The sequence below is a fragment of the Opisthocomus hoazin genome, chromosome 4 (assembly GCF_030867145.1).
Source record: "Opisthocomus hoazin isolate bOpiHoa1 chromosome 4, bOpiHoa1.hap1, whole genome shotgun sequence".
In the NCBI taxonomy this organism is placed as follows: Eukaryota; Metazoa; Chordata; class Aves; order Opisthocomiformes; family Opisthocomidae; genus Opisthocomus; species Opisthocomus hoazin.
The window spans coordinates 33,127,433-33,271,611 of record NC_134417.1 but is presented as its reverse complement, the minus strand read 5'-3'; the positions used below and the strand labels follow the sequence as shown (position 1 = coordinate 33,271,611).

At 42.7% G+C, this 144,179-nt stretch overlaps 2 protein-coding genes across 4 annotated transcripts; one reads left to right on the top strand and one right to left on the bottom strand.

Annotated features, from left to right (window-relative positions):
• Positions 1–4,628: 4,628 nt before the first annotated feature.
• PDIA4 (protein disulfide isomerase family A member 4) lies at positions 4,629–18,386 on the bottom strand. Of its 2 annotated transcripts, none has more exons than XM_075418546.1 (10): positions 18,095–18,386; positions 13,131–13,299; positions 10,504–10,709; positions 9,694–9,832; positions 8,957–9,162; positions 8,113–8,271; positions 6,809–6,960; positions 6,250–6,409; positions 5,926–6,159; positions 4,629–5,379 (listed from the first exon to the last, which is right to left on the bottom strand). In XM_075418546.1, exons 1-10 carry the CDS (start codon positions 18,204–18,206, stop codon positions 4,964–4,966), a joined length of 1,953 nt encoding a protein of 650 aa, XP_075274661.1. In that variant the 5' UTR covers positions 18,207–18,386; the 3' UTR covers positions 4,629–4,963. The 2 variants fall into 2 exon arrangements, with proteins under 2 accessions (XP_075274661.1, XP_075274662.1); XM_075418547.1 differs by having other exon boundaries at positions 6,250–6,406; positions 18,095–18,385.
• A 43,238-nt stretch (positions 18,387–61,624) lies between these two features.
• Positions 61,625–115,397, top strand: RAMP3 (receptor activity modifying protein 3). 2 transcript variants are annotated; one of them, XM_075418545.1, is made up of 4 exons: positions 61,625–61,809; positions 78,701–78,730; positions 81,364–81,496; positions 82,896–83,036. In XM_075418545.1, exons 1-4 carry the CDS (start codon positions 61,758–61,760, stop codon positions 82,924–82,926), a joined length of 246 nt encoding a protein of 81 aa, XP_075274660.1. In that variant the 5' UTR covers positions 61,625–61,757; the 3' UTR covers positions 82,927–83,036. The 2 variants fall into 2 exon arrangements, with proteins under 2 accessions (XP_075274660.1, XP_075274659.1); XM_075418544.1 differs by lacking the exon at positions 82,896–83,036 and adding an exon at positions 113,999–115,397 and having other exon boundaries at positions 61,638–61,809.
• Positions 115,398–144,179: the final 28,782 nt, after the last annotated feature.

The window sequence follows — 144,179 nt, the reverse complement described above, 5'->3', positions numbered from 1 at the left end:
GTATTCTTTGCATAACTGCATTTAATACAGCTTTACCTTCTTTACCTTTTTGTTAATTAAGCCACACGCAGCTTGGAATTTGAACAAATCACATTTCTGAAACTTTCACCATTCTAACGTAAGGAGTCATGGTAATTCCCAGGGCAGATCTCTTCCTCTCTAGACACAGAAGCTAGAGAATGGCCATGTCCTTCCAGACCCAAACAGTCTCGCCCAGCCTCTGCAAAGACATGATCGTTCAGATTTCATGGTGCGTGCTGAGCTTGCCCACACATTCAGGAATGGTGCAGAAAGCAGTGCTGCAAAGGGTCAGATAACAGCACAGTGGCTTCATACAAAAACAGCTGCTCATGGCACAGAAACTCCGGCACTAACATTAACATGACATCAGTCTGGGGCCTCAGAGCATGCACAGCTATGTCTAAAGGAACAGGCTTCTGTGCAGAGCACCCCCCAAAGAAGCTGAAAGCCAGCTGACTTGTGAGCTGGTGGGATTCTGGGCACAGATACCAAGACAGGTCAGGCACACCAGGAAAATATTTCTCCTGCCCATGGCTGCATGGCTTCATGCAACCTACCGTAGGTCCAGGCAGGCAAAGAAGGGGAGCCCTCCATAGTCACTAACTGGGAGCCCCCCCGACAAATGTGCTGCAGTGATGTGTGGCAATTCCTGCGACACCTCCTACCCACCCCAAGCTGTGCAGCACTACTAGATGAAGTCCCAGAAATGCCTGGCAACTGAGGCACAATGCTACAGCATTTCAGGACCTTCAGCTAGGGTTGCTCACACATCCCTGCTCTGCACTGAAAAAGGGAATTTTACAGCTTAAGCACAGCAAACCAAAGCCAAATTGCTTAACAAATACAAGGCTCCGTACCAGTTTGGCTAAGTGGATTACATACTTGTTTGCACAGGGCTTGAGGTACTCATTACTCCACCTCAAGGGCTGAGTGTACAGACTGCAATACTCAATCCTCTGATCCTTGTCCATTTCCAACGCAGGCTGCGATCAAAAAGCCTTTTGGAGCATGGACAGTTTGCAGTGGTTTCTCTTCCTACCACAAAAGAAAGGACACAGGACTGACTACCACCATTCATGCTACCTTCTCAAAAGCCGTATTCATTTCCAGAAGCTCATTTCCTCAACATGTAGCCTCACGTACAAGAGCACAGATAACCTTTGTGGAATGGTCTCCAGTTCTGCAGTGCCTTGCTTGCTTGCTACCAGCCAAATCTTGGGCCATACCCAGGCATCACCATGATTAACAGTTTCAAAGTATAAAATTGTTTAAAGTAGAAACCAAGTTAACAACCTTGATTGCAAGGAGACATGCCTCTCTACTGTTAACAATCTCTTCCACTACCAAAAAAGCTAACACTTCACGCAGTATCAAGATCCCAGAGCAGCATTTACTGTCACCTTGAATGTCCCACAGACACAGTACAGAAACTCACTCTTCAAGGAGCACTGCCTGTGCTTAGAGTTGCTGCTTACCTTAGTCCTTGACCCTTCAGGGAAAGGAAGTGGCTCTGAAGAAGTCTTAAGTCTACTTGCTTGAAGATGTACAACAGTTAACAGGAAAAAATTTTGTTTTCCAGAAGATGCAAGTGCGTGAGATATTTACATCAGGCCACGCTCCTTGAAGCCTACCTGGGAACTATTATTACTACACAGATTAGTCCAGTGCTGAAGCATGAACTGTAGGCTTTCTTCCACCTGGAACTATAATCAGAAATGATGTCATATGCTCATGTAGCTGTGGGTAAGAGCAAGCAAAGAAAGCTCCCTTGTTCTTCTGTACTGCATGTATTTTTTTTTTCTTCTCTAAGAAGGGAACACCAAGTCTGATCTGTGGCACTTAGGTAATACTTTAATGGAGTTTACGATACTTATGGACGCATCCCAATCCACCAGGAAGAGAAAAAGCAGACATTCATAATGCATTTAACAAATTCCAAAAGATGGTATGACCTGTTTCTCTTAAAAGGCAGCAATCACATTAACATCACTTTTCAGTTTATTGCTCTACAGCAAGCTAACAGACCTAACAATGTAGCCATCCCAGTGAGTTTCACAAAAGGCCAATGTGATGTTGACAGTGCACACAGCAGGGGACAGGCTACCGGAGCTAAGGAGAGCAGTTTGCTTTCCAGTATGGCTTTGCCCAAAGATAAGAAGCAACAGTATCTGGGAAGTGATCAAGATAAATAGGTCAGTTACAGGGTGCAGATACCAAGGTGCAGAGCACAGCCAAGGACTTGCAGGCAATGCAGCCAGATGACACTAGTGTAAGGATGGATCAAATCCTCATTCCCTCTACTGCTCATAACCCAAACCCATAACCTACTTGGGGTAACGCTGCCTGCTATTGCAGCTCAGAGTCGTCAAGCAACTAAGTTAGCAATACTACAACTAGTGTACTCCTCCTTCCTTACCCAGCTCTGACTTATGCACTGCTGTTCCACAATAGGAATCGGGTCTTTGAGCACAGCCCTGAAGTAACTCTGTACTAGGCTGCCTCCACCTGTGGAGGCAAGGAAGAGAAAGGCTTCAGGAGCACTGCGGAAGTGTGCCTTGGACACTCCCCTAGGCCTTGTGCCTTTTATGCCACAAGGGGTCGCAGCAGGCGGGAGAGGTTGTTTCCGACCCAGAGTGGTATCAGCTCCTGCTGGGAGGAAGAACTTTACAGAAACGGTACAGCATGGGGAAGGATAGTGTTATCTAGTTACCACCTGCAAGAAGAGAGGTGAGAAACTCTTCTGCTCAACTTTGACACTCATTGTCCTGAGAGGAATGGAGCTTCAGCCTTGACTGTAGTCCACACCACCAATACAGGACTTCTCACTCTCCCTTCTACATGTTCCATATTTATCTGTGTCCTGTTGGTTAGATGACATCTGTTTTGGAATAAATCCCTACAAGCCTGCAACTAACTAATAAGCAGGAGCAATCCAGTTCCCTGGAGTGTTAAGCGAGGTGTATTTGTTTAGGGACAGAAGCTGGACTATGTTTAAGAACTGATTTAAAAAGTCTATGCCTACGTTCTTTGAAGAACTGAGTTGATCTCAACTTCCAGACAGGACAGAGCTTGCAACCTGGCTTACATATACTTTCTAAAGCTGAAAAAAAGTCACCTCTAACGTAAGCTGGTTCTCAGCTAAGTCTGATCTCGGTCTCGTTGCTTGTGCACACGTCACAGATCATGGCCTTCAAAGGCTCTGCAGAAAAGCTGCAAACAGAAATAGCAAGTGAGGGGAAGACAATGCACTTGCTTCAACTAGTCTTCTAGTTGAAATACTGACTAAGCTTAACACATATCTGTACATTTAAAGACAGCAGAGAAAAAGCCCTCTACTATAAAAAGAGGAGACTGACAATGCCAGGGCTTGAAATGAATGATTACACTGCTTTAACACAAAGCAGCAATTGAGATCTGATCCCAAGCAGTTGCTTAGCAGTTCCCAGCTTTTGCTGATAAACATCAGGAGCTGAATAGCATTCAAGCACACCCCAGCACTCCGTGGAGATTTGATACCATCCTCTTCATTCATAATCTTGCCGGTGAGCTTTGTTCACTAGTTTCAGATAAATTGCTAATTAAGAGCACTGCAGGAAATTATGTGGGGATTATGTGTCCATTTGCAGGCCCTTTCAGGTCCTTGGACTGCACCTGAACAGCCACCTCCTGGACATAGGTTTACCCTTGCTCGACAGAAGATTGCATCTCCCCAGCAGAAAAAAAGGCTGGGTGGTGGTTTTAGATTTGCACACCCTCCAGAAAGTTGAAAACTAACGCAACAAGGAAACACCAAAGGAATACTGATTGTATTGGTCTTTTGCAAGACAGAAGACAGTGCTGCTAGGAGAGAAGCACTACCCGTAAAATGAAATACATATCAAAACTGCCTCAGTGACACTCAAGTTGCACGCACTAGAGCATCCCAGCTCTGACAGGCAGACAGTGCATCTGAAGTACACAAATCTGCCACCCCAACATGGCCCATAAATTTATGAGCGTATCTAAACTGGAACATTCAAGATCAAAAATCCACTTTTAATCACACATACTGCAAAGTGGAGCACAGAGTAGACGTGACCATCCTTTGTACCTGCAGTAACAGTCATAAGAATAAAGCCCATCAGAAGGTCCCAGTCTGCTTCCCCAAAGAATCTCCACTACCAAAATTTCCCCTCTGCAAAAGGAAAGGAGATGGTGGCACACAGATCCAATACCAGAATCCAAGCATCACCGCCCACTAGATGCTCTTTCTGCCACATTCCAATTACTCCAAAACATACTTGGAAAGATTATGATATAAATGGGTCAACATGGACTAACAGAGAAAAGTACATGAGAAAAACCTGCTATTTTAGCATTGCCCTCTCAACAGAGTGGCACAAAGCAGACAGGTCTAGACCACATTTAGTTAGCAAGTCACTGTGTCTTATCTCAGTAGGACTGAACAATGCGTCCACACTTTGGAAAACTCCCATTCTCACCCGCAGCAATGAAGACAGTGACTATAAGTCACATGAATAGGTATACAGAAATAGAACAGAAGAGAGACTGGCTCCAAACACTGTCCCCCCCCAGGTAATCATACTAACAAATAAGACACAGAAATGTGTTTGGCAGAGGGATCTGGTTCTCTTTTTGGTATATCTTTTCAATTCAAAAACAGCTGCATTGGAGTCAAATAATCAAGATCAAATAGTCACAAAAAATAAAGGATGTATTTTTCTCCAAAGATCAAAACCATAACTAACGCAAGACATTCATATCAGAGAAGTTCAGTGTCCAGAAAAACTTTTCTGCCATATAAAAAAAAGATACTGCAATTGCTTTACTGCTCAAGAATTTCCTTGCTCAAACTGCTTAATTCTTCTCTCACGAAGTTTTCTCAGTAACTTGCTTTTAACTACAATGTACAAACAATTATTCTTCACCATCCTCATCTTATCTAAAGCTCTTCTTTTGTTCTGGAGAGTTTTGTTGCGTGCTCTTCTATAAATTTGCTCAAATGCTCTAAATCTCTGTCCCCGTCTTCAAATTTAATAGGGTTGTTCTTCTTGTCCCTCGGAGCAAAGTAGATAGTGGGGAATCCCTCTACTTTGTAGTGGTCATTCGTCACATCATTGGCAGTAGCATCCATCTTGGCTATGACTAGATTTTTCTCATTCTTGTATTTTTTGCCTAGCTCGGTATACACCGGTTCTAGTTTCTTGCAGTGTCCACACCATGGGGCATAGAATTCTATGAGAACATCATTCTTTGGATCCATGACTATGGTATCAAAAGTTTTACCCACTACCACTTTCACTGGCCCTTTGTTATTTTTCGGCACTGGCTGAGACTTCACAATAGGCTTCAGTTTTCCTAGAAAGAAGCAAAACACACACCATTGTTAGAATATAGTAAGAGCAATCCTTACAGTCTCACGCAAGAAAAGGGCAGAAGTACATCCTCCCGCCAGGCAAAAAGCATTGCGCCAGTAAATGAACTTACCTCTGCACAAAACATAGGCTACCTTGCTGGTGACATTTTAGCATAACAACCTTGTGAAATATGGGCAATAACTTGTTTCACAACTCCACAGAACTTTTCTTCCTCAAATTTTTATGGCCGTCCATTCACAACATATTAAGACAGTGATTTATTATATTAGTCCCAAGTATGAGCGGTCAGCTCACACCTCAAAACTGCAAGAACCCTTCAGGCTTACCAAGCATGCTCAGTGTTAGAACACAAAGTCAGTGAACTGAGATAAAAAAAATAAAAGAAAAAGGTAAGAAACATCTAAAAGCTTTAGGTCAGAGTGCTGTAAGGTTGCACACTTGACTTTTTTGTAGCCATAGCCTCAGGAAAAGCCCTTGGAAAACAAAGCCAATAGCTTAGAGAGCCTTATTTTAGAAACTCTAGTACCTTTCTTGAATGCCACTACAAATTGCCTGAGTACATCAGAGTCAAACTCTTCTGGCTCCATGGCATATTTCTTGCCACCTTCATCCAGGATGGCGACATTGACATCCTCTCCACTCTCTAGCAGGCCCAAATCTTTTATTTCAGAAGAATAATCTTCCTCATCAGAAACAGCAAACACGTATTCAGGGAAGTCTTTGGCCACTTCCAAGACTTTGCCTCTCCAGTACTGCGTAGCTGAAAAACCAGAATACAATAGGATCAGTAATTTCTAGTTACTGCTTGCTTCCTCCCAAAGCGGAGGAATGGTAATCTTCACTAACTTACCAACACGATAGTCGAAACTAAAGTCTACAGAGTAATAGACAACCACCAGAGGACGCTTAGCATATCTTTTAGCATCATTGGAAGGCTTGCGATGACCAACTAGAGGCAAAGCATGTTTTACCACGTGCTCTTTAATCTCTGATCCATCTGCAGAGTCCTGCTTAAAAAAATTGGGAAAAAAGTTTAGACAAATGGATTTAAGTGGCATATCTGTTACACACAACTGCAAACTAGTATTGATGCATGCATGAATGAGAAAGAGGGGCATGTTACAAACAGTGCTGTCACCCCATTCTTAAAATCTTTGAGCACTAAACATAATTTAGTATTTTACCTGTAAACTGAATATTGTAATGGTGAATTATTATTTGAATATGTAACCTCTAGGTTTATTTTGTAAAGCTTTCTTGAACAAAACAATACAATTTCAGGGAACAAACAGGTTGCTCAAATACCTAGGGGAGTACTTCCAGCAGGAAGATGCCAACTGCTTATATATACAAAGAAAGAAAACCTTCAGTCCATGCAAAAATCTTCTAGCTTTGGACCAGCTACTCACTTTAAGATCCAAAACATGCATCTTGGGCTCATGCTTTGACTGAAATTTTTCTGGCTGCATGACAACCAGTTTTCCTGGAGATGTTTTCAACAGTTTTGCAATCTCATTGCTGAAGGTGTGGTGGAACTTGTAATCTTCTCTTAAACCATTAGCTGAAAAAAATAAGGTTAGGGAGAAGGAAAAGTCATCAAGAAGTGAACTGACAGCCTCTGACTGAAATGCTGAGACTGCACTGAAAGGAAGCTCTCTTCCCATTCTCAGTGCGACATGGAACAACCCAGAGCCTTGGAGAACAGCTCTCATCTAGGGGTGAGAAGCATGTGAGAAGTATGTGAAAATACATGCAATTTGAGTAGCACTACTCGAACGCTGTTCAACAACCCATCTATGTGATGAGTTATGCTACATGTTCAAAAACCCTGAACAGCTTCCAAAACACACACAGTGAAACAGCTATTTGTTTATCAGTCTCCTACCTCTTGGCTTCCCCCCAAATAACGGAGCTGGAAAGGAACTCACAAGGTCACCTACTCAATCTATTTGCTTTGGGGCAGCCTGGGAAACAGTTCTATATCTTGCCATGCTGAAGCAATCAAATCATCTCCTAATCCAACTATAAATGATGGCAGGCCCAGACACAGGCATAGCTAGGGGGAGAAGAATTGCCCACACTGCTCTTTAGGCTCTGGCAGAAACCAAGAGTGGCTGTGAGTGGTCTGATCATGCGAGACATAGGGATTGATCACAGGGACTGAGCACTTCAAGTGCTTAGCCTCTTCTGTGTGGTAGTTAATATCGTTAACAGGACCACCCACATGTCACGTCAAAGGGATTTAAGAATAAACATTGCCAGAAACGGTCTAGCTAAACTCAGAGGTGGATGATGGTTCTTTCTGCAGGCCCTCACCCTCCAAGCAAATTAGGCAGAGCCCAGGGTCTGGAACTGTCAGATATGAAACAAGCAATAGCAGACAGCAAAGCTAGCAAGGCTTTAAGCCAAGAAGTTGCGATTTGTTCCTCGGCTAGGAGTTTTCCCTCCTCTCTAGCTCACACGTTTTTAGAGACAAAGTACCAAGAGGAGGTGTCTCCTGTGACTGGCTGATATGTTAGTTATAGCTTCAAAACATCATGTGAGCTTTCTCCAGGGTACAAATGGAAGATCACTCTTCAATCTCCTTCCTCTTATTTCTCTCCAACCTCCCCCCCAAACTAAGAGCAGAAATAAATGGTATCTCCATGCCCAAAGTCCTGGGCAGTATCTCAGCAAAACATACATTTCATTAATATCTTAAAACATTATTTACCTGCTTCCTGATAAAGCTGATAGGCTTTGTCATTGTCTCCACTAAAGACACCAATGATGATGACATCATCCCCATCCCTCAGAAATTCCTGTACCTGCTTGGTAGCCTGAATCTGTTTGGATGGAGGACCAGCCTGTTCAATCATGTAGTCGACAATACCTGTGAGACAAACCCATCCCCAAAATGTTGCTTAGAACATTTCTCGAACTGAAAGGTTCAGGCCTTCCCTCTACAACATTGTTTAACACCACTTCCCGCGGATACCCTTCTTTCTGTGCAGCCCTCCCACAGTAACTAAAAGACCAAATCATCAAGACCTCAGTCCAAGTGTTTTAATGCTGCAGTTCTGGATATCCTCTTTCAGGTTGGTTTCGGAACAGGTGACCAAGCACGAGTTCCACGAATATCGGCTCATCTTCCAAGTAACCCTCCTTCCTGAAATTCCACACCCTTCATTGCTTCCTGACCCTGCTATGAGCCAAAGTTCTACTTGGATAGTCTTAAGTCTTCCCTCTTTTTAAAACTTTAATATTAGAGCACTTTGCCAGCCCTTATGGTGCATTTCAGTGCCACTAAAGGCTGCCCATTTACTTCTACTGCTGCTGCTTCACCATATGAATTTAACTTACTTTATACTAAAAGGAGGTTACAGTACCAGCAGAAGATGCTATAAAGATTAGAGACAAATTTATACTGCTGGTCTATGTAGGTATGAGAGCACAGTGTTTCAGGTTTCTCCAACTAACATTGCTATGACATTAAAAAGCCTGCAAGTCCTATAGATATGTCAAAATGTTTGTTGTAAAGCCCTTTAGAAAATATGAAAAAGCAGAGGTTGCTGTACCGTATCTTTCCCGTGGACCACTGTAGTCATAAGGTTTGCCCTTGCGGAAGATTTTCAGAGTTGGGTAGCCAGTAACATCAAACTTCTTTGCAAGCTCAGTTTCAGCAGTGGCATCAACTTTAGCCAGGGGAATGGGAGGTGTGCGCTTGCTGAGCTCCTGGGCAGCCTTCTCGTATTCTGGAGCAAGCCTTTTGCAGTGTCCACACCTAGGGAAGGAGAGAGAAGGGCAGTATTCACAAGTCACGAGTCCTGCTAAACACCTTCTACCTCTGAACTGGACAATTTAAGTCTTCCAAAATGGACAACATAGAAATGAAGTTATTCAATCTACAGAGGACACTTCAGTCTTGAAGACTTGTCTCTCCAATGTGAAGCTACCCTCTATGTCTGGCCTCACACTACTACAGGTAGTCTCATTTTTAGAGGCCATTTTTAAACTAAAGACCAACTGCCTTTGGTTTTCAGTATCTCTCAACATTTTCCCAAGTTAGTAAACAAGGAGAATCTTCAGTGAAGTTTTGGTGACCACGCCTTGCTGAGAGACAGATCCAGTCTAGTCTTCAGGTGATTTGTAGTGTGACCCCAGGTCCAAATTAGAACCAAGGTACACCAGAGCCACACATACCTGCACCAGGCAAGCCTCTTCTTTAAAGAGGCATAACAACAGAAAACAGGTTCATCAAGTGTGTTCAGGCCATCTGTGATAGGAAAGTACAGGTGACTGCCTTCTTGCTTACCATGGAGCATAGAACTCCACCAGGATTATGTCAGCACCATTCACGACATCATCAAAATTATCCTGGGTCAATACCAGGGTAGCTTCTGGTGGAGGGGTCCAACTGGGGTCAGAAACCTCCTTGACTTTGGCCACAATTGCTGAAATAGAGGTCAACAGCCCAATTAGCAAGTTTGCATTATCATACCAGTAGCATATCAAATTCAAGAGTTGGTATCAAGAATTTAAAATCCGAGTGGCAAACATGGTCTTGGACCGAAGCTTACATGTCAAGCCTACACAAGAACACTTTCTTCATCAAGCTCCATTATGCTTTACCTCATTATTGGTATTGCCAAATAGGTCTTCTCTTCACCTAGAAGCATCTTACTTAAGCAGAGCACAGATCTGTACTTTGCAGCACTGTAGCACAGCAATTACATCTTAAAACAGACAGAAAAGGTAGTTTTCCCCCTCTGACTGAAGTTGGACACGTTCATCAAACAAGAAACCAGTGGTTTTATGTACCTTCAATACACTGACGAGATGTTTCTTATTAGCTGATCCTTCAGCAAGCACGAGACTACATTCTCTTCTAGTCAAGTCACATTTCTAGAGAACTTCTATCAGTAACAGTACTACCCATTACCTGCAAATTTGCCCTCCAGCATGCAGCCAGTTCAGAAGACAGGCAAAATTTCAGCCTCGATAATATTATTCTGCTTAAGATTAAGTAACTTGAGATCAAAGTCCTTCAAAATAGTCACATTAAGAAACAAGACCATATACTTCTTTGCTTTCTCATGGAGAACTGCAAGGGACTGGTGCTTACCATCTTCCGTCCGAGAACCATCATAGTCAACAGGTCGACCTTTTTTCAGGATTTTGATGGTTGGGTAGCCACTGACGTCAAAACGACTTGCTAGTGAAGTGGCTGCAGTAGCATCTATTTTGGCAACTGGAATAGGAGGGTCATTTTCCTTCAGAGTTTTAGCTATCTTTTCATATTCAGGAGCAAACTGCTTGCAGTGCCCGCACCTGTCAGAAGAAGGCACAAGTAGATACATAAATGTACAACAGACCCACAGGGACATTTTGCTACTCTGCCATTTCCAGGATGCCTTCTAACAGATGTTCACAACATCAGCATCAGAATGTTTCTCTTGTTATGTTTTCAGATCATGGAGAGGCAGAGGGTAACTGTAGCACATCCCAACTTTTTTTTTTAATTCAAAATGCAACACATCTCCATATATGTTTTATAAAGCCATTGTACAAAATGTAACAATGCATTTAAAACTGAAAACCTTGTACCATGCTTCTTCCCTGGCCCCAAAAATGTGGTCTCATTCATACTTTAGCTTCTCCCTAATCTAGATTCATCTTCTCTATCCAGCACCCTAAATCGAACTAACGGGAAAAATGAACCAGTAGTTAAATTGGCCTAAGGAAATCTCACACCTACCATGGCATTGCAGCACCCGCTCTCTCTGGCCACAACAGAACTCTTTGGGAAGAACAGAGGCTTTTGCAGCAAAAGCTGGCACTACAGAGCGTATCAGCATAAAAAAAAAGCTGAATATAGCTTGATGAAATGAAGACAAAACCAGGAAAAAGAAGAAAAAAAGAGGTGTAGCAGACAGCCTGTACTCCTTAACCTCTCAACCAGCAGGAGGGGGAGTAGAAAAAAGAAGTCTTTAGTCTGTGAGGACCACACATCTTTCCGGTCAGCTAAATTAAGCTTCATGTTCAGTTTTCATGTTGGCAAAGTAAAGCTGCAGAAATAGTACCTACAGCCAAGTAGGGATGGGATTCTCTATAATGAGAGTGGAATTAGTTAAATGCAACTCCACCTCAGGCAAGATCACATTCTCCCCTCTATTCAAAGACTAGAAAAGGACAAACGAGTACGTCATCTTTCTATCACTAAGCCACAAAGGAAGAGAGGTTCTGCCTGCAATACTAACTCCACAACTTGACTGCAAATAAATTCATAGAATGGTTTGGGTTGGAAGGGACCTTACAGATCATCTGGTTCCAGCTCCCCTGCCACGGGCAGGGACACCTTCCACTAGACCAGGTCACTCAAAGCCCCATCCAGCACAGCCTTGAACACTGCCAGGGAGGGAGCAGCCACAGCTTCTCTGGGAAACCTGGTCCTGTGCCTCACCACCCTCAGAGTAAAGAACTTTCTTCTGCCTAATCTAAACCTACCCTTTTTCAGCCTGAAGCCACTACCCCTTGTCCTGCCACTGCATGGCCTTGTAAAAAGTCCTCTCCAGCTCTCTTCCGGGCCCTTTCAGGTACTGGAAGGCTGCAATAAGGTCTCCCCGCAGCCTTCTCTTCTCCAGCCTGAACAGCCTCAACTCTCTCAGCCTTCCCCACAGAAGAGGTGCTCCAGCCCTCGGATCATTTTTGTGGCCCTCCTCTGGACCTGCTCCAACAGCTCTGTGTCTTTCCTGTGTTGGGGGCTCCAGAGCTGGACTCCAGGTGAGGTCTCGCTAGTGCAGAGTAGAGGGGCAGAATCACCTCCCTCAACCTGCTGGCCACGCTGCTTTTGATGCAGCCCAGGATGCAGTTGGCCTTCTGGGCTGCCTGTGCACATGGCTGGGTCATGTTGAGCTTCTCATCAACCAGCACTCCTAAGTCCTCCTCAGGGCTGCTCTCAATCCATTCTCCGCCCAGCCGGTATTTGTGCTTGGGATTGCCCCAACCTCTTGTCTTTACCCACTATCCATCCCTGTTATTTTTGTCCATAAGAATGCAAGAGAAGATACATCCTGGCCTAAATTCTTTGTCTCAGTTCTATGCAGGTAAATCCACTGTAGCTCCTCTGAGCACATTGGTGTTACTCTGTGTACCCTGGTATGCCAGCAGAATTATCATCATTAGGTAGATGTATGAAACACTACTTAAACTGGTAATACAACTGAGCTATGTCCTTACACCACACTCTTCTGGCAAGGGCAGAGATTTGAACTCGAGCAGGAAAACTTCTAGCAATTCCCCTGCTATGGATGTCTCCTCCATTCCTCCATATAGATGAGGAAATGCACAAGTTCTCAGTGGGCCAGCACAAGGACATGATAGCAGGCTGCAAGACCACACTGCAAAACTTCTCTGGGGCTCATTTGCGCTGTCTCTGTTCCAGTGACGGAACGAGGGCTGTGCTTCCCTTGGCATAAGATCCCTCAGCATGACCCACATCTGTGGAGAAAGAGCAGGCTGTTGTCTGTCACATGGTACATGGGCAGGGAAAAGGGTCCCTCCACACCACCAGACCCGTCTCCTACCCTGGACTATGGCAGAGTCCACTGCTTCTCCTGCAGGCAAGCTACTCCTACATCATCTTTAACACTGCAACACAACCTCACTTTTTAGCAGTGTGTCCTGTCAGATTAGTCCCCTGACAGTCACCCCACCCTGCACCTAAGGAGGTACCACAGGCTGTGAACCCACCATGGTGCATAGAACTCCAGCAGCACAGTGTCCTTGTCTGCAGTGAAGGTGTCAAAGTTTGCATCATTCAAGATTAATACACCATTTTCTTCTTTAACTTCAGAATCATCATCGTCATCTTCTTCATCTTCATCATCGTCATCATCATCAGCTGCTTCTGTAACAGATTCTGGAAAAGTAAAAGTAAAAATGCAATACAGATTAGATTGTGTCAAGTTTAACATTAAAATAACGCTACCAAGTGACTTAAGTGTATCCTGCAGTTAAAAAAAGAGTATCAACACAGGTTAGCTCCTGCCCCACATACAACGACAGTTTGCAAAGAGCTTGGACTCTGATGTTTGACCAGTCCCATTTAATTTCTTTCCACACTATGGCAGCTAACAATATCAACATTTCAGTAAAGCGTCAACATTTATTTCACTCTTCAGCGCAAACTAACAAAATGGAGACAATAAGAACTAATGCATACACCCCTATGTGACAATTGCTAACAAGGTCTGTTGGGTAACTTGAAGTGTGGGAAGCAAGGCACTAGACATGTTTTGTTGGGCAAGAAGGTCACACAGGTGATAACGAATTTTTCCAACCACAAGTTGCTGTGCTTGAAGGACTACTGTTTTGATGAATGATGGAGGGCTTCTGTTTGAATTCAGATATCTTGTACCAAAAACACAGATGTTATCTGTCCTCAATGCTTCCCTTGTACTCTTACTCACTACACCTGTAACACCACAACTGTTATGCTCTGCCTGTCTGAAGGTCTAATAAACAGACAGGCTTGCTATAAAATCAAATGCTATCATTTCACTACTACCAAGGTAGTTTAGAGGCAGCACTTCAAAATTATATTTCTGTTCCTGACTTCTCAATCCCACCCCTGCCACCGCAATATATCTTGCTTTCAGTTACAGCAACATTTCAGGTCTGTGACTGAAGAGCTTTCAACCCACAGGAGCATCACGTCGCAGCCTGGTGCTGATCCAGAGCCGAGGGAGCATAAAATCAAGTAAGTGACTGTCACAGGAGTCCTGTGAAAACCCACTCCTACATGCTTGGCAGATGCAAGGCACGCTTCTACAATACATGGAGCGAAAACTTCTTTCAAAGTATTTTTGGGGATTGATTTAAGGAGACCAAAACTGCTGGTCCAGAACAGGCCTTTCAAGGAAGAAGCAGATTCGCTAAATTTCCAAAGCACAGCTAGCACATAAAATCCGAAGCCAGGACATTTCAACTGGTTCAACCTTTGTTGGCTTGGAATTTGAGACAGTTTCTTCAATATTTGATCTTCCACACGTTCCTCTAAACTTTTTTTTTTTTAACTGCTATCACTGGATAGCAAGCAGACCTTTCTGAATGACTTTAAAGGAATTTCACACACACAACAAGTAATGAAAATACCTCATCCCAAATAAAAACTGTGCAACAATGAAGCTAAAGCCCTTTCAACCACTGGGAGTCCCAGGATTTAAAAAAAAAAAAAGAAGAAAAAGATTAAGGTTTCTTGTTCAAAACTGTTCCCTACTTAACTTTAATTGGCTTTTTACTAAGCTGAAAGTAGTTACTGCAGTAGGACAGCAAATCATGTTCGTGTAAGTTCCTCATTCAGGACAAGAATTCTGAAAATACCAATTTCACCTAGAATCCAAAAATTAAGAACAATAAATATGTAGTGTCCAGGTATGAAAAAGTGATAAAACCAGACCCCACTATTCTCAGACCAATGGCAGACCATAGGAACAAGCTTACCGTGGACAAAATTTATGCCGTTAAATTGCAACAGCCATTCTTCTGTTAGAAGAAGGTATTAAAAAAAAATAAGCCTATATTCTCTCAGAAAACAATATGCATCCCTTGAGAAAATACATTAATTTTAATTAGAACCCAGCTTTATACACCACCAAAATATTAAAGCTTCTGATGAGGGGAGCGATCACAGATGATTTATCACACAACAGTAGCCACCTGGATTAAGTTTCTTTAAAAACTACTACTGTTTCATCTGATCTACAAAGCAGCTAAAAGCACTATTTGCAAGTGGACAATGCCTCCTGTGTCGCTGCCTCTGAGCTCCTGCACTGAAAGCGCTGAACTGTCAAACACCCTTGCAGTGAATCCACGGCAGTTCTGTACCCGCAGGACTACACCGGGGAAGAATCTAGTTTTCAGGGGGTTTTCAGCAGTAAAAACTGCTGCTTACATGCGCGTCCAGCAGTTTTGAGGGCTATGATTCACCATGGGGTGTTCGTGGTTTGTCTGTGCCTGAATTCCCAGGAGCTGTGCAATGCTCATTTCAGACTTGATTTTTCCTGACACAAAGAAATTTGACAAAACTGGCCAGCCATCTCTGCTCAGGCATCTCTGAAATTACCTACTAGGCTGCGACTCTCATTCCAGCTTATTACACTAACTTACCCACACCCAGAAAACAGAAAAAAGACCACTGCAGCTACTGTGGCACAGGCTCATGGTTTAGAAAGCTGAGAACAAAGTGTTACCTACAAAAATACCCCACACAAGTGAAAAATGTTAAACCCTAGATTTAACATCTATCACTGAAATTATTCTGTATCTTTCACTGCAGGGGTCTGTACAGCCTGCCAACAGACTTCCTTGACAGGGATACGCTGTCACGGGCATTATACACACCCACTTCTCCTCGGAGACCAAGGCCTGGCAGTAGCAACTAACAGCATGACTCCAACTTTTCCCAACTGGCTTACGGAAGACATGCATTTCCAAAAAAAAAAACAAACACCACCCACCCCAAACTAACCACACCTAAAAATTGGTCCGTAAGAGTGCAAACTCACCCTCTGCAGTCTCCAGCTTCACCAATACCTAGGGCTATCATAGCTACCTCTAACGTCCCATTTAGTGTTGGGACTGCAAGACCTGCTTCAAGGACCTGACCGAGCATGGGAGAAGTAAGCAGGACTTTTTTTAAGAGCAAGAAACTTGCCTCTGCATTAATGATTTACAATTTGAAGAGAACAGACTGAGTCTAACCGACACCCAAAATGGCAGAAGTAGCTAACAAATATTTGCATAAAACAGCTCGTGAAAATAAAAATGTCTTTGTTTCTTAAAGCTACTAGCAAATCAGGTGGACAAACAAACAAGCAACAGCTGTGGCCAAAACCTGCCCTCCAGTAAAATACTGCTCACTTTTACTCCAACAAAGCATTTCCACAAATTTCAACACATTATTACGCAAGTCAAAAAACTCCTTTTAAGACTTCAGGTACACGACGCTGGCTGGACGACAGCTACTCTAACCAAAATTAGTTCTTATAGTAACTTCACCAAACTTTGAGCATTTATTGGATGTCTGGTCTAGTAACTTCTTCTTAAGTAGGGCGAATCCCGCATGAAAAAACTGCACACAGACATCATTTATTTCTGGATTCCGCCTAAGTTTCCTTTTGAGGAGCGCACTGCAGTGTCTATTTCTCAGTTGGATGAGCTCAGTTTTCAGAAACACAGAAGTCAAGACTCGTATTTTGCTGCCAGGCCACTCAGAAGCCTTCTTACAAAAGCGGCCTTCCTCAATCTCTTCTGTAGTGGATCCTCTACACAATCCCTCCTTTCCCTCCACCAGGATGTGAAGGGTCTAACAGCCACAACCTAGGCTAACCTCGTTGCGAGCATACGCGCCTCACTGCCCTAGTCAAACTTCACTTCCAAAACCACACAGCACAACAAGCCTGGATTCACCCGAATTTTTCACCTCCTACACAATCAATTTACATATGGATACTTGCTTGTTGCAAAGTAAATTTGTTCGACTTCATACAGGTCTGCATTTCAAGGCCAAAAAGGAAATCCCTAACCACGCATTTTTAAAGCAAAAGCTTGTAAAGCCTAGTTCATGACTGACATATTATTTTGAGACGCACAGTGGTAAAAGGAAAACGTTTCAAGCTGTGCAATGGATTAGCATTCAGCTTGCTCACAGGAGGAAACACTTTCATCACTGTGCATCTTTGATCTCGAGAACTCACATAATGAGAAGAACAGCATGCGCGGGAAACACTGATAAGAGCCTGGCCTGCGAGAAGCGGTGCTACTGCTGTCAGCCACAGGACCCAGGCTTCGCTGTAACATCACAGCTGTTGCTTCACCATCTGAAGGGAGCAGGGGGAAAACACCACCGGGCTTCATCACAGGCTACAAAGAAACGATAGCCAAGTGCTCTAGCTAAAAGCAGAGAAACAGAGGTAATACACAATCTTCCTGTGAAGATTTTTTTCTGAATTCTGAGATGAAATACCTGTACCTCCTTACTGCAGATGCTATATCCTATGAATAATTGTTGGTCCTTATCCTACAAATCAGACGGCTGGCCGCACAGATAAGGTACCCGACAGAAATGCATCTGTCCACGTTTCAGCGCCTGTCCACTGAGCAGGAATTAGCAGGACAGGAGTTCGGGAGGTCGTCCGCAATCTGGTCTCCCCGAACGCCCTCCGGTACTCCACAGGCAGCGAGCGTTAACGTGGGAAACACGCAGGACGTCGGATTTCTCAAACTCCACGTGCGAGAGGCTCGGAACCAAAAGAGGAGCACCTCCAGCCTGCCTTCTACACCTGGGCGCCGAGCGGGGCACGCCAGGGCAGCTCCGTTCCAGATGGTTTCGGGGAGGAGAAGATCTCAAAGACAACGGGAAGAAACTCGGAGGAACAAGCAACACGCGGCCTTCCTTCCGGGAGAAGCCCACAGGGCCCAGGCAAGAGGCGCAGGTCCCCTGAGGAAAGGGGCAGGGAGCGCAGCGAAACCCGAGAGCCGGGCACTGCCGACGAGACGCGGCCGGCTACCGGCCCTCACCTCCGCCCTCAGCTGAAGGGAGGCCGCCACCCCGCTCCCTCACCGCCACACCCGCGCCTCGCAGTCGAGGGGGGAGATGGGAAGGCCAGGCCGCGCCCCGGGGCCCGACGCGCCCGCGCCCCGCCCGCGCTCACCTCTACCGCCGTCGTCGTCGTCCTCCTCCTCGGCCGCCGCGCCCCGCGCCAGGAGCGCGACCTGGGCCAGCCCCAGCAGCAGCACCAGCACCCACAGCCCGCTCGCCCGCATCCCGCCGCCCCGCACCGCGGCGTGGCCCTCCCCGCACGCCCCGACGCGGCCCCCTGATTGGCCGCCGCGGCCTCCAATGGGCCTCCCGCGCCCCTCCGATGCGGCTCCGCCGCGCAAGGCCTGGGCGCGCGTCACGAGGGACTCGAGCGCGGCGCTCCCGGTCCCCCTCCCCCCACCAGCAGCCGCCGCTCCGCCGCCACGGGAGACGAGCGCGACCGGCCCGCGCGCCTCCGTACGTAAAACGAGGCGCCTGCTCTGAGGTGCCTCTCTCCCATTGGCTGTCCGGAGGCGACCAACCGCCGGCTGCCACGCGTTTGAGGCGCAGCCGCTCTGCGAGCTGAGAAAGAGGGAGGTGAAGAGGGCGGGAGGAGAGGAGCCACATCGCCCTTCGGGATTGGCGGGCTGCCGCCGGGGGGCGGGCGGAAGGCGGGGCGTGACGGGGCGGTGGCAGCCTGTGAGGGCGCGCCGCGTGCGCGGGGTGGGGCTCTCCGCGCGCGGGGGCGGGGCGGGGCAGCAGTCTGCTGTTGAGGTGGGGGGGGGGGTGCGGTTGCCTTGCGCCAAGCGTCCCGTGAGGGGACGCAAGCGGCGGCCGTTGGCGGCGTAAGTGTCAGTCGCCGTCGTTGGGGCTCCCGTGCTACTTACTGCCATTTACCTGAGGCGTCTGGCAGCGGCGTCGTGTCTGGGGGTTCCCGCAGGGCTGCTGCCGGGCTCGGGGGCATCACAGAATCACAGAGTGGTCGGGGTTGGAAGGGACCTCTGTGGGTCATCCAGTCCAAGCCCTGCCGAAGCAGGGTCACCTACAGCAGGCTGCACAGGACCGCGTCCAGGCGGGTCTTGAATATCTCCAGAGAAGGAGACTCCACAACCTCCCTGGGCAGCCTGTTCCAGTGCTCCGTCACCCTCTGAGGGAAGAAGTTCTTCCTCATGTTCAGCTGGAACTTCCTCTGCTTCAGTTTGTGCCCATTGCCCCTTGTCCTGTCTCTGGGCACCACTGAAAAGAGTCTGGCCTCGTCCTCCTGACACCCACCCTGTGGATATTTATAAGCATTTCTAAGGTCCCCTCTCAGCCTTCTCTTCTCCAGGCTGAACAAGCCCAGCTCCCTCAGCCTCTCCTCATAGGAGAGATGCTCCAGTCCCCTCACCATCCTCGTAGCCCTCTGCTGGACTCTCTCCAGTAGCTCCTCGTCTTTCTTGAACTGGGGAGCCCAGAACTGGACACAGTACTCCAGATGAGGCCTCACTAGGGCAGAGCAGAGGGGAAGGAGAACCTCCCTCGACCTGCTGGCCACACTCCTCCTAATGCATCCCAAGATCCTATTAGACGTGCGGGTGCTGCTCTGCCTCCTGTTTGAATGCCTCATGCCTGACTGCTGATGTTTCCAGAAAGCTGTGGTGGGGTTGGAGCTGTTTATCCAGGTTTTAAGAGAGCAGTAACTGGTCAGGTTTGTCCGAGCGGGTTGGCCTCCTGTTCGCCAGCAAACCCACAAATGTAAGCAGGCCTTGGGGTGGATGATCCTTCCCCTTTCCCCTTCCCAACATAGCTATGGCACTTCTTTTATTTTTCAGTAATGATTGCTTTTTTGCTCACTGATGGTGCCTGTGGAGAGGGATATCAGCATCATCTCCAGGGATGATTGTTCAAGTGCCTGTCTGGTGAACGTCTAAATAACTACCAAGACAGTGCTAAAACCTGAGCTTTTGGTGCTCAGATTGCCAGTTTCGCCACAGACTTGGACAAATCACAGCTGTTCGTAGGTTCATGAAACAATTATTTTGTTTTTAACAAAATTTCTGATGCTTGACTAGATGGTTTGTAAGCATAAAGCACTCCTACATTCAGTGCACAGTAATCACACTCTAAAGTGGTAGCAGTAGCCTGTGGTAGGCAAGTATCTTCAAGACCTTAAGCAAGCTTAAAATACACAAACCACAATTTTAGGGGACTGAAAAGACATTGTGTTGCTCTGAAAGACTATTGATGAATCTAGGTTGCCATTTGGCATTTATCAGTCATCGGTAGCAGTAAGGTTGGAAAAAGGCATTAAAAACCTGCCTTGTTCTACATTGCTAAGTTATAGAATGGGAGTCAGTGCCTTCCCTCAACTCGGCTACCAAACAAATTATTTTGAAAATACAGTGGCTGATACAGTAACGGTTTTTCAATTTACCTGTGTACCACTACAATCAGGTGAGACCTGATCTGGACCAGGTTAAAGCTGTCTTGATCCTGTCAAGATCTTGATCCTGATCCTGTCTTGTTTTGGTATCAGTATAAAAAAAACCCCAGAAATTACTTTAGTGCTTAGTTTGATTAACATAGATATTCAGTAATTTGATGATAGCACGTAATCAGATTGGTTACTCAGTGTTCTGAATGGGAAAAAGTAAGAGCATGGAAGGTTTTAGTTTAGAGTCTGTTCAGTGGTTAACACAACCCTTGATTTGAATATTGTGTTGGTACATGAAAGATTTGCTGCCTCTGTCATAAGAATTTTTAAGAGAAATAGTGGCTATTGTAATCCATTTTATTCTGATTTAGGTTGGAGATTATCCACCTCACGGTGACCTGTCAAGGTAGAGGGGTTCTGTCAGGCCCAGTACTTCATGGCTAACATTGTCTAGGCCATCGGAAAACAGATTAAAAAAGCTTGCAGAAATTATAGACGTGTAAAATGGGGAGGTGATGTGAGCGTTACTTTTGTCTGTTAGAATGTGAAATATAGGAATAAATACTAAGATGGCTAAGTTTTGTACTTATTGTGTTTTATGTCTATGCAAGTTAACAAAGTTGAAAAAAACCAGTAGATTTGCTAGGCAGTCAAAGGTGTCAAGTGCCAACATCCAGCTAGACAGTGAAAAGGAAGGTCAAATAGTACAAATACAGGGTTTTTTAAATTATTTGTTTGAACTGCAGGAGGAAAGCCTGCAAGACAGAATCCCAGTAATCCCTGTTCAGTCAAGGACAGCCTGATCATCTGACTGAGAGATTTGCTAAATTGTAGGTTCATTGTGTGGGTAGTTACCATATTGGTAGCCCGGATCTTAGGCACGTCCCACTAGACAAACAGGACCTTGGCAAAGGACCAGTCTGGTCTGTCTCCAAACCAATGAGGCTGTGCCTGTCTTCCCAGCTGGGAGTAACGCAGGATAGCACAGCGAGTCGTAAGTAGCACACCAAACAGAAGTGCAGTTTGTCATAGACCAGCTGGGGTGTAAGCTCAATGCGATTGTGAAATACACTGGGCACTGGAAAGAGTGTGCTAGCTGTGCAGCTTTTCCAAGAGATTCCTTCCTGCTCTCTAAAGGCTTGCTTACCTGTGGGGATGACCATACAAAGCTGAAAATCCTCTGAACGAAGTACTACTGGTAAGAGAACTGCTGCCTTTTGCAAAGTACTCATTCTTTACATGAGTTAACAACAGGAAAACCCTCATTTTTACCAGGAGCATCTCTAGGCAGAAGGTAGGTGGAACAGAGCCTAGAACAGGTAACTAAGTGTAGGGTCATCTGTAGGTTAGATGCATAGAAACGTGAATGGCACAGGTCCCTCGCAGCATGTCTGATGTGAGAAACTTGCCGTACTTACAAGTCACTTTGCCCCATACATGCTGGAGAGCAAACAAGCACTGAAAGTATGAGACCTCACCGAGCACCTATGGAGCGGTTTCTGGGTAGAAGGCATTTCTAGCTTATAACACCTGTTATGCTGCAGAAAAATCCAGGTATTGGCACACTTTGGTTATTTGAAAATGGATTATGTTTTGTGCATGCTGTGTTTTCATGTCCTTATCAGCTGTTAGCATCACCACTGACAGACTTGCATCCTCAGGAGCAGGCAGGTGATCGTACTCCTTAACCAAGCTTTTCCTCAGGACCATTCCATGAGCGTCTTCCTTGTTGGTTTAAGTTGTCAGTGGCTACCTTGAAGTCTTCACAGGTTGCGCCTGTGTTTTCCAGTAACATTAAGTGGGGGACTGTGGAAATATCTCTTTGTACCATACTGTAATTTTCTCTTTCAAAAGGTGGCCTAGACACTAGTCATGTTCTGTACATCATTCTGCAAATTCTTTGGGGTACAGTTCTTGATCTTAGAAGAGGCATATTCAGCAGTAAATGTCACAAAGAGCCAGTGTTTTTTTTACAAAAGTCATGAAAATTGCAAAGTATGCCAGACTAAGCAACATTAGTCTAACTTCTATCATTAAATTATATTGCAATCTCAAAAGTAGTTTTGAACCTACTTGGCCTTTCACAGCCCGATGATACTGAGTGGCTATCTGTAAGGATACTCAGCAATTGTAATGGTCTCACATATGTGGTAGCTGCTTTAATTTATTGTAATCCTTGATATCACAGAGTGATACTGACTAGGTGCTGACTGGTACTGTCTGAATAGGGATGCAACAAATTAATTCACTATTTTTAAATATGAATTTTGTGTCTGGGTGCTATAGCAAGTTGCAGATAGTGCTTAAAGGATTGGAAATTCATTTTAATAGGATGTGTGCAGCCTCAGCACCATGCCAATTAACTAAGGTGTTGGAATGTGATGCACAACATTTTCACTGAAACTTTGTGACAGACCACTTTGTCTTTCTGTGATATTTTTTTTTTTTAACAGGGTATTTGTTCCATACAGCATGAGCCGATGGCGCTCTTGATGCCACCCTCTGGCAATCTAAAATATGACTGAAATGCTGCTAATACACACTTGATGTTGCAGCACGTGCGCAGTTCTAAATAGTTTTGGGGGAATGCTCTGAAAACTTGTTTTCTAAAAACACCCATTCAGTTGCAAAAGCTCTCTTTTATGTGATCTGCCAGTTTTAAACTGGCACAGTGTCACACCAGTGTTTTAAATGATTTTTCTGGTAGTTTTCTAGTGAACCTCAGTTATCTTTTTTGCATGATAGCTAAACTTTCACAGCAAGTGATGCTGAGTTGCCTCACACATAATCTTCATGTAAATCACTTCAGTGACTCTCAGAACAATGCTTAACATATCCATCCCGGTTTGCATTTCGTCTAAATCTAGAAACAATTTAGAGAGCAAGAGAACTTGCTCCCGTTGTTTTTTTGATCAGTGGTTGATTCATTTATTATGATGCATAATTTGAAATACCTTCCAATAATTTTCAGTTATCATTGTAGAAACACGATAAGAAGATTGATGTGAAAATGTTCCACTTCAGTACTGCTAAATTCTTGCAAGTTAATGAAATATGGCAAGCTACAGTAATATAAATGCTATTGATTCCTGTATTGCACTCTTGTTTTGCTGCAATGGTTTTGAGTGTCTGTCAGACTTCTTTTTTCCAGGTTTTCTTATGAATTTTTTTTCTCTGTTTTTGTTTGTGTTTGTGGGGTTTTTTTTCCTTTTTTTTTTTTTTTTTTTTTGAGACTTGCTGCTTAGTTCTTGGATCTCTGTGCCGTATTAAGTGAGCCCACACTTACTATCATTTGATATGCTTAGCTCAAAGAAACTTTTACAAACATATCAGCCTAATTTTAGCATCTGTCATAATAAAATTCCGGGTCATTTAATCTGGAAGTGGATACTTTTTAATTTTTTATTAGCATAGACACAAGCACTTCCATGTTGGTTAGCCTGAGTGCTTAGGAGTATCCCAGACTTGTCTAATTTACTGGTATGGATGTGGCACTTCAGTGATTTATTAGTTGGTGCCAAGAAGAGCAGAGAATGTGTGAAAATATGTACTCATTGAGATAAGTGGCCTAAATGCCATCCCTTATGTGATTTTTCTTCACAGTTCTGTATCATAGGAAGCAGTGGGTAATGGATATTACTTCAGGTGTCTGTGAAGTTACAAGGCTCCTGAATTTGGGTGACCATGAATCCAATACAACTCTGTAAGTGCAGTTTATATCTAAACTGTAGTTTATAACACATTTTTTCTCAGCTGAAATATACATATAGATAACTTTAATGGAATTTAATGGTAAATGAATATGGAATAAACATTGGAACCTTTCAGCAAGGTCACATTCTAGCACTTTCAATGTGCAAAAGCAGTCTTATCAGTATCAACAGTACAATGTGTTGACAGCTTGGATTTAACAGAATGGATGTAACAGAACCTTGATGGTGACTGCTGCTAGAATTACTTGCTTTTTCACAATTTTTTTTCACCTTTTGTACAGATGACTAAATATTTGTCCTGCCTCTTGCAAGGGACAGTTAAACTTGGTGAAGTTCAGTGCATTGTTCATTCTAATGCTTTTCAGCATATGGGGATCTCGTTAGAAAAAATTGTAGCAAATTTACATGTGCATATAGCACAATGGAGGCTTAAGAGAACAGTACTGTGAAAGTACAGAACTGTACAGTGGTATCTTCATAATGGTTGACCTTACAAGATGAGAACAGTTAGTTGTTTTAGGTTGGAAAACTGGACACAAATAGTGATTACTTTGCAGAGGATGTTGTAACTCTTCCAAAGGTCAGAGGTGCTGCGATGTTTGAGCACATCTTTCCATCTGAAGAAGCAAGGGAGGATGAAATAATTTCATGCAGAAAGGAAGAAGATTCCTAGTTGTTTTCACCTGGCCTGAGTCCAGCCTGGAAAGCTGAAAGACTTCTTTGCAGCCAGAGAAAACTCTGTTGTTTCCACTGTGAGCTGCCGCAAAGGACCCTAGGTTAGGACAGTACCTGCCTGATAGGTGCTGCCCAAACAGGGAGCAGAAAAGGCTTTGAAAGGCAAGTATTGAAGGATGCATCTTAAATAAGCAGCAGAGAGGAAGAGGAACTGCATTCTTCTCAGCAAAGGTGCTGGTGAGGGACCTGTGTGGTAGAGTGTTTGTGCTAATGCTGCTGCGCAGTCACTGGAAGCACTGGCTTCATTTTAGGATTGTGTTTGTGGTTAGTGAGGCTGATGGAAATGCAGATTTCCCAGCATTGTCTGCTTACACCTCAGCACCTGCGTGGATTTGTCTCTGGTCTTCATTTAGCTCTGACTCTGATCCATCTGGCCTGTGAAGAGATCCACTGATCCCACAGGAAAAAGAAAAGGGATATAACATGGAGTGAGCATCCCCTGGAAATGAGGGTCCCATCTCCATTAGAGCAGGCGTGGTGGTGTCGCAAGATGTCAATTCAGAGAGCAAGTTGAAGTGAAGGGCCTGGGAGGTTGAACATGGCGTGGAGATCTCCCTGTTCCCCGTTCTGGGAACGCTGCAAGGAACAGTGGCTGCGTTGGCCTCTGGTGTTGGAAACTGGTGTGGTATTGTTGGGGCTTGAGGCCACAGTGCAGGTCAGGAATTTTTCCAGCTCTTTGCAGGGTTGTTTTGGTTTGGCTTGTGCATCAGACCCAGCAGAAGCCTGAGCGCTCTCTGAGGCAAAGTGAGAGGCAGAATCAGTCAGGGTTAGGGTCAGGAACAGATTCTGGCCTGAGGGGGAGGCATTGCCCTTTGAGCAGCTGTACTGTGTGGTACGGTACTCCACTAGTCAAAGGTAAGTGTCTTGTGTATGGCTTTTGGCTGACATATGAAAGCACAGGCCAGGGAAAAAGTGTGAGGAACAGCCCTACGAGCCCCGAGGGGAGAGCAGGAAGAGCGAGAGGGGAGCTCCAACTGACCCCCGAGATTCCCTTGCAGCCCCTGGAGAGTACCACACTGGAGCAGGTATTTCCCTTTCTCCTATGGAGAGGACCGTGGTGGAACAGGTATCCATACCGTAGCCCATGGAGAACCCACTCTAGAGCAGATTTAGCCCTGAAGGACTGCAGTCTGGAGAGGACCTATGCTGGAACAGGGAAAGAGTGTGAGGAGGATGGAGTGGCAGAGAGGAGCTGTTACAGACTGACTGGAGCCCTCAGCGCAGGAAAGACATGGATCTGTTGAAGCGGGTCCAGAGGAGGGCCACAAAAATGGTCAGAGGGCTGAAGCACCTCTGCCTGTGAGGACAGGCTGAAAGAGTTGGGACTGTTCAGCCTGGAGAAGAGAAGGCTGCAGGGAGACCTTATAGCAGCCACAGAGCTGCCATTCCAGCCCATATGGGCTTACCCAAGCTCAGTGGTTTGGGTACCAGCAGTGACAAAGCTGTTGAGAAGCTACTAGTGTGAAGGCCTTGGCTAGGCTTCCACAGTTTGTCCTGACACAGCTTCACTACCATGCAGCTTAAAGCTATTGGAAGTACAAGCAAGTTTGGATTTTCCTCTGAAAGCCTGCATAATTATACACTACATCTATGTGAGTGTTGCTGCGGTGATTTCCACTTCTCCATTTTCGAGCCTCTTGCCAGTGCAGTGCAGTAGGAGTGACCCTCTGTAATTCTACAGATTTCAGCCACAGTTTGCCTGTATGTGAATCCAGGAGGTGAAACCATTTTTATGCCTAGAAATTTTCCCATAAGAAGACATATGACTCTGTCACCTCATTGAGTGGGTGCCAGCTGCTGCCAATTTGTTTAATCTTCTCAGGTAGATTGTGGTAGGTGAGCAAGAGTTGAGGAGAGCGTGTCTAAAATCCAATCACATGTAGGCTTGGAAGTTGTAGACGTTTACACTTTGAAAAGGAAGAAGGAGTCCTGAGGTGCATCATCTCCTCTCTTTTTGCCTTCTAACTCTCTGACTATGATTAAAAACAGTTCTTTCTTCAAAATCCTGCCTGCCTCCTCCTGTCAGGGAGTGCCAGCCTCACTTCACCCGGCTTCTGTGGGAAGTGCTCCTTGTTTTGGCAGATGAGCCAGGAACAGAGGCAGAATCAGTCATCAGCGGTAACATTGTCACTAAAAACCTCCAGGCCATGCCATGCCCCATCTGAATAGGACCCTGTGTGGACTTGAATGACATTTTGAGGCTTTGTCACTTTTAAATTCCAGAACACCCACGGAGTTTAAACCATATTTGCACCTCAAGGAGGAACATCTTTCCCAAATGTAGGATGCAGTGCAATATTAGCACAGAGTAGACAAGAGAGAAGTATGCAGGGCTGCATACGTATGCAGGCTGTAGCAAAATCGGTAATTTTTCATTTATAGGTATTGTGAAGTTTATCACCTTTTTCTTTATGATTTGGAATTGTGCACTATTAGTTTGCATATTAACAATGCAAATCTGTAACACACATGAAATTTAGGCTAGAAAATGCAGATATACTTCATATCATACCAAGGCAAGGAATTCAGATTATTTGTGTTGTCCTGTTGATATTGATCATAATCATTAAACTAATCACATCTATTTACATCTGTAAAGTGAATCTCACCCTTGGGTATTTTTATCATTCAAATTTCTGGCTTTCATTTCCCTACTTCATCTGCCTGAAGCAGCTGAAATGACACAAAAGTTTTAAGAAAATGGTCTCCAGTTTTGCTATCTTGTTTGGGTTTTTTTAACATTTACAAGGGTTGGATATTTATCCTTTTAAAATACTCAGCACAATTCTAGCTCATGCAAACAACAATACACGTAACAAAAAGTAATTGGAAGTAATTCACATATAAAGCAATAAGGAATAATTTTGTCCAATTTGACACCATGTGATTATAACTTGGCCTCCAGAAGAACTGTCTGAGAAAGTGCATATGCTTTAGGTTTCAAAAATATCTATACAACATATAGCAGAAGTAGTTGTATTTGACTCACTATTGTAAAAACTGAAATAAACTCAAAATTCTTTTACACTGACTGTATTTAAAGGCACTGACAAGCTGTCTTTGAATTTGTCAAGCAGTTGGAATAATTAAGATTTTCTGCTAGAGCTGTTTTCAACAGCAGAATAATTAAACCAGTTAAATGAAACTATGACATGGTAGAATAAAGATAAATTGAACCTGATAGAGTATATTCTGATGGTTCAGTCATAACAGAATCGATTAGAAGGGCTTGAAGAATTAATTGGATAATGCAAGGGGAGCAGGAACTGGAAGATATAAAAATGAGTGATTTTTTTCTTCTTTCAGGAAAAGAATATGATTTTAGACCATCTGTATGAGGAGGACCTGTGTAACACATGACACACAATGCTGTGAGGTAGCATATTTTAAAGTCTGGCAACTAAACAGATTTTTACATTTAGTGATTAAACTATTTCAAAGTCAAAACCACTTTGAAAGACTGTGTGCACACAAGGGAAATTCTTGCCACAGTATTTACATACTCGCATGGGTGGGATTTGGAGCAACAAAATGAATGTTGAAAGAGTGTCCTCCTGTGGGAGGAGTTTTGAAAAACAAAAGTTACTGTAAGATGATATTTGCATCTGCAAGTCTGGGAATGTAAAGAATTGGGCTAGGAAAGCAAAGGCCAATGTGTCAGTTCATTATCTGCTCTGCAAAAGAAAATTACAAGGATAGGCGATGGCAACCTATTTCAAGAGTTGCGTATGCTTTCCTTCCTGTTCTCCAGAAGTCACTCACCAAGAGTAAATCCTGCTGGTGTGTGAACTGCTGCTGTTTTCAGTCTGCCTGAGAATCTTTTACCTGATACTTCTAAGCTTTGTATCAGGGGCTTAAGTTCAAATTTAAATAGTATTCTTTAAGAGTAACTATTAGCTCTCTCTTTGACCTGACTTTTATTCCTTCCTTAAATTGATAAGGGTCTTGATGTTTCTACAGAAGTATTTGATAACGTTAGCCAGAGCCACCTGACATATGAGACTGAGCATTAGTGCTGACTGCTTGGGCTGTGTAGATGAGTACAATGCCAGATGTTCTGTCCTTTTGCAGGGTCCACAGGCTTGGAGTAACCAGGGGCTACAACAAACACACCTGCTTTTGGTTATTGCCTACTGCTTTGCCACCCTATTTCATAAAGACCTTCAAAAATCATAGTAGCACTGTGAGTGGCTGTTAATTCTTATTTTATTTTTGTATTTGGGTCCTGCTGCTTTCAGGAGAACATGGGGCTTATTAATGTGGTCTGCAATCATATTTATGATCAACCATGTGTTGAACAATTTAGTCTATGCTTTGACATCAGAGTTGATGTGGGTCAGACTTCCCAAGAGAGCTGGAAGGGTTTGAATTATAGCAAATGTAGATAATCAATAGCGAAAATTCCAGTAAAACTTTTTGTATTTTTATTTACAGTAAACATGTCCCTGCTTACTCCAAGAATTGGCAACACGAAAAAGACCAAGGCGCTGCTTTTATCCTGGGTTGCTCTCAGTTAATTTGATAGAAAGCACCATCTGAGGTTTCTGCTAAGAGAGCAAAAAGCCCTTTTGGTAATTATTACAATGTCCTTTCCAGCATTCTTTACTGCTCCAATGCTGAAAATGAGCAACGAGGTTGCAGACCTTTCATTTCTCTTCAGGAATATCATGCCTTTCCAGTGACTTACGAGCTGGTATGTGAACAAAGGTAAGAGCAAAGGATAAAGTACTTCTTCATTTTAGGTGAAAGTGTTACGATAGGGGGTATCTTAATGCAAAATTCAGTTTTGGTGAATCTGTACTCTGACTTTAACAGGCCAAAGGAAGTTTCAGTGTGTAGAATTCAGTGTGTTTGTGGAATATAGAATCACCACTAGGTGGTACTTTTTAATAAACTTTAGTTGACTTAAAACAGCTGGTCCTTCTATGACTGCCTTCAGGCGTGAGGAAAGGCTTCCAGAGGGTTGTACTTGTTTAGATATGTTTGTTTTTTTCTTTATTTAAGTCATCATTTTATCAGTAATGTACAGGTTTGAGTCTTGGGAGAGTGAAGAGAATGTTATTTAATCCAGAATTTGCAAATGGTCTGCACGGTGTTTTTAAAAAGTGTAAGAGTTTGAAGGGAAAGACTCAGGCTTTTCTTGTTTCTTTTATGGTGTGAATAATGTTTTAGATGCCCTCCTCTTTCCTTCGTGTGCGTGAGGAGGCCGTCAAGGCATGGTGCTCTGAACCATATGGGCAGATGTCCTATGGCTAGGATATGAGTCCGCTCCTCTGAGCAAGATTCATGACTTGAGCCAGCAAGGTTCAGCTCAGACAGGAGGTTTTACTCCCTAACTAGCCAGTGAAGCTTTGTGGGCAAAGCAAAGGTACATGTTGTATTTCTTTAATGGCTGGCAAAGCAATTTCTTTCAATCTTCCCTCCTACCAAGCAGGTAGGACTTACATCAGGTTCATTTCTGATACCAAATGGGCCTTTGGAAAAAAAAGTTGCTTCTTAGGACTGAAAGAAAGAAAATGCGGCATCTGCAACTAGTGCTGCCAGAAGATACTGCACTTTTCAGGCTATTTACACTACTATATTTTATTCTGGAGATGAAAATTTCACTGAAAACAATATGAATCTTTTTACCATTCTGTCTTAATAAATCAACTCCAATTATCTCTCCAGTCAAAGAAGCTCCTGTCATGTGCTCTTTTGTTTTCAGATACTTAACTTTATAAAAAAGGTAAATGTTGACACCATCACTTTTTATTTCCTTGTTTCCAGTACTTTGTTCTCCTTTGCTGTCCTGCTTCATGTTTCATTCATGGGTCTTTAATGTTTTGATCATTTGCAGCTCAATTTCTCCTGTAAGTCTAAGAAACAAACTGTTACAACAATTAGCCCAGTGATTTAAATTTGCCTTTCTCCTCCATTGAAATAAGTGTCTCAGTGAGAGAATAGCTTAAATACACCACATTTGTAAAGAAATACCTGGAGAACTCTAATGTCCCACAGTTCTGTTTCTCCATGAAAATGGCATAAACAAAATGTCCTGTTTCACTGGTGTTGTTTAATATGTAATTATTTTTTAAGATTGTTAAAAAACCCCCCCGAACCTGAACTAATGAAATAGGTATATATTATAACTCCCTTTTGTATTTGTGTTTTTACATGTTGAAGATCATGAGTTACAGAATATTTACTTTTATGAAAGAGCAGGAAATTATATGTACATCCTCACTCTGTTTTGTGTTACAAAAGCAAATAGAAGTTGTTTCAATGTCTAAGTGGTATTTATTTGTTTTCCAAATAGTGTGAAACATATTTTTCATTGTTATTTTCCTTTCATGTAACTGCAATTCTCTTTTAAAAACAAAGAAATGTATGAAATTACTTTTGTTTATATGATGTGCTGATTTTTTATGAAACAGACATAACATTGTAGAAGTCAATACTGTAGTATCACATTTTTAGAATAAATATTTATTAAAAGATTAATTTGATATCACACACAATGTATTATTTATGGCCAGTGGAAAAAATACCTTTCCTAAATATAGATACAATTAAAAATTGCCCTCAACTTGAAAAAATGATAACATAGACGATATATTCTGTACTCGCAGTCCTGGATTTCAGGAGAGCAGACGTTGGCCCCTTTAGGGATCTGCTTGGGAGAGTCCCATGGAATGAGGCCCTGGGGAGAAGGGGGCCTGAAAAAGCTGGTTAATATTCAAGTATCACCTCCTCCAAACTCAAGAGATGTCCATCCCAATGAGCATGAAGTCAGGAAAAATGCCAGGAAGCCTATGTAGAGGAACAAGGAGCTCCTAACTGAACTCAGACACAGAAAGGAAGCATACAAACGGTGGAAGCAAGTATGGGTGACCTGATACGAATACAGAAACATCATCCAGGCATCCAGGGATGAAGTTAGGGGAGCTAAAGCCTAAATGGAACTGAAACTGGCCAGGAATGTCAAAGACAACAAGAAGGGCTTCTGTAGGTACACAGGTGACAAAAGGAAAAATGTGAGCCCATTGCTCAACAAGAGGAGGGACCTGGTTACACAGGACATGGAAGAAACTGAGGTACTCAATGCTTTTTTTGCCTCAGTCTTTACTAGCAAGACCTGCCTTCAGGAATTGCAGACCCCATGCACCAGGGAGAGACTGGAGTAAGGAAGGTGGAAGAGGATCCGGTCAGGGAATACTTAAGCAAACTGAGGAAATGTAAGGGATACACGAGTGCTGAGGGAGCTGGCTGATATCATTGCAAGGCCACTTTCGATAAGCTTTGCTCAATCATGGTGACTGGGAGAAGTGTCCAAAGATTGGAAAAATGCGAATGTCACTCCTATGTTCAAGAAAGGCAAGAAAGAAGACCCAGGGAACTACAGGCTGCTCAGCCTCCCTTCTATCCCTCAGAAGGTGAGGGAACAACTAATCCTTGAAAGCATTTGCAGGCACATGAAGGACAAGAAAATCATCAGGAGTAGTCAGCATGGCTTCACCAAGGAGGAGTCATGCTTAATAATTTTGATAAACTTCTGTGATGAAAGGACTGGCCTGGTAGATGACGGGAGAGGTGTCTACCTGGATTCAGTCAGAACTTTGACACTGTCTCCCATAAGGTCCTCATAGTGAAGCTGTTGCTGTAGGGGCTGGATGAACAATGAGATGCGTTGAAAACTGGCTGAATAGCCGGGTCCAGAGGATGGTGATCAGTGGCATGAAGTCCAGTTGGATGCTTCCAGTAACTAGCAGTGTACTCCAGGGTCAGTACTGTGTCCAGTCCTGTTTAACGTATTTGTTAGTGATCTGGCTGATGGGGCAGAGTCTACCCTCAGCAAATTTGACACAAAAGCAAGATGACACAAAACTGGGAAGAGTGACTGATATGCCTGAGGGTTGTGCTGCCATCCAGAGGGCTGGAGAGATGGGCTGACAGGAACCTCATGAAGTTCAACAAGAGGAAGCACAAAGTTCTGCACCTGGCGAGGAACAACCCTATGTACCAGTATATGCTGGGGACCACTAAGTTGGGAAGCAGCTTTGCAGAAAAGGGCCTTGGAGTCCTGGTGGACACCAGGCTGACCATGAGCCAAAAATGTGCCCTTGCCACAAAGAGGGTTAATGGTACTGTGGGCTGAATTAGGCAAAGTATTGCCAGCAGGTCAAGGGAGGTGCTCCTTCCCCTCTGCTCAGCACTGGTGAGGCCACACCTAGAGTACTGTGCTCAGCTCTGGGCTCCCCAGGGCAAGAGAGACATGGACATACTGGAGGGAGTCCAGCAAAGGGCCACTAAGAGGATTATGGGACTGGAGCGCCTCACATATTGAGCAAAGGCTGCAAGAGCTGGGTCTGTTCAGCCTGGAGAAGCTCAGGAGGAATCTTATCAGTGTCTATAAATACCCGAAGGGAGGGTATAAAGAAAATGGAGCCAGGCTCTTTTCTATGGTGCCCAGTGGCAGGAGAAGAGGTGATGGGCACAAACTGAAATACAGAGGTTCCTCCGAACGTCAGGAAGCAGGTTTTTACTGTGAGGGTGACCCAACCACTGGCACATGTTGCCCAGGGAAGCTGCAGACTCTCTATCCCTGGAAGTATTCAAAAGCTGTCTCGACACAGTCCTGGGCAATTGGCTCTCAGTGTCCCTGCTTGATCAGCGGGGTGGGACTGGATGACCTCCAGAAGTCCCTTCCAACTTCAACCATTGTATGATTCTGTGATTAATTTAGAGATTTTCAAGAATACAATAATTTAAAAAGAAAGTGCAAGATAATGTGGAACTAGCTATTTATTTGTAAGTGCTTTGTGTATTTAGGTGTTTTTTTGCTGGTATACTTCTACAAAAGCCCTTTCTACCTATTTTGATTTTAATCTTTTACCTTTGTGAATATTATTTTAATACGTCATTGTAGTGCAGGTTACTTATCAAATACGTAGTTTTCTTCCAGTATCAGTCCTAAAGAATCGTATTTGTATTATTTGCACAAAAATATTTTTTGCCTAAATTCCCCTTTTTAAATATCTTTTAATGTGTTTATTAACACACCTAATTACTGAAATATATAGCTTTATTAACAACAGCTAATAAAATAGGCGATTTATTCAATAAACGTATACAAGATATTTTTATTTGAAAGTAATCAGAATAAGGAATGAGAAGTAGTAAACCCACGTTAAATTAAAGATACAATAGGAAATGTAAAATCTCTTGAGTGCTTTCCCTGGCAGAAGAAAGGGAAAACATAAGCTGAAAGCAAGGAGGGCTGACCAACACCATGTGCATTTTGCTTCAGATGGCTGGCTGGCCAGAAAACCTACCATTGGCTGAGGCTTCACCATAGAAGGTTATTTTTCTTAGTGTGGCAGGTGTCTAATCTTTTCCTGAGTTTGATATGATTTGGGCTTCAGTTGCAGCTTTTACTTTTTTGAACCATTTTTTCTCCGTGAGTATATTTATTCAGTTGAAATTCATGGTGCCTGTTACCTCAGAAGCTCAGACTGATGAATGTGTGATGGCTTGAAAGCTGAAGGGCATGCCAGGAGTGCTCAGTTCATCTGCAAATAGTGGCAGTTCCTGCTTCAGTTTGGCCTGAGGGTGCTCCTTGACTGAACAGGCAGATGGACTAAAATTCTGGTTCTCAGAGATCCCAAAGCTTATGGAAGAGGTTGTGAGTAAAATCTAAGAGAGTGGAAGACAGAGGGTTTTGAAAAGCATTCTGTTCTGGCTGAGCCTGCGCCACCTGAAGAAGTTATAGTTAGCTCAAACAGATGAAGTAGTAAGAGTTTGCGATCCCAGGTCCTTTTGAGTGCATCTAGGTTAGTGTTTTAGTCCCGATGTAGAGCTCATGCATTCTTCTAAGTGAATCTCCTGACTGCGTTCCCTTAGGGCACCACAGTTCCCATTGTAGTGCAGTCTCAAAGTACGAGCTGGATTGCACTGGGAAGAAACAAAGCTGGAACATGTGGTCCAGGTGCGTACCTCATGAACTCAGGATGCTGGCTGGCATGTGATCCATAGGATCAGGCTAGCACTAAGTAAAACTGCTGAAATGTGTGTAGTGTGGAGACTGGGACCTTATCACCAACTGTTTCAGCTATTGGGCCATGCTGCTTGGTAATGCAGCCTTCATTTTAGGAGTGGATACATCAACAGCTCAGCCTGCAGAGGTAATCTGAGAGGTTGGTAATTGTCTACTGGGAGAGGAGAAAGAATAAACCAAGTCTGTTCATAGACAACATGGGTCTATTTATGTGGGGGATTTTGGGTAAAGAGCTTGCTTGAAGTGTTAAACTTTAAGTTTTCTAAGCAAAGGAATAATCTGCTTTCTTCCTTTGTTTGGAGAAGCAGGACTTTGTGTACATTAGTTGTCAATGACAACATTAGCATTTAAAATTCATTTGTTTTCACAAGAATGGCTCTGAATATTGACTGGCTGCTCCATGTAAGACACAACATAGAAGACCATGAACACAAGAATGAGGAACATAGTTAATGCTTTTTCCATTGCTGTTTTCTTGTCTTGTATACCTTTAGCTCTCTTCTGGTTTGGATTTAAGATTTTTTAAATAGTGATCTTATTACATTTTTTAGTATGTTTTTATTATTTTTGTCAAGCCTCAGAGTCAGGACAGGCAGAAAAAGCTGTCCATAAACATGCTTAGATATACTAAATACCAGAAATAAAAATGAGAAACATATGAAAGAATACAAAATTAGTTTTGGAGAACTATCAGGTATTGGAAGGTTTATTTTCTCCTTGTACTGGGAATTGCTGTTGTTCTTATATTAACTTTTCCCATCATCTTGGTCAGTGTGAGCCAACTTTTTTAGTGGTGAGAACTAGACACTGATTTCAGTGTCTGATTTCACCTTCTGGTGTCTGTGTGGAGATGACTGGGGAGGCTGTTTTCCGGGGTGTTCTGCTTTTATGTGTCAGAAAGCCTTTCCTCCCTGCTGTCAGTAACACAACTCAGATGCCAGGGAAAATAAGAAACTTCTCAGGAGCCTGCTCCTCAGGTACACTGAATCCTAACCCACTGTCACATGTGTTGATGAGGTTGTTGGTGGATGTATTTGAACCAGAATGCTTGGTCAGTCTGCTTTGAAGTAGAGGAAAGCAAGTGTTTATTTGCAATGCGATTCAAGAAGAAAACATGTTGCAGCTGATCAAGATTTGGGGCTGGACCTGTTTTTGAAAGTGGCGCACAAGGGTGATATTTTATTGCAATTACCTGTGCACTTGCTTAGGATCCTTTGATGCCTGCATTCGCCTCGGTTCTGGCCTGGGTGAAACGTCAGAGGATGGCTCCGTGACTGCGCTAGTGTGATGTGTTTTAAGTGAAGCCAGAAGCTCACCAGCATAGTTAGACTGGGGACGCTTTGCCTGCTGCCAGGAGGAAGCAGGAGCCCGTCAGCGGGGTGAGCTCCCCATTCTGCTTGCTATTCCACACAGGGTCTGTCTTACTAGCTTGTTTTTCACAGGTAGCATTGTACTCAGATGTGGGCAGGGATAAACATTGAGACTTCTATGCTTTTCCTAGATAGCATTTTTCTAGCTCCTTTCAAGGGTAATATTAAAAATTCAGGCTTACCTAGTTATCGACTGGTTCTTGCTCACTTGCAATAATTTGCTAGGTTTGCACTGCACTGTCCTTAAGAAACAATTATTTTAAAAAGGGTTAAAATGGTGACCTTAGAGATGCTTATGTAGGTGTATTGAGTTTAGTTATCCTTTCATTTAAGTCTGTTCATACTTTGATATAAATAATTTATTTTTCTTTTTTGAATTTCTGGATGGGGTGAGGAGAGAGAAGACCATTGTTTATGAAGTGTGATCCACAGTGTGTTTATTTTCATCCCATGTTCTTAACTTCCTTTGGCCAAATCTAAGGCAAAAGTCATGAGAGAGGTCATATGTATGCTTCCTTGGCCTCAAAAACTCTGCCCACGAGTACCAAAGGGGACATGTGTCAATGAGAGGGCTTTATGCAGCCAGCATCATGGTGAAATCTGAATGCTTGTACTCTTTTGGACTTGTGGTGAGCTGCTGCTATAGCTCTGTTCTTCATTACACAAGAATAACTCTAGACACCTCAGCCAAACTAAAAATATTGCTGAGTCATTTACTGCTGGCATTTAAATTTTTTTTTTCTAATACAATTTCTAAATTTTTTTTCACTAAATAAATGTGTAAGATTATGCTACATGAAGTAGACACATGTATAAACCTAATGCCAGTCAGAGTCACAACTGAATATACCAGGGGGTTGGGTATAGTTTTAAATAGGACCATGGAATGCATTGAGCTTGGCCTGGGGGCAAGTGAAGAAGGAGTTGAAAGCTTGTGGGTTAGAATTAAGGGACAGGCTCACACGGGTGACATTACGGTGGGTGTATACTACAGGCCACCCGACCAGGAGGAGGAGGTTGATGAAGCCTTCTACAGGCAGCTGCAAGCAGCCTCACAGTCACAGGCTCTGGTTCTCATGGGGGACTTCAACCACCCTGACATCAGCTGGGAAGACCATACAGCTAGGCAGCCGCAATCCAGGAGGTTCCTACAGAGCATCGATGATAACTTTCTGATGCAAGTGGTGGAGGAACCAACAAGGAAAGGCGCGCTGCTGGACCTCGTGTTAACAAACAAGGAGGGACTGGTGGAGGACGTGAAGGTTGGAGGTAGACTCGGCTGCAGTGACCATGAAATGGTCGAGTTCAGGATCCTGCGTGGAGGAAGCAGGGCGATAAGCAGGATCAAAACCCTGGACCTCAGGAGGGCTGACTTTGCCCTCTTCAAGGAGCTACTGGGAGGAATCCCGTGGGCCAGGGCTCTCGAAGGCAGGGGGGTCCATGAGTGCTGGTCGCTTTTTAAACAACACTTCTTCCATGCACAGGAGCAATGCATCCCCCTGAGAAAGAAATTTAGCAAAGGAGGCAGGAGACCTACATGGTTAAACAAGGAGCTTCTAGCGGAGATCAGGTGGAAGAGAAAGGTCCATGGCATGTGGAAAGAGGCACAAGCCACTTGAGAAGAGTACAGAAACGTAGTGAGAGCATGCAGGGATGCGATGAGGAAGGCCAAGGCTCACCTGGAATTGAAGCTGGCAAGGGATGTCAAAAACAACAAGAAGGGCTTCTTCAACTACATCAGCAGCAAAAGGAAGGCTAGGGACAACGTGGGGCCGCTGCTGAATGAGGCGGGTGTCCTGGTGACGGAGGATGCGGAGAAGGCAGAGCTAATGAATGCCTTCTTTGCTTCAGTCTTCAGTGCTAAGACTGGCCCTCAGGAATCCCAGGCCCCGGAGGTAAGAGAAGAAGCCTACAAAGAGGACTACTTTCCCTTGGTCGAGGAGGACTGTGTGAGGGATCGCTTAAGCGATCTGGATGTCCACAAATCCATGGGCCCCGATGGAATGCACCCACGAGTGCTGAGGGAGCTGGCGGATGTCATTGCTGAGCCACTCTCCATCATCTTTGAGAGGTCCTGGAGGACAGGAGAGGTGCCCGAGGACTGGAGAAAGGCCAATGTCACTCCAATCTTCAAAAAGGGCAAGAAGGAGGACCCAGGGAACTACAGGCCGGTCAGCCTCACCTCCATCCCGGGAAAGGTGATGGAGCAGCTTATCCTGGAGGCCATCATCAAGCAAGTGGAAGAAAAGAAGGTTATCAGGAGTAGTCAGCATGGATTCACCAAGGGGAAATCATGCCTGACCAATCTGATAGCTTTCTACAATGACATGACTGGCTGGGTAGACGAAGGGAGAGCTGTGGATGTTATCTACCTTGACTTCAGCAAGGCTTTCGACACAGTCTCCCATGATATCCTCCTGGGGAAGCTGAGGAAGTGTGGGCTGGATGAGTGGTCGGTGAAGTGGATAGAGAACTGGCTGAATGGCAGAACTCAGAGGGTTGTCATCAGCGGCGCTGAGTCTAGTTGGAGGCTGGTGACAAGTGGTGTCCCTCAGGGGTCAGTACTGGGCCCAGTCTTGTTTAACTTCTTCATCAACGACCTGGATGAAGAGTTAGAATGTACCCTCAGCAAGTTTGCTGACGACACCAAACTGGGAGGTGTGGTAGACACACCAGAAGGCTGTGCTGCCATTCAGCGTGACCTGGATAGGCTGGAGAGCTGGGCAGAGAGGAACCTGATGAGGTTCAACAAGGGCAAGTGCAGGGTCCTGCACCTGGGGAGGAACAACCTCATGCACCAGTACAGGCTTGGGGTGGACCTGCTGGAGAGCAGCTCTGCGGAGAGGGACCTGGGTGTCCTGGTGGACGACAGGTTAACTATGAGCCAGCAGTGTGCCCTGGCTGCCAAGAAGGCCAATGGGATCCTGGGGTGCATCAAGAAGAGTGTGGCCAGCAGGACAAGGGAGGTTCTCCTTCCCCTCTACACTGCCCTGGTGAGGCCTCATCTGGAGTACTGTGTCCAGTTCTGGGCTCCCCAGTTCAAGAAAGATGAAGAGCTACTGGAGAGAGTCCAGCGGAGGGCTACAAGGATGGTGAGGGGACTGGAGCATCTCCACTACGAGGAGAGGTTGAGGGAACTGGGCTTGTTCAGCCTGAAGAAGAGAAGGCTGCGAGGGGACCTTATAAATGCTTACAAATATCTGAAGGGTGGGTGTCAGGAGGATGGGGCCAAGCTCTTTTCAGTGGTGCCCAGTGACAGGACAAGGGGTAATGGGCACAAACTGAGGCACAGGAAGTTCCGTCTGAACATGAGGAGGAACTTCTTCTCTCTGAGGGTGACGGAGCACTGGAACAGGCTGCCCAGGGAGGTTGTGGAGTCTCCTTCTCTGGAGATATTCAAGACCCGCCTGGACGCGGTCCTGTGCAGCCTGCTGTAGGTGACCCTGCTTCGGCGGGGGGGTTGGACTAGATGACCCACAGAGGTCCCTTCCAACCCCTACTATTCTGTGATTCTGTGATTCTGTGATATTAGGCTAATCCTTAGGAATCATGTAATTGAATAAATTATATCAGTTTGCCAGTCTATTCTGAGCTCACTCTGCACATCCAGTTAATGCTAAAACCTGAGCTAGAAACTACTAACGACTTCTGTGGGTTAAAATCAGGAGTGCATGGGTGGAAATCTTAAAACATTTTTCCTACTGGGTTATAACACATTTCTCTGAGCGAACAAAGTAGCTTACCGCTCTGTTTGATTTAGATTACATCATTTATCCATCTAAAGTTGGAGACATCTGAAAGTATTGGGATGTTGGACAATTAGAACCGTAGCCTGTTTTGTTTCTCTAAAGTATAATCTTGCGGATCTCTAGTTTTGTCCTTCAAAGATGACTAGAGCGAGTTATCCCTTTTGACATGAGGGGCTGGACAAAATTGCTTGGTCTTGCAGGTAAACAAGGAGTTAAGGATAAAATCTAGTTGTTTGAGTTTGAAAATTTAAAATGCAACCATAGCCTTTTAAAAGGAATGTGCCATGTCCTGAACCCCAGGGTAAAAGTCAAGTTTTTTTGTTCCCTGTTCCTATAGATAATCAGTTATGTCCAAAAAACCCTCTTTCAAAGGTTCTTTTCAGAGCCAAGTGCCCATTAGTAAGCCTGTGCCTTTTTTGACTTCTTTCTTTGCTTTACTGCTGTTTTCTTCGCCTCCTCTCTTCACCCAAACCTGCACAAAGCAATAGCCATGACAAGAGATGACAAAATGCTGGCATGCGTTTAGCACGTGTGTTCATTCTCATTGGGCCTTCTGCTGATCTAGGGCTGCCAGCCTCGCTTGGTTTAAGAAAAAATGTTTCTTTTAGCTCTGTAAATTACAGGTTGTTGTTATCTCTACAGAACCACATCTCTGAACTTCAGGGAAACACGGAAGGACCTGGATTATAAGCATTTGTTTCCTATTGTTCAGTTTTACAAGCATTATTTTTAAATCTAGAAAATCCAGTGTCCAGACAAAGAGATTTCACCATTCCTTAAGAAACCTAAAAACCTTTCTTTGATGTCAAGACCCCTTTCAAGGTAGGAACAACATTTTATATGCATCAGCTGAAAAATCATTGGAAGCTCCATGCTGTTCTAACACAGTTTCCACCCATCTGTGATGGTAACAGATTACAGCAAATTGTCTTGCACTCAGTTTTCCCACAGGAAATTTTTGTGCTATATTTGAATCAGGAAACATTTTATGAACAGTTTTCATCTGCAGTGTGCAAAGAGGTAGGAATGGTGATGTACTGCATGGAAGATATCTACAGTCTCAGCTAATGTGACTTTGTCTTCCTCTACGCAGCTGTTTCTTCCCACTAATATTTTCAGCAACATATTTTTGCAGTAGCATTTCAGTCTTTTGTCAGGCTTCTGCCCTTGTGCTCTCAAAAGATTTAATAATCTTAATTTTGTCCCTCTGGGCAGTAAACAGGTACACATTACTTACTCTTGTACTCATAAAATTCAGCCAAGAATAATCACATTTGACGGAGTTTCAGAAATTAGAGATGCTCTGAAGCTTTTTGTTGAAAATCGCATTGCTGTGCATTCACCTATGAGTGAGGGTGAATATAGCAGCATACGAAATACTTTATGGTATTAGACCAAGACCAAAGCAATGTGGTTTCCCTGAACAATATCAAAGCCAGAATAAAACTAACGTAAAAACTCTTTGAGTAACAAGAGCACCACATTTTGGCACTGAAGAGGAGAGGTAACAAAAAGCTGAGTGGCCTGAGGAATGTACGCTAGAGGTAATGTCAAAAGAATCTGTTTTCTAGTGAAAATAGGGTTAAAAGGCAGGATGTTGAAAGAGAACGATGACCAGAATTTGTGTAAGAAAAGGGGAAAGGAGAAAACCACAAGGGTAAAACCTGGGGTCAGGGCTGAGGAGATGCTGGTAGAGATGGGAAAGGGTAACAGGAAGGAGAAGGACGAGGCCTGCAAGGGTCTACAGGTGTTGAGGGGACTGTGAAAGCAGAGATCCTTACAGCCAGTGAGGGAGGAAATTTAGTGGGCTTTCTTACGGGGCAGGTGCCGGAAGGGAGTGCAGTGTTTAACACATTACTCCATCCAAAATGATTCCTCTGCCTGGATACGGTTTTTTTTTCTTTTAACTTCCCTCTTTAGTTTTTCCATACTACTCTTCTGGTACAATTCTGGTTTATATAAACTATAGATATATATTCAGAGATATACTCATGCCTATGAGTCTATACTTTGGCTGTACTGTTCATATATAGAATCTTCCATGCTTTTGTTTTGGAAGTAATTCCGTATCATTTTGCATAGGTATAATAATATACTATGTTTAGCAATCCAATTCACAGATCAGTGCCATCTGTTGTTAAGATTGCCTGACTCACACCTAATAACCTGTGCTGCACTCTAACAGTTCTATGCCAAAAATTATTTTTTTCTTGTTCAAAGTATTTTTATTACTTATCTTGTAATAAACCCGTACTTCACCACAGCTAATGGTGTGCAGATGGATGTCATCATGGTACTTTGCTATTAAAACCATAAGTAATAGAGAAAACAATGATTATGCCAGTAGCTGAACAACTGCAACTCAGTTTTCTATTATACTTTCCTGGGTTTTTAGTGTGTGTTTTTATTTTTATGTCTTAAAGCAAGCTTATTCTTTACTGCAGAATTTCCAGACTATGTAATTTCTGCATTCTCATGACAGTATTTTCCAGTTACTTCAGTACTTTCTCAGCCAACACTTCTGTAATACTTGACCCCATATGTTTCGTGTTCTGAAGCCGTTTAGAAAAGGAAGCCAAGGGACTGCAGATTCCCTAAGCCAGTTTGCTGCTCTTGATTTTGTGCTTATATACATGATGTTTTTAGGCAGATACGGGCTAAATGCCACCCATACTGTAGCCACAGAGCTTCTTGATTGCCTTGGAGCATGGGCAGAGCAAACTCATGTCTGGCTGCAAGAGACTGCATAGGCTTTCCCTGCGTGCAGATCTACATCTTGGATCAAACTTTCCACAGAAACAGGACCTGGAACCAATTTCTTCTGAATTTTTGAGTTTTAGCTTCCAACCCAGACTTAAGCATGCAGTTCCAATTCTAAAATAGGTCTGTATAAGATAATGTGTTATAGCTAAGGCTTTCTGCTTCTCCTGTTGTCTTCTTTATTAGCTTCTTCCCACACTTAAGGTGTTATCTCCTGCTTCTCTTGAAAAGTCTTTCATGACCAGTACCACAAAACATCTGGCACTGCTATTACGTCCAATATATATCACCTCAGTAATGGATTAGGTATATTTTTCAGAGCTGACATGTTGACATACTAGCATTTAGCTTTCTGTAAAATATCAGTGAGCTCTTTGTAAGGTCTTTTAACAGACTATGAGCATTAGATGTAGCTATAGCTTCTGGCTGTTTTCCAGCCTTATCAGCAATGGACAGCACAGGAATTAATGACTGTAAATTGCAACAAAAGGAAATTCAGGTTAGACTTGGGGAAAACCAGCTTTTGTGATAAAGATATGGAAGTGTTGAAAGAGATTGAAAAGGTTTTGAAGCCTTCATTTTTGGAAGTCTTTTACAAATGTGCTATAAATATTGTTGTTCCTGCCCTTGGGTACCAGAGAGAGAATTAGATCACCTCTGGATTCCAGCACTGTGATTTTATTGTGTTTTAGGAATAAAACTTCTGTCTTGTGGTTTTTTTTTTCCCCTTTTCTCTTTAAGCAGTTACAGTAGTTTACAGAGGGAAAAAGGGACACGACAAGATAGCGTTCATTAGAAACTGGTTAATACTATGAGTGGTGCATATGAGTCTGGTAAACTGTCTTGTCTGTACTGGCAGCCAGACTGTGTTTATGCAAGTAATTTTCAAGAAATAGGTATGGGGTAAGACTGTCATACCAGTCAGTATGGGCATTTTAAAACAATGTTTGAAAAGGTCAGTGGGACTAGTTCTTTCGGATGCAACAGTACTTGTCAGTTGATCAGAGCTGAGTTCTTCCTCTGTGTTCTTCTCTGGACATACCTGCGTTGTAACAAAACTCTGCAGCAGTTCTCACCTCGAGGGGGAAGTCTGAACTCTTCCCAGGTAACCAAGAAAGGATGTGCTCCACCTGCTTTTCTGCTGCCACAAGGGAACTAATCATTGTGATGGGCAAAATAACGGCTGCTTTCTTTTATTTATCTTATGCCAAGGTTTACTTTACACATTATCAATGGTAAGTCTGAAATACGTTATTAAATATATTTGGTATCTATGGTGAGAGTAAATCAGAGGAAGAAGGGGAGGGTAAGTTCTCTGTTTGTAAAATGTGATGGTAAAGCTGTTTGAATCAGACCCTACAGATGAGTCTAATAATTGCTTATTAATATCAGTAAGCACGTTGCTTCCCATTTGGAATCACGGAAAGGTCTCAAGGTATATTTTGTTATCTGTTTGTTCATAATAAGTGAACAAATCTTGGTCATTTAGAATAAACAGGTAAAGCTGCACTCAGGTGTTTCTACTTGCAAACCTTCAGTGAGTTACTGAAGTACCACTGCTCTTTCCTTCCTGTAGGGAAAGCCTAGAAATCCCTCTGCTTTTTTTCCTCCTTGCTGGGCTTATTTATTTGATTCTTAAGGACATTCACAGTGTAGACTGAGGCCCGTTTCTGTAACAACAATGTAAGTCTTTAGTTAGACTCTGTTGTAACCCATGTTTTCAGAGCTATCACAGCAAGGATCTTCCATCAAGAGGAAAAGGACCTCTGAGATGTTGCCCTGGAGCACCTTTTCCGTCCTGTGCTTGGGTGTAGCAAACTTTTGTTGGGTGTGTATATTTTTATATTGCTAACAGTCTCTGCTTTAAGGCTTTCCCTAGTGTTTGATAGAAAATATTCCTAGTTCCATTGAGACACGTGTTTCATTATCCACTGTTCCCATCATAGCACCAATACAAATGTGAGACTTGGGTCTCGAGAGGACAGGTCAAAGTGATTGGGTAAGATCGCAAAAGTTGAGTAAGCATAGCCGAGTGCTCCAAGATTGAAGCTGGCAGCCAACGGGAAGCCATAGCTTAGACAACTTTGTGGTAATTCAAATACCAGACAAGTGAATTTTTTAGAACATTGGTTTCCCACAGGGACAAAAATCTCTTGGTTCCCAAGTGAAAAAAAAGAAAATGCATTATTTTATTTTTAACCGAGGGAGGCAGGGAAGAAGGCTGTAAGATGGCCATGTTGAGTCAAAAACTGAGTTGTCATTGGCCCTGCACTGATCATGTTTTTGCACTGAAAGTAGAGATTACTCTGGGAACTGCACTCTAGGATTCAGAAGAGGCTTAGAAGGAAGGCTTTTTGCATCTTCACTTGTAAATGATTTACTACATGACTCTAGGCTGGTTGTGTGACCTTCTAGCTAGTTTATCTACCAGCAAAATGGATGTAATACTAAATCATATTATTATAATATTAATTTGAAGTTCAGTTGCTATATTTAAAGTCTTTTGAAGGAGCTGAAATCTGCATATATATAAATGAGCCGTTATATAACACTTGCAAGATTTCTTCTATATCTTTAGATTATAGACCTGTTTTCTTTTTCTGTTCTTTTTTCTTGTCTTCTTTCTTAAGGGCATTATAGCCCTGACTGTAATGGGAATTTTCAGAGCAGAAAAATAAGTTGTGCCCATGCCTCAATTCCATTCACTTTTTATTCTTCTCTCAACATATTCTTTTCAGACCTGGAATTCCATCAGATTTTTAGATCTCAACTTTTCTGGTCATCTATGAATGTACCATTTCGGAGTACAGGGACTGAATCCTTGCAGTTTTGTTTTCTGATGTTCTACAGACGGCTTGCTTCATTACTTCCTAGCATTGTTTCAGAGTTTGAAACAGATTTGATAAAAATTGAGTACCTTTCTGATTTAGCCACTGAGTAGTACTGAATGGTTCTGGCATTCATCACCTTGACAGCTATTCTTTGGTTAGTGTAAGTAAGTATCAGTTGGACCTCCAAGCTGATCATGGGAAACATTGATATTTGTTTTCCGTGATATGATTATTTCTTTTTCTGTCATGCAGTCTAAGTGAATTTCCTGTTTCTTAAATCTCTTTATGTTTGGTTTGTTTCTTTCTATTTGATTTGCTAATAGGTTGTGTTTATTTCTCAGCTTTCTGAACTCTTCCAAACTTTTAGCTGATCACTGTGGTTTTTCTGTGGTAGTTGTTTTACTCCCTTTCCCTCCCTGCCCTAATTCATACTTTCACTGTTCTCAGCTCTCTTACCTGCATACTTTTCTTAGTCACCTGTTCTGCTATGTAGGCACAAGGCCTGTGAACATCAGTTAAACAGAAAAATGTGTTGAATGAACCTTGCTGTCTGGCAGATGAAGGAAGCAGACCACACATGGCGTGACCTGTTCATGAACAGATGCACTTTTGCTTCTTTGCACTTTGTGAGCTACATGGTCTTGTTGCTCTGAATTCATGTCATTGGTTAATTATCATTATTCATTCTCTGTGTGCAGCACTCTTTGTTGGAAAAACTGTTTCCACCAAAATCAAAACTCCATTTGAAAACTAAGTCCTAAGATATATATTTTTCCAAATGTGCACATTCACCAATAAACACAGGAATTTAAAAATAAAAATGAAAGAAAAAAATTCCTAATCTTTTTCCTGTCATTTTACTAACACTCAAATGCTAAAACTTGTGCTTAACATAAAAGTTATTGACAGATCAATTTGAGTCAGTGAGTAAAACCCTGCAACTCCCAGAGACACTTATTCCAAAATTATTCTGGTGTTCTTAATTTCTTTGGTTTTTGTCTTTTTTCATTTAGTTTGTTATCATTGGACTAACCTTGGTTTAGGCAGTTTTGAAAGTTGATCAATTTTACATTGAATCTCTTGTCTCTGTTATATTGATTTATAAACTGCATATACTAGCTTCCCCCTCGCTATTCTCCTTATAATACTTGATTTTCTTCTACAGGTTACATGATTTTTTTTCCCCCCTTACTCTAAGCAGAGCCTTTCTTCAAGCGCTGAATGTCTTGGCTTTCATCTTCAGTACCTTTTATATTCTTCCTGTCAGACTCTTTGTTCAGAGAGTCATCTTGGCTTTTGTTAAAGTGCATGTCATAAAAGAAAAATGGAAGTCACCTAGTCCATCTCCCTCAGACTATTGTGGCATTGTTCCCTACTAAGTATTTTTCAACACTTCGACTATTTTTAAATATCAAAAGATACAAAGGAGTTAATTATTTGTACCAGAAAATTATACAGTACCTTGATAGCTCCCTAGCTTGTCTTCTTCGCACTCAACCATTTTTTCTCACTAATACTATTTGTATATTGTACTTCTAAATTTATAAGCACTGCAAGAATCCGCTTCTTTTCCAATGAGTTTATAAATATTCTGTCTTGACCTTTGCCCTATAGCCATGATTTCATATCTGCCTCTTACTACTTATTTTTTTTAAATCTGTGTGGTCTGTTTTTGTTACCAGTATTAGTCTTTTTTCAGGCCTCTGTTTAAAGCTTTCTTTGTTAATTGTTATGGGTTTGAACAATTCTCCTCCACTGCAAATTTCATTATTGTCTCTAATACCCTTATCTGTATGGTGCTGAAGATGAACACTTTCTACTTAGCAGTCCTCCCAGTCTCCGTGGAGGAAGCTGGATTGCAGGTCATAGTAAGTGATCATCAAATTAAATTGGCAGTTCCCACAGTGGGAACAAAAAAATAGTACATGCGCTGCATTTGGAGATCCTCAAAATCTGCAAGAGAATTTGGAAGTGCAGAGTAAGATAATGACCCATTTCTGTGGGGGACGAAGACCCCGGGAGGGAGAACAATCTTCAGTAGGTCCCCACTCCATATGCAGTTTCCTCTCCGTTCTTTGTCTGCAGAATTTATGAACTGGCAGGACTCACCTTGAAAGGTACCTTGCCAACAGCTGTCTTGAGATGTGCCTGCAGAGCAGCCTGTCACAGTGTAAGAGGTAGCTCTCTCTGGGGATTTGCGCACCCTTCTATTGGATAAAGTTCACCCCTTGTACAAGTGGCGATATCTGCATCCAATCCGGTGGATGGTACAGTTGAAAAAAGAGAATTTTTCTGATTTCTCTTCTGTAAACTTCAGAGAACTTCAGAACAGGTGGGACACATAAGCCTTGGGCCCCCATCCATTGCCAAGTTCTGCTGAACTGGATGAAGACACTGAATTTTGTGGTAGTTGTTGCCTCAAAGAACAGGCTTTGAAATCTATGTCTCTGTCAGCAGAGCACAAGAGACAGGGAGGGTTGAAAGGGACAGAGTGCTTTGATGTTACTGCAAACACCAGTAATGCTCCATCCTTCTCCTGGAGGCACATCAGAAAGGTAGAAGTTGGGACAGTGTTAGGGGGCTTTTGGAGGGAGAGAGCTGGGTGTGATAAAAAGTCTGTAGACAGATGGATCTGGTAGCACTGGAGACTCTAGTGAACCTTGCTGGAGTTCAAGGGAAAATACCAAACCTGGTCCAGAGCAGGAGGAGAGCAGGTTGTCTGCTGGAATATGTGGGGGTGCTACAGGGCTAGTGGTCTAGGCATGCTGAAGGGACGGGGAGTGAGTTCATGTCAGATCAGCTTGCGGTTCTGGATTTTTCTTCACTAACCCTCTGTACTCAGCTCAATTCAGAAAGAGTACTTGATGGACCCTAGTTGAGCTGGACCAGGGATGAGGGGAAAAAGAAATCTCAGAGGGCCTGGGAATGCATTTGGATATTTAAAAATCTTTCGTCATTAGTGTTGTCCCTGTCATTGCTAAATGACTTACTGTGTCTTAAAGAGCTGTAGGTCTACCTGTTTCTTCTATTTTCGTGCTGTTTACAGATGGGAATTTGCACCTACTCTCTGTTTTGATATCCCCAGGTTGCCATATTTCTCTCTGTGATTTCATCATAGATATGAGCACATTCAGCTTTAAAAAATTGAACAGATGGATTTTCATAAAACTCTTGATTTCTTTACTAGGTAAATGGTTAGCTTTCCCAGCCTTTAAATGCTCTCTGCATAGACCTTGCATTTTAATGAACTGACCACTTGAACACAGACGTTTTTGCTTTTCCCTTCTAAAGTGATGATGTGATTAATGTTTATTAACAAACAGGGATACTGAAATGCTTGTTTCTTTGTGGGATAGTCTCTATTTGGAATTGTAATTTGTTGCAGCAGGATGTTAACTCTGCTCCTCTCTCCTCCGTATTTCTTGTTTGTTCAGCAGTACAATAACACTTTTAAAAGTGTCATGGTTTGACCTGGCAGCCGGCAGCTAGGACCATGCAGCCACTCACTAGCTCCTCCCCCCACAGTGGGATGGGGAAGAGAATGGAAAAAGTAAGCCATGTCGGTTGAGATAAAGACAGTTTAATCAGACAACAAAGGAAATAATAATAACAGTAATGATAAAGAGTAGGCAAAACAAGCTATAGACAATACAGTTTTTCTCACTGCCTGACGACCGATTGCGTAGCCAGTCACTGAGCAGCTGTCGCAGAACCCATGGATTTCCTGGAGCTTATGGATTTCGTGGATTTTGCTGAACCTGTGAATTTCACAGAACTCTCTGAATTCATGGAAAAGAGACTGAACTCATGGAAAAGTTCGAACTCCTGGAAAAAAGAGAGTTCCTGCCCCTGGCCAACCCCATGTATAAACTGAGCATGACATCTATGGTATGGAATATTTCCATTGGCCAGCTTGCGTTTGCCTGGCTCTGCTCATTAGCCAAACATGGGAAAGTGAAAAAAATCCTTGATTTCTTAGCAACAGCTAAAAACATCAGTGTATTATCAACGTTCTTCTCGTATTAAATACAAAACACAGTGGCCGCTGGGAGGAAGATTAACTCTATTGCAACCGAAACCAGGAGAGTATGCAGCCCTTATTTTATACCATTTGTGTCATGCTCATGTCCCACACTATCGAATGCATCCTCATAAACCACCACTTTTCCTGTCTTCTGATATATACACACAGATATCGTTCCCCTAGTCTGTGGACAACCCCTCTAAAATGTCCATTGAGTGAATTTAGTCCATGACTTTGGGCTCCATCTGTCATAACAGTCTTTCAGGGCAGGAGAGATGGTGTGAAGTCCACTCAGTTGGTAGAGCAGGACCAGGCTTTGGTGCGGTGTGGCAGGCAGGTGACATTGGGTGCAACAGGAGGATGGTGTGTAGTGTTGGACTGTTGCACAGTGCATCTGGAGCTCGCAGCCGGTTTGTCTGGTGCAGCCTATGTCCACAGTCTGCAGTTTCACAGAATCACAGAACTACAGAATGGTCGGGGTTGGAAGGGACCTCTGTGGATCATCTAGTCCAACCACCCTGCGGAAGAAGGATCACCTAGAGCTTGCACAGGACCGCGTCCAGGCGGGTTTTGAATATCTCCAGAGAAGGAGAATCCACTACCTCTCTGGGCAGCCTGTTCCTGTGCCCTCAAAACAAAGAAGTTCTTCCTCGTGTTCACCTAGAACTTCCTCTACTTCAGTTTGTGCCCGTTGCCCCTTGTCCTGTCACTGGGCACCACTGAAAAGAGTCTGGCCCTGTCTTCCTGACACCCACTCTTAAGATATTTATAAGCATTTATAAGGTCCCCTCTCAGCCTTCTCTTCTTCAGGCTAAACAAGCTCAGCTCCCTCAGCCTTTCCTCATAGGAGAGATGCTCCAGTCCCCTCCTCATCCTCGTAGCCCTCCACTGGACTCTCTCCAGTAGCTCCTCATCTTTCTTGAACTGGGGAGTCCAGAACTGGACGCAGTACGACCAGAAGGATGAAACAGTTGACTGGGGGCATGGAGGGCCTACAGCAGATGACGAGAAGGACCAAGAGGAAGGCCGAGAGGGGTGCCCTCACTTTCAAGAAAGATATCAAAGGTGAAGGCCAAAGGGGGAAAAGAGCTCTTGAAGTGCAAGGAAAGAGGTGATCAGGAACACAAAACCATTTGGGACTTCTTTCCAAGAGGACAACCTCAGCATAAGCAGGGTAGCAGCAACTGTCCCTTGGTGCATTGCTGAGGAATCGTGAGGAAATCCTTGCCTGCTCTCTACATCTCTGCAACTTTATGCAGAGGGAACCCAAAGCCTTTCTTTCAGCTCTGGCATCCCCACAGCCAAAGGAATGTCTATGGCAGAAATGCCCTTCTTGACATAGTCTGGACGTCCAGATGTGTTTACAGGGATGCCCAGCAGCTGGGCCCTGTGCATGGTCACCAAGGGCAGGGACAGCCCTGCGTAAAATATGAGTGCAGGGCAGGCACGAGAGCGCTTTTCGTGCCTCACCGCTCAAGAAGCACACTGGCGGAGCAAGTTTTGGAAGGCAAAAAGTACGCTTGTCATTGATACGTGTCTTCTAGGAGTTTTTGCAGACTGAAAGACAACCTTGGTTATGCTTCTCATTATTTCTGAGTATCAGCTAACACGCTCCTAATGAAGCTGAATTATAAGCTTCATTGATGCTTTGTAATAGATGTATTCATTTTTTCTCTTTTCTGCAGTCATTTGATATTTTGTGAAGGTGTATATAGAGGCTGCTGTTCACAGACACAACATACATACAGATGCAAACTGATGTGGCCTCAGCACCATCCAACTGCTGCATGAGGTTCTTTAAGTACTGATGTACAGTGCACGTGACTGTGCTTTTAAAGGAGTATTCATAGGCTATAGTGAGGCTTGGCGAGTTCATCCAGTGGGATGTCATGCTCTAGGGTAATATAAGATTAGGTCCATGATGTCGTATTCCTGGATGTCAGCACAGAACGTGGTCAAATCCTAGCTGCTCAGCACAGGGGAAAACAAGAAAATAACTTTTGAGTATTTTCTTACATTATTTTTTGTCTGAATCTTTTCACTCCTACATTGTTCTAAATAACAAAGATTACACTTCTTTTAAAAAAAAATGTTTACTTAGTAGATGAAGCTGAATTTTTTAAAAATATATTCAGTGCATTGTTGCCTTTAAAGATGAGAAATGTGCGTGGAATAATGCATGAGGTTTTAGCATTGTAGTTCAGGAAGATGATGGACATTTATTCCAAGCTATTAAGTGAAATGAGTCCGAGGATTTTGAGTCTGTGGTCTTGCCTGGGGGCAGTAACATGCAGAACCTAAGACAGCAGTGTAGAAGGAACATGCTGCTCTACCATATGTTTTGCAGCTGATTTTATTAAACTACCGCTTACCTTGATGCTGTTTATGTTCAGAAATACTTATTTAATGGAGCAGTTCAAATGACATGGATATGTGTAAGAGCAATTTTTTGCTTAATTTTTATGCTTTGAGAATTTAATAAACTTTCCAAATTCTTCAAGTGTTGGGTTTTTTTCTTTGTCTGTGTATTTCAGCTTCTGTCAGGCTGGTTTCAGTCGAGCCTGAGATTCAGTCCATCAGAGCTGCCAGTATAAAGGTACGTGTACTTGCCCTTGAGCCTGTTTCTATGAAAATGATCCAGGTTAGCCTCTCATTCTCCCATGTCCATAGGATTAAACTATTTATGCTATGCCCACTTTGATAAAACCAGGCAAAGGAGAGGCTTCATGTTTAGCTGTCCTCATAGATCTGGAAGAAAATATAAGCCAGTCTTATCTCTTGCCTTCCCAGAGCTACAGGAACCACACACGCTCTGATGAAAAGTCTCTCAATCGGTGTTTATTTCCAACGCACATGGCAATGAGCAGGACACTCTCCAAATAACAAAATGCCTCATTTTCTCCACTGTCCTTTGGCTGTGTTTTAGAAAAATGAGCTACTTGGCAGCAGCCCTACCCGATCCTGCCCTTTCAGAGGTATCTCTAAACACATGCAGAGGAGCACAGGGTGGCTTCTCTGCTCTGCTGAGGGCAGAACTTCTTTTGAGCAATTCAGTTGTGGCCCAGCCGCTTTCCGAATTGCAGAGGGACCAGCTTAACCTGCCACCTTTTGGGTGCATGCATGTCTGCTGCATGGCCTCCCCTGGGTGGGAGTCACAGAGTAGAGCAGAGGGCAGAGGAGGTGAGGAGACCTCATCATGCAGCCTGGGCACATCATGATACCACATCTAACCAAAGCCATGGTGACCTTCTTGAGTGTGAGTCGTTGTGGCTCTTACAGTCGGGGGGGCCTCCTCTTCCTTCACATCCTTTATTTGTTTGGGGATTAGAGAGGTCTGGAGGTAATACAAATGTGCTGGCAAACGGCAGAGGAGGGGAGGGCTTTGAAGGATCTTGTATATAGAGACAAGAAGTTTGCAAAAACAAATTTAAGCAGTAGGATTTTCTTAATGTGATGAGCTGGTGGGAGCACGTGAACTGATGGCAAAAGTGGTGACTGTGAATTGAATTAATACGGGATGTGACAGACAGAATGAGAGCTCTAGCTGCATGGACAGTCACACCTTAGGCAGGAGGAGAGGAAAGCACAAAAAAGATCAACACTTTGATTTGTGAACTTAAAGATAAGCTTAAATTTGTGACCAGCGTTTTGGAAACAGAAATCGCCACTTATACATCAGATACATGCTGCTGTTACATGTATTATTAAAAGAGGTGGCTTTATAATCTATTATTTAATCGTTGTAAATCACTCATTCTTCTGCTATTTCTTTGCAGGCGACTGCAAGAGTGACAGTTTAGGCTGTTACCACAGGGTGTCTCTCACTGGTTGAGTTTAGCATCCTATCCGTTATGACCCATATCCTCTCCAGGGCGATAATTACTTTCTTTTATTTGGTCCAGATAATTAACTTCAGAGGATTTCAATGATTAAGCAAATCCATTACTATGATCTCTAGATAATATTAATGCTTCTTTGCTTGAGTCTTCTCAGTTACTGTTTGGACAGCACATTTTTCTATAGTCCATCAAAGAACATCAGCATCTTTTGAAATTTACTTTAAAGGAAGCCCTTCTATCAATTAATAAACATTTGCTAGGTTCCAGAAGGAATTAATTGAGAAAAGTAAATCTATATGATATTATTGCAGGAAACATCTGTACCCATCGCTTACACAGACCGATTTAATGTAAATCCATGGAAATGTTCACCTGAGGAACAGTCTTACACTTGGGCATTCTGAGCCCATCCCACAAACTGTCACAATGCTACCCAAAATGCTGATTTCATACTTAGCAAAAGAGACAAATGAAAGAAATGTTGCTCAGGAATTTATGATCTTTTTGATCTTTTTACTCGTTTCTTCTAGGAAAGGAAGAAATGTTACAAGAATTTATTCCTTTAAGAGATGGAATTGCTGGTTTAGCCTGTGAAATTAGCTTTCCTCACAAGTTCACTTGCAGACATGTATTTTATTGAGAATTAAATTGCATTGTTCTGAAGAGTAGACAAAAAATAAACAGGGATTGTTCTGACAGAGGAACAGTTGGGACATGTGCAGAAGACAGAGCAAGTTAAAAATATTTGAAGGCTATACTGTCTTTTAAAAGTAGATGCCTAATTTATGGTGTGCACAGGCATATGTTTTTGATTAAATATTTATGGTTGTTTTTTTTCACCCCAACATGCATTTTAAGCACTTTTGAGGAAGTATATTTTTGTGTCGGGTTATTCTGTTTGGGGTTGATTTTGAAAATTCCATTTATTTGAACCTCTGATGGATTATTGAGGCAAATGACAGACTTGCAACACCAGTGAAAAAACAACTTGCACATGTTTGACACTGCTTGACTTCCCTGGGAACTTTAAATCTTTGTTTGGCTTTTTGGCCGGGGGAGATTTCGTATTAACTGATACCTCTCGCTTCCCCTAGTGCAGCGCTGTACTTTTTAGACTGGGCTTTGCTTCAAGTATTCCTGTTACCAACATCAAGCAGTAAATTCCACCTGAAATCATTGAGCTGCAACTAATTAATCAACCAGCTGATATAGTAGATGGAGACAGTGAGTGTGCATGCGTGCTGGTGGTACACCACTTGCTGTGCCTGTCATCGGCTTACTCACATCCTTCCTCTGATTTAGAAATCTCAGAAGACAATGGTAAAGATAGCTTGCCTTTGGAATATTTTACATCTGTATCTACCAACAAAATAGCTGCCTATCTAAGTTAATCCATGTTATTTAAAGTATTTGTGCTCATCTGTACTGGTTGTTCACTTCCTTTCCATGGAACAATTTAATGTCTGATAAATTTAACTTGTTATGGGGACCATTGTTACTTCATTTTGTTGTTTCTGATTTTTTCTAAGACAAAAACAAAAAGGAGAGATGGTAAGAAGAGATCCTGTGTCAGATTTCACTTATACTTCCATGAGATGCAGTAACATTGTATTACTAGAGTTAAAGACAGTGAGATATTTTTACAGCAAAGTAATTAAATTAGAAGGGCTAGATATTCTAGTAAAAGTAATTATGAAGAATAAAACCTTCATAAACAGTGAACATTTTCAAAGAGAATCTGCCTTCCTTTCTTCTATATTTTGTACTTTAATTTGTGGATAGATATTATTCCAGGTTAACTGATCCATAAACACGCATTGTATTTTCTTAATAATAGCTGGAATTTCCTTAAAATGTAGGTTAGTTTGCAGTGAACCAGAGACTGAGTACACCTGTTTCAGCAGCATATGCTGCTGTTTGATGTAGAGAGAAGACAGCAAGTATTACCAAGATAAATCTTCAACTGACTGTTCCCACCCATGTCCTGTTCTGCTCCAGATGTTTGAGATACGTCATTTTCTCAAATGAGAGTTACAGTCACTTGGCACACTGAGCTACTCTCTTGTTGTCTGGGGTCAGCAGCACCCAAGCAGATGCCATCTTTTCTCTAAGCGCAATAAACTCCCTTAAACCTTTAACTGCTGCACTTGTAAATGCAAACAGCAGTTTCATTGCTATGTGAGGGAAATATTGGTCTCTTTTACTGAAGTAATTTGGAGGGAATCCCGAGGCTTACGGAAGTATGTGCTCAAAGGGTGAAATCTCCTCGCAGTTGGATACATTTAAGATCATTGGAAAAATGTGACAGTGATGGAAAACACGTGCAATGATGTGTCTCTGACACATCATCTTTCTTTCCTCCCTTCCCCTTTGTCAATGGCAGTGACGATCAGTGATGTGCTTTAGGCACATTGCCAATGAATTTTCTCCAAATTTCCCATGAAGAAGTAAAAGTATTCACTGCACTTCGCTTCTCAATCAGGGGAAAGGGAGGCAGTACTTGCAAAGCACACGTATGACAATGGGTAAGCTCTCTGGGTCTTGTCCTTGAGTAACGGAACCTGGAGCTCTGTACCATCACACCGCAAGGGAAAGTGGACGAGTGAAATATTGTGAGGCAATCTTTGCTCTTGGGTTCATGTTTCATGCAATTTGTAGCAATTGCTGTGAGATGTGTCTGTGCAAAGAGGTGTGATTTGTGCGTGAACTGGGGTTGCCTTGGGGCTGTAAAGATGACAAGACTAAAACAGGATGATTTATTAGATAGAAATTCAGCGGTGTGAACAGAAAGTTGAACTCAGCCTTAATCACAGAACCACAGAATCATAGAATAGTTTGAGTTGGAAGGGACATTAAATATCATCTGGTTCCAACCCCCCTGCGATGGGCAGGAACACCTCCCACTAGACCTGGTTGCTCAAAGCCCCATCCAACCCGGCCTTGAACACTGCCAGGGAGGGGGCAGCCACAGCTTCTCTGGGCAACCTGTGCCAGTGCCTCACCACCCTCACAGCAGAGAATTTCTTTCTTATATCTAATCTAAATCTAGCCTCTTTTGGTTTAAAGTCATTACCCCTTGTCCTATTGCTACATGTCCTTGTCAAAAGTCCCTCTCCAGCTCTCTTGTAGGGCCCCCTGCTCCAACAGACCCATGTCTTTCCTGTGTTGGGGCTCCGGAGCTGGACGCAGGATTCTAGGTGGGCTCTCACCAGAGCAGAGTACAGGGGCAGAATCACCTCCCTCAACCTGCTGGCCACGCTTCTTTTGATGCAGCCCAGGATACGGTTGGCTTTCTGGGCTGCAAGTGCACATTGGCGGGTCATGTTTAGCTTCTCATCAACCAGCACCCCCAAGTCCTTCTCCTCAGGGCTGCTCTCAATCCATTCTCTGCCCAACCTGTATTTGTGCTTGATACCGCCCAGACCCACATGCAGGACCTTGCACTTGGCCTTGTTGAACCTCATTACATTCACACAAGCCCACTTCTGAAGTCTGTCCGGGTCACTCTGGATGGCATCCCTTCCCTCCAGCATGTCGACCGCACCACACAGCTTGGCGTTATCAGCAAACTTCCTGAGAGTGCATTCAATCCCACTGTCCATGTCCTCCTGCTATTTTTGCCTGACTTCCTCTTTGTTGGGATGCATTGCTCTTGAGCTTGGAGGATATGATTCTTGAATATTAACCAGTTTTGTTGGGCCTCTCTTCCCTCCAGGGCTTTATCCTGTGGTACTCTACTGAGCAGATTCCTGGAGAGGCCAAAGTCTGCTCTCCTGAAGTCCAGGGTAGAGAGCTTGCTGTGTGCCCTCCTCGTTGCCCTAAGGATCTTGAACTCCACCATTTGATGGTCACTGCAGACAAGGCTGCCCTTGAGCATCACATTCCACACCAGCTCCTCCTTGTTGGTCAGAACAAGGTCCAGCATAGCACCTCTCCTCATGGGCTCCTCTACCATTTGGAGAAGGAAGTTATCATTAACGCATTCCAGGAACCTGCTGGACTGCTTATGCCCTGCTGTGTTATCTCTCCAGCAGATATAGGGGTAGTTGAAGTACCTACCCCGTGAGGATGAGGGTTTGTGAACGTGAGGATGCTCTGATCTGCCTGCTGAGGGCCTCATCTGCTTGGTCCTCCTGGCCGGGTGGCCTGTAGCAGACCCCCACTAAAATGTCACCTGTCGCTGCCCTGCCTTTAATCCTGATCCATAAGCTGTCGGTCAGCTCCTCATCCATCCCCAGGCCAAGCTCCATGCACTCCAGCTGGTCATTGACATAGAGGGCGACATCACCTCCCCATCTCCCCTGCCTGTCCTTGCTAAAGAGCCTGTATCCTTCCATTCCAACACTCCAGGTATAGGAGCCACCCCACCCATGTCTCCATGACACCAATAAGATCATAGTCCTGCAGGTGTGTGCATGTCTCTAACTCCTCTTGTTTATTCCCCACACTGCATGCATTTGCCTAGAGGCATTTAAGTTGGGGCCCCCCCATGGAAGTGAAATGTTGGTGTTAATGAAACCATGGGTTTTTTTAAATTTTCTATTTTACTTTAGAAGGAGAAGTAGAGTAGGAGTGGAGAAAATTAGCAATGTTATGTATTGCACTCATTTTGTGCCTCCAAATAACCTTTTATTTACTATGTCAATATTTTCCATTTTATATAGTGCTGCATTTTTCCATGGAATGGAAATTTATAGTATTTCCCAACTAAGAAGTGTCCTAGGATCTGTCTTGCTCAGCCCTAACGCCAGTCTTTCATGCACTTGAGAAGGACAATTTGTCTGTTTTCATGCTAAGGAGATGCTGGCTGGTTCATAATTGCACTGATCAGAGTCCACGTGTGGAGTCAGTAATCCTGGGCTCAGACTGAACTTGAATAGGCTTTGCTGCTTTCTGTTACAGGGAGGTTTATGTTGGCACTCTGTGCTGCTTCACCAACCTCTGCAGAGTCAGCTGAATATCAACCATGATAAAATGATCCCCAAATATTCCCTTGGATGGCTGCAAGAGTATTGATCACTCAGTCCTGTAAGATTTCAAACTTCAGCTCTGTAAGATCTTATATCAAGAGAAATTGTTAACAGCATTATTAATTCTAAAAAGAAAAATATATATGTGTGTGTTTCCATCTCTCTTCTTGTACCTTTCTTCCTGATTTCCAAGCTGAGCTATTTCTCAGAGACACAACCATGTATGGAGACAATCTACATATTCCCTTGCTGGCATTTCCCAAGCTGCTCAGACAGCCTGTCATGAAAAATAAATACATTTTCTGAGTAAAAATTCACTCAGAAAATTTTTATGTTCCAGAGGCACATAATGTAACTGGAACATAACCGACAGTGAAGTGTTTAAAAACCCATAAATTAATTTTGGCTTTATTTAGTCTAAAAGGAATAGAGCATTGTGCACATTTTGCGAATGTTTACATTAAAAACTAAGGCATGACTTATTTCCCGTGCCTGAGCCAAATTAGAAAGACTTTCTGTTACGCTAAAGCTTTTGCCTGATATGCAAAAAGAATAGCCGTGCGCAACAGGAAGAGAAGATGATGATGTGTATGACATGCAGTCACCAGCAGCCTTGGGATGCTCCTTTTGATAAGACAAAGCCAGCTGGGAATCAGTGAGACAGCCCAGCTCTTACAGATTGGTGCTCACGTCCCTTGTCAAGTTTTCCATCCTAGAAACTAGTACAGAAGCAAAGTAATTGAATGTACTGGTTCCTTCAAAGAAAGCCCACATGTTGTGCCAGTGGAAAGGGTGTCATGTCATAGCTTGGTTGCAAAATGAAATGGTCTGAGAGGTGCTGAACATTGACAGCTCAGCACCTCTGAAATCAAGTGCCGTTTGAAACGTACGCACTGCTTAGACGTTCTGCTGAAATCACACATTCACAGGTGGCTTAAAAAATGCAATTTTAGAAGGCTGGCAACATATATGTGCGGTCCCCTAATCCACGTCTGCTCTTATGTAAAAAAAATAAGATCTCTACATACAAAAAATGTCCTTATGTCCTTTTTTTCTCCCCCTTCAGTTCAGTTAATACAGGCATGAAGAGTTTCAGCTCATCAAATTTGACCAACTTAAAATCAGCTTGGCTTTCATGTGCAGTCTATATATCACAGTTGTGGCCTTTGAGTCACAGGAAGAAGCCATTTCTTAACTACTTGTTTTTAGCATGTTCGTACATTTCTGATACTGATGGTAAAAAGACAGGAGAAAAGATTTGTGCGGAATTACACACACAGAATATAAAGGAGGAAATTATTTTAATGACCTGCAGATGCCTTTTAGTTTTTTAAAATTCTGGAGCAGGAAAGGCATGCTCCTAGGAGCACTGAATGGGAAAGGTGATCTACTTCAGTTTAAAACCACAGGTGAACTGAACCTACTTTTTCAAACCTCACTCCAGCAAGCCATCCCATTAAAATGTGGTCTTAAAATCTTAATGTATCTTTAACACACAATTGTGGTGCTAGGAAGAGAAGAAAACTTTCTGTCCAACGCTGGGCAAGGTGTCTCCATGCAGGCAAGTGGCTGCTCTATCTGGGCAGATACTTGAGGCAGCAAGGAAAGGCAGTGTTGCTTTCCACAGTGTAATGACTTCAGTTTGTTTTGATTTTATTTTATTATTTTTTGGTTTTATTTTTTAGTTTGTGTTGGGTGAGTTTAACCTCTGGAGCAGGAGAGTTTATTACTGTTTTTTTCAGATACACCTGTGAATCACGTAGATCATGTTGTTGAAGATATGACCTAGCATAGCTGGCTTGTGATTTAATACAACGCTCTAAATTAGTGCATTTGCCTATAGAATTTAGCTGTTGTTCTGCCTTGAGGATACTATTTGCACCTTCACACTTTCTGCTGCAAGCATAAAATGGGAAGTGCTTGCTGAATCTTGCCAGTTGAAAGCAGTACGTTCATTTATAAAATTTGCCAGTTTCTCCTCTGAAACAGGTGAAGAAAACAAATCCAAAAAGTGTAAAGGAAAATTATCACCATTCATCTCCATATCCTATGACAAAACTGTTGCCTGTGTACTGTATATTTTAGAACTTTTTAACGTGTAATGCTGCATATAAAGCCCAACACGTTCTAACCCTCCTGAAGATCAGTCCAAATTCTTGAAAATACTAATGGTAACCTCAGGTATTGCCAGTAACAGATGTTATGAGGAAAATCAAGATCTCGGGAAGGATGTTACAGCAAGTCCGCAGTGTACACACCTTCACGCTTGTCACTTCACTGTAGTCTCTTCTGGCAGGGGCAGCTCGCAAACACTCCTTTGCGAGGCAGAAGCGGCAGCCCCTCCACTGGAGGATGATCTACCTGAGCTATGGTTTATTTATGGTTCATGGTATTTTGCAAGATTTGATTTCAGCTAAGAGGAAAAAGCGGCACACAAGTGATAGGAGGTTCATTATAACCGACACACTTCGATGTCTGCAGACCCGTTTCAACACCGTGGATTCACAGCCTGCTCTGCGGCTGCCCCGAGTTTTCCGTTTCCTTCAGCCGAGATGGCAGCATAAATCAGGGTTTGTGCATCGAGCCGTTCGCTTTCAGAGGCACGTGCCATGGGCAGCTCTGCTGCTGCGTCGCGGTCCCACGCTCCAAAAGGGTTTGGAAGCACCGCGATACGCAAGCGTGCAAAGTCATGGGAACAACCTGACAGCACTCGGTGTTCCCGCGTACGGCATGAAAACCTCCGCAACTCGAAGCTGTATGGAACATTTGACCTGTAACAACGGCCGTGATTTAACGTTCCGCTGACAGGCGGTTACTGAGGCGGAGTGCGCGCGTACCTAGAAACACGCTCTGGCCCTTTGTTACCGAGCAGCCAAGTCTCCTCACGGCCGCACCGCGCCAGCCGGCCGGGCAGGGCCTCCAGCCCCCCGCGCCGTGCCCCCTCTGCCGGGGCGGAGAGGCTGCGCTGGCTCCCGAGCCCCTGAGCCCCCAGTTCGCCCGGCACCGGGGAGGCTCCTTCCCCCGCCGGCTGCGGGGGGGGCGCGTCCATCCCGCTGAGGCGCCTGGCGGGCTTCGCGCGCACCCCCGCGCGCACCCTCACAAACGCGCGCTTCCCGCGAGCACCCACGGCGCCCGCCCCGCCCCGCCCCGCCCCGCCCCTCCCGGCGCTGGGAGCGCCCCGGGGGCGGGGGAGCTGCGCCCACCCCGCCGCCGCCGCCCGGGGCTGGGCGCCGAGGCATGAAGAGGAGCCTCCGCGGCGCGGGGTCTGAGGCGGGCCCGCGTCCTGCGCGGCTGCGGACCGGCCGCCCCATGCGGGCTCCGTTCCCCGCCGCCCCTCGCCGCCGCCCGCGCCCGGCATGGAGGCGCCCGGCTGCCGCCGGCGGCCGCTCCCCGTCCTGCTGCTGTGGGGTGAGTGCCTGGCGCGGGGGGGAGGTGGTCGGCCGAGCATCGGCGGGCGAAGTGCGGGAGAGCGGTCTGCTGGTAGAAAAACTGTGGGTGTTTGACTTCTCCGGTAGCTTGTCTGAGGCGTCTCGGGCTTAGTATGTTGCAGTCGGGTCAGAAGTTGCGGGGATAAGTCAGTTCTGCTCTGCCTCCCTCGGCGGTAAACCCAGAGATGGCGTTAATTACCCACGAGCCACGGGTAGGGGGGAAGAAAACCAGGCCTCCTGCGTTTAGAAGGTTCACCCGAGGATTGTGTAACTTTGCTAGTCTATGCCCCTTCCAGAGCACAAAGCTGGTAAGCGCTGGGTGTCTGTGTGAAGAGACCCACAAATAAATGGGTTGCTGTGTTGGGTAGCGTTGGCTTGACCCGGTCTGTCAAAAGAATGACACCTCAAATGCATACGTTTTCTGATTCTCCGTGGCTTGAGGGCTGCTAAAATCTCACCTTAACCGCTCAGATTTTTTGCTCTTTCCCAGCTGAAAAGGAATAAAAACGGCCAGCACCTGTCTCGACACGTGAGAGTTTGTGCAGTCTTGAACTTGGGGAACCAGGCAGTGATCTTTTCGTGTGGGGAGACACCCTGATGTCACTGTGGCTGTCACAAAGCAAAATTGCTCTCTGGAGATTTATTTTCAGAGGACGAGTGCAGTGAGGGACAGTGTTCCTATAGCACAGAAAGCTATGGAAAGACGTTTTTCACCCGAGATACACAGATAAATCAATAGTGCTAGACGTTTTTGACCATGCTAGTTGCTTTCTTAATGGAGTAACACTCAAGAAATGATGTTAAGGATATCTGTTAACTGATAACGCGTTACGTTTTCTTGGAATGGCAAAGGATAGATGCAATCAAGAACTAAGAAAATCACACAAAATTCCCAGTAGAAAAGCCCTGGAAGTTTTATGATGTGAAATCAAGGATTTTAATAAGGAAAGCATGAAGTGGTAGAAAACTAAAGTTGTTCTTTGAGTAATACAAACACACTTACAATATTATTTCAGAAGGATTTTCACTTGAACCGAATGTGCTTTTTCCTCCCTCTGATTAACCAGAGACCCATGACCTCTCTCATGAAGGTAAAGCTCTCTACAGGGTTCCTCTGTGTTGGCTCTCAGGGAGTTCAGTGTGAACTCTGCCTGGGTGGAGATCAGGACTGTGCTCCTGTAACCTCAGACCACTGCTTTCTGCACATCTTTCCGCCTCGGGCTCTTGAAACATCATCACTAGGTAGAACCCTCTGCTGTGTTGTCCCTCCGTAGTGAGGGTAGCAGAAAGGCAGTGCGTTCGTTTGTTGGAAGCTCAGTGATTGTGGGAGAAGTTGGACTTGCTGGGGGGGAGGAAGGAATGTGTGAGCTGAGGTACCTGGTACACAGGCACGTTGTCACTACTGTTTCTCCTATCAAGGGATGATAACATCCAGAATGGGGTGAGATGCAGAGCTGGAAACACCAGCTGTCAGGTGTAATCCTCCGTACTTTGCTTAGGAGAACTGTAGATACTTAGGAGACATCTACTTACTGAGGGATCTAAGTGCCTCTGAAGTAACAATGTATTTACCATCATACCAGATTCTTTCATTCCACTTCCATCTATGGAAACTGAGGCAAGGAGAAAGTTAAGAGCTTGACCAAGACTTTTAATAGACTAAGTAGGTTTTTTACAGAAGTTGTTTTGGCATCCCTGTCCAAACCTTTGCTCCTTTGTCCTTTATATAATGCCTGCATTTCAGTGGTACTATTTGTAGAGGAGTTGAAAGATGCTACCAGAGTAAAGCTGGATTTTTTTTTTTTTTTTTAAATTCTGAAGGAAGCTTGCTCAGTGTATGTGTGTATACCCATATAGAGAGACATGGTGTGATTCTTGTCTGAAGCAGTTTTCCTGTGCAGATTTCAAAGACTGCCTGCAGTTGCTTGCGTTTCATAATCCTGTTTCACAGCGGTTAGCAAAGCTTGGCATTTTGGCCAGAGGTGAACAACCAGACAGTTGGAAAGCTGGGAATAGAGCCTTTCTATTTTAAAGACCATACCTCGTCCTGCAAACAATAATGAAAAAGCTGTGTAGTAAAGTCCGCATTCTGTGATGTCCTGAGCTCCCCCTGAGTGGAACATGGTGTCTGTAACTCCTGTGGAGTTTGGACTCTAATGAGAAGAAAAACCCAAACTGGAAACAATTTTATTGGGTTAAAGTCTGAAAACCAAATCAAGTTTTTTGTCCATTATTTTCTTCTGAATACATCATGCTGTTCTGCAGCTGCAAAGGGTGGAACGAAGAAAGGGAAAACTGTTGCGAGAGTCCTGAATTTAATAGACCCAGGTGGGTGTGCGTGTAAAACAAATAAACCTTTGCAAAGCAGAACATCTGATTTTGAGACAGACCAAAGAGTTTTAGCAATAACACTGCTCTACAACAACGATGCTTCGTTGTCGAGAGACGGGATTTTCAAGGCCAGGCAAAGAGGAAGGCAGCCAGCAGACCCCGTCAGCATCCATCCTGAAAGCGAAGCGTCGAGTGTAGACGCAGCCTCTGTTCCAGCCTGCTGCCGGATCCAGACGTCCTTCCCATTGCCCTTCACCCTTTTTGTGTCTCCCGATTCCTTTTTTGGGAAGGTGTTGCCCTTTTCCTGGGGTCTGCGCGGACAGCAGGGGCCAGGTTCATGCTGCGTGTGCTTGGCGGGGCGAAGGGCAGCGTTTTCTGTCCGGGTCCAGCTGTCTGCGGTGGCTGCGAGAGGACTGCAGGCGGTAGCACAGAGCGTCAGATGCCACCTCCAGCTGCCTTGGTCCCGGCGGGAATGGCACTCCTGCCTTGAAGGTGCCTCTGGGCTGAAGGTGGGGAGGAAGAAAATGGGCTTTTTGGAACCTGATTTACACCGATGAGATCCAATCCTGGAAACCAGTTTGCTAGTAAACTCTTTCTCTGAAATTAAGAAGATTTTCCTGCCTGCATAGTGGTTAGGTTTTTGAAATACCTTTGAGGTCTGACGCCTTAGCTTTTAGGTTTATTTTAGCCAAACCTGCGAGGCAGACTGTCACAGGCTGCAAACTGAACTTAGAAATATATACTGGGATAGACAAGTACTGCTGTAGGTACAGATACATGCAAATTTAAGGAAATTTGAGAGTTTTTGAGGAAAGGGTCTCGAGCATGACTGGGTGGGCTCGAGGGGAAGCCTGGGAGCTTTTGCCCGTGAAGTTGTATTTAAACACTGCAGCACCAGCAGTTTTTGTATGGTTTGTGGTTTCAGTTTCTCCCACCTCTCTGCTGATAACAGAGATGATGCATGACTTGGGCTGGAGGCAGACGAATGAAATTCCAGGTTCTCCTACCAAGGAATGGCATACAGTGAGGGGGCCCTTTACAAAACAGTGTTTGCTACCATCTGTGCCTTTGCTATTGAAGTTAATGCTTGAGAGAGAGGTATGAAAAAAGCAAACTGTGTTCTCATTTAGGGCTCATAAAGAGATTAATTTTCACAAACATAATGAAGCCTGTTTTAATTCACACCTCTTTGTTTTAGCAAAGTCTCTTGCATGAACAATCTTATTTCAGAACAGAAGTGTAGGATTATTTTGTGTTTTATGAAAACAGCCTGTGCTTTTTTTCTAAATTAATAGTCTCTTCATAGTCAGGCTTGCATTGAGATAAACTGGAAAACATAAATGAAAAAAAAAGACATCATTTTGATTTGACTTGTATATGTAGAACAACCTAAAAAGCTGCCTGAAGAACTTTTGGGTGGTTTGGGAGGAAGATGTGTGGGTATGGAAAAAGAAAGGAGTAGGAAAGCAGAATAGGAGAAAGCCATCTTTTCCACAAGTTTTTAGGCTTGATCTCTGTTCATATGCTGGCTTCCCTGAAACCAGTCTGAAAAGAGAAGGCAGCTTCGTTCCTCTCTAAATGCTTTAAAAGAAAGTGCGTTGGTGCTGTTAGAAGGCTAGAGAGGGTCCCAGCCTTCGTCTTGAGAGCAGCTGGACATGACCTACTATATTGACTTGAACAAGGGGCATGTCTGGATAATAGCTGGTGGCCTCAATTTATCCCCCGGAATACAGAATTTTCTCTGTGTGAAGCCACATTTGTGGCTGCCTGCAGATGGGATGTCACTTACTCTACCTATGCTCCAAGCCAGGGAGACTCTGATCTGCAGAGGACAGCGTGATAGGCACTGCTGGGGCCCCGGCACAACACCGCGCTGATGAAAGCACATCTTGTTTGCATCTAACCAGATTAAGCTGAGTAAGCAAAGGACTATGCAGAAGCGCCACACCCTACAATAAAGCATTTGTCTTGTTACTTTCACACCCGAACAAATGTGATTAATTTGCCCTTATTTTGGAGAGAATGATCTGGGGAAAAATTCTGCGGACGGCGTGAGAGGAAATACTGCAATTCACGTTGGCCAGTAATGACTGTCACTTCTTATGGGAATTCAGAGTTTTGTTTCCAAACTTTGGAAGTGACGGATTTGTTTTATATCCCCTTGTGTGCAGAGAGATTGATGCTAAAGAATCTAATCTTTAGCAAATATTCTTGCATTTTTTTTGTCTCAGAATACAGAGTTCAGGATCTGACAGGGTGTGCTGCTTTTGGTCTTCATGGCCCTCATACCTTCAGTAGAAGCAGCATCTTGTAGATGTCACTCCAGTGCTCATCAATAGGACACAAAGTCTGGGTTTCTTCCAAGACTTAAGTTCTTGAACTTTAGCTTTGGTCTGTAGTCCTCTCTCTTGCTCACCCTCTGTGCACAGAAGAGTATCTTCAAGGCTGTGAGGAAGATGTCCTTCTGATGTGGTGGTGCAAAGGCCATGTGCGTGCTTGCAGTCAGTCTCGTTGTCTGAAGAGGCTCGGATGTCTCTGGGATACCTGGCTAGGTTCTGCAGCTTTGGAGTGGAGGAGGCCCTTTTCTCAAAGGGTGTCAGCCTTGGCATCAGAGCTTTGCTGCCTGGTAGCCACGTGGGGCTGTGGAACAGATTTTCACTTCACGTTTGCTTTTGGTGAGCCACTGCAAGTGTTACACTGTCCTTCTGTGCCCCTTGAGTTCATGAGCTATTCCAGCTCTACTCCTCAAGGATCTCCATGTATCAAGAACATAACTTTCCAATTTAATATTAGAAGAGATTTCTTTAAATGTATTTAGCAGTATGTGATGTACACTTACTATGATACAGCATTAGGATTACATGTTCAAGTGAAATAGGAAAAAGAAATTTGTTTTGGCTCTCAATTTGGAGACACTCAAAGTTAACACTTCCATAGAGACATTGATTGTCATACAGTATGTGTGAAATCTCCTCTATTCCTATTTTATTTTTAGAAAAGCAGATCAATATATAGTTTTGTTATATGCTAAATACCTACTTCAAAATAACTCAAAGTTAGAGCTTACTGCATCGTATTAAAAAATCATGGAAATCTCCTTCCTAAAGTTTTGACCGGTGGACCTAAGCTGGATTTGCATTCAGGCAAGCCAGCCTTTGCCCTTAGGTAATGTCGTTGCTGAACATATTTCCAGGGGTACCTTAGGGGTGGGAAGTGTTCTGCCATAAAATACTTAGTTATGCACAGTGAACTAGATGTAGTGTTGTTGGAATAACCACAGGTCCAGTTTCTCTTTAGCTATCGCTAGTGTAAACCAGAAACCCCAACCAAGTCAGAGCAACGTGAAGGAACGGTCAAAGGAAAATGAAGCTCCTCAAAATATCTGTGTTTTCATGTCTTTCTGCATTTTAAGATTTTGGAAATAAAAGTTAATGCTCTTTTCTTGCATTTAATTAAATATCTTTAATAACGGGGGGGAAAAATCTCCCTCTGCGTAGTAACGTAACATTTTAAGCCTGTTATTTTCAGTGAATTTTAATTAAAGTAGGTTCCAGCTTCTCTTTTTCTTACCTTTGTAGTGGGGCAGTACAGATAAGTAGAATACGCATTACAACGCCATGAGGATGTTTGATCCTATACTGGTCTGCTGAAGATTTTGGCTGGTGCGCGCTGAGTATGCCTTAGACATACTTGGGTTTTCTTTTCCTCCCAGCTACTTCATACTTTATCGTGTAATGAATTATAAAAAAATCTCGTCAAAGAAATAAAAAGTGTTGGCAGAAATAATCAAAAACAAATACCTCCTGTAGGATACGCGGGATTCTCCATCACTTGCAATCTTGAAATCTACACTGGAAATGTTTGTGAAGAATATCCTGTCATTTGAGTAGACATTATTGGTTTGTTATGGAAATTATTGGAAGACTTTCTTTATCTTATGTTACAAAAGGGGTAGGCCTGGGTGATTCGAGGGATTCCTGCTGGCTTTGGAGTGTATCACTCCACAGGGTTTTAAAATAAAGGTGTTTGTAAGTTTGTGAGGAAAAGAATTGTTTACACATTTGCAAAATGAGAGGGAGGGAAATCCTCATTCTTCTCCGCTCCCCTTTCTACTGATTTCTTGCATAACTCTGAAGTCCCAAGGAGGATTTTCCTCACACTTCAGGGTGAAAAAAGAGTTCACCCTAATATGGGAGCAAAACCCTGGAACATTTCAGCCCTAGAAGAATGTCTCCGAGACTCTGAAAACAGTTAGGTTTAAATAAACAGTTTTGCAGCTTCACTGCAAAACACTGATGGTGTTTGAGTTAAACAAACCCTGATGTTCTATAGGTCAATACGGAATAACCAGTTATGTCTACACTTGAATTTTGGGCTGAAAGATCTGAATATACAATGAAATGGCTGGAGGTCTATCAAGTGCTCTTTTCTTTAAGCCAGGGTGAGTTAAAGCTCATCACTTACTCCTCAGGACATCAGTAAAGAGTTATAAAAATGCTCCCATAGCAATGCAGGGAGGTTGGTTTTATGCAAAACTAAGCAGCCAGCTCTAACGACACTAATTAAAACCCTGGTTAGAAAAGAGAGGTGACGGCTGAGAAGACAGTCACACAATAATAGTTAGCTCTGATGCTTTTTTTGAATAGCAGAACATAAATTCTTTTGCAGATGGCTTTATGCAGAGTTTTATTTGTGTAACCCCCAGAAGAAGCTTTTGCTTTAGTCTCAAGTTGTTGAAGCATTTTCAGTATTTATGGGGAAACAGCCTCTGCAAAGAAGGTTTGGATAGTGACCACAATTGGGTGGCTGTGCAGCAAGGGACTTGGGGTTAAACATCAGCTATCCCAGAGCTCAAAAATGTGCAGATCTGAAGACCTTAGGAGCTCACTCTTCTGAGTTGGTCATGCCCACTGTTTCAGCTTGGGTCCACAAATAGCGATGAATGATTTCTGCTGTACTCCCTAGAAATTTTTTTTAGCTCTGGAAGAAATGTGGTTTAACAGTTTTCCATACAGTGTTCACCTTTTTTGGTTTTCCATACTTGTTAACTGGTGTATTCCTAGCACGGTCTTCATTCTCCCGTGTAAACGTAAGCACTGCTGATCTGCTCTTACTGAAATGTCTGTCGGTCTTGGGCTGGTCGAGCAAACAAGGTCAGACATACTACCCTCTCTTAAATTTTCTTAAAAAAGTACTGACATGAAAGAAAAACTGGACAGAGGTTATTAATGGCTGTAAAGAAAACTTTAAAGGTTTTACTGTCTTGTTACTTGATACCTATGTTACGCTTATGGAACACTTGCTAGCAAGTGCTTTGTTTCTACTACTCAGGAGTAATGGTAATTGACTTTCAGTACAGTGTTAATGTATGAAGATTGTAGATGTGGGAAGAAGCGAGAGAAGTTTAGACCTTTCACTGTCATATCCTCTTATGCCTTTAGTGGCACATGCTGTCTGAAAAACAAAGCAAGAGAACTGCATTAAGAAACGTGAAATGAAAGAAAATAGGGGAAGCGCAAACCGAGAAGCACTGGGCTCTGCATGAGCAGCCAGACGCAGCGTGCCCTGCGAGGGGACGCCTGGGAATTTGTGCTTCTCAGGCAGTCAGTTCTGCTCCTCAGATCCACTGAGAGTAATGGGTTACTCCAGGATTGGCCCAAGTGATTTCTGATGCCAGTCTGCTGCTGCGCAAAGGTTCCCATATGGATATCCATCCAGGTGAAATTATGGCGTGCAGGCATCATGCTACCATGCCAGGCTGGCGAGGATCTGTTTCCAGGGCTTATTGTGTCTGTTGTGAAGAGCCACACACACATACTATGAGCAGGTACATATATAGCTGTAGAAGTAGGCGTGAAGCTCTGCGATTTTGTTAGTGTTTTATTGCTCTTCATAGTTCTTCATAGCGATATGTCATTTAAAATATTCTGTGGTTGTGTGGTTGAGCATCCAGAGCTCTGAAGCACTGGGAGGCAAGCTGGGCTACTGAAGAAAAACAACCCACATTGGGATGGTCAGGCCAACTTATTATTTCATGGTAGACGCAGAGTTCACTGAAAACGTGACTCCACTGAAATTATGTTGATGTAATGACTCGACACAATACGTAACAGCATTATGAGTCTGCGAGAGGAGTACACATAGCATCAGGAGAAGGTGGATGTGCGGGGAGGGGATTTTTGTTGTCTGAACAGAAGAGAAAAAAAACCACATTTTCCCAGGCCTTCTGTGATTGCAGTGTCTTGATTTAAATGTTCTGCCTGTCAAGGGAAGAAGAAACTTTTAATGTCTTCGAGTATCCCGTGGTTTTAAACGCTTCCTCAGGAGGGAGTGTGCCGTGACCCTCGTCTGTGAAACCTTCACAGGTCATTTCCCCTTCCCAAGGTTATTTAAAAATAATAATAATAAAAAAGTTGCTTGTCTTTCAGGCTGCTCCACAGGAGCAGATTAGAACACTCATTCACAGGTGGATAGGTATAAAGTCAGTATTGTACTGACCTTGTGTTTCCTTATTACAGGGAAACCTTATGTCACATCACATTTTCTCTTGTGTTTTCCTGCCTTTTCGATTAATGACAGGCAGCTAGGTTACAATAATGACCACTCATTAGATCAAATATGTGCTTCTAGGTGATCAGGTGGTACAGTGGCAGACTGAGGTCCTGGATGTGGAGACCAACCTTGGTGTCTGTCACAGTTCGCATGCGGACAGAGGGTGTGTGTCTCTCCACAGTAATTGCAAGCTGTTTGCCATTTGGGGGAAATAAATCTGAACTAAGCTGCCTCATTTGTTGATGTGCCTTTCCCATGGCTTATGCAGCAGACACATTTCACAGGTATCTTTCAGGCAGAGAGACATCGTTGTGTTCTTCAGTGGCTTTGGTAACATTTTCTGAGGGAAGGAGGTAGTGGTGAGACAGAGGTCCTGGCACAGGACCACTACTAGGGTCACACTGTACTTGGCGTGACGCTGATTTCTACTTGTGACCTTAGACAAATTTCTTACTAGTTCTGTCATTATTTTCGTAGTTGATGTAAAATAGGGACTGCAGTAGTGGTACGTCACTAGGCTGTATTGAGCCTGAAGAAGTGCACAGGTTTAGAGGGAAAAAAAAGGTGTTCACCTCCTCTTGCTACAAGCATATTTATCTGTAGTCATAAATTAAGAACAATGATCTGTTTGGTTTAGAGATTATACATCTGTGTGACAACCACAGCATCCCAAGATCCAGAAGACCAGGTCTCACAGGCACAAGTTAAAAGACAACCAGGAGCATGAAGCCTTTGGAAGACCTGTAGATACATCTCAAATAACAATCTTTTCCTAACATCCTGGGGAACGTGCGCAGAAGTCTTTTCATCCAGAGATGGTTTGAGTTTGTTAGGAAAGCTGTTCTGCTTGTCTCTGCTGGCTGTAGGCTATAGCACCTCCCGAGGAGCACAGTCCTCTGGATCTCTCTTCCAGCCGCCTTAAATTAGATGGTGGTCCCTGCCTTGTTGTTGAGTGTCATCTTTGAACAGTTGCTAATGCCACAGATTTCTTCCAGCTCTAGGAACAAAGATGCTCCTCTTATTCTTCGATTTCGCTCTCTGGAAGGATCTGGAGTTGGGATTTTTGTCAAGGAGCACATTTTGTCTGTAGCACTCTTACAAAACAGTGTGAAGAGAGTTTACTTCAAGCATTTGATTCTGCTGTTGGAATATTTAGTTCATCCACTGTCTGAAAGTCGGTGGCTGTAAAAATACCATTTTGTATTTTAATTACACAGTGCTCCGTCAAAAACATAACGGGACAGAAAAGAGGTGAAGAAAACATTACGTGACATTTCAGGTTGGGTCGTGCAACTGCTGTTACAATGCAGATCTTAGCATTCAGTTGATTGCTAAGTATTCTCCTCCCTAAGTATGTCGTTGAACTGATATGGTTAATTGAAATATTTATTTAATAAACAAGTACTTAACATGTAATAAATAATTAAATATTTAAATAGAAGATATTGGTTATATATGTATTTAAATAAAATCTACTGGTTTGAAGCAGAGTAGCAGAAAACCCATACACCACCTCTGGAATTAGACATAGGCTGTTCAGAAATCATGAAGTATTATTTATATGCTGCCAGCAGTTGTTTAAGGACTTTACAAGGGAAAGTAAAGGACAATCATTTGTATTGCTGCTCTGAAAAATTCCCAAATGAAATTTGAGTTCAGAATAATTGTCACATTTCTTTGCAGTCTCTGGAAAGCTGGAGAACTCTGAACCAACATGAGACGAAACAGTTGATGCCCTCAGTAACGCTCCCTGTTGATTCACACTGATGAAATGAAAGAGCTTAAATTGTGTCCTTTCACGCTTTTCTTGCTCTGCGGGAAGACGACTCTAATCTCCAAATTTCTCAACGCTCTGCAATTATCTTAACGATTCAAAAGCAATAATGTAATGCCTCAAACTGTGATAAAGTATAGCACTGAACTGCACTTTTAGAATATTACAATTCTGTGGCTAATATACATCTGCCATATAGTTGACACAAGAAAAAAAAAGTATTTAAAAGGATTTGGCATCAAAGCAGGGGGTAAAGCAAAGCTGACTTCTGTGTTATGCTGGCTCTCCAGATATGTTGGGCATTGGGACAGATCAGGCCACCCTGCCAACAGGTTCACCTTGCTCCTGCCTCTCCGTGTGCTGAGGCGTGTTTCTTCTGGGCCAATTGTGAATGCAAGTGTAACACTTCTTTCATGTACTATATTTATTGCAAGCTTCTGTTTATTCCCGACATCCTTCCTTTGTGCTGGGTTCCTGTCACTGCCTGGCTCCGTGAACTTCAGCTGCCTCACTTCCTTGGCTGCTTGCACGCCGTGTGATGACGTTCTTGCATCCTGTCCCCGTCCCCCCTACTCCCTCTCCTGCTCCTCTTATACAGAAAAGCGCCAAGGGGACAGTGAGTAGCTGAGAACAAAAGATGACCTTCTGAGCCAGATATATTGTGGCAAGGGTTATTTAAAGTTGGGCAGGTGGGACTTCAGTTTTTGTACCAATAGCGTTATTTTTCCTTTCTGTACTTTGGCAACAGCCTCTAGGCTTGAAACAATACTGCCATTGATGTTGGCTTTCTCTGTGAGGGTGGGCCACCTGAGAAGATACATGTTGGTTTCCACATAAATACATGCATATGCATTTCACTGTATAGCAGGTAGAGGTATCGCGCTGGGCCAGTTCTCAAATCATGTTCATTAAGCCTGGGTTGAAGGCTGCGCTTGGCTGGCCGCGTGCTGACGTGCTGTCAAGGCTCTCAGTGCATTAACAGTGCCCTGAACTGGGTCCCCCCTCACCCCCACGTTTGGGCCTGGGTCCCCCGTCGTGCCTTGAGCTCCACCACAAATGGTTCTGGCTTGCTGGCTGTTTTCCTGTGTGTGCTCTGGACCTACGCACTGGGTCGCCTTGTCTCCTATTCCACCTCTGGCCCTGTCTGCTTCGGCGGCTGTCTGCACTCCCCGGTTCATCCCCTGCTGCCTTGGAGCCCTCGATGGAACCTGTTTCCCACCCGTGGCTCTGCCGGCCCCGGGGGGATGGCGCTGGGGTCACCCCAGCTCATCATCAGTCATAACCAATTCTTTGTTTCCTGAGTGTGTTTCAGACTTTTTCATAGCAGAAGTTTATGCTCTGCCCACCTATGTAGCAATTTCATGTTAAATTATCACTTTGTTATCTCTTTGAGGGTTTAACTTCCTGATGTTATTAGCTGGAATGTGAACTGGGCGCAAAGAAGCAATTTATCATTTGAAAAATAACCTGGAGCTGCAGTTTGTGGGGGTACAAAGTAGGCCTGTCAGGGCAGCGAGGATAAAAGCTCAGATCCTTAAGCACACGCTGCAGCAGAGGGAGGACCAGCTGGCTCCTCACAGCACCTGAGCAAGGTGTCTTGTGTGGCTGTTGAGAAGTACATTGCTTCAAGCTGCCACAGCCTTGTAGGAAGATGTTAAGTCTCTTCTCTCTGAGTTGCAGGCCGTGGCACTGCGGGTGTGAAGCCAAATCTCTTTCAGTAACTTGGTTGTAGTTTCTGGTAAGTCCGCGTATGTCAACCAGCTCCCTAGCAGACTGAGATGGTCAAAACTCAGTGAGTGCTCTTTTATACTAGCTGAGAATCAGCCCCTTTTCTCCTAAAAGCTGGCATGGCCAACCTTGGCTTTTAGCTGAAAGGACAGAAATGCTACGTTCTTTCACCAGTTTTTCTGACTGTTCGGACCAGTTTCTGCACTCCCAGCTCCGTGGCCATACCCTAGCTTGGTCTGCCTCTGCCCCTCCTGCCAGCACTGTGCTTGAGCTGGCCATACAAAACTCTGTGCCCTAACGTGACACAGAATTGGAACAGAGATGTACCTTCATGTGCCTTTAAGAAATGCTTACTGATGGCATTTGGCTGAAGCTAGGTGTAGAGATATGCAGGGGAAAATGTGGGTTTGACGGAAAAGTATTTGAAGAAGCTGTTCTCTCCTTCAGTCCTGTTATTCAAAATAGGAGGGCTCAGACCTTCATGGGACCGTTGTGGGCTTTTCCATCAAGTTTCAGGATTGCTCAGCCTCTTCAGAGTCTGAGGTGTCTTGACCACGTGCATTTGACTTGCCCCCCACAGAGGGCTCATAGAGAAGTCTCTGGAAGGCAGCAGCGTGACACCTGTGTTAGCTCATCTTTTCCTTCTGTTTTCATACACACCCTAGTGAAATGAGGCTCTTGCGCTCTTAAGTGCCCAGGAAGACAGGTGATAAAGAAACCCCACCCCAATTGTAACCAGAGTTTTTCTGATGCGGTAGGATGCCTCTTGACAGAGCTATTTCCATGGGAGTTTCTTATGCGTTACATACTCTGAAGTGTCTATGCATTCCTGCCAGAAAACCTGTAATGGTATAACTTGGGGTTTACATAAGAGACTGGTAAATTTAACATGAGCTTTAATAGCACCTGTGCAACAGGTAACTTTATGTAACATTTAAATACCTGGAAAGACATTGGTACACGTCTGTGAGATTGATTTGTTCGGGATTTAAAATCAGATTTATGAAAGAACTGTGGGTAATGAGATCTGATCAGTATGACAAAATGAGATGAATAGAGTATTAATCTCTCCCCTGTGCTTCCAACAAATTGTAGGTGCATGACTGCAGAGCAGCAGTTGCCGCTTCAAACTGCATTTTTCATTGCAGTTCTGGCACGGTAATGGGCTGCTGTCAATAAAATTTCAGGTTCTGCAGAGGCAGGTGTTTGTGTAGTGCATAATGTCCAGTGTAGACCTCGTCCTGACATATGGTTAACGATTAGATGATGGTAATTGGCAGGATTGTCTTTACAAAGTAGTATAGAAGTAGGGTCTTGACATGAGGTTTAGCTTGAGGTCATTATATTTTTTTTTCTTATGAAAATTATGATTGATAAAAATACAGTTTTGATTCAGGCATCACAAATTTTGAAGACTATACATGAGATTACACTGCTGTAATTGCTGGCGAAAAGCTGTGTGCAGCAGTCAGGTGAAACAAGAATTATTGGATATCTGTATTCCGAGAAAGTATTGGAGCCATTCAGAAATATGACTATCCTATCAGCAGTTGCAGCATCCTGAAGAAATGCGAAGGCAAGGCTGAATAATATTCTAACACTTCCCTCTCATATTTATACAAGGTTTTCAAAATTATTCTTACGAAGTGTTTGGAGGAATGTTCAGTAGGAAGAACACACAGCAATTCATATGCTGCTTCAGATTTATCAAGTAGTTGCAATACAAAGACTTTCAGTGCTACTTTTAAGCCCCTGGGATAAAATGCCAGTGAATAATAACAATATAGCAGAAAAATAAACACAGAGAAATATTTATCCATGTCACAGGAAAACAGAAGTTTATATACTTGAAAAATTATAGGACAGTTACCCTCTCATGTGTCCTGGTAGTGAATTTACATATTGCTGTGAGTCCCATTCTGAGTTCCCTTTCTGATGTCAGGAGAATGTCTGTTTATAAAAGGAGAGTAGAGAGCAGATAAGATGAGGCTGCAGTGACAATCTAGGATCAGATCTTCTTTTTTTGCATATACAGAATTTTGAAGTGGGTTGTTTGTAAAAATTTGGGGTTTTTCTTCGTGTTCTTACTTTCTGTTACTTTAGCCTATTTTGCTTATATTTACTTTTTCTTTCCAAATGCTCTTCAAACCTATTTTTCCCCATCTTTCATTTGATGGTGCTTTCCTTCACCCCTTCCTCCGGCTCCTTGCTGGTTGGTCCCTGCGCATCTGATTCCACTAATGCTAGGGGCGATGACACATGCCGCTACAGTGTATGGAGAAAATAAAAGTTAAAGGTCGTTGCTTTGGTCCATTATGAACATGATTTAACGTGCAGGCGACTGGTACAGCTAAAATGAACCTTCTTTTTCGTCCCTTAAATGTTGGTTCAGGTAGGAGTGTATGGCAGCTGTTTACTTTGGGACCATGGCAACATCTTCTAACACTGACCCACTTTGCTTCCTCTGTGTATCTTCTAGTGAGATGTGATGGCATCAGCCTTTCAAGAAACAAGCTGGACTTGCCCCTTCTTAAAAGAGCTGCTGGAGAGGTCATACTTTTTCTGTACACTATCATGGCCAACAAGCTGTAGTCTCCTGATTAAATCTTTATTATGAGTTGAATATCTGGGAGTAAAAGATAAGGATGGGTGGACACGATAGCACATGGTGGTCTGGATTGTTGTTTTAGCCTTCTCTGAAGGTATCTGGACCCTTTTGGTTGAGGATAGATGCCAAACATTCTGTCTTACTTTGTTATGACCAGATCAGAAAATGCAAAAAGCGCATTTTCCTCTGAGGGGGGTAATTTGTGAGCACAAACCTGTGAGCCTTTATTCATTACTTGGTTTATCACAGCTTCCCTGCCTGACACTGCAGTAGTCACTCAACCTCTCGTCTGTAAAATATGGACACGTTTTTTCTTACCAGCGCGCTCTCATCGTAAATCCTGTTTTATTTGCCTCAGCGTGGTCGCTTGAGGATTACTGCAGCAATAACTATAAAGGACCTAGAGATCAGTGATAGGAATTGATAGAATAAGAATTGGCGGTGCAGTATGTGGTCCTCAAGGGGAACATCTAGGGCACCTATGTGCGTCTAGACTGGTTCCTTGGAAGGAGTGGGTTTGGCTTCCTTATGGAGTGTGTGCTTTTAATTTGATCTTCAAGTTTTCTGCTGTTGATAAGGCATAATTTCAAGTGAGGATTAAAGAAAAACTGGGACTGAAGTATATTTACTAGTATAGCAGCTAATAGCCTGGAAAGAAGAGTGCTGTATTTGTGGAAGAGACGCAGCCAGCAGAGTGTATAATGGAGTTTCAGCTCTCTGAGTTTGGATGCAACAGAGTTTTCTGATACATGGATTCCTGCTCTTTCTGGCTCATTAGTAACTAAGACAGAGATTAATGCTTGTGTGGGAGAAATAATATGTTCCTGAGAAGGATCTGAATTCTCCTCAGATACACAGATGCAACAATTTGCAGTTCACTCAGTCGAGAGCTTGGCGTATCTCAGTGAACCCACAGTCAAGATCAGTATGACTGGGATGACATTCTGCTACGTATATATCGATTCCTTTCACTGGCGTGATGTGTAGGGTATAAACGAGGAGCAGGAGGGCACCCATCTCTGTGAAACTACTCATTTCATTTCTGATGCAAGGTTAACGCTACAAAGATTTGTCAGCATTTTTTTTACAGTGGGACATCAAAAATAATTGAAGCCACATCCCTCAGCTATATTTGCAAAATCCTAAGTGTGGCTGGAGCTGTGCGAGCACAGTGGGATTCTGATAATTTAATCCATCTGGATGTACTGCAAATTGTGGATCAGAAGACTCCTGTTGGCACAGTCTGGGTTTCCATTTGGATGCTCTCCTGACGTACCTCTGTTAATGGAATGTCCATGTGAGAAACTTACGGGTTTTGACGTGATATTTTTCAGAATGTATGACTTCACTGTGCCAACAGTGGAGACCATGAAACACAACATTGCATTTCTAAATGAACAGAGTACATGCTTGTTTATCATTCTGTGCTTGCTTAATTTTAGTAGCAAAATGATTTCTTTCTTTTTTTTTGCTCTACACTTTAGAGTGCACAGTTTACCTACATTTGGAATGTGTGTGTTATCTTCTCCAACTTTTTTACCCTCAAGAAGCTGAAAGTAAAAATTAACCTGTCCCTAATCTCTAATGTTGGAAATTATGGGAAAGAGTGGTGTGGAGAGACCCTTTATGAGTCTGCATGATTTAGCCATTTAAAGGATTGATAACAAGGAATTTAAAAACGTAATGGTCTCTAAATGTTCATTTTTCCATTCAGACACACTCTTTAATAAAACTGAAAGTAATGTTCAAATGAGTATTTTGAGTATTCTGTTGAAACCTAAATCATGCTCATGTTTGCTTGTATCTGCACTAATTCTCTTATATAATAGTATGGAGATATCTAACTCAACTATGTTTGTTTTTTTCTGCCCCCCTCAGTTAATGGTCTCATGACGCTTGGATTTGCAGGTGAGCATTTCTTCTAAAGTTCAAACTTAAGTTTCTGTTTTGTTAAGGGCAGCCATTTGAGAAGTGCTTTCATCTTATTTCAGTTAGTCAGCCATCATGCATTTTTTGCGACTGGTCTTGTCCGTTGTCTGTATGGACAGAGAGCGTTGTAGTGTTTGTAAAAGTCAGTCTCAATAGTGATGGTAAAATTGCAGAATTATTCATAATTGTGAACCCCTTTGGCCAGGGGTTTAGACAGAAACTCTTGTGTCATTAGATTGTTCCTGTCAAGTGACTCTATCGGAGCTTTTTCTGTAACCCTGCAACATATTGAAGCTCTGAAGAGCGCCAACCAAAAATACCAAGGCCATGGAAAATCCATTTAAACACCCCGCTGGGAAGGGGCTGGAGTAAATTGTCAGTGCACCTGACGTCATGGAGGAGAAACTTGTATTCTGTTGGATTTACAAGGGTATAAATCAAGTAATAGCTGGCTGTTCAGAATACCCTGCCAGGGGAGGCGGTTTTGTGCAACTTCTGTCAAAGCATCAGTGTAGGATTTACGTGGCCAGCTATGCAATTTCCATATCTGGTTTTGAATTCTGCCCAGCTTTAATGTTCATCTGCAGATCTCACTGTGGAAAGTGTAACTCACAACTGCTGCAGCTGCCAGATGAACTGTCGGGGACACTTAAATAGGCAGGGTCCATGCTATCACGTTAGCTTCCCAAGGACAAAATTGCCCCGGTTCGTAACTTTCATTATTTCTGTTACTGGTGAATAATTGTAGTTGTGATTTTTTTCTGGTGTAGATGAAGGCTTAGTGTCAGCTCAAAGAGCTCTGACGATCAGATGTAGCGAAGGAGGTAGGGTCAGGTCCCAGCGAGTCAGGTGTACGCCTGGAGAGGTTTGTGGTCCATAGGAAATGTTAGGCTTGGGGTCTCAGGTGCGGCGTAGGCTGTCCAGTTATGGGCCTGCTGCTACTGGAAGGTATGTGAAAGCAAAATATTTCTTTGGTCAGGTGTGGTGTCTGTCTCTCGTTTGGCACACAGCATCACGGAGTCATTGACTTCCCCAACATCACTGAGTCCCCAGCTAAAGAGTCGGCTGCGATAGCTGGAGTTAAATTGCAAGGTGCTTCTGCCTGGGCTCCAGAGCAGCCACCACCTTCGTTGGTGAGACACTGCATGTGCACTTGAGCCTGTTTTACAGTTACATGCCCCATTTCGAGAGGAGGCGGGCGTGAAGCCTGAAACCAGACATCTGAAGTTTTTTTGACTAAATAGTGAGGAACCATGCTTTTCAAGTGAAGGCTTGCACGCCTTTGGCCTCACTTCACCTGGCACCGTGTAAAATTAGAACCACCGGCTCTTTGATGGTGCCCTGCCCTCAAAATGACTAACAGAAGCAAAAAAATACCTCCTCTCCCTAGTGTAAATAGGGTCTGAGTGAAAATGTAGGTTCGTAAGAAGAAGGTGCAAGACCTAATTCTACTTAGACTTCTTTTTTCTATAATTAGAAGAGGATAAAGTGATCTGTTCTTCTTGGCTTTATTCTCAAAAAAAAAATGTTCCTCCAGAGTTCACAGGAGAGTTGCCTGACACCTCCTGAGAGGTTTGTTAGGGTTGCAGTTTTGTTCATGTAAATCCTTTTCTCAGATTTGTGCTGCTGTAAAGAGAAGAAATTACACTCCTTTTTTTCTGACTAATTTAATTTGGGCATTTGTATCAAACATGTTGACATACATATACTTAAAGGTAATTCTTAATGTTCTACAAAGTGTATGCACTTTGTATATAGAAGAGCAATCAAAACAGTGGCAATTATAAAGGTAAAGCAAGACATATTTAACTACTTAATCAAAACAAAGTGTCTCAGCCTTATCAAAATTAAATATTTTAGTCCGAATAGATTTTTTTCAGATTTGTAACTTTGCAAGAAATGTCAAAATACTATCTTTGTATTGCAATGCAGATGTGGGCTGGATGAGGAAAACCTTTGACTTTGACTCTAAATATTGTGGATTGGCCATTACAGATTGCAAAAGATACAGTCTTGTTCAAGTCAAGGTGAATGCTTTCTTTGCAAGTAGCTGTATGCTTGTAACATCAGCATCAGATAATGGTAGATAATTCCTTTAATATATACTAAAGATATACTAAAGAAAAAGCTTAATTGTGACTGTGGGATTCTGAGCCCTTTAGCTGGTAAGCTATACAAGGGTTTCCGACATCCAAGTTCATTTACGGTCGTATGGTTAGTTCAATGGGACACACCTGTGTAGGCTTCAGAAGTGCTTTCTGTACTCAAGCATATGATCAGTAACTCCAGTTAGCTTTTAACTATGCGTGCAAATGGGCAGTAAGAAGTTAGTATGAGTAGAAGCTGAGTGAGACCAGAAAAGTGACTAGGTAGGTTCATCTATGCTAGGTCTGAAAGATGATACTATACGTGGTAACACAGAGTAATTGGTACTAAGTTATGTTTTATGTATAAGGGTATATTTTATCTACAGAATTGTTTAGAAAGTTGAATGTTAGGTTGGCAACAATGTAAGTGACAAGCAGAATTACGTGAAGGACTTTGTGAATGATGTGTTCGTGCTTCTTCTATTTCGTTGTTTGAGCTTTAAGGTGCTTTCTGATTTTTCCTAGGTGCACGTCAGCAGACTAATCTCTGCAATGAATCTCTCATGTTAGAAAAGTTGCCTGCCTGTGGAAAATCCTTTGAAGAGATGATGAAGAAAGTGGACTCTAAAAAATGGTGCAATCTGACGGAATTTATCATGTAAGAGTTTGTTTTGGTTTTGATAGTTCTCGCCTTATGGTGGTGTTTGTCCTTTAAAAAAAGGATAACCTCAAATACCAAGAACACTGTAACACCTACATCCTTAATATATCCCTAATGCATGTAAAACATTTGTGTTCTAGGTAAATTGAAAACGTCCTGTATTTGGTTGCCAGTTGCAGAGGGCTGAGCTGTAGCTCTTTAGTCCCTGCAGTAAGGCCACATGCGCACAGAGAGACCCAGCTCTTCACTTGAAGAGTGCACAAAATGGAGCACTTCAGTGAAAACTAACCAGTGCCCTGATCAGTACGAGCTGCTGTTGTGTTTACCTCAGACAGCTGTGTTTATATTTAATCGATATTTATAGAATCATAGGTTGGAAAAGACCTCTAAGATCATCAAGTCCAACCATCCGCCCTACACCACCATGCCTAATAAACCATATCTGAGGTGCCACATCTACATGTTTTCTAACACCTCTAGGGATGGTGACTCCACCACCTCCCTGGGCAGCCTGTTCCAATGTCTGACCACTCTTTCAGTAAAGAAGCTTTTCCTAATAACCCATCTAAACCTCCCCTGACGCAACTTGAGGCCATTGCCTCTCGTCCTATCGCTCGTTACCTGGGAGAAGAGACCAACACCCACCTCACTACACCCTCCTTTCAGGTAGTTGTAGAGAGCAATAAGGTCCCCCCTCAGCCTCCTCTTCTCCAGGCTAAACAGCCCTAGCTCCCTCAGCCCCATCAGACTTGTTCTCCAGACCCCTCACCAGCCTCGTTGCCCTTCTCTGGACACACTCCAGCTCCTCAATGTCCTGCTTGTAGTGAGGGGCCCAAAACTGAACACCGGACTGGAGATGCGGCCTCACCAGGGCTGAGTACAGGGGCACGATCCCCTCCCTACTCCTGCTGGCCACACTGTTCCTGATACAAGCCAGGATGCCGCTGGCCTTCTTGGCCCCCTGGGCACACTGCTGGCTCATGTTCAGCCGGCTGTTGACCAGCACCCCCAAATATTTCTGTGCATTTTAGGCAAATGTTACGTAAATCGATTGGTTTTTTTGTGGAACTGCTAAAGCAATGTGCATTTAGAATCACAGTAGTCTGTTTTCTCTGTTGGTAGCAATGCAGTTCCCTCCTCCGATTTCCCTTTTTCTGTGAGACGACATGAACATTTCCTCGTACGCCATTTCAGAAATCCACCTCTTGGGTGAAATTGTCCTGTCCAAATGTGAAATGGTTCATGCTGTTGAAACTGCTGCAGTTTGTTTCTTTGCCTGCCAGATAGCGTGGAGAGAGTGAGCAGCACCTGTTTTGTTTGGATGTCTAAAATACTGCAAGACTGACAGCAGTGAGGGTGGCATTAGTATTTTCTTATCTCTGTTCCTATTCTGTAGTTGCTGGAAGTATTTGAACATCTCTCTGTAAAGCTGCACACTTCAAACCCTGCTCTGAAGAAGACTCACAGGGCTTGTGTAATCGGTGACATTTTTGGCTTTGCGGAGCATCTGCTGCTTCAGAGCTTGTCTGCTCACACATAATGCTTGGTTTTCGGAAGTGCTGAGCACCCTCGACACTGACTGAAATCAGAGGAAACTGCAGGTGTTCAGCACTTCAGAACACAAGACCCAAGTGAATTAGCTCTGGTGTGGTAGCAGAACATCTTCCTGTATCTGAAACGGCACTGGCGCTGTTTTGGGGGCTGCTCCTGAGGCAGGGCAGCTACAAGCTAGCTACCACCACCTCTGTTCCAGCATCGTTTAGACTCGGGTATGTTCTTGTCTCATGTGATCGTTGGTCTTGTCTCCTGTTTAGTATCACCTCATGTGATCCAAGATTTTGCCATCACCTTATGCAAGATTTTAACTAGCCGATCACCAACAGACATGACAGAGAACAAAATGCTGGGCTGCTGTGTTGCAGCAGTTCCCCATGTTTCTCTTGCCACTGACACCTGTGTTGAGATGTCCCACCTGTCGAGAAAGTTTCATAATCTGGCAGCATATTAACAACTTAGATGCTATTCCTTCTTAGCACTTTTATTTGCACACACTAGATGACTTTACAACCTTGCAGCCTTTTAAAAAGTAGATTCTTAAAACTCATGGCGCAGGAATAAAAGACGCCCTCATGCAGCTCTCCAACCGTGGGGAAGAGCAAGAGGAGGTAAGCCCTTCTTATCCAGGTTGCAGGAACTGCATTCAAAACTGACAAAGAAATGTTGTATGTGAAGGAGAAGGAAAACCTTGCAATGCAGGTACTGCTAAATTTATTTAACATGTGTCTGTACATTATGGAGCAATAATTTTGATTTTGCAACTCATCTAGGTATAAGTTGTTTTACTTATTTTGAAGGAAGCACTGTAATTTTGCTCTATCTGATCTTCATTACAATTGTATTTTAATCACAAAACAATTCTTTGCTGATATCTTGTTCGTATTGATAAGTATCCTCAACTAATGGGACTGCTTGCAGCAGAGATAGGTGCCTACAGGAGTCGAAATATTAGACTCCATCTTTGCTAATGCAGGTGAAGAAGGAGGCAGCTTTTCACAAGCCTTCCACTAAAATTTCTGCAAGAGTTTAAATATTTTCATGCAGGATTTTTCTAAGGTTTGGAGGTGACTGAAGTCTCTGAGTTCTCCCGACTTGCAGTTAGAGTTAAGAATCCACCTTGCTTTTATCCTTTCTGATTGCGCTTCCCCTTTAGTGTAGTTTTCATTTTCTGTAGAAGAAAATTCCTGCCTGTCTGTGGAGACTGTTTTGTCTCAAGAAATCGGTCAATCTGAAGCTTTGCTCATTTTTACCCATATGCAGTACCAGAATAAGAATTCCAGCTTCTTCCAAAAGAAAAATCTTTTACATTTTTGCATAATATACAGTTTTTGAAAACTTCTTTCTATCATTTATATTTGAAGTTCTATCTTAGGAGACAGTAGAGGGGGGAATTTGTTTTGGAATTTATTTCCTGAATCAAGTGTTAATCAAGCGTTATCAGTCTGATTACAAACTTATTTAAAGGGTTCATTGCACTGAAGAAACAGCGCATTTACATCTACCTTTAAGAATTTTACTCTTTTGAGAACAGACATTGGGATTTGACATCAAGCTTTATATAAGAAGCGTATAGGCTAATTTCTTCCGTCTCATTGGAGGAACCCTGACACATGGGACCAAAACACTTGTTTATTTGGAATATTCTGACATATTAACGAAAAAAATGGTATTTTTAGCCATGGTCACTTAAAATTCAGAATTTAAACCTGGTAGTATTTGTTCACTCTGATTTTACTTCTGGCCTCTAGCGCTAAAAATTAGTCAGCCAGGGTCAGATAGTGGTTTAAAATTGTGAGTTTCGTATGAAGGAAACTGTTTCTTCATAGAGTAATTTCTGCATGGTGCTTTTCAGTTACAAAGATCTTTCAATATTTGTCTTTATATCTGTCATGCTTTAACCCCAGCTCACAACTAAAAGCCAGACAGCCGCTCACTCACTCCCCCCCAGCGGGATGGGGGAGGGAGTCAGAAGGGTAAAAGTGAGAAACATCGTGGGTTGAGATAAAACCAGTTTTAATAGGTGCACTTCAAAAGCCGTCTGTGAAAGCAAAGCAAAACCAGGAACCCATTCACTGCTTCCCGCCGGCAGGCAGGTGTTCAGCAATCTCCAGGAGAGCAGGGCTCCATCCCACGTGACGGTTACTTGGGAAGACAGATGCCATCACTCTGAATGTCCCCCCCTTTCCTTCTTCCACCAGCTTTATTTGCTGAGCACGACGCCGTACGGTGTGGGATATCCCTTTGGCCAGTTGGGGCCAGCTGTCCCGGCTGTGTCCCCTCTCTGTGCCTGGTGCACCCCCAGGCTGTTCGCTGGTGGGGTGGGGTGAGGGGCAGAAAAGGCCGTGGTGCTGTGTAGGCACTGCTCAGCGGTAATGAGAACATCCCTGTGTTGTCAACGCGGTTTTCAGCACAAATCCAAAACATAGCCCCGTACTAGCTACTATGAAGAGAAGTAGCTCTGTCCCAGCCAAAACTAGCACAGTATCTTTTATCGAAATGTAATCGTTTATGTAAATCTGCTTCTTTCCTAAACTTTGTTTTACGGAGGAGTTTTGGCTCTTCAGGGTAAATGGCTGTCCTTGGTTGCGGGATTGTAAACAGCAGTTATCTGCATTGCTTCACTGTTTGGCTAAGCAGTTGTGAGCAAGATTTCAGTGACTTCAATTTGCTGTAATTTAATTATACTGTAAGATTTTCTGACAACTCCGTTAGTCCTTTCTTAACTTTATTCTTAACAAACTCGTGTTCTTTAAAAAGCAGACTTTTGACTGATTTTGAACAGACTTTCTCATGTGTGGCAGCTGATACTGGAAACCAGTATAAGAGTTTTAGCCCCCACAGCATATCTTGATCTTGCTGGAAATGTGTAACAATCACATATGAATGGTAAAATTTCAAGTAAAGTTTTACAGAAGTACTATCAGGAGAAGGTTTCCCTGTTAGTTTATGCATTTTTTTCTGTGAGTGTTCATACAGAAACACCTTGCCAGAAAAGTGAAACCTTCAGAAAACATCTGGAGACACACTCATTGACGAAAGAGGAGGGGATCAGCTACTCAGTTTTGCTGATGCTTTTTGGCTATTCAGAGGGACCCCTGAGGATGAAAAGGCAACCCAGTGGTTTCATGACAGGAAGTTATGATGCATGGCAAGTGACCAAGCAGAGCCTGAAGTGTGGGTAAAAGTTATGGGGAGTTAACAAAAGCAAGTATACTTTTTGTTCACTGGAAGACTGGAAATTATAGACAGCTTTTTATTCTTAATGTGTAATATTTCTGTTACTTTATATGTATTTATAATAACATACATGTTATATATTTCTGTATTATATATAATAGATATAATAACATATATTTCTGCATTATATTCTTAATATTTAGCAACTGCAGCTAAAGATGTAAAATCTGCTACTGTCCACAAACCTAAGCCCGTTATTAATGGTCAGATTTTTTTCACCATGCTCTATGTGACAATAAATCCTGGCCTGGTTACAGTGGGACTGTAGTCGAGAGGCCAGGTGTGACTAATTCCTGAAGCAAGTGGCCAGATGAAAATGGGAGTACCCAGAGCTGCCTTACAGGAGCCTGAAAAAATGTTGCGTATTGTAGTTGCGTAGATTACTTTCTATTCTTAGCTAGTGAAAGGGTTTTCTAAATACTTCTAACTAGATCCTGGAAACAGTTTTAGCTAGAATAAACACTCTCTAAACAAATCTCCGTGTCCCTCCTAGCCCTAACCTCTGTGGAAGTAGGGGACCGAAATGTGGTCATGGTGGTTCTTGGTGCTCTACAGGCTGTACATGATTTTAAGTCCTTCTCAGAGTGACTTGTGAGTGTGACGTACATTATTTGTTTCTGGATCTATCATCTTGCGTTCACCAGTCTTAAAATGCATATGATTTAGAGAAGTCCACATTTGTAACTCATCCAGATCAGTCTGTGTAACTACACCTACATCTTGTACTTCTTCACCATTTACTATGCTATTTGCATACTTAAGCAAAAATTATTTGTTTGCCTCACTTCGTTGATTAAGATATTGGGCCAAAACTTTTGCAGTTGCCCTCCATGAATGGCAATTACTTTTTATAGTTAGTTTCCAAGTTCCATTTATTTTTAATGGATTTTTTATAGAACAGTCTTTAAACGTGAATGAATCAAATACAGTGATTATAAGGAAGCATGTGGTATCTGCTCACACAAAAGATTAATTTGAAAAATCCGTAAGGATGTGTTTGAACTCCATATATGCATTTCTGATCAATTGGCTGCTATGAGAGATAACACTATAGAGGTGAGAAATATGGATCTATATGGCATGTCAATGCAAAAATCTTTAGTGCAATGTATACCAAAAAAGACATATGTAAAAAGCTTTGATTAATTAGAAAGTTTTACTTAGTATATGATATCAAGTCTTGTTGGACTAACTTTAATCTTTGCTATTGATTAATCCTGTGTTGCATTCCTTATTGACAGAGTTACACTACTTCTTTTCACACGGGCATCTAGTTATTCCATTCAAAGTCAGCACTTTAAAAAGACTGTCCAAATTCAACTGTAGTGTAGCACAAACCGGTCAGCTTTCCTGATTTTATTACATTGTTAGGTCTAGAAAGTATTTCAGTGGTAGCAATAGGGCTAATGGCGTTGATCACTGCCATTCACTTTTTGTTGACAAACCACCAAGCACCTCATCTGTTTACAAATATGTGGACCTCGTTATCATTGATTTGGGCTTGCAGTTTTTCTGCAGTAAAAATTCTTGGGCTGTAAGAATACAGAGAAATAATCGAGAAGTCACTACTGGAAGAGAAAGATGGCAGTAACATAGATATTTAGTCATAGTCCACCTTCCTTCTTTGATTTAAATGTGAAGAGTTGGTGCTGAATTTACTCAGCTGTCAGAAGGGAAACTGTTTCGGGCAGAAGATGCAGAGGTTGCGTCCAGGGCATCGGGCAGCAGATGCCACTGAAGAACACGACCCTATTGTCACTCAGGCAAGTGTATCAGGAAATCAAAAGGAGGGCAGTATGCTGCATGGTCCTGGGCAGGGTGAGATCCAGTGAAGAGAGCATCCTTCTCTCTCTGAATGGAGCTGATTAATTTCTCTCCGATGTCGTTAGGGACAGTGATGTCAAATGAGCCCAGAAAGTGAACTTCCTTCAAAGACTTTCCTTTCACCAAAGAGAAATGGATGCCTACATGTTTTGTGCATGTCTTTTGCTGCACACTTACTCAATTGTATCCTTACGCATCTTGTCAGTCCAGCAGTCTGCTCTTACACTGAGTCTCCACACAGGTGTGCCAGCTTGGAATTTTCTAAGGAGTGCATCCCCAAACTAATGTCTTACACAGCCGAAGCGAACTATGGAGTCGTTTTCTTTAGCTGAATTAATAAATGAAATAACAATTGATCACTTACTATCCAAAAGATAGTGCTGATATGTAATTTCCAGTGTTTGAGTCCTCTGAACATTTTCTGAGGGACAAACCAGCCTTAGTAACATTCATCTGCTGTTGGAGTGAAGTGTGGGATTTGATTGTTATCTTTGATCTAGCCGAGTGTCATCTCTTTCAGTGTAAGGCATTCTGTTATTTCAAGCTGATACTACTGTTGCAGCAGTCATCTCACAAGCGCATAAGGTCAGATGCCTACTACCCTGGGAGCTCCCAGCCAAGCATTCTGAGGGTGAAATAGCAGTTTGTGTTTTGGAAGAGAGTTCTAGCAAAGTAATGCCTGTAAGATCTGGATTTTCTGTTTCAGAAAAAGAATTGATTGTAACAAGACTTCTTCCTGCAGTCCCTGCATTTCTTTTTACCTCGTGAACCCTGGCTGCACGGCCCAGAGAGCCCCTGATGTGCTGTGAGGCAGTGACTGTGTGGCACTGCTCTCTGGCACCTGGAAGATATTACAGTTCTGATTTTTCTGAAGTTTTAAATTCGAGTCCTTAGCGGAATAGGAGAGGGCAGAATGTTTCTTTAACTATGTGCCTGAAGCTGATTCATTGCAAGTATGTGCGTACCTGGTGGAATTCCCTGCTTTGCTGTGAGCATGGTCCAAGGTCTGTCCCCATGCTAACAACCAGTTATTTTCTGTACAGCCTCAGGGTAATTTTCCCAGAACCCTTTACATCAAAAGTGAATTCTGTAAACAGAAGCAACAGGCTACAGTCCCACTGAATATGATGGAGTCCACCCATGTTCTGTACAGATGTTGAAGTTGTGAAAAAGGAAATAAGGAGGAAAGATGTGTATGACTAGAGCCAAATTTGATCTAATCTTCTGGAAAAATAACCCTAAAGCTATTGCTCAATTTTAAAGTCAAGGGGAGTTATGTCTGTTACAATTTGGCCCAGCTAAACTAAACTAATCATAAAAGTGCCTAGTTTTCAAAGAAACATGGTAAAATATTGAGGAAAAGAAAGCCAGATGACATTAAGATCAATGGGAAAACAAACTGTGGAAGAAACATGTGCAATGGAAGATGAAATTATATGCCCCCAGTTCTGAAAGCCTGGAGCTAATAACGGAGTGTGTACGGAAGAGCCCTCCAAACTGAGTCATTCTCTTGGTCAGTTGTTGAAGTTTTTTTCGTCTTCCCCACTGAGTGCTGCAGGAAGTCTGATCTAGATGCTGACTGGTGATTGCATCCAGCTGCTCATGTCAAAACATCTGTGGAAGAGGAATGTGCTGTGAAAATCTCAGACAAACTGCTGAGCTTGTTTCGCAGCGAAGGTGAGCACGGATTCGTATGAGCTCATTTGTTCCCACAGTAACGTGTGTCCCAATTAGAAAGCAGACACCTTTGGCTCATTCTCTTCAACTTTGTCAGAAAAGCCTCAGTTCTGGATTTTTGCATGTGATTTTCTCACATGAAAGACAAACTGGGGCTGCCTGGAGCTGGACTGGTGGGTGGCCACCACACGTGTAATTTTAGATCCAGAATAGTACTGGTTAAAGGCAGTCCCACTCTTCCTCAGTTGTGCCATGTAGGGGTGCGTGTGTCTGTATTTATATTAGGATTTATATCCCGGTAGACAGACTAGTATATTGGTTATGCTTTGACTTGGACAAATGCTGCAAATCACCAATGTGCTTGCACAACAAAAACTCACTATATTGTTGCCTGATCTCCATGTTATCCTCTGCAGTGTTTTCATGGAGCATTCTGTACGTGTTTGAAGAGTAATTGCCCTTTTACCCCAAAGATTTACTTGGGGAAGGCAACCAAAATTCCTTATTTAGCCTGCTGTAACCCCTCCCGGTTTTGTCAGTCCAGATTTTGTAGAAGAAAATATGATTTGTCAGCTTAGTGTCTCTGTGAAGAAAGGTTGAAGAAACATGCACTTCATGTGGCCGTATGGCAGTGTCATTTATTTACTATTAAGTATTAGGTGCAGTACAGAAAAACAGACTGCCGGGGTTGCATTTTCTTCTTCTTTAGTAGGATGGTCTTGCTTTGGGCTTCCCACACAGATACAGTTGCTGCTTTTTTGTAAGCTCTCAGGAAAATGCAGGTAATGCTGATATTTCATCCTTTCTACCTGTGTATCTCTTTCACCTCTTCACATATCAAAACTTACAGTAATTTTGTATTTAAAAATTCTTCTAAAACCTCCTGGAGGTCATGGCAGTAGTGGCAAAACCAGCCTGCTAATAATTACTCCGAAGAACCTCTTATTTTCCTTCTGTGAGTCATGCCTTTCTTTTCAAAAGCAAAGAGCAGCAGCTTCTAAATCAGTTCGGTGTGAGCAAGTAAAATAATGGAAAAGAATGTCAGATTTGAAGAGTTGTGTTGCCATCAGGCTGGTAGCTGACAAAAGCAATTTTTCATTGCAGAAATAGTGATGTTTGCCAACTGTTATTTAAAAAATTGGGAATAGAAGAATCCTACTTTTTATAAAGCCTCACCAAATTGCCAGACGCAGGGCTGTGCTGAAAATGTGTGCGTTTGCCTGCTGTTTTGGATCAGCTGTTCTAACCACAAAGCCGTTGTGAAGTTCATGCAAAGGCACGGCTTTTCCCAGAGTGAGGCTATAGCAGGAAATCTTTAAGAGGAGCTGCATTTCAGGTGGATCTCCGTTACTTTCATATGAAATATATTAGCTTTTTTTTATGTTGTGTAAATAAGAGTATGTCCTGATGATTGTCAGGAAGGGGTTGATTTGACTTCAGAGACAGGATTCCAGATCAGGCAAGAATACTCCGTTAGTACGTAATTGCTATCCTCCCGATAGATGCAGAGGTTGAAATATGGTGACTTAATGCAGTTATAATTTTTCTCCTTTACTATTTAGGAGAGGGAAGGACATTTTATAAAATTCATGGCTGTGAAAAGGAATTATTATTTGATAATTCCAGATGAGGGACTGAATAGGCTTATGGCTTTGAACACTCATTTCTAGTATGTTTTCTCTCTTTGGTGCAAAGTTGTGGCAATGCATTTCTAGATCTGTGCTGTGGGCACCTTACATGATGCAGAAAGGTGGTGAAAAACATTAATGAACATCAAATTTTTAACGAATTATTCTAAGTATGACTTCTGAATTTTAATGATGTATGAAGGACAATGGCAATTATAATTTCTGTAAAGACCTGCAGACCATTTTGCTTATAAATGCAAAGCCATCGCTTTGTTCTGCAGCATACTGTAGAAATAGCTCTGCTGTGAACTAGCAAAGCCTTATCAGCTTTTCATCCGATGAGATTTATTGGGCTTTCATTTTAGACATTGGAAAATCTTGCTTTTTACAAAGAAAACCTTGTTTTGAAGAGCTTCCTTGCAGCCATTAAATGGGTTGAATGAACCGGACAAGGAGAAATTGGCCAGTCTTTAGGAAGGCAGTGGAATTAAATACACAAACTTTGAAGAGATCAGATTTGGTGAAGTAAAACAATGTTATTTGTTATTTATACCACAAAACATGTTGTAACTGCAGTGTACAAAAGCCTCAACTCGGGGATACCATTGTTGAAGAATGGGGAGAAGACAAGATGATTGGAGTTTGTTCTTTGTCAAAGGTTAACTGTTTCTTTCTTGTTAAACCACTGAAGATTCTGTCTCCCCACCATGGGAAAAATGATGATGACTGTATCATGCCAAAATAGTGTGCTTTTGCAGCCCATTCTCCATCTCATCAAGGTTTTTCAGAGTTCAGACCTTCCTGCTCTTCAGTTTACGCATAATTTTGCAAATCTTTATGAAAGTTCTTAACAGAGTGAGAAGAAAGGGATCTCTGAGTCTGCTACGAAGTAGGAAAAAAAAACGACCTTTTCATTACCAATAGCTGAAAACTCTTCAATTTTTTAATTGATTGCAGTTTTTCAAGTTCTTTTTTCAACAAGTTTGACATCTGTTACATTTATTTGTCATGAGTCATTGTTTTCAAAAAGACAGTGCAATCTGGCATTTTCCAAAAGGTCACCAAGGTAAATATTGATAATTGCTTCTTAAAGTTCTGAAAGAGTTTTCAACACTGGCAAAGTTAAGGTCACCAGAGGACACCAGTTACAATATTTTGGCAAGGGTGCTGTCAAATTGATGTGTGCCACAAGCAGACACATGAGACTAATGGCTGGTAGCTTGCACCCACAAGGTGGGATCGGTAAGTCAGTGCTTACTTTACCGAGTCAAACAACAAATAGAAATAGTTCAAGATACAAGAATATAATAATCCCAATGAGTAAAATCCCTTGTGAAAAAGAATATACGCAATTTAGGGGTGATGTCAGAAAGCACTCTGCTGTTAAATCTCATGACTGTCAGCTGATATGCACTTGCAACACCTTTCATGCCCTGTTTGAATTTTACTGTGGCAAGATCAGTAATAGAAAACAATCTTCATGGAGCTTATTATTAAAGATTGTATTTCAAAATAAACAATACATAAGATTTCTGTCTAAAGCTACTTGGTAAAATAATATGGCGTAACTGATAGACTGGTGTCAATTGCGCAATGCAAATATCATGGACAGAATATTTTTAGAGGCAGTGAAAATGCCAAAGAAGATAAATGTGTTGTGAAAATGAATACTTAACATAAACGTTTGTGGTTCTTCTGTTTTGGTTTGCAAGATAGTTTCTACATTCTTGTTTTCTAAACCAATCAACCACAAACCTATAATAACCCAGATTAACTCAACAGAGGGAAAAAAATAGATTTTCTTGCTTCAGGCCACATATGGTATTAGTTGTGTGGTTAACTGTTGACAGCACAACGAGGTATGAGTTAATACTACCCATTTGTTCTGTGTTCAGAGTCTTGTTTCAATTACAGAGTTTATTATGTAACGATACTTTAAGAGAAGTATTTTACATGGTTAATAGACAAGGCTCTGGCATTTCTATTTACCCTTGCAAAACAGTATATAATTCAATGGTGGAAAGTATGTCCAAGACAAGAAATGCACTGTTCTGCACCCTTATAGACAGTAGTCACCTTCTTCAGCCTATTGCATAATTTGCAAACGGCAGACATATATATTTGCTAGTTGCATTGATAAATGTATGAAATTACTATAGTACTTATGACAAATAATAGAGATACAGCAGCTTTGTGAAATTAAATATTTTTTTTTTTTATGATAAGCACTGAATGTGTAAGGGGTGGAAGGAACAAAGGTTGCCGTGGCATAGAGCATAGGTGAACAATTAAGAGCACCATTCTTTTCAGCTTTCATAAAACTGATCGTTCGCATTGCTTTTGAATATCCAAATGTCCTTCACATATTTGAATGACTGCTAAAATGTACCATTTCATATTAAAGTGAGTATCAGTTCGTTACATAGATGGGTTTTGGGAATGGAAATGTTAAAATAAATATTCTGGCATCTAGAATTGGATTTTGTGTCTGCCTCCATTATGGAGCCTGTGGAACTGGGAATTATCACTGAGGCCCTGAGTCTGATTTATCTTCAAGGAGGTAGCTTAAGAAGTAGAATGATCTTACAGTGGTCTATGTTATGTATAATTTATGACGTTGCACTGTAATCTATCATGGATTTTTGCATCATATTACTGAGTAGTATATATGCCTAATACATATCTGGGCTGACATGTAGTACACAGGTGTAAGGTATTAGTGTTACTACTCATGCAAATATAGGTACAAAAATGTGAGATTGTTTCTGCTTTTGACTATTCCTGTGCACAGAAAAAAATGGTGTTTTTTCTGTCAGTGTGAAAACAAGTCAGTGTTTTCATTATCCAAAGAGGAGTTCGATAAAGGCGCAGAAAGTAAAAACACTACTTGGCTAATCACAGTGCTTAAAAATTCACATACCCTCTAATAGCTTTTTTACAGTAAGGGTTTGCAATCTTTCACAGGTGCTGTGCCATATTACACTGTTCTTTCTCAAATTAAGGCAGAGCTTAGCAGGACCCAAGAAGGTGCGTAAACACGGCAGGGACAGAAGCTGAGAACCAGATGCCTGCCTCAGGTGATATCCTCAAGATGCAGGTGCTGAGTCCCCCTGCTTCTGGTCTGCAGCCAGTCTTACTGAATGCCTTCCAAAATCTGCTGCCATAGCATTTTTTGCACCCACTTAGGAGGCTGCTGACTTGTCCTTAAGCAACTCCTGGGAGTGCTGCAACACTCAAGTCAGCTGTGGAGAAGGAGTAGGGCCCTTCGGGTCCACAGTTTGCTTCTGTTGTCTGTGTGAGCTGTCAGAACAGGCTAGGGAAGCCACAATGCACAAGAAGTTGTTACTTAAGGAGGAGGCATGTGTATTTACCTCCATGAGCAGGAGAGGAAGATGTAAGAAAGGAAGAAATCCACTTTCAGTGGTGTACAGACTGTACCGTCACAGTCATGCTAAAACATAATCATGTAGCTGAATAGTAGTTAAGCAGGACTTTCCTACACGTGGTTCTTCCCCTATCACATCTTTATGCTATACCTTAGATTCTTTTCCAATGTTGTTACTGTTCCTCTGATTCTGTGGTTAGTTTTTTATCAGTTTTGGTCTCATTTGTGAACTCTCTGTGGACAGATTGCAGTTTTAAATATGTTTATTATTCAAAACTGCAAATATCACTTGTTCATTAACTAGTAGTTGACATGATCTGAAGTTTAAGATCTGTAATTATTCACCTGATTTTTGATTCCCATTATTTGTGTTCTGCTTGGAACAGAAAACAGTTCGCAGTCCCCTTCCAAAGCAAATGGATTTTGTAATTACAGGAGTTTTACCAGTGTGTATAAAACCCATTTTCCATAAATAATCAGGAAAAAATCTATGTTCTTGGCATGTTCATAAAAATTAAGTAAGGAGGAGTATGGAAATTATGATAGAAAGTTCATCTTAGAAGCAGATGAACTTTTTTTGATTTATTTTTCATTCTGTGCACATGTTGCGGTGGGTGTTCCTCAGAGTGTAAGCCTGGTTGACCCGGGATTTCTTTTCAACAGCTGTGTATCATCAGATATTTTCCTCCCCTGTTTCCACTTCAAGCAATGATGCTGTGGTGTTACAAAAGGCTTGTGTTACTTTGGACTAAGTGGAATCTAACAACAGCTTCCACTCAGCAGATGACACTTTAGTATCCTTTTAAAAATGGAATCTGAAGCAGTTGTTTGTAGATGTAAGGTGGAATGAATGAGGATGGATATCCTGTTATTTCTTTCCCTGTGAGTTTTTGTCTGCTGGTCAGAAAAATGACTGCGTTCACGGGTGCCTGTTTTGAATGGCTGTCTGGGGGCCCAGCAGTGTGGTACTGATCTGGATTAGAGCCACTTTTTCTCCGCTGGCGTGTCGGCTTGGTCCATCTAGATGGGAAGAAAAGCCTTGAGCTGCTGAGATGGTGCAGAGAGCATGCTGCGAATGACTAGGTCAGAGCAGCTCAGGGCTGGGCACTGGCTCTTCTCTCCTGGCTCTGGGTCCTCCCCAGGTGTTGGAGGATTGCACTGAAGCCAGGTGGGCATTTCATTTTGGAAGCAGTGGTGGAATAATGGTTTTAGCATGGAATTGGAGCATTTTGAGAAGAGTGTTAAATAAGCCGTTATCCGTAGGAAACTTCACAAAGTGAGTGAATGTTTGGGGAAAGCAGAATTGCCTCAAGAAGTTTGCTTTGAAATCTAACCTGACAAGAAATAATGGAAATGCACCTTCAGATGGTGTTATTAGCTTCTCAAGGCTCTCATCTCCTTCATGCTTGGCCTTTGAAGGACGGTACGTGGTAGAAAATGCTAATGGTTTTCTTAATGAGACTGAAGGGAAAGGCAAAGCTGATGGGAAAGAAAATATACCGGATTTTAGTCAGATTTTGCCTTCACCTTGGCATAGTGTGAAATAACCTGAACTGGACAGGAAAATAATTGACTGTAATAGAGAAATAGCAGATGAGGCAGCAGCAATTGTGCATCTGTGATTTTCAGCACTGATTTCTAGTATTTACTAGAAATCAAAAGATGGTCTGGTCATTTGGGTCTGAATTTTGCACCACTTCCTGCTTCCCTTCACGTGTTCTAGTACAAGGATTAAAATTTTAGATGTAAAATTTTAAATACTGATGAGTATAGCAACACAAAAACGTGATGTGTTTGAATGCTTGCCCTGGAAACATACGGTCTGCTGTGATGACAAGCCCTAGAAGATAAAGGGCTTTCACTAGTTTACCAACTTGACAAAAAGTTTGAAACTTGATCCATAAGTAAGAAGTCTTAAAGTTTGCATTTCACTTACAGAAACACAAGCCTGATTTGTTTGACTATAAGGGATAGGTATGTAATAATGTGTGCTACTTGTAGTCAACTGCTGTCACTTGACAGGTATGTGTGTGGTCTCGTAGAGAGTACATGTCTGTAAGGCCAAGGTGTTCCTTAATAAGTTGTCTGGCCAATTGTGTTCTTACCTAGGTGATATTTTAATTGTGCAGCTGACTGGAACTGTTACACATTAACCCTGTTAATTTCAGAACCATACCTAATTTTTTTGCCTTTCCTCCATTTTCTCATTCTTGGACTTTAAATATGATGTGTCTTGTGGATATATGTTTTTGGAAAGTTAAAAACTATTTTCTAAAGAAAATACTGTGAGTTCAGACACTACTTTGAACCAGAGGGGAGAATTTATATTAAAGATATCATGGGTTAACCCTGGGGGGCAGCTAAGCACCACACAGCCGCTTGCTCACTTCTCCTTCCCTCCACCTCAGTGGGGCAGGGAAGTGGAAAAGGAAGAATAAAAGCAAGAAATCTTGGGGGTCAAGATAAAACAAATAAAAAGTTGTTTTAAAAAGTGAAGGATAAGTGAAAACAAACAGAAGAAAACAAAACAAGTGATGCAAAGGCAATCACTCACCACTTCCCGTGAGTAGACCAGTGCCCAGCCAGTTCCCAAGCAAAAAGATGGCTAACCTCTCTAAAACTGCCTCTTTTCCCTGTTATTGCTGAGCATGATGTTACATGGTATGGAATATCTCTGTGGTTAGTTTAGGTCATCTGCCTGGTTGCATCCCCTCCCAGCCTACTGTGCACCCACTAATCTATTCACTGGGGGACAGAGTGAGAAATAGAGAAGGCCTTGTTGCTGTGAAAACACAGTTCAGCAAAAGCTAGAGCATTAGTGTGTTGTCAGTACTGTTTTGGTCAAAATTCTAAAACATAGCACCATATGAGCTGCTATGAAGAAAACGAACTCTAGCCTAGCCAGGCCCAGTACTATCTCCACCCCTTATTCCATACCATTTATATCCTACTTGGGAACTACACTATCCAATACATCCTCATTAACCACCAGTCCCCTTCCCATCCTTTGATTTATACATGGGTATCTTCTGTTGGTCTACAGATCATCCCTGTGAAATGTCCCTAACGTGCCCGTAGCATGTCCACTGAGTTAACTTAGTCCGTGACTTGGGTCCTCTCTGATGGTGGTCGCTCTGAACAGGAGAGGAATATTGTGTTGAGTTACTGGACACAGACACCTAAATCAGCTCAAGTTAAGTCACTGCTGCACTTGTTTAGCTTTTGCAAGGCTTTCTCTGTTGGTTTAGGCGATTCCTGCTGTGGTACTTCCTAAAATAGACAAATCATGGGTTATTTTCCCCCAAGGTTAAGTCTTCTTGAGGTACACATTGGATTTCCCCATCCTCCTGCATTACCCACCCAGTGTACTGGGTCCTTGAGCAAAAGCAATCCCACAAACAGGTTTGTCTTTTCCCAAGAGAGAAGCAAACCATGCTGTTTTCCCCAGCCACTTCCTCACGTGCATTACAGGGATCTTCTCTCCTGCTAAAATATGCAGGGATTTTGTTTGGTCAGGGCTGGGTCAGTTACCTGATCCTCTGGTATCAACTAGCCAAGTGGCTTCTGCTAAATTTGCATCCAGCTGCTTATACGTCCCAGTACCCATCCTTTTCAGTATGGTCTTGAACAGTGCATTGTATCTTTCAGTCTTCGCAGTGGCTGGTGTGTGATCAGGAATGTGGTACCGTGTTCCTTGGCCCAGGTGCTAATGAGGTTATTTTGGAAATGAGTCCCATTGTCTGACACAGTTCTTTCTAGGGTGCCATGTTGCCACAGAACTTGCTTTTCAAGGCCCAGGATGGGGTTTCAGGCGGTGGTTTGGGTTACAGGGTGTTTCTAACCAATCGTTTGTTACTTCTGCCATGGTCAGCAGATGACGGCTGCCTCGGCGGGTTTGTGGCAGTGTGATATCATCAGTCTGCAAGGCCTCCTCTTACTGATATTGCAGCCACCATCCTTTACACCAGAGAGGCTTTACTCATGTGGCTCATGGTGCATGTTTCACGTTCATGAATAACCTGTGCAGTGGCTTCAGTGGTTAGGTCCACCCCTCGATCTTGAACCCAAATCTACATTGCATTGCTCCCAGGATGTACTGATGTTACATGTGCCCACCAAGCTAGAATAGCTTGCTCTTATGTTCCCAGCGTTGGAGCAGCCAGGTAGAAATTCACTCACCTGGCTGATGGGTGAAATCTTTTTGCCTGTCTCGGAGCTTGGTCGTGGATAGGGACCGTGGATAGGTTTTGACTCTTCTGTGATTTATATCGCATTCCTCTTCTGTACTGCTGCGGAATAGGCTGCCTCTTCCTCTCAGGAGGAGCTGCTTCTCCTCTTGCTAACTGAGCTAGTCTCTGCTTCCGCTGTTGCTTCTTGACTACAGGCACAACTATAATAGCTGAGAATTAAGTCTCTGATTTAGTCTCAGTACACGTTTGTGTGGCCTCAGAGCAAGAGACCCTCTTCTCCATCTCCATTTGTGTGGCCTCAGAGCAGGAGACCTTCTTGCCCCTTTGAGGGCACTGGACAGCATCTCGATAGACATGGACCAGGCCCCAGCACAGCTTTAGCAGTCATTGTGTTCCATGGAAAGTGTTGCCACCCTTGCACCAGCCAACAGAAACATGAGACACTAAGGAGCAGTGGACAAGATGTTTGATGAGTGCTGGAAGCACAGGCCTTAATTCTTGACAGAGTTGTTTGGAAGCTCTGTCCAAAGTGCAGATGTTAAAGCTCAGGGTTAAGGGACTAGACACACTGATGTAGCCACTCAGTGTTTCATGGCTCTTGGAAAGCAAACTAAAAAGGGGAAGATAAACAGGCATATTAAAACATCTCTTTGGAAGCACAACCTATGTGGTTCTGTAAAGATTCTGATATTTATTTTTATATTATTTGCATGTCAGCATTGCAGGTGTCCATGTGGGGTTCTGAAGTACAGGATTATCTTGAGGATTTATTCAACTTCAGAAAAAAAAAAAAAAGAACCTAAAGTGGATGCAACTCCTCAGCCTTTGAGGAGTTGTGAATACTTACGAGGCTGCTGACATGGGCAGTATCGTGAATGTCTTTCTAAAGCAGCTCTTGATTTACTCTGCTTTCTCTGAAGAGAGATTTGCACCCCTCGCTTTTTGCTGAACAAAGAGTGTTGCCCCTGCTGCCGTCTCTGTAGCTGCTCCAGCTGTACCACTGCTTACAAGGCCTTTGGGAGAAGACTGGGAAGTGTTCACGTTAGAGGTCAAGGTCGGTGGCAGCCTGGTCCATAGTGGTCATGCCCTGGTGGAATTCACAGTCTTGAAGAGTATGGGCCAGATGAAGTGTAGAGTCAGGACCTCTGACTTCAAAGCAAATGTTCAGTTGTTTAAGGAATTAGTGCATGGGACCCCCTGGGAATCTACCCTCAGGGATAAAAGAGCAGAACAGAGCTGGCAGCTCTTTAAGGACCTTTTTTTTTTTTAGAGCACAAGAGCACTCATTTCCTCCGTGTGAGAAATCAGGCAAGGAAAGCAGGAGACCGGCATGGCTGAGTAGCGACCTCCTGGTCAAACAGAAGTGCAAGAAGGAAATGCCCAGGCAGTAGAACCAGGGATGTGTATCCTGGGGACAATATAGGGATGCTGACCACATGTGTAGGGATGCGATCAAGAAAGCTAAGGCATAGCTGGAGCTGAATTTGGCAAGGGATGCGAAGAATAATAAGGGCTTTCAGGTATGTTGGCGAGAAAAGGAAAATTAAAGAAATTGTACCTCCCCTGATAAAAAAACTCAGGAAACTGATGACAACTGACATGAACCTGTTTCGTCCTTTTAGGGGGACTTTATTCATCACTGGAAGCAGTCTTTTGTCCCCATACAAACTAGAAGGTGGTCATGTAGATCATGTGAACAAAAAACCTGTTTTCTAGCAGCAGAACCTTCAGCTCCCTGAAGGAGGAGGCGGAAGAGCTTTTCTTTTAGGTCTTGCCAAGCAGAAATGAGTTACCTGCTCCCCATGAAAAATATGTGGCGGTTGGAGACTGTGAAGTGAGAGAACAGGCTTCTGTGGCAAATCTGTTCCTTGCAACTTGTTCTATGTATTGGCTGTTCCCCTTCGTTAGAGATGCGTGTAACAAAATCACAGCAAGTGATGTCTCGAATAAAATAACAATTCTGTGTAATGTCCTTGCTGCTAAACTGAAAATTTATTGCTTGCATGCACTGAAGGTATTTTCTACTGATAAATTTTTCCTATTCTAGAGAAAGCGAAATGCACCTAGAACATTATTTTTTTTGAGAACTGTCCTTCTTTTCCTCAAAAAATATGTTATGTCACACAGGTTTGGAAGTACTTAGTGCTTTTACTAAATTTAGCGTTCACACCCATTCTGCTTCAACGTAATACTCTAATACGAATTAATTAGGCTGATTTTTGAGGGAAGTGTGGTTTTTGTTTGTTTATTTTTCTTAAAGGAGAATCACTGCTGAACAGTATTTAATTGTTCGGTGTAATACCCTTGTATCAAGGTAACTGTCCTTACTTAGGATGTTGAATGCAATTAAATTCTCTGAACTGCTGAGCCATCTTGTGCTTTTGTACAATTCCTCATTTCAGCACATTGTAAAGTTGTATTTTTTTCCTCTCCTCACTGTTTGCAAGCAAATAGCTGTTTGTGCGCGCGAGGTCCACAGCCACCTGTTAGGACATTTCAGCTGAGAGGTAAAGAGCACTGCTGAGCAGGAAAGAGGTGACAAATGTAGGAGTTCATTTGCGACTGGGGTGCTGGCGTTTTGAGGGTGCGGTGTCACCAGCTGATTTGTGAACTTGCCACAACTGAGGTTTTCTACACACAGATAGAGCTTTGTGCAGTTGGAGTACTCCAGGAAGAAAAAGAACGATTTAGTGACAATAAGAACTTAAAATTTAGTCTTCACGGACATTGTTCAGGGTCTTTTAATTTTGTTATCTCTGACTCTGCTTACTTGAAGGTAGCAAGGAACATGTCAAGCACACTTTCCCTCGGTTGTTAGATTAATTTACATTCAGCTTTGTTTTTCTTGAAAGAAGCTGGAGGGGCTGTAGAAATCTTGGAACAACGGAGCTCAGTAATCTTGTGCAAACGTTGCCATGGCATTCCTTAGACTTGCAGTGATATTGCTTGGAATATAAATGGGATAGGGCTTGATCAACAAGGACACTTACCATGTGTCTAGATGATGTGAGTCTTGCTGTTCTTCATTTCCAAGTAGTGCTGAAAACACAACTCGCATTGCAGAAGCATAGAAATTTGTTTATTAATAAGTTGTGATGTTCACTGTTAGCTACAGTTCTGCAAATGAGATCACCGTTCTTCAAATGAGAGCAAACAAGTTTTCTTCTCATTCATATGGATTGTTGCCATTGGAGTTGAGTAAGGCACCTGTGCTTGGAGTTTCAGAGGAAAAGGATTCTTGCGGTGGACATGTCCACACAAAAGCTCCAGCACCAGCTGCAGTGTAATGTCAGCTCAACTGCCTTCCTTGACAACCAGGTAGACTGGGAACGATACCATCCCACTCCACAAGAGAATGGAGCTGAGCAAAGCCGTCTGCAAAAATGAGATGCGTGAGCTTGTTCTGAGGTGCGTGTAGGTAAGGCGAAACACTTTGTAATATTCAGGTTGGCTAACTCAAAGTTACCGTGGTATCGTTGTATTACACTCTGTTGGTTTAGTGGCTTACTGATCTACGGACTGAAAAAGCATCTTTTTTTATTTGTGATTCATTTACCATAGGAATAGATGTTATCGACTGATGTTGTGTAAGTATAATTACAGGGAAAGTTGCTGTGTTAGGGTAACCTGAGTTCGTTCCAGGAAATGATTAGTGAGAAACTATTGTCTTGCTGCCTGACCACATCAATACAGTTCAGTCCCTTGCCACTTTATGCTATTGAAGGTAGGAGATTATTGACAACGTTATGCAGGCTGTTTACAGGGAAGCTTTTCAATTGCCGTTCCCACTAGAACACCACCTCTTTTATCTGGGTCTGGAAATGATGATTTAAATAGCAATAAAACATTACTGTTGAGGAATTCTGTTCTAGGTCTGTGGTTCAGCTGTAATTTTGTTTTTTCTGTTGCTGAATTCGAGGGTTAGGATTTTTCAGTGTGTTCAGTGATTTGGCCGGAGGGGGAACTCCGTTCCTGTGGGAACACTACATTTCATTAGACCCAAGTTTAGCAGAACGTTGCTGCAGCTTAGCAGTGACCACCATTGGTCTGCAAGTAAAGCAGTTAATGTCCACGCTCATCTAGATTTTCATCTACATTTTGAAATAGATTAATAACAGTAGGATTAATATGTTTGGTTTCATAGCAGGATTAATTCTTAGAGGATTAGGGGCAAGTTCATTGCTGCAGAGTTTGATGGAAAGGAGCACATCTTTTTTTTGCAGATCGGCAGGGGTTTTGCTGGGGACTGCAGTGTTAGGGAAGGTGTCTTTGTGGGTTTGTGCACATTTGTTTTGTGGTTGAGACTTAGTTGTTCAAGAGAGTTGACTCCAACCAGGGCCCCAGACAAACCGCAAACTCTGTTGCTGCTCGTGCAGGTTTCTGTCTTTTAAGCTGCTCTCATACATCATTTTGCTTACTTTAAAGCTAGCAGCACAGTATGTCTTTCCAAAAGCAAAGCTTACTTCTGCATTGGGGGGGTGAATAGCACTTGGGAGAGAGTAGAAGACAGTATCAGTTGGTAACACCCAGCACAACAGTGCTTCATATAGTCTTAGGACAATCAGGCTTGCAAAGCAGATCTTCTGAGAAGTCTGACAGGTTTTGAAAGTATGGAAGAACCTAGCTACCCATGAGCAAGTACAAAACCTGCTTTTTGCCTGTCAATGACCATCTTCCCTTTTTGCAGTACCTGGAGAGGCGATGAGTGGTCACAGACAAGTTGATGGTGATGAAATTCCATAGGTGACGGCAAGCTGGATGCACAAGTGTTGCCAGGAGCAAAAGTTTGCCTCTGACTAAGGAAGTAAACTGTTATCAGGTGTCCATGCATTTTTCTGTATTGAAGTTTGGAATCAGTGCCATCAGTTTATTCTGAAAAATCAGCTTCTTTAGGGAACATAAATGTTGTTGATCTCTTAAGAACATTCCCGATTCCATGTACAGAAGGAACACTGAGCACAAGAAGGACATGGAACTGTTGGAGCGGGTCCAGAGGAGGGCTACAAAAATGATCCGAGGGCTGGAGCACCTCTCCTATGAGGACAGGCTGAGAGAGTTGGGCTTGTTCAGCCTGGAGAAGAGAAGGCTGCGGGGAGACCTGATTGCAGCCTTTCAGTACCTAAAGGGAGCCTATAGGAAAGATGGGGACAATCTGTTTAGTAGAGACAGCAGTGACAGGATGAGGGGTAATGGTTTTAAACTAAAACAGGGTAGGTTTAGGCTGGATATAAGGAAGAAATTCTTTACAATGAGGGTGGTGAAACACTGGAACGGGTTGCCCAGAGAGGTAGTGGAGGCCCCATCCCTGGAAACATTCAAGGCCAGGTTGGACAGGGCTCTGAGCAACCTGATCTAGTTAGCGGTGTCCCTGCTCGCTGCAGGGGGTTGGACTATATGACTTCTAGGGGTCCCTTCTGACCCAAAACTTTCTGTCATTCTATGATTCTTTTTGTGTGGCTGGGCTGAACCCAAACATCTGATCTATTGTTAAATGGCATTATTTATTTCCTGACTTATTCTTTTCTGCTATGAAATGTACATTTTCCCCGACTTCAAAGATCTTTCACAAGTTCATCGTTTTAATGAGAATCTGTGGAAGGGAGAAACAGTAGGTGTGAAAAGCAAGTTTAAAATAGTCACAAAAGTATTGTTAAATCTGTTTTACCTCCTCACCTTTATGGACTTACTTGCAGCACGTCTCAAAATTATGATTTCACGTTGTCAGGCTATGTAAGTCTGTATAACATACATTTGTTTTAGTGAGCTTTGCGGGTTTGGTGCAGAATTTGAAACTGGCAAGCCAGTTGGTGAATGTGGACAGGGGTTCGGTATTGGGGTGAAAAATGCAAACTTGTAGCATTTGCAGGGGAACGAAACCAGATGGCAGCGAGATGAAAGCAAGGTGTAATGAGTCCCACCTCCATTTTGTGTCTGGTTTCTGATGTCCTGGTGCGGTTCAGTTGCTGTGCAGTGCTCTCTAAGCTTTCTCTTCTGATAGCCCATAATTAAGGCTCTGTTGAAGCGTGTTGGGGGTCTCATCTGGCCTGCTTACTGAGGTTTGCTTTTTGTGGAAACACAGGGAGAGAGGACGTGGAGAACTATGCAGAATTAGTTGGTAACTGAGTTCTGCTTAACCTGGGAACTGTGTTGCAGCCTTCAGTAATGTAAATGAAACTGGAGTTTGTATCAAAGCTTGTATCAGTGTACCCTGAAGGGAGGGCGCTTGCTTGTGCTCGGGACTGAGGTACAGGGTGTCAGACTTGAATTAAAGAGGGTAGTTCATGTATTCCTTACTTGCAGATGGGCAGCTCAGGTCTCAGTCACTCAGGCATCTCCTTCAGGCTGTTGCAGTTTTTGTGTATATTCTGAGATCATTGCTCAGGTGTAACCTAGTGCTTTGTTTTCTGTCCCCGAGTTCGGTGTGGACAGCATTTTCCTGTGTTGTGTCCGTCAGTCAGGTGCAGAGGAAAGGGCAGAAAGAAGTTCCAGGCATCCTTCCATTCCCCTCTGTCAGATTCTGGCAGAGCTGGTGCTCTGTCGTCCAAGTAATCCCTGAAGACTGAGCTCTTCTGGAGCTCCACTTTCTTTGAAGAACAAGCTGGCCCGCTTTCCTAAGGAATGAAGTCAGATGTAGGCATGCTGTGTGCGTGTATGTGTGTAGCTCAAACAGTGGAGATTTCACAAGGAGAAGATTGTTTTCAGTACCCCAGCTGCAGGTTAAGGATGAGAATCAGAGTCCTTGTAGGCAGTGTGGGCTGTATCTAGAGCATGGTCCCGAGCCTAGGAGACTCATACTCTGTTCCCAGTTCTGCCACGAACTACTCTACTGCCGTCAATTTGTGATTCCGTATTACAGCTGAGTTTTCTCAGTGTTTGCCTCCTTTGTAAATTAATGAATAACAGGTATTAGATGACACATAGGCATTATTAGCAGTATTTTTTTTGCCTGTTTCCGTTAGTAAAAAATACCACTAAAACGTTTGTGTCTAGAAGTCAGTGTCTGAAATAGCAGTCTTGCACATTATGTTACCATCTGTTATTTAGAAATCAGTTGTTTTATTTTAGCTAGCATTTCATAACTGGTCTCTGACTTTGAAACCAAAACTATACAGTCATCTGTGCTGTTTTTGTTTGTATGTTAATTTTTCAACGGTCTCTCACTGTTGCTGCAGGGATACTTATATGTGTGAGTTTTTGAGTACAGATGTGAAGTGATATAGAAAATATGCTACTTTTGTCTGGCTGTTTTGTAGCAGAAATTGGAAAGGGAAGGCTTTCTTTGCTGTGCTTAACCTGCTACCTACCGTTTGAGCAGCACGGCAAACAGGACTGAGAGTGAGAAACAGATACAGCTACTGTGGGCTTCATTTTAATGCCTACAAGGCAATCGATCAAATAATACAGGGACTGCTGTTAAGTACTTGGGAAATTTGTGGACATCTGAACTGGGTGGTGCCAGCTATTTGTGTATGACACATGTGGCCCCTATTAAGGTAGTCATTAGAGACCATATTGTCTTTATTACACAATATTTTTGTGAGGTTAGACAATGCTACTTTAGCCTCATTTTACAGAGGGACAAATAAGGAACAGAGATGTCTAACTGATGAGCACATGCAGATTGGGTTGGCAGCACCTCTTCATGAGCATCTGCAGGGCCCACCACCACAGTTCCTTGTGGTCCTCCAGCGTCATGCTGTACAGCACGATGATTCAGAAACCGATTTGTGAAGAGTGCATATCGTGGTGCTGGAGGAGGAGGAGGGACACAGCAGGGTGTAGAAACCTTGTCATCTGCACCAAGTTAAACTGCCCTTGCTTTTTGGTTATATGACCTGAATTCCCAAATAGTTTTGAAATGACTGTAGCTGAAATCCAGCTACAGAGACTTTACTAGTCACCAAAAGAAGAGGAACGAGAAAGGATTACATATACCTGCCATTATGGAATTCATGTATGTCCAGTCATCTATTTTTGACCGACTGCGAAATACCACGCATCATTTCAGAGGCTTTTAGACAGACTGTTTTGAGGGATTTCACTAGTTTTAAAAATCTGTCTCTAAACAACTGCTGTAGATCTCATAACAGCTCATATCCCTCCAGACCCACACTACACACTTAAGCTCTGCTCATAAAATACAATTAAGCACAAAATACTAAACAAACAAATATGCTCCAAACAACTTTTCACACAAGACAGGAAGTGGTGAGAAAATACATTGTAATTACTGTTATCTTCATTAGCTGTAATTTTGTCATTTTCTACAAGGAAAGCTACAATATAGTAAAAACATACATTTTTAATGAATCCTCTTGCTCCTCCACGTACAGTCTCATTCTCTTTCCAAACACCATTTTGTGGTTAGGCTTTCTTCTCAAGGTTTGGGAATTGGAGTTGTCTTTTTTAGCTTACAGCACTAAAGCCTGTTTTACAAATTTCTCTGCTTTCTTTCAACTTCCAGTGAATAACAAATGGCCCTTCTTTCCTCCTTACCATTCTCTCTGTTTTCCGTCAAATGTCAGTGTTACTACAACAGCAGCTGGTGCTGGACCAGGACAGACACCAGGCACCAGACTTCCTAAAATAGTACTGGATTCTCAGTCCTGTTTGTACTCTTACATGTTAAACTCATTCTGAATTGAGATAGTGAGGTTGCTGCTGCAAACTTGAGGGCATCTGTTTAGCAAGGAACTTGTTAACAAGCAATTTTGCTATGTCTCAGGAGCTTATGCAGAAATGAGCTGTGGTCGTAACTGTGGTCTTGGTCAGCGGCTCTGTCATCAAAGTGGTAGTTCAAGTCAACCTTAGAAACTGAGCAGTGATGATTTAAAAGCAGCGAGTCACGGATGGCCTACTCTTACAGTAAAGAAATGTACAATTTTAAGCCAGATATGCAAAGTATCCAATGTGTGTGTTAATTAACGTAGCAGCTTAATATCTGTCGCATCAAACCGAAGGAGGGATTTGCCTCAACTTGGCAACTGCTAGGAGAATTCACATTCACCACTAAAACAGCATGTATTTCTTCTTTGCTACCTTGAAAGCTAGCTCAAGAAGGATTTCTTTGGAGAAGTTCAGCCTTCTTCGTTTTAGTCTTTGTCCCTGACGAGTTTGTGATTCAGTAATGTATTCTGACGTCATTCATTGTTCATGCAATAGCATATTAAATAATGGTTTAGACAAACTATATTGAAGCCACAGCTCTTGAGCCAGATCACTGCATAGAGCAGAGTGACACTGCAACGACATAATCATCTCTTAGGAGCAAACCAAACTCTTACCTGGAAGATACAGTACGCGGACGAACTTTTGCAAGCCAGACATCCGCGTTTCAGCGTTTGGGTTGCGGGATGCCGGTTCCAAGGGCTGCTCTTGCATCCTGCGTTTTCCTGTGCCCTCCACAGTGCATTCCCTGTGTCTCTGTTTCTCTCTGGGCTGGAGAGGTGGGAATTCATGAGGTGGCTGACAGCATCCAAGACCCAGTGCAGAGACTCTTCAGTATATGAAGTACATCTTTTTCCACACGTCATCACTGAATGGCGATGGCTACTTAGGAGGTGCAGTGCATATAAGAAGTTGGATACATATGCGGAAGTTTTCATGGGATTAGGATATGCCTTCACTTACTCTTTTGATTTTTGTCTTAATTCAAGGGAGTTATGGGACTGGCTTCTGTAGACATGGCGTAGTGATGGTTTCAGAGAATAGTTCCCCTCTGAACTGGTGTTCCCTAAAAATGAGCTGAGTTTACAACTAAGTAATCATTAAAATATAGCTTAGGAATTGTGGAAGGCAAAGCTGACTTGCTAGTAGGAGCTTCTGGCTTGGTAAAGCTCCAGTGCTACTAAATTTTTGATCTTAATAACGTAGTACCTGGTGTCAGGCTACATTACCCTCCTTGTTCTACGTTTGCTTAATGTAGTAGTTTCTGTTGCTCATTGGAGGTGGATATTAGGTATGCAAACTACTGCTTACATCTACAGTTGCTCTTTATATTTACATTTTCTTACTATATGTTCAGGAAATTAACAACAATTTAGTAATAGTTCTGCATTTTAGGGTTTTCAGTTAGGTTATTCAACCAATTTTCATTTTCCAGACAGCTGTTGATGTGCAGCCAAGGGTGGAGATCTGTAATGATTTCAAAGGACACCAGAATGTATTTATTATTTTCAGCCCAAGTGAGTAAATCTGTCACAATGCCCATTATTTAGTGGCATGAGAGTAAGCTATACTTTCTAATGTTGTCATTAAACCAGCAAGGGGTTTTTTTGCCTCCTCCCCCTTCATTTGCTTCCTTATGTTTTGTAGTGCATTATTTTCTTCTGGCTGAATTCTATATTAGAGATGCAAAACAGCAGATCCCATGTGATTAGGGAGGTAGAAGTTTGTGAGAACAATCCTCTTGCCAGAAGATACACCATTAAAGCAGTGGTGAGGTAGAGCCCCAAATCTGTTTGGAGAGATGTTGAATGAAAAAGCTCAGAAATATTCCACTGTATTTGTAGGCTCATAGCAGATTATAAAAATAAAGCTTTCTTTTTAATGTGATGGTGAAACCTCAGGAGAAAATCATCTTAAGGTTTGGATCCTTATTTGAAGTTCATCCAGGCTGTTACACCCTTAAATTCTGTAAAATCTGGGTGCATATCACGCAAGAATAGGCGCCTTTTTTTGTGAGGTTGTTTGATACTTCCTGCCGCCACGTCATCTGGAAAGGCTGTAAGAAGAGCTTTTCTCATCATATGATATTTATAATTATTATTATTTCATAATTTCTCATTCCAAAATGGGGGGGAGGTTTCAAGGATGATCATTCACTTTGAACTCTAGTTTAATGACAGCATATGTGCAGTGTCTCTGGGGTGGTCTGTCCATGGGTGCTGGAGAGGAGGCAGAACTTTCTTACTGCAGCTGCTGCTGAGTCTACTGGCTACAGCCAGCAAATGCCTTCAGAAGTCTCTCTTCAGTAATGTGATCTATGGTACTCTGCTTTCTGAGAATTGCTTCGTATTTTTTTAAAGAACAGTTTTTCTTTGGAAAGTGCTCGTGTGCTGAAACTTGTGGTGAAACAATCCATTTTGTTTTCTTGGTCTCAAGAAAATTTGGAGAAGGGAGCTGTATTTCTTGTGTGTTTGTAAACAGTCATCTCTGCAGTTTTTCTGTGCAGTGATGTTGAGGAAGAAAGAGCAAGAATTTATCACATTCCTCCCTGGGGATGTGGGAAACTGTGGATGAGATTCAAGACCCCACTTTGCCTGAGCAGTGCCTGGAGTGGCAGGTAACTGAGTGCCCTGAGATGAGTGAGATAATACATCCAGCTGTCCATTTAAATAGTGGGAGTAGGCACTCCATGAGACACTGTCCTGCTAAGGCAAATGTGTGCACTAGCATTCCTGATAATAACTGCCTGTTGTCCAGGTTCTTGGTTATAGGTAATATATATAAATATATGTTCTCTGGGTAAAATAACTCAAAAAATAAAATTTTCCACATTTTTTGTAATAACTAACCACAGAATTGTTATTGTCTGTTTTAGTGAAAACATAAAGTACAGGAGAAAACAGTGTTTGTGCTCTGAAAATAAAATATTGTTCTGGAATACTGAGAATTGTCTCCAAGACAAATGTGTTACAGCTCAGAGATTGCTCCACAGAGGAATTAAGTGTTTTTCATGTTCGCCGAGAGTGAGTATTTTCAAAAGTACGCTGTATGACCAAGTAGTTGGTTCCTCATTAAAACTTAGTGATTCTCCTGAGCATCTCAGCATACCTTTGTATGAATTTTGGTGCTCAGACTGTGCTTAGTTTTTGTTTTTTGGTACTGAACTGAGTTGAAACTCACAGATACGTTATTTTTTCAGCCCACTGATCACAAAGCTTGTGACCTGGCTCCCAGTGAATATACCTTTTCTGAGCATTAACTAACTAGGGTCCTTGTAGCTAGCTGAAAATGTGACTCAGCGCAGAGAATAATAAACCTTCCCACACCTCCTCATAATCGGAGAGGTGAAGGAGCTTGTGCTACTGTACTGCTCTCCAATTACGTGTTCTGGGAATAAGCCGAAAATGTCATTTCTGGTTCTTCCCTTTTGCAAAGTGTGTAATTTTTATACATTTGTGTTGAAGTACCTCCAGTCAGAGGCCAGGGCGTCTTTGTGATAGTCATTTTATTATACAGAATGGAAAGGTTTTCTGCTCTAGCCTTCACCATTTGAATAAACAGAATCACATAAGGCATAAGAGAATTAAGCATAGGAGAGTTGAACTGGAATTAAATATCTATTAACTCCTACCTCCCTCTGAAAAAAGCCTGACAACTTGTGAACCAGTTGATCAACTACGAAATGCCCGTGCTGTGGTAATGAGGGTTCAGTTGCTCCCTTCTGCGACAGCTGTTACACGGTGCCATGCAGAGGATTTTTTTTTTTATGTGAACTTTCTGGTGCAGTGCATAAACTCTAAATTGCTACATTACATAAATATTTAAGTGAATGGAGCTTTACTGGCAGATACGTAATTCTCAAATAGTTGAGATTTTTTTCTTATCTACATTCTCACAATTGTGTGAAAAAACAGTTATAGTGCAGGTAGCTTTTTTTTTTAGAGAGTGGGTATTAAGGGAAAATTGTAAGGAATTCAAAATATTAAGATAACATTTGTATTCTATTTTGGCTCTCAGGGATTCAGTTTTTCAAATACAATATAGCTCCCTAATTATTTTTATCTGGCCTTTTGGCAACATTTTACCAGATTTTTCTAGGTTGTGTTGTACTTGAAATGCAAAATCAGTGGGAAATGTTTTTGTTTACACCATCGAACATTTATGAAAAAAATGTATAGAATTCCTGGAAGAACAGTGAACTTTCTATAGGATTTTACACCCAGGAGAAAAAAAAAAAGGAAAGAAAAAAAGAAAAAAGAAAGGTTTTATATCATTAAATCTTTCCATTCAGGGTATTTTTATATGAAGTTTGCTCAGGTCAACAGGATTTATTGTTGGTTTTGTCGTTGTGCATGAACAGGTGGGCACACTGAGGAGGCTGTGGCAGCGGGGTGCTGAAGCAGCCACTGGTGGGACGAGCTTGCTCACCAGAGCATGGCCCGGAGCAGCTCTGGAGCAGCGCCCAGCGCTCTGGAGCCCTGCCTGGTGTCTGTGCTAGCCGGAGCACTGACCTGTCTGGGCAGCTGGATGCTAGCTCAGCCGTCCCCGCGTTGTAGTCCGTCGAACCTTGCAGGCGTGCCTTCGGGTGGATATGCTTCAGGTCCCCTGGGACTCTCCCATATTCAGCTAGACATCTTCAGCTGCTAATTTAGTCCAAGGACATAAAGAATGGGTGCTACTGGGTCACATGAAAGAATGGCACTATTAAAATAACAAATAGCTAATATTTGTAGTTTATTTTTAGCTTATTTCCTGTTGTTTCCCTGCAGCTGCTGACGTTGTCACAAAAGCTTCCTTTCTAGCTGCTTTGCTTAAAATATACATACATTGTGCATATGTGCATCTGCGTGCCAGAGCATCTGGGTGTGGACTTGTCGGGTCGTGCAGTGCATTTGCTTGTGAATAAAGCGGCATCAGCTGAAACTCCCTGAGAATGAGAACTGCGAGGAGGTTGCAGAAAGACCTTTCTGTGAGGCTTTTTCTTCGTTTGTGAACGCAGCCATGAGAACGTGGATGTTCTGCAGCCTGTGTTCCCAACCTACATGCTGGTAACATGGGCAGACCGACGTTTCCCCTGGCGGACAGGCAACAGACAGTGGACTTCAGTCTCGACCCAGACACTGACTGTCTCTCCTCCACTACTTCACACCAAAGAACTGGGTCTGCAGTAATCGCCCGTGGTACTTAATGTCAGAGCGAGTCATTTGTCATGAGTTACCATAGTTATATGTACTGAAAGGGAGGGCAGGGCCTTCAGATAATAGTGCAGGATGCTGGCCCTTGAGGTGTCATGCGATTTCTTGCTCTCTCCTTTCTATTTTTAATTTCCCTTTGAAGTGAGTTTATTGAGTCACACAGGACTGAAAGGAATATTTAAAAATGCAACAGACAATAGTCCAGTTTCCTTATTTCTTGCCCTATTCATGTACTGACCAGACACTCTTCGTCGTCTTAACTTCCGATCTCCTCCCCCATACTCCATTCACTTCCTGAATTTCTTTGGCTTACGATAACACCACAAAACCCATCCGATTACTCATTTAGGCTTATTGTTTCCTTTTTTTTTTTCCCTAAGGGATAGCCAGTTCTCATAAATTGAAGTTATCCCTGGACAGGTAAATTTCTGCACACGCTGTGTTGAAATCAAGCGTTAGGCATTACAGGGGATTCTCAATCTTTCATGAGCATTGTGAATATGTGTAATTAGGAATGATCTTTTTTTTTTTTCCTTCCTGTTGGGCATTTTCTGGGGTTGGGAAAAAGATAAAGGTTGTCAAAAGCTAACTTTCTATGTGTTTGTTTTCCCATTATCTTCTTATGGCCTGAGGGTACAACAGAACTGAAATTGTTACGCAGTAAGGCGTATTGTGGCTCCGTCTGAGCACACGTAGTCATTTTGCACCACAACATCATGTCCAAAGACAGATGGGGCATGAATTATCCATATTTTGCTCAAAATATGCTGTTGTTGGCACATTTGTGTATATGTTTTTTAAAGATACTGCAGATGTCTCTGGTGGGGTTCTAATTTCCTTAAGTGGCATTAGGAGGTCCTGGCTGTAATAACAGCACCCAAAAGACAGGGTTTTGGCCCCTGTCCATCTGGGATCTCAGGATTTCCCATGAAAACTCTCAGTTGTATGAGAATGTGTGAGTCAGTTCTCTTTCTGGCTCACTGTGTAGTATTTGGTACCCACAGCTTCCATTAAAAGTCCTTCAGCAGAGTATCTACATGATAGACCCACTCTTACAGATTCTGCATGTGTAGCTTTCTCCAAGTGTGATATACATATGTGTTCCATGTAAGCTTCTCTTCATTTTCTTCTTCTCCTAGGTATTATGACAACTTTACCCAATGCACAGAACGAGAAGCCAACAATGCAAGTTGCTTCTGGCCAAACCCCCTCGCAGAGGGTTTTATCACTGGAATTCATAAACAGTTCTTTTCAAACTGTACTTCAGAAAAGGTTCACTGGGAAGATCCGCCGGATGAAATTCTCATAACTCTGATCTTGATCCCAGTCATGTTGACATGTGCCATGATAACACTGGTAGTATGGTGCAGCAAGAGGAGTGATATCCTGGTGTAAGTTGTTCCTCTGGGCTTTCTTTTTCTCCATTTCCTTCTTCCAAAAACATTAAGAAAGGAGGACAAAGAGAGAAATTTGACATAAAGATTTCAGATCTGCTGAAATGGAACCTGTGAGATACTGTCACAGAGACAATGCTCCTGTGAGAAAAGACTGCCTGGTGGTGCTGCTGCAAGTCACTGCTGCTGAGCTTGGCCATCGGTGTTGCTGGTGCAAAGCTCTCTACTTCCATCAGGCCTCATCATCAAGGAATTTACAGGCAGCTCCCAGAAACAGGAGAGTCCCCAGGCAAATGGACCCCTTAGCTGCAAAAGGCATAAAGTTACTTTCCCATGGGTAAAGCTGGTTGATAAACCAAGTTTTGCAAAACTATGTAAGTGTATGTACACACGGTGTAACGTTGACTGTGGGGGAGATGATATCTGGAGTTTTTGTGCAGGACACTTGAGGTTTTCATCTGTGAACCTGGTGACTTGGGTAGAAGGTCACTGGCAAAGGAACTGAACGTGGATGTAACCAAATGGCAGCTTTTCCTGGAAGCTGGTCAAAAACATTGTTACCAAGAACTGGAAGTATTCTCCTGGCAAAGGAACAACTTACGTGTACAATGACTATCCCCGGGGGGAAGTTACCATGCTGCGTTATAAAATAGTTTATAAAATGCCTTTAAGCATGGCTACTTGGAATTGTATGGCTTACAAACTAACTCGGGGAAGATATACCAGTGTTATTTTACAAAGCTGGAAAATATGAGAGAAAATTGATTGATTATAAATATACTGAGGAGTAATGAAGAAACTTTCATATGCCGGACTATTTTTCCTCTTTTATAATTATTATTCTTGATGACTTGTGGTGACTGTATACTCCCTTCTCTCACTTCAGTTTGTGCAAGGGATATCCTACAAATAAATATAAAGGTGTCACATTGATTGAGGTGCCTTTCAGAGTATAATTTTGTACATAAATAATTCTTCATCCCATGAAGAGTGTAGGAACTGAAATGTAAACATGAAAGCTTGGAGCAGACATAGGAGGAAAGAGAAAAAATTCTACTCAGAAATCATATTCTATAAAGCTATTCCTATGTAACAGTTGAAATAAAGATCATATGCCTAAAATAAGACAACTTCTGTGTGTTGTAAATCTTTCTTTTCTGGCATTTCATGAAATGCCTCTCAGTCAAATGCTCTTCTAGTATAGGTAAGTAATATCTGTGATGAGTGTCTCCACACCGTATGCACATAAGTACAAGACAGGTTGAATGGCCAAGTAATGCTGTTTCATATCTCTGCTAGTTAGATTTTGTCTTTCAAGATTCTGACCCAGTGTTTGAGATTTAGGTCTGTGTGTATGATGAGAAGTGTTTCCAGGCTCGAATCAAATCAGAAGTGCCTCCTTTATTAGAATTGTTTATATGTAGATAGGTGAAGAGCACCTGTAGCTGTACTGGTTTGCTTTCACATCCTTTCACAAGGATTGAAGGCACCAGCTTCTTTTTTCATTACCCAAATGTTAGAATGGTTCATTTTCTAAGGTGTTTCCTGGGGGTGTTTCCAAAGATACTTTTTCATTCTCTAGGTGCTAGCAGAAAATCACTCTTTGTAAAAGAAGAATGACATATATATTAAGGATTTCGGTTTAGTTTTCTACTTACTATTTTCTGCATTAGCATGTTTTGGTCCACCAAAATTAGTGGTGAAGTGAAAAGAACCAACCCATTCATTTGATCCAAAGGATTGTTTGGTTAAGCATTTTGCGTGGCCAAAACCAAATAATTCTATCTTCTGCATGGAGTTTCATCGTAATCCTCATTTTACTTTAAATTTTAACAAGCTTCAAAGCAAGTTTCAAAACTTCAGTTTGGTAATTGCATAGCAAAAATTTGACTTCTTCAAAAACATGATCATTTCAATCTAATTGCCGTATTTGGTGCAAATTCTTGACCAGTTGTGACTTGTTTGAAACTGTGTTCACTTGATCAACAGGTCATCTGAGAGATCTCAGCCAGCCTAATTCACTATTAAACAGATTGGCCTGGGTACTAAATGGAGAATAAACTGTCACGTTGGTGACATTGCACTACTAGATGTGTATTGTGGTCTTTAAACAAATGCGATGTTTAAACAGATTCTGTTTAATTTGAAAATAAAATCTAGTGCGAGCTTTTTGAAAAGTCTAAGAAATGTAAGATTCAAAGATGTGTGATCTTCTGCTATTTTTTTTTTATATACTTGGATAGAAGGGCAGAGAAGTTGAACCAGTGCATGGGACATGACACTGCTAATTTAATGCAGCCTCAGTGGTTAAATCCGGAGAAACATTTATAGCGTTTTAAGGAAAAAAGCAACCACAGTCTCCAGTTCTTAACAGCTGTGGACATTAACAGGGAACCAGAATGGTAAGTGTTGGATCTTATAATTTGACTTGTCCTATGTGTTAGTGAGTTAGTGGTTATTTTGAACTGCATGGAGCTTGCTACCTTTCCCCTGAAGTCTGTTTCCATTGCCAGGAAAAATCATATCTGAGACCAAGAATCTGGCTTGTTTAGTAACTGCGAATTAATTCTATGTTACAACAGTCTCAGAGGAAAAAAGGCAGAGATTCAAACAAAAATAAAATCACTGGTTCAAATCATTCTTAGAATTGGAACAGTGGCTGATCCCAAGCAATGCTTAGAGCCGAAGAGAAGTGACGGGCTTGCTGAGCAGCTAGGTGACATCACTTTATTGCTTCGAGTTGTGGGACCTTTTGCATTCAAGAACAACTGGGAAAATGTGCATTTCCATTGGGTATGAGACCTTCAGCAAAAAACATGATGTCAAGCACAACCAAGACAAAGGCTGAGAGGACTACCTTCACTTTCAAGAGAGATCTCAAGGGTGAAGGCCAAAGGGGGAAAAGAGCTCTTTAAGTGCAAGGAAAGAGGTGGTCAAAAACGCAAAACCATTTGGGACTTCTTTCCAAGAGGACAACCTCAGAGTAAGCAGGGTGGTAGCAACTGTCCCTAGGTGCATTGCTGAGGAATCGTGAGGAAACCCTGCCTGCTCTCTACATCTCTGCAACTTCATTCAGAGAGAACCCAAAGCCTTTCTTTCACCTCTGGCATCCCCACAGCCAAAGGAATGTATATGGCAGAAATGCCCTTCTTGACATAGTCTGGATGTCCAGATGGATTGACGGGGATGCCCAGCAGCTGGGTCCCGTGCATGGCCATCAAGGGCAGGGACAGCTCCTGGGCATGGGGACTGTCTCAGGGCCAGCACCCCAAAGGCCTTCGTCCCAAGGATGCTGGGCGGGGCTGCGCAGGGGGGGCCCCGTCACCCCCATGTCACAGTGCCACCACCCGGCAACGCAGCAGTCACAATGGCCCAGGGCAGGATAAAAGGGAGCAGCCTCCTCGTCCCACTGCCAGAGCTGGCCCAGGGGCAGCCTGAAGACATCCCAGAGGAGCTCCTCGAGGAGCCACTGGAATTACGTGTCGGGGGCTGACGGAGGAAGACCAGAGGCTGGATGAGGCTGCTGGAGGTTCTCCACTGCAAGGCCAGCTCCTGGCGGGGCCACCTTCAAAGCCCATCTGAGGGATGGAAATCCTGCTTCAGCCTTCAGGGAACAGATGCAAGCCCCTCAGAAGATGAGAAGAACCAGCAACCTCTGGAGGTGCATCAGGCTATTGAGGCTCTCAGCTGGATGGCAGAGGCAAGACCCAGGTACTGCCTTCTTAATGAGCACTACAGAGCTCACTGTTCTCCTCCCCCCCGTTAAGTCAGGGGCAGCAGCCATAAGAAACGGGATGCAGAGATGTTGCAAGGGTTCCCAGGGCTCTGGAGCACGCATTGGTGCCCTGCCAGGTGCGGGAAGGATTCTTCACCCCAAGGTCTATCAGGCCAGGGGCACTTGGCCACGCTTGGGAGCCCCTCAGATGGCTCCAGAGTGAGAGAGAGCAGGGCTTGGGCACTTCCCGGGAGGCGTGACCAGCCTGTGGGACCAGGAGCCAGGTCTTGCTCCCATGCTCAGGGAATAGCGGATCGCCAGCGCTGGGGTCAGGAAGGAATTTTCCCCCGGGGCACATTGGCACTGCTCCCCGGGGGTTTTTTGCCTTCCTCTGCAGCATCGAGCACGACCACTTGTCACGGCTCCTCTCGTCCCTTTGGGCCAGGTTACTGCCTGCTGCTCGTGCTCCACGACGACGGCCTCTCGTGCCCCGCAGCTGGGGGGAGGAAGGCTTTTTTTCCCCCACCATGGGCGAGCGAGTGTCCCCGGGGGTTTTTTGCCTTCTTCTGCAGCCCTGAGCACGGCCCCTTGCCAGGGCTCCTTTGGGCCACTTTGCCCACGTGCCTGCTGCTCATGCTCCACGAAGGTGGCCCTCGTGCCCCGCATGGGGGGGGGAGGAAGCTTTCTGGAGTCCCAGGACGGGCCCCCAGGGTGGCCCCCGGGGCTGGCTTCTTGTTCTCTGGAGCACTGAGCACAGCTCCTTGCCGGGGCTCCTCGTACCCTCTCGGCCGGGTTCTTGCCGGCTGCTATTGCACCTCCAAGGCAGCATCGTGCCCTGGCTCTCGCGGGCTCTCTTGCCCAGTGCCAGCTTGTAGCGGGAGCCAGCTCTGCTCTTCCCTTGGCTCTATTTCTGTGTAGATATAGGCATAGGTAACTCTGTGTATGTGTGTGTGTGTCTGTTAAGTTTTTCCTGGTAGGCCAGTCCCAGCCATTGAGCTCTATGAGCACCCCCAGGACCTTGGCAGAAGTAGATTTGCACTGCTCCTACGCTCTTCTTTAGACATTGATGGTTGGCCACTTTGGAGACAGAGTATTGGGCCAGATGGATCTTTGCTCCGGGGGAGTACTGCTGTTCTCAGGCTCTTGGGGTTTAATATGTTTTTCCAAGGGAGAGAGCTCAGGCATTTCTGAAAATGAGTACAAGGAGAAAAAGAAAAATCCATGGGGAAATGAACAGGTATTGCTCCCCTCAAAAAGATTTGCAGTGATTTAGTTCAGGAGTACATCCTGCTTCAGACTGAGGGCTTGATCTTTGAGTCTTGCTGGGGTCAGAGATGTGGGGTTTTGCTGTCCTGTGGAAACCCAGCTAAACTGCATGAACAGAGAAGACTTTCAAGAACCACACTTCACAACAGCTTTGTGCAAAGGTGTTCAGATGGTCCCATGATCTTGAGACCATCCACAGCTCTCACCCCCGTCTGGAGGTACATGCCTTCTTCCCACTGTGTGACAGAGCCAGTGCCTAGGATGGTACATAACTGCCCATCCAGTGCCTGCTACTAGTGCAGGGCTGGGGAGAAATGTCATCAGAGGTTTCCTCAGCAGGTGCTGGTAAGGAAAGGAGGAGATAGGAAGAAAGAATGGAATGGAATGGAATGGAATGGAATGGAATGGAATGGAATGGAATGGAATGGAATAGTTCAGCTGAAAGGGACCTACAGCGACCATCTCATGGAACTGCCTGACCACTTCAGGGCTGACCAAAAGTTAAAGCAGGGCATTAAGGGCGTTGTCCAGAGGTCTCTTAAACACTGACAGGCTTAGGGCATTGACCACCTCTCCAGGAAGGTTCAACCACCTTCTCAGTAAAGAAACTCATGTCAGGTCTGACCCTTCCCTGACGGATGCAGCTTTGAGCCATTCACACTGCCGTTCTCCGAGCAACGGGCGAATGCAATTTTTATCTGAGAGTTTCAGCAGCATTACAGATGCAGAATGACAACAGTGGAAGCTTTTTAGCATGTAGCTGCTTAAAACTGAGATATGTTGACTGGCTTGGAAACCAACTGAACTCTTCTTGGAAAACACGTCAAAGGACTGCATGTGTGTATAAACAAACAGTGGGAACACAGAGATAATTCTACTAGCACAACTTCACTTTAAATCCTAGGAAGTTATGATATGTTTAATTGCTTACATCATACAAACATGGTGGGACAACTCGCATGACTGGCATGCTGTCATGGATGGTTACAGACTCTTTAGGAAAGACAGCCCAACAAGGAGAGGTGGTGGAGTTGCTCTATATGTGAGAGAGCAGCTGGAATGTATTGAGCTCTTCCTGGGGGCAGGTGAAGAACAAGTCGAGAGCTTATGAGTCAGAACCAAGGGACAGGCTCATACGAGTGACACTGTTGTGGGTGTGTACTATAGGCCACCTGACCAGGAGGAGGAAATTGATGAAGCTTTCTACAGGCAGCTCGAAGTAGCCTCACAGGCCCTGGTTCTCACGGGGGACTTCAACCACCCTGACATCAGCTGGGAAGACCACACAGCCAGGCACATGCAGTCCATGAGCTTCCTGCGGAGCACTGATGATAAATTCCCGATGCAAGTGGTGGAGGAGCCAATGAGGAGAGGTGTGCTACTGGACCTTGTACTGACAAATAGAAACTGGTTGAGGATGTGAAGGCTGAGGGCAGCCTTGGCTGCAGTGACCGTGAAATGGTGAACTTCAGGAGCCTGTGTGGAGGAAGCAGGGCAATAAGTAGGATCACAACCTTGGACTTCAGGAGAGCTAACTTTGGCCTCTTCAAGGAGCTACTGGGAGGAATCCCATGGATCAGGGCTCTAGAAAGTAGGGGGGTCCAAGAGAGCTGGTTGCTGTTTAAACATCACTTCCTCCATGCTCAGGATCGGTGCATCCCCCTGAGCAAGAAATCTAGCAAAGGAGGCAGGAGACCCACATGGATGAGCAAGGAGCTTCTAGCGGAACTCAGAAGAGAAAGGTCTATGGAATGTGGAAAGAGGGGCAGGCCACTTGGGAGGAGTACAGGAATGTCAGAGCATGCAGGGATGCAATGAGGAAGGCTAAGGTCCACCTGGAATTAAAGTTGGCAAGGTATGTCAAAGACAGCAAGAACGACTTCTTCAAGTACACCAGCAGCAAACTGAGGGAAGACCAGGGATAACGTGGGGCTGCTGCTGAATGAGGTGGGTGCCCTGGTGATGGAGGATGAAGAGAAGGCGGAGTTCCTGAATGCCTTCTTTGCTTCAGTCTTTGGTGCTAAGGCCGGCCCTCAGGAATCTCAGTGCCTGGAGCTAAGAGAGGAAGCCTGCAGAAAGGATGACCTTCTCTTGGCCAAGGAGGACTGTGTGAGAGATCATTTAAGCAATATGGACACCCACAAATCCATGGTCCCCAATGGGATGCACCCACAAGTGCTGAGGGAGCTGGCAGATGTCATTGCTGAGCCACCCATCATTTTTGAAAGGTCTTGGAGGACAGGAGAGGTGCCCTTGATCAAAACCGAGTATGACATTAAGAGTTAAAGCTTCTCTAGAAGGTCCTTCCAAATTTTTTTTGGTCCAGCCAGGAGGAAGACTCCTACCATCAGATGTGAGCTGCTTCTCACGTACCGCAAGGCAGAGCAGGTGCGTGGGCAGTGCAGGCACCCCAGCCCCATGGCGGCACATGAGGTTTCGGCATTACTGTTCCCTCAGCGAAGCTGTGTCGTTTAACCTCTTACTCAGGGAAGCACACAGGGCTTTGGGAGGCAGCCTTCTAAAGAAGAGAAGGTAGTAAAGCCAGCGTACAGAAGCTACCAAAAAAATCCCCCGTCAAGGAGGGTTTTGTTGCTGATGATGTAACCTGAAAATGAGCAGCGGAGAGTGAACGATGTTGTCTTCCCTGCCTCGCGGGGCCTTGTCCCTCCTGCCCGTGGGGACAGGATGGCTTGGAAGGAGCTATGCAGGTGTGGGCTGCCAGGAGTCACCTTGGGGCCTCCCTGCTCGCTCGGGGTCTGCTTGAATCACAGCCCTTGGTCTTAGCCCACACCACGTCATGGCCAAGCTGAGCCTGGCAGTGTCCTTCCCGCCAGCGTGGCCACCCGGCCAGGGCTGGTTCTGGGCTTGTCCCCGTGACCTGCTGGCCACAGCCAGGCCCCACACCACCTCACCTGGCTCGGTGCCGCAGGGCTGAGGGCCTGCTGCCTTGCTCCCTGACACCTGGGCACCAGGGAAACACTGGTGAACTTTTTATACAGACTTTCATGCCTCAAAAGAATAGCACACAGAGTTATTATTTTCACAAGCCTATGGTTACTAACAACCGCAAGGCGCTTCTGTCCCATTCCCATTACATTAAATAAACCACTACAAATTGGGGTGAAAGGATGCATTGCCAATGTGCAACTTAAAAGCGATCTCTAGGGCAAATGTCACTTGAAGTTTGTAAGTTAATGGCAATAAGAGCAGCAGAGCTAAATCACCTGGTTGACCTAGGAATGTTTTAATCGAATTGAAGCAAGACAGCAAACTTGAGTTAAAGTGTACGTCTATCAAAATGAAATCCACCAGTCAGTGCTCCTAGGGTGGCAGGTAGCTCCTTGACCTGGGAGGTTTGTTTATTTTGGCTCTATATTTCAGTGTCTTCAGTTGCCTCTGCTGTAGGAGCTTGTAAACTTGTACATTTCCAATGGTTCTTTCCCGACTTGCTCTTAAATGACTTAAGGAACTACTTGTGCACCAGTGAAGTCAATGGAGTTTCTCAGTTTATAGTCCCTTACAATATCTTATCTTACAGCTTTATGGATAGTAACAGAAAATACACCTGAAATCACAGATATAGAAGTCTGTGTTAAACATTTCTCCTTTTTTAAGACACACTACAAGTTCCTGTTTCATTCCCCACACTAAACATGATATAGCTGAGACAGGCACAAGTGTTCCAAAACGGAAGATAATTTTTTGTAGTAACCCATATATGAGAACAACAGCAGTAACTATGAAGCATGCTGCAAGCCACACATTTCCTGAGACTGATAATCTGGACCAAAAGTTAATGACTGCTGCAAATGTCACTGATGCATACTGTTCGTTAGGATCCCACCAGAGACTGCTCATATCAGAGCAATCATTTCAGTAACTCCCAGGGTCATATGATCCTCCTCCTCAGTCTTGTTTCCACTCTCTGGGGTGGAAAAAAGTGCCTGAGAAAAGATGAAAATGGAAATATTTATAGCATTGTGTTATGTGTTTCTCTCTCAAGTAGTTAGCAGGGTTTCTGGCTGCTGCAGTGAAGCAGAAGCACGCAGTGACTACCCGGCTCTATATTCCTCTTTTAAGGCTAGCATTAGATTGACAAGGAGTCATCTAAGCAGTGGACGAGGACAATGCAATTCATAAGGAACCTACTTGGTGGTGTAGTGTCACTTTTACTTCTGCTGGTTTATAATGTAGGAATTAGGAATAGGAATTAAAATTTTAGGAAAGTTAGTTATTTTTATTTCAACTGGCTTGTATTTTTGTGGAGGTCCAAAGAAAATGCAGGATCCCAGGACAGTTCACTCTGACCTTACCCTAGCCCGGGCTTTTTTGGGTTGCTTTCTTCTGAGCATTCAAATCACTCGGCTGGTGCTTAATGTGAATGTCCTTTGCCTCTACCATGGTTAAGAGTCTTTGCACAGATGTTGAAGGGTGAACAAGGCACTCCCCAGGTTTCCTATGCACCATATGGACCAGGACGGAGGGTTGCAATGGTGGATATGTTTGACCTGTTAACCACTGTGGTGCCTGGAAGCTACTTTTCTTTAATGTATGTAGTATAATGGTTAAGCTCAGCATAGTGAGCTGATAGTCTCTCAGAAAGGGGCCATGATTTGAATCTCTGCCAATACGCTCACTACAGAGGGCATTAAGGAAGACACGCAGATTATACACCCATGGAAAATAATCTGAGTAGTCTACCACTTTCTATTGACTTTACAGGTCTGGACAGTGAGAGTCACTCAAGTGCAGATGTTATTAGCAGCATACAAATTCTCTTAGATGCTTTGTGAAGATATCTGATTACGTCCCCGAGTACTCTTCCAAAATTACTTCTTATGTAAAGGAAAATTTTAAAAAAGTGGCCACAGAACATTTATAATGCTTGCCTGCTTGCACATTGTTCAAGTAAATGATGGCTCCTGGGAAGCATGATCTGCTATTATTTAACTAGAAACCACAGTCAAAAATTAGAATCCTGGTGTGCATATACATACACACAACAAACTCACAGTTACAAATACCGGAGAATTTTGAGATGTTTGTGAACCAAGGTGATGCATTAACCAGACACAACTGATGGAAATTTGCACAAAAATGTAAAATGTAAAATAAGCAACTGATTATTTGTGTGCCCATTATTATTATTTTAAATCAAAAATCTGAGGAAGAAATGTAAGATTTCTGTCAATTACCAGGTACATAAGCAACAGTACCACACAGCACAATGACACCGAAAATGAATTCATTTCACTGGGGAATGTTTATTAGTGATCAAAAGATGACAATTATGCAGTGATACTTTTGGGGAGTTGGTCTTCACAAGTTCTGAGGATGTGATAGATCAGTAATATTAACTAAATGGAAACAAAAGCACACAGTAGATTTGGCAGTAATTAAAATAGTCATAATTCGCTTTATTTTCTTCAAAATGCAGTTCCTTTCAGTTAGAAGGAAATATATTCACGTTGTTGGTAGGAAAATATCCCTTCATATTTCTGCCTAAGTTTTTTAAAACACTGACGAGAGTTGGGCCAAAAAATACACCACAGGTTTTGTATGAAACACAGTAAATGCTGTGAGAAGCCTTAGATCTTCAAATTAGATTTTTTTATTAACCACATTTTCCCTGGTGTGTAGCACAGGAGCTGGCAATATTAGGTAGATTTATTAGGTAAAAAATTCGAATCTAGTGCACTTCTTCACATGAAATATGGTTACATTTTGGAACTTACTGCTTCAGAAAGTTGTTGAGATCGAGATTTTAATAACAGTAAAAGCCAAATTGACTTACTGTATGGAAATCAAGAATATTAATGTTATCGAAGCATACAGGAGTCCTTGTTAGTTCTGGAGATCATGTAAGGTCCTGCCTTGAAATCTAAATTAAAAAAAACATAGTGCAGAGAGTGGCTTTGGAGGAGCAACAGATCATTGGGAGGAGAAGAACTGAGGGGGAGACCTTATAGCAGCCTTCCAGTACCTGAAGGGGCCTACAAGAAAGCTGGAGAGGGACTTTATACAAGGGCATGGAGGGATAGCACAAGGGGTAATGGCTTCAAACCGAAAGAGGGCAGATTTAGACTAGGTACATAGGAAGATATTTTTTATGATGAGGGTGGTGAAACACTGGCCCAGGTTGCCCAGAGAAGCTGTGGCTGCCCCCTCCCTGGCAGTGTTCAAGGCCAGGTTGGATGGAGCTCTGAGCAACCCGGGCTGGTGGAAGATGTCCCTGCCCATGGCAGGGGGATTGGAACGAGATGAGCTGTAAGGTCCCTTCCAACCCAAACCATTCTGTAATTCTATGTTTCTATTACTTTTCTGGCTAGTTTTTTTCCAATGTTAAAATACATATTTTTGTTGAAAAAAAGGTTTTGATGATTGAATATTTATATTGCTGGACTGTATTGGCTTAAAAAGACCCCCAAATTCCCCAAGATATTTATGCTGATATTTTGTTGTGTGAAACCACATTTAGAAATGGGACATACTTACGGCATTACAGAAGTGCAAACCCTATATGACTGTGGATCAGGTATTAACATTGCTTTTAAGATTTTTCCTCACCATTTTCAAAACTTCTCAGTAAGAAAAATGATTTTTTTTAATGGATTGTGAGAATCGGTTCTTTATTACCTAGTCGTAGGCTTGCTTACATAACCTAATCTACATGATCCTCAGTTCCCATTAAATTTATACTTTCCAAAATTTCCTTGTGATCTTTCTTATAAACCTATTCATGCTGTAAATTGTAGGGAAACCAAGATCATAAAATTGATTGCTACAGTGATTTTGTAAGTGGCTGCCATTTCACAGGCCACAAGTAACCTGAGATTTCCAGAGGCTGGGAGTTTGATTCATCATTAAGTTACTCCAATTTTATTTTGATGTAATCCTACTGATTCAACCGAGCAACCCTGAAGTAAAGCTTAGTGGTGGTGAGTTATGCCTTTGGTGTTTTTCTTTCTGAGTGTAAAAGTTATAGAGTTAACAATGTTTGCTCCTCACAGACCGGCTATGAAGGGAAACACACTTTTCCTCAATATTTAAAGACGCAAATTTGGCAACAGCTAAAGTAAAACTGTTAGAGTGTAGAGGGTTGGATCGCATAGCTCAATGAATTATTTGCTTTACAGTACTGCTGTTGGCGTTCTAGCTTCTCTTAGGGCCGCTTTGGAAATGCATGAATATACCTCTTGGGAAAGAGGCACATGAAGCAGAGCGGGGGAAGTGATTATAATTAAATGAATTCAGAACTGTAACTTGGGTATATTTTGTTCCCATAAGCAGAGGGGGACCTTCCAAAATCAACCACTGTGGTCTGTGATTTCCTATTACCTTAAGTTGCCCTGTTTCTCAGAGTTTGGATACTCAATGCTTCCTAAAACTAGGGTCCTTTAAGACTAATGGTGGAATCAAGCCTCCTGGGCCTAGCTCTGGTGCCCTGTTCCCAGGACCATCTTCCCTTGAGTGTTCATTGCATATTCCAACTAATTTTTCAACTTTGCAATTTTTCCCCCGTTCTACTTACTTCCGATGCTTTCATTCCAATACAGACACTTTCTTTATGTTCTAATTCAGCATCCTCCAGCCCCTCAATGTCCTTCTTGTAGTGAGGGGCCCAAAACTGAACACAGTACTCGAGGTGCAGCCTCACCAGTGCCGAGTACAGGGGCACGATCCCCTCCCTACTCCTGCTGGCCACACCATTCCTGATACAAGCCAGGATGCTGTTGGCCTTCTTGGCCACCTGGGCACACTGCTGGCTCATGTTCAGCTGGCTGTCGACCAGAACCCCAAGGTCATTTTCCACTGGGCAGCTTTCCAGCCGCTCCCCAAACCTGTAGCGTTGCATGGGGTTGTTGTGATCCAAGTGCAGGACCCAGCATTTGGCCTTGTTGAACCTCATACAGTTGGCCTCAGCGCATCGATCCGATGTGTCCAGATCCCTCCGCAGAGCCTTCCTACCCTCAAGCAGATCAACACTCCCATGCAACTTAGTGTCATCTGTGAACTTGTGGAGGGAGCACTCAATGCCCTCATCCAGATCATTGATAAAGATGTTAAACAAGACTGGCCCCAAAATTGATGCAGGCCTTTTCCTGACAAGTGCAAAGACATTCTCAGCTTCTACATTATGATAGACATATAATCCAAAATTTATTTGGACTTTGAAAAAATCTGTTTTGCTTGACACAGACTATGACTTTTTCCCGCATCAGACAAATCCTGTGTAGGAGATTGTGAGTATAGTATGCTAGTTACAGATTGATTTGTCCATGTTATAGTCTTCCACATTCTTTATCTAATATGACTTTTTTCCCTGGCAAGGTCATAAATATATCTTTGTTTCATACCTAGGATGGTGCTTGAATTATAACGTTGAGTAATTACATGGGAAAATACGTGCTTGCTCTATCTCCCCAAAAATGAATATGCACCTAATACTCTCCTGTGCCTATTTAGTCTGTAAGAAATTGCTGCAATAGTCAAGAGAAACTAAAAGTAATGAACAAAGACTGGGCAGTAGTTTATCAACTTGTTGAAATATTGATTTAGCAGAGATAGCAAAGGACTGATGAACAACTGTGAACAACCTGGGATTACCCACTTAGATTTGCTAGCTCTGACTTGCTACTTATCAGAATAATCTTATGGCTTGAATCTGTTACCATTACTTAGAAAAAAATAATGATCAAAGAAGCAAATAGACAAATTTATAGAAGGCAGGTTCATCAAAGATTATAAAATACACTAGTGTAATGAAAAACTTTTGATTGTCGCCAAGACAGTGATTGCTGGAATCTGGGAGGAGCTTGTAGAACTATGTTCTACACTTACCTTATTTCTTCTACTTTCCTTAGGACTTCTGCTTCCTTTATGGGTCTTATGAGGGATCAGCAGATGGACCTTTGGCCTGATCAGTAGCATTTATTTGATGTAATCCTCACGTACAGTTATTGACTTCAAGAGAAACAGAGTTCTGTCCCATCCCCTACTGGATGGCTTTTCCTATGCATATAGCAGGGAGATATATGCCATTGGTGGCCTATGTAATGGGTTGCTATTCAGCTCTTTTGAAACGCTGTATGGGGTAGCAGAGTGGATACAGTAGATGAAGGCATGGGGTTGGAGGCCTTGTTTGGAAAGTTTGGAGATGTAATACAAAGGCTGACTACTGAAGCTGAGCTTCTAGTTTGAGAAATTAGAAAGCTGAAGTGTTTTGAATATCTCCAGAGAAGGAGACTCCACAACCTCCCTGGGCAGCCTGTTCCAGGGCTCCGTCACCCTCAAAGTAAAGAAGTTCTTCCTCATGTTCCAATGGAACTTCCTATGCTTCAGTTTGTGCCCGTTGCCTCCTGTCCTGTCGCTGGGCACCACTGAAAAGAGTCTGGCCCCGTCCTCCTGACACCCACCCTTAAGACATTTAGAGGCATTTCTAAGGTCCCCTCTCAGCCTTCTCTTCTTCACGCTAAACAAGCCCAGCTCCCTCCCTTCCAACCCCTACCATTCTGTGATTCTGTGAAAGGGAAGCTGTTGCTGCCACTCTTACCACTGGTGATACCAAACGAAAGTAAATTAGGGTATTCATGAGAAAGAGCATTTAAAAGACTGACTAAAGTAGTTCTTTGCAGGGGTTTGAGGTCTTCCACTTGCAATAATCCTGAGGTATTTTTGATGCAACTGTTTGACAGCTTCTCAATACCAGGGATTCTAGCATATGACTTTGCTGGCTACAACCAATGGGTGCATACAGTGACTTTTCCTATGATGGAAGATGATTTCTCTGAATCTGTGAAGACAGTAGTAGAGCAATCTTTGAAAAGATGCGTTCCATATCTGGATTTTGGTTCATTAAATTATTAGCGAACATTCTATTTGGTATGTCCAGAGGATACAATGTTAATAAAAAAATATTGCATTTCTTCTTTACAATAGTAATTAAAACATACCTGTAAAGTAATGGTTGCTTGATGAATTAGAGTATGATTTTGAAAGTGTGTGAGCGAGAAACATCGGAATTAAGAGAAAAGCAATAAAGTCTTAGGGTTTTTTTTTCAGTTGCTCTTTTCATAAAGACCTCTCACTGGACCACTTAGATGACATCTCATTAAGACATTTACTTCCCATCTGCAAACTACAATTTCCTATGGGATTTGCAATGGAAAAGGTGGATCAAAATGCAATTTTACTATATTTCACTGTTCTCAGGGACTTTTAGTATCTTTGCTTTGGAACTTATTCCCTTTTGGAAAATGCTAGAAAACAGCTGTCTTCTTTTTCAGTTCATAGTTGAGTGGAAGCAGCTGTAAAGGATTCAGCAACCTGTAAGGAACGGGGGATGTTTGTTTGCATTGCAAGTGTGTGGTTATAAGTGATGACATTGTTATGGTAAACATACATACAAAGAACATTGTCAGATTAGAAGAACAATGGAAAAAGCCCATGTTAAGAACACCAAGAGAAATCTAGATCAAACCTGTTAGATTAGAGAGATAATAAAGAACATAGTACATGCTATCTCATGATGGAGTATGAGACCATATGGCAACAATGTAAAAGCAATGGACAAAGATATTAAAGGAGAAAGGAGAAATACTGCAACTTATCCAAGCTTGCAATGTGAAGGAAGTAACAGCTTGGCTCTGTAGTCTTGCAGGAAGATTATTCAAAAAGTCTCACAATGACTGTCTGATACTGAATGGGACAAATTCTGCTTTAGATTCCCCTAACGTAAGTGACAAAAGTAGTTTTAAATGTCTGAGGAACTTGCGTGTAACAAAATACTTAGTCTTTATTGCATGGTTAATATGTGGTTCCGCATCTGTAGATGAAAAGGGGTCATCTCTGATCCCTCTAAACTTGAGTCTGCTGGAGTGGTTTATTTTTGTTTCGAAAAGGAAACATGCTCATATAGGTGTCCACTGTGAACCTTACGGACTTGCTGAGTGCACTGAACTCCAGCACATGCACAGACAGTATTCCATCATTATTCAGTCACTTTAGGGAATGTGGGGATTGCACGACAAATGTTTATAGCTGACCTAGAAATCCCAGGAGGTTCAGAACAAAAGCACAAATAATTCTTATGTAACGGTACAACAGGGCATTGTCACAAAAAATTTTCCAATGGGTTTCATTAAAATGGAAAGGACAGCACCGTGGCTGTAAAGAAACACATCAAAAAGAAAAGAAAATCAATACTTACAGAGGTTAATAACAATCTTACTTGTTTTCTTTTAGCACAAAGATAGAAAAGAAATAAGGCCCCTATCTCAGTATGAAAACTAAGTCTAAAGGGATTAAACCTCCAATAAAATTGAATCATTTCAGCTTCATTCAGTGTCTTAACTATAGCTCTCCTACAGAAAAGGATAACAACATCCCATTTGACTGAAGTCCTATTTGAAATACTCAATTATTCCGTAAGTCCGATAGTGTGGTCTCCTCAAAAAGCCGGACTTGCACTTGGCGTTGGGCTCCCCACAGGTGCCTATGCTGGTTTACCACAAGGGGGAAGTTTATGTCCTAATGGAGTTCGCAGGGAAGCAAGGAAACAAAAGAACCATTACTTCGATACATTATCTCTCTCATCAGACTCGAACAACTACTTTCTTTTTTGATTGCTCCCAGCAGTATAACCAAGTTTGATAGTGCATTACCTCCAAGAGCATTGTTCTTTTGAACAAATACTGCAAAGATAAGCCTTAGCCATGCTGTTGTTCTGTTTCAACAAACAGATGAACAAGAACAAAGTCTTCTGAACTAAAAACATGTTTAAATCACAGGCTGAAATCATGCTTAATCAGGCATCACCTGATATGGAATAATGAAATTACTATATTCCTGCTGTAATGTGTGACAGTGAATTATAATTATTGTTTTTACTGCTGGAAATTTAATACCTTCCTTCTGGTCCACATCTATGTATGTTGCTCAAGGCACAATTCAAAAAATTTCAGAATTTACATAATTTTCTATGAGCAGAAATGACTGGATTAGCCTAGGAAGGGTTAGAACTGAGTGAACCATGCTCTGCAATTGCACACAAACCCAGAATCCGTCTTATTAGACCAACACAGTCAAATCATTAACATATTTTTAAAGTATGTCTGAGAATTAGAACAACATTTGCATCTGTACCACATATTTGATATTTGCAGTCCAGATTTAAATCTCTTTTTATGGTCTTCATCCAGTAAAATGTTTTCTCTTCAGAAAATTTGGATCCAAAGGTAACATTGTGGTTATTTCCCCTTGAGAGTATTTGACATCTGGCTTTGTTCAAATGCTTAAACTGCCCAAAGCTAAAGCTTCAAAACATAAAAGGAAAGCACTATCTCCATTTTGATGCTTTCAGGAGATATTCACAGTCAGTCAGATTCCTCGCAAAATTATGTTCACTTCGTTGGCAACAAGTCCTCTGGGAAAGGGGGACCTATTTCAAAGGCCGCAGCACCTGGCAGTCTATGGTCCCTGCATACATCTGCCAGCACAAGAAGTCACTGCACCTACAGGTGTTGAGATGTAGCAGCAAAAGTGGAAGCTAATGAATTAAAAGGCTGCTCAAAATCTGTCTCAGCGCAAAAAACCCAAAATTTTTCTGTGTCAAGGATGTTGGACCACTGTGTGGCTCTGGCATGGTTACCCTTGTTACGGAAAGGGAAATGGCCAGAGCTAAGATGGAAACCTGGACAACCTTCCTGAAGAGCTAAACATGGTGGGCTTGCTGCCATGGGGGGAAATGTGGTGCAGTAGTGAGCACCAAGGTCCTAAGTACCTGTCCTCTTGAATTCACACCCTTTCTGAGTTTCGGAAATGGCAAAACTGGCAGTAAAGCCATGCTTGATCTTTCCTACAATATACAGAAGCTACCTGTCTCCTTCTCTGGAGATATTCAAGACCCGCCTGGACAAGGTCCTGTGCACCCTGCTCTAGGTGACCCTGCTTTGGCAGGGGGTTGGACTGGGTGACCCACAGAGGTCCCTTCCAACCCCCACCATTCTGTGATTCTGTGATTCTGTCTCTCTAGCTGTGCTTACGATCAATTCAGCTGAAAATGAACCCTAAAGTAAATGCAGATGAAGAGAATCCTGTCTCAGAAAGTGCCCAGGTTTTGTTTCTAAGTCTTTAACCATCTCCCAATGAAACCTCCAACATGCATCTTGTTTGCAAAGTCTCAGTTTTCTGTCCATAAACTGGGTATCATATATTGCTAACAGGCCTGAGCATTGAAACAGTGATTGGCACAAGAGCTGTGTTATACATGGACATCCTGAGCTGTATTTCTGGATGGAAGCCAGTGGAGGTCATTGATACCAGAAGCTTACAAGGTGAAGAACAAGGGTACTTTGCTGCTTAGAGTTTGTGCTTTGCTTCATAACCCAAAGGCAGATGGAAAGGTTTTAAACACAAACTGGTCAATGCCTCCAACCAGGCTCTTGGCTGATGTAAATTACTTCCAAGGATGGCAATGGTTTACAACTGCTGATGATCTGTCCCAAATCACGATGCTGCATTTTGAACAGTTCTTGTTTTGAGCAGTGCTCTGTCTGAGGGTGCTTAGCTGGCTATATAGCAGGCTTTAGGACTGGTGTCTTTTCCTTCTCTCCTAGTGCGAACAGTCTTACTCAAATTTATTTATCTTGATAGCATGGAAAACCGAAAAGTATTCTAAAGAACGCTTTTATCAGGTAGAAACTGCAGTCTTAACAAGAAGGGGACCAAACTGGAGATGGTCCTTGTAGTCCTCAGGTTATACTGAAATAGTGTATTTACATTTCTCGTTTTATGTAATTTGAAACACTTGCAATTCTGGCTAGAGAAATATACCTCCCAGTGATTCACAAAATATAATAAAAATGAAAGCTCAAAGACATAAAGCCTAGCAAATCCCAAAGCAAAGCATGATATTTTGCCTCATATCTACTGAAATTTTGTAATGAGTTCCCTTTCAGAATGGCTTTGGAGTACACGGAGGATGTAATGTTATATATCAATTGAGAGGTAAGACTTCCCTTCAGCAAGGTCTGAGTTCCTTTTCAAAAAGTTTTGTTATGTTAGTAATTCTTATTACAAAAAGAAGAGCAGTTTGACATGAGACCTGATATATTTATGAAGTGAATAATATCATCACTTGACTATAGCATCTGAAATATGGCCAAAATCAGCAATGCTATCATAAGAAGATTCATAAATGTTAGACCTCATGGGCTTATGACAGATAAAAAGCAACATGCCTAGTAAATGTACAGGAAGATATCCAATATTTCTGAAGTGTTTATAAGCTGCTTTTCTAAAAAAATAGAAGCTAAGAGATAAATCTTCTACGAAATTTCACACAGGTGTGAGTCGCCATTTTGGGCCTGATCCAAAACCCTTTGAGGTCAGCTCACTGATGCCTGTGGACTTCAGTCAGCTTGGACACTGAGTGGGTTTTTTGCACCTTATTTCAAAAGTAGAAACCTGTTGTAGCTCTACTCCATGTTCTCCCCTAAAGCATGCCCTCCCAGGACTTATCTGTGGGATTTCCAGAGATCTACCCAGTGCTCTCATCTCTTCGAGGCGGGCAAATCTCAGGAAAATCCTCCTATCGACACCAATATGTTTTAATACGAGCACATATTTGCCTGCAATGGCCAGCTTGTACAGTGAACATAATTCAGAGCTCCATGTGTTGGGAAAATGGATATATGGTATAAATACATTAAGCTTCTAAATTACATCAAATTACAGTATCAGTGCTGTGCTCTTAACGAAGAACCTGCAGGGTAACAAATGAATAACCTGAGGGGTGTGTGCTGCCTACTGATTGCGTATATGGGAACCTAGCTGGCTTCTTTTTTTTGTTGCTAATGTAATGAGGAAATGGTTGTAAGTAATTTGCCAGTGATTAGGTCTTCAGGGCCTCAGCGGGTGTCTGGTGTCTCAGACCATTCAGATGTTGTACCTTGCATGTTTTCATCTCTTTCTAGTTTGTAGGCTGTTTGGGGTATGAAGGATTTGGTTTGTTCACCTGACTGTGTTTACATCATAATATTGAATCAAAATTACACATATAGAAAACTTTGAAATGGAAAAAGGGAAATTAGATGTCTTTCTGTCCCTTTTCCACTAAACAGAATGAGAAAAACTAGATCTGGTGGTCCAGTCTTGCAAGGTGATGAGACTTTCAATATCCCATGAAATCAAGGTGTGAGAGGCTTACAGACAGGGACAGGTTCCACAGCTGTTGACTTAGCTAGTGTAGTTGTGTGTGCCTCTGCATTCCCTGAGCGTAGTTCATCAGGGCTTTATCAAGGAATTATAATTTTGCCTATTTTCTTGTGTCGGTGTGCTGTACATTATACTTCAGTCACTGAAGTGGATGGATGAGGTGGATGAATAGAGAAAAAAATATGTCCTTTGCAATCTTTATGCAACTCTTCAAACCAGAACAGTTTGTACTCTGCACCGCAGTCTGATTCACTGATCTGTTAGATTACCTCTGACATTTTGTACTTTGTTTTAGAAAAGAAGTAATAGAACTGGCAAAAAATCTATGAGCTCCTCTATGCCGGCTTCAGACTTTTCCAGGACACAAGCTGTATGCCATCCTGTCAGTGGAAGCATGTGCTTTGCTCCCATGTTTTCGAAATGAGTTTCATGTGACACTCACGTAAGTGGTCCTCTAAAATGTGCCAAAATTCCAATACGTAAAATAATCTGTGCCTGACGCAGTTTCGTAGCAATTCTCTTAAAGCATTTATCTTACCCTTTTAGACCTTTATGGAGTTTCATTTCCTTAGCAAAGCTTAGTCATATCTGTATGGCAACTGGCAACAACCGTACATGCACCTTGTCCCCTTGCTTTGCTGCCATCAAGATTTTCTCATCTATTGACACATACAAGCATTTGTTGGTGATCTACTGCTCTGAGCAATTTGTGTTTTGGAACTTCAATATTCCATACAATCTTCCTCATTCTTCCCCTCTTTACTGCCCCCTGGTATGCAGCTTTTCTGTTTGTGCTACCTTTTTAGTGGATAAGGTGAATTAGCATTTAGCAAGAACAAGTAATGCAATTAATACACTTGCATTTGTATTTCATTTATGTTTAATTTTTTTGTTTCCTTTATGTAAGTAGGCAAAGATTTCTGCAGTTTGGGCTAGCTGGTAACCATAGTTCGGTATTATTTGCCAATGAAAGTTCGGGGGGGGGGGTAGTTTATTTTGAAATTCACTAGTCTGGAAAAATTATAGCTGTGCCACATACACAAGTAGCTGATGATTTCAAGAGTTGCATGGATTTTATTGTAGGGAAGAGCAGATGGTAACCTTCCTGCTGCTATATCCCTCAATGCCAAGAGAGAATGATTTTTTGTTTCTTCCTACAGCTGAGAAGTTTTGTATCAGTTATTCTTCTCCACAACTTCTTTTTGGTACCAAATCTGCATTTTCAGATAGTATGGTCCATTGATGTCTTTACCTCCTATGCTTGCATCCAAGACATTTAAACCTGATGAATTCTGTGCAGCCCTCCATAGGAATTTTAGCAAGGAGCATTAAAAATGTTACATATCCTTCTCCATCTTTTTCTCCTGGATGTCTGTTAAAATCATAGAGGATTAAAGTGGAAGTGTCGGCAGCTCAGTGTTAACAGGTGTTAAACACTTCTTAGTGTGGCACGACAGCTCTGGTTTTTGGTATACGGGAAGTCTTAAACATAGCTCCATGTTCATCAGGTACATTCATTAACCATGGTGTTCTCTCTATTTAGGATATCAGATACTTGGTTTACTGCATTACTTGCTCTCGAATGATAAATACTGACTATCTATTTGCTACCTTTTGATTTTAGACCAGATTCCCAACTAAAAATTAGTTAGTGATAACCACAGTCTGTATTGGTCTTGATGTTACAGCCAAAGACCTTGCTTGAATTTGATGTGTGAATGTTGGAAATTAACCTCCATTCCCCAATAAATAAACATGTGGCATTCAAAAATAGAGCTCTGTCATCATGAAAAGACAGATTCAAAGCTGACATTGGCACAAACTGAAATCACAAGACCATCACTGCAGCAATTAACACCTAGAATTTTCAAAAGTAGTGAGCATCTTTGAATGTTGCATTTGTTCCGTGGATCCTGTTTAAGACCTGTTTAAAAGTTTTCATCTGCTGTGATTCAGGGCCAGGCTATTTCAGAGAAACTTGCAACTGGAAATCCTAGCTCCACAAGTTACCTAAGTGGCATGACTACTCGTATAATTTGCTGATACGTCTCAGCATGACAGAAAAAATGTCTGCTAGATTTCCTTTTACTCCTTTAGTAAAAGGCTAGTAAAAACTATCTAAAATATGGGGAAAAGGAGGCTAAAAATCAGCTACAGCTTCTGGCTTGAAGAGTCGGACATAGTAAAATCCATCACATCTCCGGGATGAAAGCACGTCACGCGTGCGAGGTATGACACATGCCGTATGAGGAACTATTGAAACATCAAAGACCGGTAATTAATTTCTCTGGGAAGCTTGGGACAAGCTGCGCTAAAAGCGGGCAGAAACCTGTTTTCAACTATTTGGAGCTACTTATATACAAGACAGAAAAATACTGGAATTCTGTTTCAGACTGAACAGAGGCAGAGACTTAGAACTAGGAAATAAATCCAAATTTGACACAATAATTTTCAGGTATGCACAATTCCATTTGGGTAAGTAAAAACTTAGCACCTCTCTCCACATAACCACAGAAAGCCATCTGAATCTGGGCTGTAAAGCAAATCTCACTCCTAAACCTCACTAAGGTTTGTAATTGTACAGTCAATTACTAGACCTGTTTGCCTAAGCAATTCGCTTGCAAATGGGTTGGGATGAGAACTAAATGCACCTGCAAACAAGCAGTTTTTGAAATAGTTTAACCAGTTTGGTTTGCAGGAACTTGAAACTGCTTTCCTGTGTGTTATAGAGTTTGGAAGTAAGCAATGTTAACACAGATATCAGCTGGACAGAAGTGTACAGTGTAAGGGAACAATCAGCATGGAAGAAGTTAGCTTCATTCATGACTTTGAGGATGAAGGTTGATTGTCTCATTAATACAGCTAAATGCAAATGTTGTCATCATCTACTTGACTAAGACCGACCTGAGCATTCTTTTTATAGACCTCCCCAAATCTAGATATGCTGATATCTTGAGGCAATACATTTCACATAATTAATGTACAATGTACAATGCATTCTTCCTACATGTTGACTTCTAGTGTATGTATCTTTGGCTCTGAACTGTAAGAAAGAGTGTTCCTCAGTGAATAAATTACCATCCCAACAGCAGCAATTGTATCTGCTGTGTCTGTTCTCACTTATCTCATCCTAAAACTGTGTCATTTCTATGCCTTTCGACTCTCCTCATGCGGAGTCATTCTAGCCCTCTAATAATTTTCCTTACACATCTCTGACTTCTCTCTTTGTCCTATAAAATGTGTAAGTATCATTGCAAAGCTGTTACACTCAGGCACCAACTTACACAATGCACTTCTACATGAAATCCAGTGTATGTAATATGTTTACTCTTTTTATCCTGCTATGCTGCATCAGATGTAAACTCTGGGCTTCATGGTTTAATGAGAACTAGACAGCCCTTGAAAACAACTAGCATGCGTTAGTTTTATTTGGCTACCACTCTGCTGGCTTGAAAAGAGCTATTTCAAAATGTAGAAAGATCATCTCAGTGTTTGTGCTTCTTGGAAAGAGTGAACTTGCTGTGTTTTTAGATAGAAGTTACTTGGATAATCATTACGTTAGTGATCCAGTTTAGAAAACAATCATTCCCAGGCTAAAAATTAGTTTTCTAAAACAATAAATGATTACTTCAGTTACCTGAAAATGAAACATTTAGCGTGAGCCTTAAGAATGAGCTACTTCACTTTGTGATTTTTTTTTTTCTCTTTTTTAAATGTTGAAGAATTTGGGGAAGAGAACTAAATTGGAGTTACATGATCTATTGCTATTGTCAATTGATGAAATTATTTGTCTGCTATTTCTACCATTTCTACAGATCTAATATTATGACCTTTTCAGATTCTTAATGATGAAACTCTGACTTCTTGAAACATGATTTTATCTAAAAGTAAAGTCACCTACAAACTTTTTGATCTGCAAGTGAGCAAATTATAGCTTGATTTCTGAGAAGTGATCACTGCATGTGGCCCTTTAAATTGCATGCAAACATCACCACTAAAGGAATAACAGATATCTGAGTCATCAACAAAAAGCAAGCAAAGACTACAAACAGTAGTCTTGGCTTATGCCAACCCTTTAAACTAAGAAAGCCTCTGCTCAGATTTGACAACACAAGTTGAACGTCACCGTCATGTGTGCACCAGTCACAACAGGGAGCAAAGCCACTGCAATATTTGCTGTTTCGATATCAGTCACATAAACTACTTGTTTGTTTCTGCTTTCTGTGGATACAGGGGGAAGGAGACCAAAGCTACAAGGCTGAGAACACTGATTTATCTTCTGAGGTCGTACAGGACTGTGTCTCTTCATACTCTGTCCCTCAGCAGAGGGGAGGGTACTCAACACTGGCAGAAGTCTTCACCGTTATTACTGCAATACCAAAGAGAAAGACATTAAAAAAGTAGAAAGTATCCTTTCCAGTAGTTACCATAATACGGGCAGGCTGTTGAAAGAAGCGAGAAAAAAAAGCGGCAATTTCCACTGCTATTTGATGCTCTCCTGGAATAGGGGAATTCACTCCCTTGGTATTTATACTCCAGCACACATCAATGGCAATGTCGTGCTCTCATTGTGTTTTGGGAACTGGAAGCTGTGGGGTTTCCCATGAAATTAAGGAAACAAAGCCTCTTTTTCCTCCAATAGTTTTTGCTTTTGGAGGGTGTGTGTGTCACAGAATCAACTGAACTATGTAAAATAAAACAGTGGAACTTATTGACCTGAACAAAGAGATCTAAAACTGATGTCAGCATCAGATAGGCTGTTACAAACTGATTTATGGTTCCCAAGTTCCCTAGGGAACTTGGTGCCCTGACTAACAGTAGGGCAAGTTTTTGTCAATAAGCTGCAGAGCCTCACTAATGATCGAGCTTAAATGGAAAGAGCAATGGCCTAGCACATGTGAGTCATCTTGGACCTTGACCTGCCAGATGAGGTGTGTACATCATTACACCTGGGTGGCAATGGTGGGCAGCACTAGCTAGTGGGGCAGATGGGAGAATTATTTAGCCTTCTTTTCCTCTAGAAAGGTAGGAAAGTGAAAACCTGTAATTAAAACTAATTGGTGAAGGCCCCCCCCCCATCCCACACTCCTCCCAGACTATTCTGGAGGTATTTTGGAAGAAAATAAAAAGCAGATGGAAGGATGTATTGAAATTTGTCCAGGGAAAAGACATTTTCTAACTAGCTCTATCAGAAATATCAATACCTGCTTCACCTAATGAGCATGCCAAGATGTAAGGTTTTCCTTTGTCAAAGGATGATAGTCAATGCCCTTCAAAGTTACCCATGAAGTGTTATTTCTCACAGTCTGAAAATAATGATACTTTCTTCTCTAGAGAAGTTGCTAAAGGGGAATTCAGGTGGTGTAGACACAAGAACAGAACAAACACTGAGTAAGATAAAAGTCAAAATTTGTTAAGTGGAATGGGTATTGCCGGCAAGCAATGATTTCTGTCCTATAACACTCTCACTCAGGGTCAGAAAGGAGCCTGTTTCAGAATACAGGAGCCTGTTTAAGGTTTCAGCTGAGACTTATTCTGCCCTCTGACTCTACAACAAATGTCCATTGCAGGAATAATAGTGCTTGAGACTAGAGTTTGGGGCCAGGAAAGATATCGTAATAAAAGCAACCAAGGATTACTTTAAAATTTTTTTGGTAAAATCTTAGAGAAAAAACACCCTAGGCAACTGAAGACTAGACTAGGTATTTAGCAAACTGGAAAATTGGATCAGGTAAGTCCTCTGATCTTTATAATTGATTGTACCAAGAAAATGCTTTACATTAATACCTATATAGAGGGAATAGTGTCATGCATACGGATGAGATACGTATAGATGAGGTGATAGATGACACACATAGATGGAATGACCAAATACTTGGTGCTTTTGGAAAAAAGTATGGGATCAAATCAGGCATCACTTCTGAATCATTCCAAAGCTCCACCTCTTTTGCATTTCTTGGTTTCATTCCCAAATGAAAGACTCTCAGGAAGACTCTGGTTCTCCCACTATTACTAGCCCATTTCTGAAACCAGAGGTCAGCTGGATGATTTTGGACTTTCAACAAAGTGTGTGAACCTCTCAACCTCTCACACTTCTCGGACTCACTTGGCTTCTGGTTGAAGTATATATTTAGGCAGATTTTTTTAAAAGAATCCAAAGTCATAAATGGGATTTGAACTAAAAAATCCCTTGGGTCCACAAAAAATCCCAAACTCAGGCTATAGTTCTCTAAGCAATTAAATAAGTAAGTAAATCAATACATTTGCATTATTTACTTGAATATTTGAATATGCATGTAAAATTAAGAACATGCAGTACATGTGTGAAAGCAGGGTTGTAATTTGCTAAGAATATTTGCAGTTCAGATGGACATGGTTTTTCGAGTAGCAAAGGTTTGCACATTTGTTCTTTCTTCAAGTCACTTCTTTCCTGTAGGCTTTCATCCTTAATTATGCTGCCATGGTATAGGCACCTTTCTTGTATTCAGTTATTTGTTTCCTGTTTATTTTTCTTTGAGAAATGATCTCAGTTCTGTGCAGTCAGTTTCTCTCAGGAGAAATGTATTGCTTTTCTGCTCATTACCAGTTTTTAATTTTTAGTGAAAGTGTGGGTTGTTCCATCCTGTGTTCCAGAAGAGCCGGACAATACGGTACCTGACGCAGCGTTCCCATAGATTCTGATAAGGGGTGAGCTGGTTTAGTGGAGCTCTGCAGCAATCAAAATATTTCTGATGGACTATTTTTCTGCTCAGAAGTATTCTGCTGTTCCTCTGAAATAACTTTTCCCTGTCAGCATGACAACATTTTATGTAGGGAAAAAAACCCCAGCTTTCAACCATATCAAATTTTTTTTTTTTGTGGTACTGAGAGGACTTTCACTTTGCACTTTGATTACAGACTACAACATTGTGTAAAATAAAGAAAAATGAGAATGGAACAAAGCAAGTATTTCAATCAATCTGAAGAACTTTTTTCTTGACATTTTAGTAATATATTTGCTTTGTTCTATTTCAGAATGAAAATTAATTCCTAAGCAGAATTTTCTATTTGAAATTAACCCCTATCTATGATGGCCTATTGTTACACCATACCAAAACTTCAGAAAGGTACATACATGCTTAAGGACATTCAGGAAAAGATAATATTGTTTCAGGACTTACACTTTCTAAAAGTTCATATTAGCACTTTTGAGGCGCCATTTTTAGATAACTGTGTAAAAGAGTTGGCTGAAAACAAGAAGTTCTGGCATTCATATGTAATAATATGGGGTTTTTAACTAGACTGAGAATTTGTGAATGAAGAATTTTACATATAGCAATGAATATTTGGATGGGTGGGTAGGTATCTCTATTGCAATTTTTAACTGAAAATTTCCAGATTGCAGATTTCCTTTTTCTAACTTGTTCATTTTAGATGGACCAGCACAAAGCATGGACATTAAATGATTTAGTGTCCTGAATGATTATTCTGACACTGTGTTCATGCTCTCTGTTTTTGGTTGTTTTTTATTTTTTTTTAATTCTGCTTAGAAAACCTTTATTTAATAGCAAAAAAATCTTTCATAAGGCAGTGAATATGACATGGCTGATCTATGTTTTCAAGTAAGATCACTACAGACACTTATTAGTTGTACAAATATTTCTGCAGATTACTGAACTCTTCACATGAGACTCATGCTTCCTGGAATTTTTTTGATTTGATGATCCTGTCTGAATTTCGAAGACTATCTAGTGCTTTCTTCACATTAATTTTCTTCTGGTACAGAGGCTCTTACTCTGCATTAAGAAAAGCAAATAGGCAAAGGTTCATTTGGTTCGGCTGGCTCTGCACAGCCTGGATGTCTGGTAAGCAAGCCCGGCTCTCTGTGTGGCATGGTTTCTCACGCTGTGTTTAGTTATGCTTTGCTAAGGTTGAATGTGTGATCTTATGCAGGAAGACATCTATTTAGCACATATAGAAGTCACAAAGGTATATACTTCAACAAAATCTACCTATCAATCTCTGGCAGGATTTTCTGTCAGAGTCACAAATGCTGTGTTTACTGCTGTTACATATGTTGTTAGATTCAAACTACCATGGGTCTGACTGGGCAACATTTATGTTGCCATCAGAGTTTCATACTGGCTTGTTTTTTGTTTTTTTCAGGTTGATATCAATTTATGTACGAGAATTTAAAGCTCTGGTACCTGAGGTCTCTCGTAAATCAGTCTTCCCCATGCATGCTCCAGTTACCTTTTTCCCATTCTCTCTTGCTTCGTTTCTGTTCCTTTCTTCCTGTGAACTCATGGAGCTGATGCTTGCATGAGACTGTTGCTGTCCTGATGGCTTCCAAGGGCTGAAACCCAGGATATTTAGTCAAGCTTAATCTCCTTACAGTTATTGGTATAATGTCAGGATTTGATTGGCAGCAGCAAGGGTTGGGTTCAATTCTAAGTGTTACGAGGGAAAACAGCTGTCACTCAGAAACCTGGGTAAATTCTAATTCTCTTTCTGGGGCTCCACAAGATAACTTTTCCCATTTTAATATATAAATCAAAATGCTAACAAGCAATGTTTTTACAGATGGGAGGAAAAGAAAACTCTAAAGCAGATAAATGGTTATTCCTAAAGTGTAACAAAGAATGATATCACTGCTTTCCGGGAAGGCAGCTGGTAGATCATCTGATTGCTTACTTTCTCCTGCAGATCGGTTGCTGTTCCAGATGGTCAGTCTTGCTGGGTAGCAAAGCCTGACTGAAGTTGTGTTTAACAGTTGGATTGACTACTTTCTCTTGGTTGCAATTCATTCCTCATTGTCCCTGCTGCTTCCAGTAACTCCACCAGCTGTGTGCTAACAGATGTTATTATCTCAACTCTTCCACTTTGCTACATTTAGAAACATAATTCTGAGAATTTAACACTGGTGAATCTTAGCTCCTTCTCCTTCTTCGCACGTGGATCTCTTGCAAGGCATAAACCTCCAACTTTTCCACCAGTTTTTTGCCACTCCCAAGGTTCGAGTCTTTACACCCCAAAAGCCAAGTGTGACTGCTCATTCCAGGAGGAGTGAATGGGCTTAGCATTTTGTATAATCATAGACCTCCTCTACTTTATAACATAACTCCATCCTTCACAGAGCTATTTTATTGTAGCAGCAGCACATAGATAAAACAACTGTTTTAGGCATGCCTATTTGTCCTTTTTATTTCTTTCTCTGATCTGTTCCCCTCTCCTTGGGATCAGGTCAAAGTTTCACCACATGAAAAGAAACTAAATCCTTCCAGAAGAGGTGTGCAATTCATCCGTTAATACCTGGAGATGTGTACTTTCCTCCAGCCCACGTGTGAAGATTGATCAGGTCTTGTTCTGTATCTGGTTGGTTTCATTAGTGTGAAGAGATTAGTCAAGAACACCAGAGTTTTAGCAAAAAATTCATTTACTGGCTGAGATGTCAGCAATATATGGAAAGCTCTTTGCACATGGAAAGAATGTTTGTAGTCCTAAGTCTCTGGTGACCCACAAGAACCTCCTGAAAATACTACCTCTTTCTTTCCTTCTATGGTGAGCAAAGGTCTGTATGTGCCCTGTCTGGAAGCAAAATAGTTGTGATGCTGGGAAGAAAAAAGCCATCCCAAGTAGTGCAGAGTAGACAGGGATAAAAGGGAGAAAGGAGTGGAAAGGTATTGGGAATCAGCTTGGAAAGAAACACTTAAGTATGAAAAGTTTGCCTTTTGTAATTTTAAGGAGGCT

Coding starts and splice junctions, on each gene's coding strand:
- PDIA4 (XM_075418546.1), bottom strand. CDS start 18,206: ATGCGGGCGAGCGGGCTGTGGGTGCTGGTGCTGCTGCTGGGGCTGGCC. Junction 10,710..13,130: donor CTGGAGTTCTATGCACCATG/GTGGGTTCACAG, acceptor TTCTTCTGACAG/GTGCGGGCACTGCAAGCAGT. Junction 8,272..8,956: donor TGGTCCACGGGAAAGATACG/GTACAGCAACCT, acceptor TTTGTCTCACAG/GTATTGTCGACTACATGATT.
- RAMP3 (XM_075418544.1), top strand. CDS start 61,758: ATGGAGGCGCCCGGCTGCCGCCGGCGGCCGCTCCCCGTCCTGCTGCTG. Junction 61,810..78,700: donor CCCCGTCCTGCTGCTGTGGG/GTGAGTGCCTGG, acceptor TGCCCCCCTCAG/TTAATGGTCTCATGACGCTT. Junction 81,497..113,998: donor AATCTGACGGAATTTATCAT/GTAAGAGTTTGT, acceptor TTCTTCTCCTAG/GTATTATGACAACTTTACCC.